The sequence below is a fragment of the Adiantum capillus-veneris genome, chromosome 19 (genome assembly GCF_014529385.1).
Source record: "Adiantum capillus-veneris isolate H3 chromosome 19, ASM1452938v2, whole genome shotgun sequence".
Taxonomy (NCBI): Eukaryota; Viridiplantae; Streptophyta; class Polypodiopsida; order Polypodiales; family Pteridaceae; genus Adiantum; species Adiantum capillus-veneris.
In genome coordinates, this window is record NC_140949.1 from 48,055,632 (window position 1) to 48,199,810 (window position 144,179).

The window sequence follows — 144,179 nt, forward strand, 5'->3', positions numbered from 1 at the left end:
TCAAATGGAAGCCATGGTTCTTCCAGGCGTCTGAGTACAAAGTTGCGTGCAGAATCTAGACCACGTTCCAGCAAGGCTTCTCCAGGCACATCTACATCCAGCAAGTGTCCCTCAGAGAGAGTCTGCAATGAGCCTTCCAAAAGCTCAACTCTTGCCTTGCTAACACGTGGGAGATTGAGTTCCAGCATGAAAGAAGACGGTAAGAAGCTTGCAAAAGCCCCTACCATGTTGCCTGCCTGTAGCGAAAATCCAAAAGTTTGTCCCTCTTCATCGGAGAAAGCTCGAAGCAGGGAGCCACTTCGAAACTTGAAGAATTGTCAGAGAGAAGCCACAACAGAAACTTCAAGGTTGTCTAGCACAACAATACCTTCATCTGTCCAAAACTCCAGAAAGGGGAATCTAGGGGATGATTTTCAAGGTGGAGTGAGCAGCACAAAGCCAGGTCAAAACAGACAGCCTGCAGTTCAACATGGGAGGCTTTCTACAGGTTCATATAACCTGCCAGTTGGTAACACTATGAAGTACACAAGCGATGCTGCGACTGCCATTTCAAGGGTTGCACTCAAACGTAGGAATGAGCAAAATGTAGCAAATGAGACCGAAGTGAGTGAGCCTGTACATGAAAAGGAACACAGTGCTACAAGCAACCTCTCCACCTCTCTGCATAAAAGATTGGCTCTTTTAGAAGGCAAAGTTAGCCAGATGGCATCAGAGATTAAGAAGACACGAGAAATGCTTGCTAATGATGGGTATACAAATTCTGCTGACCTCCTGATTGACATTCAAGGTAAAATAACCAGCATAGAAAGGTTTATGTCTTGCAAAGAAAGCAGTAAGAGTGCATCTAATATGGAAAAAGATGTCAACATGGAGGATAGACTTCAAGTCCAGCCCACCACCGATAACGTTGGAGAATATAGACCCACTTTGCAATCTTTCAATACAGACAAGTATTTACACTCTTCGCAAGTGCCTGTTGTATCAGAGCATGAATTTTATCTGAAGCACACTTTCCTCCGAGGTTCTGTTTCTGCACCCCCTAAAGTTTCTGGTTTAGTCTATGACCCACAATATGTAGAGTTTTACCCTCATCGAATCTTGGTGAGAAATTGTCTTTCTTTTCAAGAAAAAGAGGTGGAAAATAAGACATCAGATGAGGTGCTATTGGAAAGGGCTGTTGATAGTCAGTCAATGAACCCAAATGCTGGTCTTCATGACAACAGGACATCTTGTGTCATGATTGGAGAGAAGATGCCTTGCACAAGGAAGACCGATACTCTGGATGAAAAGGTGGCTCTGAATGGAGGCAATTGTGTGCACTCCAAATCAAGTGATGTATGTCCTAGAGCCGATTCGATACAACATGTTCAAGGTGAGTACCAACCTTTTTAATGGTACTCTTCTTCTCTTAGCATGTTTATCCCTTTCTAATCCAACCATAGTTGCCCACAGAAAATACAGCTTCTCAACATGGGCAATACAGTATCGAGCAAGGTGCTTGCACACAAGGGCCAACCATGTGTGCTGAAGATATTAAGGATGTGCTTGAATGCAATGAAAGTCCGCTCTCTGATAGCTTTCCTGAAAACACAGAAAACATTGCACCTGATGATGGAGTTTACTTCGATGATGATGAATTTGTCCCTAATCAACTTCACCCAATTGGAGACAAAGTAGCTACAGCAGGATGGTATGTGTCTGAAGGTGAAGCCATTTTACTCACACATGATGATGGATGTTGTTCATACTACGATGTAGCCAACATGGAGGTAAGTGCAATGAAAGTAGCTGCAAGTTGGCCCTTTCTGCAAGTCTATTTGTAATTTTTGTGAAATGAGACAAGCAGAGCTTGTTGCTTGCAGGAGAAAGCTGTCTACGCAGCACCTAACGAGGTGTCCTCGATCTTATGGAATGATTGTTGGCTCATCAGAGCAGCTGGATCAGATGGTCGAGCCAACAAATACATGGTGGCCACGACTGCAGGAAATGCTTTAGATTGTGGGTTCTGTTCTTGGGATTTCTACAGTAAGAGACTTGCTGCGTGTCATACCGAGAAACAGAGTACCCCTCCCATGGGTTCATCCCCAGGCAGCCCCATACAGAGATCCCTAAACTTCAGTTTGCAGCCCTCTGCTAGATCTACAATGGGTTTGCTTTCATCTGATAGCAGAATGTCGCGAAGTGAAAGGGCCTCATTAACTTTTTCTGCTACAAATACCAGGGTGCCTGACACTCTACTTCATCATCCTCCAACCACCTATCTGGCTCAGTGCTGCGGATCCCCACAGTGGTGGTATAGACCTTGTGGACCTTTGATGGCCTCAGCAGCCAGCTCTCTCAAAGCTTTAGTCTTGTATGATATCAGAGATGGAGATGCCATAATGAGTTGGGAATCAGATCAACCAGTATCGAGTCTAGACTATACAAGCCCTATACAGTGGAGAGACAAGGGAAAGCTAGCATTGGCTGAGCATCAAGCAATTAGCGTATGGGATGTGAACACAATGGATATGCAATGTCTGCAGTATGTCCAACTTCCAGGGAAGCATATCTCTGCCTTCTATGTGCACAATGCAGATGCCGAATGTAGTGGGGGGGTGAGACAAAGGTGCGAAATTAAATGTGATCCTTCTTTTGTTTAATGTGCATCCTTCTGATGGCCTTTTAACTTTTAATTTGCAGATTGAGTTCCTCTGACACAGAGGCTTATGATGGGATTTGCTGTACACAAGATGACATTAATATTCTCGATTTTCGTGTTCCGAATGGTGTTGGAATAAGCTTTCCGGTTCCAGGCCAAGACATGCAATCAGTATATGCTCGTGGGGACATGATTTTTGTTGCAGGCCTGAACAAGGAGTCACATGAGTGTGGTGTGCAGCAGTGGTCACTTCGGAAAGGGGCACCTGTTTGTGCATATGCATTTCCTGCTTCAAGCTCCCATTACACACATCTTGCATTGACACAGGTTTGGGGGTCTTCGAGAATGGTGATGGCAGTTAATGGTAATGGGCTGTACATATTTCAGGGGTGGAAGGGGGCTACAGAGGGCCTTTGTGATGTGGAGGAAGTCAAAGATGTGATTGGCACACAAGATCTTGTCAACCCTTCTTTTGATTACTCAAATTCAAGGGTTTTGCTTATCTCAAGAGACCGCCAGGCTAGTTGGTCTTACTGGCCACACCACTGGGGAATGCCTTGAAGAAGGAATTTGTAATCAACATTCTAACAGCCTCATGCAAAACTTTATATCCACATATGTACTTTCATGCATATGTAGACTTATTGAGAAGATTGTGCATTGCTACATAGGCTTTCAATAAGCCTCATAAAGCATACCTTGATGAATTTCTTTCCATCGAAGGCGAGAGCTATTCATTTTGATAGTGGGTTCCCTTGCTCATGGTGGCAACCATTTTTTTGGAAATTACTCAGAATGGTCTTGTGATCTCTTTTTAGGATCGGGATTATTTCCTTGTAAAGTTTCCCCTTCCGAGAATTTACTCACTTCTTTTTCTTTTGTTTTTGGGTATCTTGCTTGTATCTTCAAAAGTAAACACTGAACTGTGCTTAGTAGTACCATAATTGAAATCTTACTCTTATGGTCAGCTGTTCCCGTATGTAAAATTGTTTTAATACTTGTATGAAAAGTGATACCATATTTGTATGAAAAGTGGTACCATACTACTTGCATCGGCACTAGGTCGATAGGCTTGAGTTTACTTTTGCTTATTTTGGTTTACTTCATATGCAAGTGAAATGGTAATGGGATCAAACCCCATGCGGCTGTGGTTAAGGCATTTGTTTCTCACAGTGTAGGTCATGGGTTCGAAACTCAAATGTTAGTGCTAGGAGGCTCCACACCTTTGCCTATTTGAGATTGGGGCAATAACTTTCCCATTGTTGACCCCATCGTTTGAAGTTTGGCCAAGATTGGTAAGAATATTACGGTTAATGAGGTGGAGGTGGGTATTAATGATGATGGAATTTCGCGATAGCTCCATGATTATCAAAGCCACTTAGTGCGGAGGCCATAGTTGGCCAAAATTGGCACAAATAATTAAAGCATTAAAGCCAATGAGGTGGTGGGTATTAATGATTGAACTGCATAGTAGCTTCAAGATTGTAGTAAGATGTGAAAAGTTCCTTAGGTTGGGTTCAGACGGGATGGTGACAGAAAGTTTGAAAGGGGTGTTGGTGTGATGTGGCCGTCACGGATAGGAGTTAAAAGTGGAGGCGTCTTCCGGGCCTACCACAAACTTGGGCGAGGTCCCCCCCGTCCCTCCCTCCCTACCTCCCTCCCTCCCTCCTCCTTTAGAAGAACATCCTTTCCACCTAGCTTGTCAGAATGAGTTGCAGGTGTGCATATCGAACCATGCTCCATGGACGTAGAGCCAAAAAAATTGCCACTATGTTTGTGTTGATTTGTTGCACAAATTTTGATAATTTCATATATCTTTTTTGTTGTTGCATCATGTGAACCAAGGCGGTGGAGGCACAAAAGTGCAAGGAGGCTTGCCGCCGCCCTCGTATGAACCTAGCCTTATTTCTTTGGTGCCATAAGTGCTTACCATGTATAGTCGTTTGTGTCTTTCCAAAGAAGGCTAGGATTAGTTGTTTCAAATGAAAAGTTGTATTCAATCTACTCCAATCATACCTCCATATACCCATGTGCATCATTTGAATACAAAAATGTTTCTGTGCGAATACTATCATGTTGTTGTGTGGGGTTGGCTTTCTTTTGAGCATGGTGTTAATTTGTGTTCAAGTAATTCATTTAAAACAACACACAAAAGCTAAACATAAAGTCCTCCTAGGCAACTTGGTGGATCGTGACACTTGCTTTGTAGTACACTTTGTCTATGGTCTTTGAACAAACTCACTGTCAGTAATTCTTGCAAAGGTGTCATGACATACGTTAATAGATGTTAGGTGGATTGGATGAAGTCCCTAGATGGGTTTCTATTGACAATTGTTGTGGGCTCTTGATTGGTTTCTAGATATTGGAATTGCCAATTTCACTTCCTTTTTTTAGAATATTGTCTAAACTACTTGATATAATTTTTTAGGGAAAGATTACATCTATATGGATAGCCTATTGGAGTGTGTTGTTTATAGAAACATGTTCTAATATTCACTCACAAAGCCTTATAGCTCCTATTGCAATACAATGTTCATGGAAACATTGTTTAGTACTAGCTCTCAAGGCCTTAAAACTCTTATTGGAGCATAATGATCACAAAACCTTTGTTCTTTTGTAGGTTTTTGGGAGAACTAAGCAACTCTCTCTCTCTTGTTGTTTTTAGAGATAACCATTAGCTTGACATTAGGTTTCACTTACATATTCATCACATTGATGAGGTAGTGGGTCCATCCTAAATGGGCATACTACATTGGGTATGGTGGCTAAGAAAGGATAGGCGTGGGCGCTCATGCGTGTGCACACACACACACACACACACACACACACACACACACACACACGCATTGGTAAAACATGTTTTTTTACCTAACTTGATCCTTTTTCTCTCAAGGCTTAGATACTCTTTGATCTAGGCTATACTTGAACTAGCATTTCAAGTGACTAATGTAACCTTATCAGTTAGACTTCTCATACATTTTGTGTCTTTCCAAAGGAATTTACCCCCGCCTTGGGCCGTAGTTCTCTTTACTAGTTCTTGACCTCGGTTTAAAAACCTCTATTAAAAAGCTATATTAAAAGGAGTCATCCCATGCATATTATCTTGGGATTGCTTCTTGTTCTGATACTACTCTCTTTTGTGGATTCCTATGGCCTTTTGAATTGAAGAAGGCTTGTTAGACATCTACAAAATACTTTTGCCTTGATGTGTTGATGAGCCTTTTACTTGGGTTAAGCTTGATGGTTGTTCCCCCCCCCCCCCCCAAAAGAACCCCCATAAAAATGCTATCCTAATTGGGGTTTCTCCCCTTGCTTCACTTTGTGGTGTTTATCTAAACCTCCTAATGGAACTGCTTATGTGTGATGGGAACCCTACCTTGGACGTTGCTTTTTTTGGGCTACCTTCCCATCCTTGGAATATGGCATGGCATCAATTGCCTTGTTCTAAACTCAAGGCTGAGCTCACATTGTATCTCTTTCTTTGTCGCTTTGCATTGCGATGACTTCCTTGTGAGTTGATGTTCTCACATCCTTTTGCTTGTCCTCGACATTACTCTCTCCGTCTATTTTGTCGGCCAACTCTTCCCCCCTAGACGTAAGTATTAGAATGGCTTATTTTAGCTCCTTGCTTTGAATAAGGCTAACTCTACAGGGATGGACATTCTTCCTCTTGCCCTAGCTTACAAAATGACTCATCATGGCAATGGAAAGGATCTCCATGTTGTCTTCCTCCACCAATGGTTGGCCTTGGTTCTGATGGTTATCATGATGCTTCATGCATTCTCTATCTTACTTTATGAAGCTAGGAATGTACCTAGACATGCTAAAAGCCATGCATGGTGAGGAGATGGATGCTATCTCATACAACTTCCCTACCTCTATTTAAGGTGAGGGATCTCTATCTCTTAGTTAGTCTTTGGATTTTCAAATTTTCTGAGAATGTTGGGCTTTGCTCCCCTCTTATCCACACGGAACTTGTGGAAGAAGTTTCTTCTTCATAGGTTATACCTTAAGAATTGTTTGCTGGCTATATTTGAGTTCATTTTTTGCTCCTTACTTTGGCAAAATTCTGTATTGCTCCTTGCTATGGGCTTTTAAAAACAAAAGAGAGCGGAAAAGCAAATCTAGTTTTGTTATTTACACTTAACTTGGCTTATTAACTTGACTCTTTGATTGGCTTATGAAGCTTCTTTAGTATGGTTATAACAATGCTTCACTGGTTTTGTTTTTAGGCACTCATAAATCTAACAATGCTTGACTGGTTTTGTTATTGGACACTCATAAATCTAATTACACCTCCCGAATGGAATAGGGAGTCTATTCACTATGGAGTTTTTTGAAAAGATACTCTTCAAGGGGCATGATTTTTGGTTTATGAGGGAGGAGCTCTTGTTATGGCTTCTAGTTTCTAGTATATGAAATTTGTTGACTACCTTCCATTAGGGAAAGTTTGAGGTCGTTTTTTTGCCTTTTAATGTTTCAAGAGAGAGAGAGATTTAGGCCAATGAGAGGAGGGCTTCTATTACGGAACCTTCATTTAAGAAATTACATTTTAATTTCAAAAATAATTCTTAAAATAAAATATGAGGTAACTTTCCATTACATGGTCCTTTTACCTCAAGAAGGTCTCTTTCACCGACCAAAAAGTGTTTTTGAATATTTTCATGTCCTTCTTTTACCTCCTATTTCCACGTCTCTCCTCATCCCACCATCTTCTCCCTCTTATTCTTGCTTTTCTCACTTCACCTTCATCTTTTGTGTGTCATCTTCCTCAAGAAATGAAGCCCACCTCTCTCCTCATCCCACTACCTTCTTCTTCCTCCTATTCATGTTGTCCTCTCTTCACCGCCATCTTCTGTGTGTCATCTTCCTTAAGAAATGGAGTCCACCCACTCTAAATGCCCTAATACATCCATTGAAACCATTACCATATATGCCACACAAAACGAGCACAATCGATGGATCCCGATATCCATATCCAAGGGCAACTTGGTTATAATGTAGCAAAGTAGGAGAAGTAAAGACTCCTCAAGATTCCAATTGTTGTCATGTGGAAAGGAAGAGTGAAAGATTTCATGCTTTCTAGAACCAAGAAGATAGTGAATGACGTTTTAGTGCAACATGTTTACATGCACAAGGAGCTTTACCTTCATCGTGGGAGCTCCAATCTTTCTGTGCATAGAACTAGTTGTAAGTGATTCATATGTTGACTGTTATTTCCACTTTGCTTTGGTTTGTTTGTGGTACTCTACTATTATTCCTAAACCATAGAGGAATAATAGTAGAGTACTATTCTTCTTACACATCTTTATTCCTAAACCATAGAGGAATGGCAGCCAAAGGAGTGTGCCATTGACATTTTGAATATCTAGCATGGCTCCATTAAGGAAGATCGTTACAAAGGGAGAACTTATGGATTTTTGGAAGAGAAGGGGGTATTCTTATAATCATTTCTATGTTCCAGGACATTGATATGTGGATGAACAGTGAACACCTAGTAACCTTGAAGATAATATCCATGTACACATTGCACCAAATGAGGCAGGATCTACAAAATGCATTGCCTGTAACTTTTGCTTTTGAGATAGATAGAAAGGCAATTTCTATCAATTATTGCCTAAACATGCATTTTGTACAACATATTCTGATATCAATGACAATTGCTTATTTAGTGCAAATGTCTCATCATACTGGTTTCCATTTTGTAAGTCTTTTGTGCTTGGATGGAAAGGTCACGCTCTCAATATTGTATAGTCTTTGTATGTTTAAAAAACAAAGTGCCATCATATCATAGACTTTAATCCCCTTGATTCATAACACTATAAATTGCTCAAAACAGTTTCTTAAAGCCACCCATCTACACTTACAATGGGCAATATGGATTGAAATATGGGTAAGCATACGTGTTTCTCTTCCTCATCCTCACTTCATGTGAGAAAGAAGAAGCTCAAGAAGAAAAAGAGAAAAAGGGATGAGAAGAAGACCATAGAAAAGAAAATAGAAGAGAAGGTAGAGGCATACTTTGTGTTAGCTTTCATCATCTCAACTTTTAGGCCCTTCAGGTGTAGGTTTAAAAGGATTATGCTTTGGGACTTGAAATGATAATTGCAACAAACTAGATGAGACTAAACATGCAAAGATACATCCAAAGGCTACCACAATTGCAATAGAAATTGAAAGACCATATTGGGAGTTATGGAGGCAATGAAATTATACCAATGGAAGCCTTTGGTTAAATTTACTTGTATTCCCACAGTTTATAGTCAAAATGTTTGATTTTACAAGGAGTGTATAGCTATACAAAATTTTGATTTTCAAAAAGAAATATTGTACATTCTTTACAAAATGTTATGTGCTCTTTACAAAATTTTCCACCTCGTCTATTTTCAGTTGCTTAAAAAAGCATAAGAATTGTCATAATGAGTGCCTTCTATGCTCTCCTAATATCCCTAAAGCATATCACTCTTTGAGAAAATATTCTCTTCTTTGAAAGAAGCTCAAGTGGGATCTTGGTATCAATTCCTTTGGTAGGTGATAGTTTTTTAGCTACAGACTTTTCTTCTTGCTTTGAGATTTTTTCTTCGTTTGCTTTTGATTCATCATATAGCTCCTCCTTTTTAACGTCTTTTTCAGGAACCTTCTTAGTAGTTGCTTGGTCCTTGCTATTAATGCCTTTCACTCCCTACATCATTAACCATATATTTAAGTGAAAAAAAGCATATAGTTTAGAAGAATACTTGTCTTTCATATTCAACTGTAGAAGAAGGTGGACACCATCTGGGTAAATATTGTTTAGAAAAGGGTTGAATTGGTACATGAGAATAAAGTACTTGGAGAGAAAACCATCAGCTTGATTTTGCACAAGATCAACACCAATAAAGACACATACGTGTTGTAAAAAGCGAGTCCATCATGCATGAAATTAGAGTACCCTTCAAATTCCTCAAGCAAGGTACTAAAATTAAATGAGTAAATAGAAACTAACAATTTGTGTTGTGCTTGCTAGAGGGTGTCGTCCCTATGACATTTTAGTAAGCTAGGGTAAGCCTTCGCTTGCTCTATTTTTGCACAAGGGCAACACACTTTAGCAAGCACAAGAAAATGGTGATAATATAACTCAAATATGGTGATTTTGATCCCGCTAATGCGTCCGGAGGGCCTAAGAATCCTAGGAATGACTCCTTGCTCGCCTTTGTTGGACACTTGGAGAAAAAAAACATTAAAAAAAGCCCAACAATAGATGTGTCCTCCTTATGCAAATTTAGTGTATGTGGAGGGACCTCCGCATACACTAAATGAGTGGGAATTGGCAATTGTACCGTGATTGACACTAGCATGATGCATTGTGGAGCTATACAGACCATGCACGCTCTAGCCTGGATATGCATGCTTGCCTATCACTAGAGCTCTAGCCTGGATATGCATGCTCGCCTATCACTAGAGCTGATATAGTTGCATGTAGATCAACTAAGTGAACCAATGGGCGTAGGCTGAGAGAGTCTCTCACGTGTTTTTTTGTACATACTAGTAGTTTAGCTAGTAGGATCCAATCATCAACGCATCGCCTTTAAGTGGGAGTATGTTGGGGTAAAGGCATTACGCAGGCTCTAGTATGGATACACATGCTCGTCTTTCACTAGAGTCTATACGATTGCATGTAGATCAGATACACGAACCAGTGGACGTAGGTTGAGAGAGTCTCTCATCTGTTTTCTTGTACATACTAGTAGTTTAGCTAGTAGCACTCACTTATCGACACATTCCCCTTTAAATGGGAGGTTGTTGGGGTAAAGACATTGTGCTTTTGCCCGGGGTCGGATGTCCATTGTTTGGCTATCCATTGTATGTACATACTCTACCTTATTCTTGTATAACAAAAAGAATAACGGGCTACTCTTCTTATTGAGAGGCTTGCTCCACCCACATAGTGCTTCTTCCTCTTCCCTCACCTGCACTGCACCATGCGCACACACACTCTTTGACACATTCACTTATGGATATATGGTAGGTTGTATCCCATGGACTCCATCACCAAAAGCACCCCACTATTCTTCAAATCTTCTTCTCAATGATTTAGTTTGTAGGAGATGGCATAAAAGGTCTATCAGGGTATACATAAACCTTGGCAATAGAGAGGGACTGTTTGCTGCAATAGTTCAAAGATTCTCTTAACTATCAGCTTCAAGAAAGCAAGGAGAAGATAGAGAACCTGCAATCATTACTGAATACAATCAAGAAAACGAAGATAGGGCTTGGAAGTAGACAAAGACAAAGGGAGAATTATGAGTCTCAAGCGAGAAGTGGAGGTTGCAAAAAAACAATCAATTAGTGAGATAAAACTCGTTTATTTTTCAAGGTAGTATCTTTAAATTTCATATGTGCTATAGTCTTTGTTTATGTTCACCTCAAGTTCTTAATTCAGGCAGACTATTCACAAGGAAACACGAGAGGCGAATCACAATCATTTGGTGAAGTGATTCCACATGTTCTTATTGGGAACCTTTTTGGTGAGAGAAAATTAACAACTATACCTTGTAGTATGTGAAGTGCTATAAGCCCTAATCATTTTTTATAGCTTTCTTAAAATTGTCGAGATCTTTCTTGAAGTTGGAGAGGACCCTCTTTCTTGAATGACTTTTGTCATAGAAAGAGAAGACTACACCCAAGGCATTCCACACTTATACCTTCTAATATCTTGCTCTACCATCAACTCCATGGTCCTTCACATAATTATGTAGGGCCTTTTATTAGATGTACTAGATTTTGGATGCACCCCTAGCCCATTTTTGTAAAAGGTAAAATTAAAACTCTACAATTTTGTGCTTTGTAGTGTGCACTATGGATTGCAACAATGCAATTTGGATGTGATGACTAAGAAGATCACTATGTTGCAATATTGATAGATCCGATGAGGGAGAGATGGTTGGATAGGTCCCCAATGAGTTGGTCTCATGGTAAGGCTTTGGCCTCTCAACCTACGGGTTGTGGGTTCAACTCCCCTATTGGGTCACACTCTAGAGGGACACCTTGTGCTCACCTGATGTTCACGTTGCTAAGGCTCTTGCTCTTGGACACTCGAGTGCATCCTCCTCCTCGGGTAACCCACCCGAGGAGGAGGTTCCCAATTGGTTGCTACGAGTTCTCTCCGTTGTTCCCAGCACGTGGTGCATCAATTAGGTGGCCATGGTGATGCCTACAGTGGCTCTTGCCCGATGGTACGCGGCCTTTGCCCGACCATATAATATGGCTAATATTTGGAAGGGATAAGTACCTCCCCTTGTGGGCCCATTGGTGTGTCGGAGAAAAGAGGGAAAGAAAAGAGACGGATAGAATTTGATTGTGAAACTGGATTTTGTGTTGATGCATGCTCTAGAATGTGCTGTCTTGTGTTGATGGTCATTGGCATGTACGCATGAAGACAATATCTGCTCAAATATCAGAGTGAAGTCTACCATTGTACTGCATTCATTTTGGCCTCCAGGATCAACTTGGATGTCTACTATGGTGGCTATCTACAGAAATGCGACTTGAGAGTAAAAAAAGCACACGCCATTGATGCTCTGATATTAGTATGAATGTGCAAATGGCGTTATCAAATCAAAATTCCTGTGAGAGAACTTATACAAGATAAAGCTGTTAGAATGCCTTCTAGGGCAGCCCTCTGGTAGAGGCTGTTTAAATAATGAAACAAACTTCAAAGATGGTTCAATACCAACTGCATTGGATTGCTCATCATGAATGCAGAAGCAGAGCAGGTGTGTGCATCAGCCGTGCAATGAAGACTCCCACGGTTTCTAGTGCAACTAGCATATGGTCCTTGCCTTGTGTTTTAAAGTCCACATTGGATTCCTCAAGAGCTATAAAAGCAGTGAAAACATGGCGTTTGTTGGTACAACTAGCATATGGTCCTTGTCTTGCGTTTCTAAAAGTCGGCATTGGATTCCTCATCAAGATTGCAAAGTGACCTCCCTGGCAGGGGTGTGCATCCGCCGTAGCAATGAAGACCGGGGGGGTTTCCTGGTACAACTAGGATATGGTCCCTTTTGACGGTCAGCATTGAAGTTTTCATCAAGACTGCAAATGCAACCCCCTCGCGGGTGTTCGTATCACTGTTTTTCTACCCTGTAGTGAAGACTGTGGGTATAACTAGCATATGGTCCCTGCCTTGCATTGTAAAAGTTAGAATTAGATTCCTCATCAAGACTGCAAAAGTGATCCCCCTAGCATGTGTTTGCAATAGTGTTTTTTTGCAGTGAAGATTGTGGCGTTTTCTACTACAACTAGCATATGGTCCTTACCTTGCACGTTTTTCCATACCAGCGTTGGATTCCACATCAAAATTGCGAAAGTGACCCCCCTAGCACGTGTTTGCATTGGCGTTTTTCTGCCATGCAATGAAGATCGTGGCGTTTTCTGGTACAACTTGCATATTGTCCTGCCTGCATTTCCAAAAGTAAGCATTGGATTCCTCATCAGGGATGTTTGTATCAATGTTTTCTTTTGTGCTGTAAAGATTGTGGCATTTTTGGCTACAACCAGCAGATGGTCCCTGCCTTCCATTTTTGAAAGTCAGCATTGGATTTTGATGAGGACTGGAAAAGCGATTTCCCTAGCCTGCATTTGTCTCACTGTTTTTCTCCTGTGCAGTGAAGGGTGTGGCATCTTCTAGAACCTGCCCCGAACTAATAATTGTTTCCTACAATTAAAAGCCACATTCACCCTTATTTAAATCGCGCATTGGGTGCGCTCCCGAGTTCATAACTTAGCCTTCAACTTGGTGGCTCTCTCTCATAGAGGTATACTCAGATTTCGGCTCCTCAACATTGTGTTTTTGGCATTTACTGTCTAGTCTCTGTCTCTCTCATTGTAGATTGTTTCTCTCCATCCAGTGTATCTCATGATGTCTGAAAAAGAGCAAAAACTCCCCAAGGAAAAGTTCCTCTGATGGTACTTCCTCTGAGACACATGACACTCAATCCCCTCAAAGCATTTGACACAGTACCCAGAGCTAGATTGATGCGCAGATTACAGGAGATGGGAGTACCCACAGAGCTCATTTGGGCGGTCATGGCATTATACAGGTCAGTAGTGGGGCATGTACGCACCTCAGAGGGCCTATCTACAGCGGCTCACTCCACTATCGGGGTGAAGCAAGGTTGCCCGCTCTCTCCTACTCTATTTGGTATGTATGTGGATGAGGTTTTTGACTACATTGAGAGAGATGGTGAGCTGGCAGGGACATGGATTCCACTATTGTTGTATGTTGATGATATTGTGTTGATCTCCGACTCTTCGGAGGGGATGCAACGTCACTTGGATGCTTTGCATAGGTTCGCCCATGAAAGTGGTTTGTCTATCAACCTTGGTAAAACCAAGGTCATGGTATTTAATACCACCCCACAGTGGATCAGGAGATCAGTGCCTGCATTCACATACGGCCAGGAGACAGTGGAGTATACAGATGCTTACACTTACCTTGGAGGGGTTTTCAGTGGACCAGCATTTTCATTGAAGAGAGCAGCACAGACTAGACTGACCAGAGTCCACGTTGCATTGGGTAGATTGAAGAGGATGTGTTCACATGTTCAGTTTCACGAGCCTCGGACGAAGCTCTGGCTCTTTGACACTTTGGTGGCTTCTGCATTGCTCTATGGAGCTGAGATTTGGGGACCTTCATTGGACCATCACGGGAGGACAGGTCGCACTGATGGATGGGGGACATGGAGAAGCCACTAGTCTCTATGATCTCGCGGCTCATTAGAGCCAAGGCTTCAGTACCACGTGCCATTATTCGGGCAGAGCTAGCTGCCCCCCCACTAGTGGTGGAGGCGCTCACCAGATCTGTTTCCTTCATACACCGCATGTGGGAACTTTCCAGAGATAGATATGCCCGCCTTGCACTTGAGTCCTCTCGACAGTTAGCCAAGCAGGGAGATACAGCATGCTGGTATGGGGAGATGACATCATGGTTTCAGGCGCATGGGTTCAACATAGACAGATTGCCCCCCTTCCAGTACTCACTGGATGCACCCTCTCTGATTCTTACATAGTCCGAGATCACCAGGCTCATCCACCAGGACCTGTCTCAGCTAGGAGGACATGGATACAGCCAACACAGGGGTTGGGCACGAAGATGGCTTTCTACAGAGAGCACTTCTCCAGCTTACGGAGGACGGTTTTGTGACGAGGCCCAGATACATGGACACCCACTTGTCTCATGGGATACGATGTGCTATTGGCCAAATACGCACATCTTCACACCAGCTGCGGATCGAGACTGGGAGATACACTGGAGTACCGGCAGAGGCCAGGACATGCCTCCTGTGTGACATGGAGCCTGAGACAGAGTTGCACTACACATGCCACTGCCCTGTCTACTACAAGAAATGTGGCCACTTCCACTACTTGTTCAAAGAGGGCTTCAGACCACTCTCCAGAGTCATGCGGTACAAGGATCAGAGATGATTGGGTTTGTTTTTGCTCGAGCTGCGTAGACACAGAGAGAGCCTGATGAGGGGAGAGGCTAGCCAGTCGCATAGACGGATCACAGACTTCTTTAGAGCAGACACTGAGCACCTGGAGGAGCTACTACAGCCCGTCGCCTCACACCAGAGGCTCACTGATCGACCGAGCGACCGAGCTAGGGAGATCCAGACGCCCACAACTGCGGAGGACTACACAGCATCGACGGAGGCTGCATTAGAGGATTCGGATCACTTTGGCCCGACATGCACGACGCCCGGTCAAGCTATTGACAATGGAGGAGATTGATGAGACCCGCTAGCGACCGATGTTGGATCTTTTGTGATTTAGCTATCCCACCTAGCTGCTTAGCTCACACCTAGTAGTTTAGGATTCCATAGTAGTTTATTTTGTCATTTTTTGTTACTCTGACTTTGTATCAGATCCACCACATTGTAACTTTCTGGTCTCATAGGTCACTTTGGCCTTTTGAAGACGTTAATGTAACAATTCATTTCATTTCTCTCTCTCCTTCCCCCCCCCCCCCCCCCCCCTCCATTCTGTCAAGCTCACCTCTAATTAGCAATAGTGTGACACCAAGTGCAATCCCGCTGTGTTGGTACTAGTGACCCAGTGAGATTCCCTGCCGAGAGAGCCGCTTACCACAGTCTTGAACCTCACAAATGTCGAGTGACTCCCAATGTATATACCACCACAAGAAGAGTTCCTCCCTGTACAACACAAGATACTATGACTGCCTCCCAACCTATCTGTGTGTGTGAATTTTGAAACTGTGTGTGAGCGCGTGTGTGAGAGAGGGGAAAGAAAACGGTAAGGCAGCAAGCCAGCACGAATGAGAGATGCTGGTGAGTAGCAGAGCAGTGGCGGGTATGGGTGGGAAGGCAGGGATGGGGAAGAGCAATGGGCTGTGCAGGCTATGGTTTCTGGATGACAGGCTGTGGAGTGGACGCTGCAAATGAGCGATTGTGAGGCAAGCAGGTTTGTAGGGCTACGCAGATGGGTAGAGGAAACGACACACGTGTAGGGGTTTGCGTTCACGCAGGGTTTCTCGAGAGCCCAGCTCTCTCTCTCTCTCTCTCTCTCTCTCTCTCTCTCTCTCGTGCATGCGCGCGCGCGCACACACACACACACGCATGTACGCACGCACTGTGTACAGAAAATAATGCGAACTCAAACAGAAAAAGCAGATTTAACACTGTAAAATGCTCATCTGCTACATACATGGTTTGAGTCGCTTAAAGATAACGGAGATAAAATACATTATAGATGACAGCCGATAGCTCATGCAATTAGCGTACAGCTTTATAAAGATGCACAAACTTCTTGTGTGTCAAGAGGCTCACCCAGAGCCATCAAAGCTTACAAACAAGATATTTGTAATGGCAATGGAGCACCATCCTTCACCTGGATGATGTGTAACAGCCAACACTACAATGGCAGGAAGGGTTAGGATTTTGAACTAACCCAAAATTTCAGCAGTAGTGTCACTAGATGGATGACACTATACAAAGGGAATGTACATATGCAACAAATGAGGGTTACTCACGAGATACCTTCGATTGTCTTTACAGCATCTTCTATTATATTATATACTGATCAGTGCAGTTCCATGTCAAATCTTAGAAACATTAGAACAGAATTGCCCTCAGTTTTCACATGAGCGGAGGAAGCTAGGTGGAGCGTTTCATTCTGCATGCCAAGGACATGTTTTTCATATCTCTGCCATAAGGGGAAACTTTAGCAACTCTCTCTCTCTCTCTCTCTCTCTCTCTCTCTCTCTCTCTATCCAAAAGATGTGGGGCTTGGTACCCTTTTGTATTATGTAGTCATTTCATTTCATTTCTCTCTCTCTCTCTCTCTCTCTCTCTCTCCATCCAAAAGATGTGGGGCTTGGTACCCTTTTGTATTATGTAGTCAAATTTATAGACCCAAAGGCATTACATCAGCCTATAGACATACAATGATAACGGATCTGATAGTGGAAAACCCCCCAAGATATTCAATGGTTACAAATCATAGGGGAAAAACTACCAGTGGTGCAAAGTTATAAAGATGGGCAATACAACAAAAGCTAAGAGTAGCGGAGTGAGGGAAGAAAGTAGCAGAGAGATGAATTAGAAACACACCACCATGACATTAAGAAGAGGCTGAAAACTCCATCAAAGAATCTCCGATAGCCAACTCGAGATCTCCAAGGCCATATACAACGGTGCATCTCAGCAGAAGAGACATCACCATTGCAAGAAGACTCGGCACCGAAAATCCAGGAGAGAGATAGCCTCTAGCCATCCTTGGTAATGATCAACACGGCTATGACATTCTTCAACTTGCAAGCAGCAGCAGTATATGGTGCAAATCTGAAGGCGGGGCAGATTCCAAACCAAACCAAACTTAAATCACCCATCAAACAGGAGAAAAAACCAAAAAAGAACAAGCAGTAAAGGGAAACATACATGCACACAATCCTCAACCACAAGCACTCATATAGAACGCAATCACTCCAAGCACGTGTAGATCCACACGCACAAGCATCACATAGAAACAAAATAAGCTGCATACAAGAAAGCAAGCTAAACAAACAGAAACCATGAGAAACAAAGAAAAAATACCTGCATAAAAACAACAAACGGAACATAAGGACTGAAACTGTTGTAGGCGCTAGAAGTGACATAAGAGGGGAATAGACAAAAGAGGCATACCACATGACGGTACGAAGCCTATGGGACCAAACTCAACATTGCTGCTTGGAACAGTAATGGGTCATGGAGACTGGATGTAGGAGCGCTCCAATGCACTTATCCTATCCAACTGAACCTCTTGTAACTGCAAGAGCCTCTCTTTGAATGCATCACTAGGCGGCCCAAGCAACTTCTCTAACATCTTGACCGCAGGCAACTCTACCTCCACAGGCAATAGTGCTTCCTTTCCATACACCAAATGAAATAGAGTAAACCCTGTATCTGTCTTCACCGAAGTACGGTAAGCCCATAATGCACTGGGCAATTCCAAATCCCAATTCTTTCCTTGGTGCTCTTCACTTTCGAAAGAATTTGCACCAACTCACCATTGAATCTTTCATTTAAGCCATTACATTGCGGATAATAAGGAGTGGTATGCTGGTGCCTAATCTTCATCTTCGCGCATAAAAAGTCTAGCAGTTTAGCTCTAAATCCTGGCCCCTTATCCAAAAGTAGCTCCAATGGCACCCCAAACTTGCAACATATTTCATCATACACAAATTTTGCCACATCCTTTGCAGTGATCTGTTTTACTGCTATAGCCTCTGCCCATCTAGAGAGATAGTCCACTGCAGTCAAAATATAGCTTTTGCCCCTGCTTGTGATAGGTAACGGGCCGATTGCATCAATCCCCCACTTTTCAAACACATCAAACGCCATAATGGTTTTTCGTAGCTCTAGCTTCAACACTCTCTTCCCAAATGCTTGACACCTATTGCAAGACCTACACCAATGGTGAACATCCTTGTGCAAACTAGGCCAGAGGAGATCTTATGCAAAGTGATCTTTAGAGCAAAATGGCCGCCACATGCGCCTTCATAATTCTCTTCCAACACTCTGTAAAGCTCCTTCCGCCAAGGTACATGTCTCAGCACGAGATCAGCCCCTTTCACGTATAAGACATCACCAATCAATTTGTACATGTATGCTCTACGCAAAAAACCATACTTCTTAGACTTCTGAATCTCCTTTGGAATGATTCCTGTTAGCAAAAACTTCTCTTCTTGAGCCAAACTTTCCCTGCCATGATAAAGAGGTAAAGTGGTCCTCAACACAAATAGCTCTCCAATCATGCTTTGAGCTGCTTCGTGTGCCTCTCCATTTAGAGCACGTTCAATATGTCTGATGCTTCATGCTTCGAACTTTTTTAACAGGCCTTTAATTCTGAAACACATTTCCTTCAATGAGGTGTTCTTGCTCTTCTACACACCCAACACTTGCTTCACAACTAACAAGGCATCACCTTTTATGCTCAACCTTTGAACCCCATGCTTCAAACAAATGTGTAATCTAGCTTCCAAAGTAGCATATTCAGCCTCATTGTTACTATGAGCATCCAATTTGAACCCTCTCTTGCACACTAGCTTCCCCTCTGGATCGTAGAGTGCTATACCCCCTGAAGCTGCATCATGGCTCTTTCTGTATGAGCCATCAAAGAACAAAACATGTGCATTGCTGATCTGTGGCACTTCTTCAACTACCTTTCTCACCACCTCTTCCTTAACAAGGAGGGGATTCTCCTTATAAGTCAGCAAATCAGCTAGGGTAGCTCTTGTACTGTCTTCCACTAGAAAAGAGAACTCAAACTCTTGTAGCTCAATTACCCACTTCTTGACCACATTTGACATGTTAGTGCCATTAATTAACTGTGGCAAAAAGGCATAACTCGTCAAGAAAACAAAAGGTCGTGGTAGCAAGTAATGACGAAATCGTCGACAAGCAAATATTACACTGGCCATCACTAGCTCTACTTCCGAGAATTTTCTCTCTGCTACCAACTTCACTCGGCTTGCACAATACACCGGCCTCATATAATGGCTGCCCTTCTCCTTTTGCAATAGCATGGCTCCAATGGCATCATCCCCTACTGATGGATTTACATAAAAAACTTTCCCCCAATCAGGAGCCTGCATGGCTGACAACCCCCCTAACACCTCTTTGACCTCTTGAAACACTTCTTCACACTTGTCGTCCCATTGCAATGGATCATGCTTTGCCACTTGCTGTAATGGATAAAGGAGCTGTGAAGACAAGGGAATAAACAACGCCATGTACTTCACTTTGTGTATAAAGGTTGCCAATTGCTTTGTACTCGTAGGTGATGGAAGAAGAATTATAGACTTAACCTTATCAGGATCAGCCTCAATGCCATTTTCTGACACCATGTGGCCCAATAATCTCACCCTTGGCTTAATCTCACCCTTGGCTGTGCTAAATGACATTTCTTTGGATTTAGTTGTCCTTCACATTCATCATATCGAGCTAATACCATCTGCAACTTCTCATGGTGTTCAGCCCTACTGCTGTAGAAACAGAAGTCGTCCATAAAAGCTTTAACACAACTACCAATGAATGGTTCCAATACCCAATTTGCCCTCTCTTGATAGAAAGATGGTCCATTTGACAACCCAAATGGCAATACCGTGTAGCAATAGCAGCTCCATGGCGTAATAAAAGTTGTCTTTGTGCGGTCTTTCAAAGCAATCTTCAATTGAAAATAGCCTGAAAAACCATCACATACACTGTACCTCTCATAACCTGCCACCGAATCCAAGATCTGATCACTGAATGAAAGAGGATATGGGTTTTTCTTAGTGGCTGCATTTAAGGGTTTAAAATCTACACAAATCCTCCACTTCCCATCCTTCTTTGGACTGACTACTATTGGACTCACCCATTCTGTGGTCTCCACAGGGACTATGAACCCTGCCTTCAATAACTTGTCCACCTCTTTTCGCAAGGCTTCCATTTGCTCTTGACCCATTCTTCTTAGCCTATGCCGCATTGGCTTAGCACCTTCTTTCAGCTCTATATGCATCTCTTCGCCCTTAAACCCTCCGATCTCTTCATATGAAGTAATGAACAAATCAGGAAAACTAGCTAGCATGTGCAAATATATCTCCTTCTCCATTGCTCAGAGGTCTCCACTGATCATTTGTGTCATCAATTCCTGCTTCTTTGACAACTCAACCTTAGTTTGCATCAGCCCTTCAATCACTTCATAAGGCCTTTCACTTTCATCTTCAACCTCATCTGCAAATGCGACTACACCAGACTCCTGGATTCCTTTGTCTATCAAAAGAAATGCAACATCAACATCCTCATCACTGCTGGTAGTACTATCACTATCCTCGTCAGACACTGTGGAATAGTCTTCATCACTAGACTCATCTTCATCTTCATAAAGCTCCTCCAATCGTTTCCTTGTGTCCATATTATAAAGCTTCTTGGCACCTGTCTTTCCATAGAGGCTAATCGTACCACGTCGCCAATCTTGAACAGCTCCCACTGCACGTAACCATGGTCTGCCCAATATAATAGGATATGCTCCCAACCCCGCTGGCATCATGAAAATCAACCACTGCCTTTGCATCATATGCCTCCACTTCTAAACTCTTTACAACACCCAAACATTTTACTTTCTGATGGTTTGCCAATCTGATCCGGAAGCCTGACACCCATGTCACTGTGAGACCCATCTTCTCAACGCATGAGTGTGTTATGACACATATTTGGGCTCCGCCATCCACATAACCTTGTCCCAAATTTTTCCTTTTATGCCACACATCTACTATTGGACAAATGTCTGGTAGCTCATCCATCGCCAACACCTTCACTGAACCTCTCTCTGGCTCTTTCTCCATTGGGTTAACCATCCTCTTCCACTGTTGCTTTAGCTTAGGCACCAGCTCTATAAGCTGCCCAAAAGTAACATCGGCTTTCCTGCTTGTCAGATCCTCCTTCAAGTCATAGCTTAATTGCCCATCCCCTAGTGGAAAATCTGAAACATGAAACTTGCGACGAGCTCTTCTTTTCCTCTTGGCCTTGACATCCTCACTTTCATGACTCTTTCCCTTCTTATTACTAGGACCTGGGACACTTCTTCCTTCATTTTCCTCTGTGGTCCTCTTCCCAATAGGCATCACTAATGTATCCTCTAGCTTTGATGCCTTCTCCAAGGTGACTACACTTAGCACTTTTGTCTTTCCCTTTTCCTCTTGGGTTAACCCACTGGTTCCTTCTTCTCCTTTAATTTCAATGCCATAATCATTTGACCTAGTTAGTACCTGTCTTGGCAATGGATACATGTCTCCCCCCATCCTTGGTGGCTTATCACATTGCGGGCTGATGTGACCCAACTCTCCACAATTATAACATGTGGGCGTCTGCCTCTAGAACCTACCATTGCTTTGTCCAACACCATTTCTAGGTCTTTCTTCACCTCCTGGCTGATTTGCAAACCTCCCTCGACCTCGATTATTTCCCACTTGACCAAGCATGTTTAGGCTGAGATTCTTCATTAAATCTACCACTTGCCTCATGTCTTGCCTTAGCCCATCATCTTGCACGGGTGTAGTACCACTGCAGGCATAACCTGAGGAGTAACAGAAACCACTGGTTCATGATGAACCCCTGGTATGCGACCTTGTAAAGAGTCCATAGGCTGAAATTCAGACCTCATGGGCAAAGACTCCACCCCTAGCTGGCTCATTTTCCTCAGCTTCCACTCTTTGTTTCTTGCTACCTCTAGTGCATCTTCATATGTCCTAGGCTTCTTTAGCTCCACTCTCCAACGTATATTCTCCCAAAGACCAGCCAAGAACCTATCCTTCTTCATCATGGGCAAAGACTCCACCCCTAGCTGGCTCATTTTCCTCAGCTTCCACTCTTTGTTTCTTGCTATCTCTAGTGCATCTTCATATGTCCTAAGCTTCTTTAGCTCCACTCTCCAACGTATATTCTCCCAAAGACCAGCCAAGAACCTATCCTTCTTCATCATGTCAGGTGCGGGTACCTGTGGTGCTAAGGCCTTGCACATCCTCTCCCATGCCAATGAAAACTTACGTATGTAAGCATCTACTGGCTCACCTTCCTTTTGCACCAAACCTTGTACTTCTTGCCACACTTTGTCAGGATCTTCTATCTTCACAAATTCCACTTCCAACCCATGCCGTAGATTGTCCCAACTCAACCTTACGAGTGGATCAGCCCCACGCAACTCCTCTTCAAATGCTTTGGACCAAACTCGTGTATCACTCTTCAAACAGATTTGGAGAAGACGTAACATCTGCGCAGGGTCATGAATCTGGTTGCTAATACAGGCAACCTCCATCTTTTCCAAAAAGTCTTCCACATCTTCATCACTTCTTCCATGAAACTCCGGATAAGAGAAAGCCATGGCTACCCAAGTTACGATGCTTTGAGAACCCCTTCGAACACACGTGCAAGAACCCAAAACTTTTGTCTGACTCAATTCCCAGAAACTTCAATGGAGCTCAACTTTAGATAAGAACAAACACATGCACATCAAATGAGTTTTCATAGTTAATCATCGGAATTACAACAGGCAAAGGGCATTCTAGTATCTCTCTTAATCTTCTTGGCCAGAACATAAAGACTATGCGCTGCTGGAAAAAAATCTTCTTGGACACATGAACATTTATCTGGAGTCTCTGAGTTAAATGAAAAGGAGTGAATTGAGGGCCATTTTGATCATCCATTAAAGTCAACCATGAAGCTCCCAAGAAGGCACACCTGACTTATCCTTTGATTTTGCCAGAATTTCAACAGCATAACAATATAAATGGCTTAAAAGACCAAAAGACCAGCCATCATAACTTGGAAAAATTTTGACAGAGCTTCCCTGTCACAAAGTGATGACGTGGCGGACAACAGAAATCCTAAAATTCCTGCAAACCCTAATTTTTGCCAAAAACCCTAATTTCCGGAAATCGCGGAGGCGGATTATTATTATTATTATTTTTTTTTTTTTTGTGGAAAATGATGAGCGACGTGAATTTTGCTTTTGCTTTTTTTTATAAAAAAAAGAGAAAAGACTCTCTAAGAGAGAGAGAGAACTGATGCTTTTGATTTTAAAAGCTTTTGGGCATCCCTTGTAACCTTTAAATTAGTGGTGAGGGCCTCACTTCTCAGAGCATCTGGACGCAGAGTCTGAGAGTGAAACCCTAACCGCTCTCTTGTACTTTGATGATTGATTAATATAAAAAGAAATACCGAAAGGGGCGCCAGTCTTTGGGGCCAATATCTCTAGGCACGGAACTCCGCCGGGCCAGTGCAAATCTATTGTGATCTGTGAATTGTTTTGAAGTGGTTATTTGGTGCTGTCGCGGTTGATTCTTGACTTGGAGTGTCCAAGTTTGTTACATTCCCCATAAGTAGAGCAGTAAGAACCCAAAATATAGACTGTATATGTATGCATAAACTGCCAGCAATAGAACGCAAGCATCAAATAGGAATCACTAATACATAGCCTATGGTGAGGTCACGAAAAGGGTGCTCCAGCTACCTGTATCACCGAAAGGATCTCCACATTTGAAAATCCCCCAGCTCAATAAAACCTCACGCTATCGACCCTCACACGAAGGCTAATGCAAATTGCGTATAGTCAAGTCTCAGAAATGACTATCTTCCAGACCAAGTCTCAGAAATGGCTAGGACTACCAAATAAAACCAAGTATGGCTCCACAAATGCGTACAATGGCAGTTTCCACAAGTAACGTACAATCCAGCAGACAATGCGCTCAAACAGGCGCCAAGTGATGCATACCCACAACAACTGCAAGTGACATCACTGTACTCCAGCTACCTGTACCTGTGTGAATCACCTGTCCCTGTAACCTGTAATCTGCAACCTGTAATCCCGAATCTCGAAGCTTGAAGCTCGAAGCAGAAGGTACTCGAAGAAGATCCTCCGTGGGGGCGCCAAAAGAATGTGAGCGGGATGAAAACACACAGAACGCCTCTATAACAACCCGACACATACTCTTGGGATGATACACACACACACTATGGGGCACCACTCGGCTTACACAACCCACCTGGCCGAGACAGGGAACACACCGATGGAGCGAGAGGAGAGAGACTATCCGTTTACCCACTCCACACAGAGAGAGAGAGAGACACACACCCCCAAAAACTCAGCTTAAAAGAGAAAAATTTCTAATGTTTAGATACAATAGAGCTTGGGCCAACACCAATGAGGCAAATAGCTCACACAATATGGGTAAAAGATACCAGATACAATTACAAATTGGAGCAGAAGCTTCACTCATAGGAGAAACTTACACAGCCAAAACATCAAAAAAGGGTGAGGAATTTGACAAAATGGACAGCGCCATTGCGTCCGGAACGGCCCAAAACCCCAGTCTACAATGTCAAAGTGCTCAAATCCGACCTCGGATGAGCAGTTTACGGCCAAAACAGACTCCAAAAACCCCAAAAACACAGTTGCGGCTGTTCCTCCTCTTCTCTCCCCTTTTTTTTTGGTCTTCTCTCTGTTTTTTCAGTTCCCACACTTAGCTTTATCACTTGGGCACCCTTGGCCTTTTAGTTGACCTCAAACAGACCCCGAACAGGACAAAAACTGACCTCGCAGTGCATAGTTGTCACCTTTTTACATCATCCGCACACCTGGCACTCAATTTTTTTCAATAATGCATCCCGCCACCACGTGAAGTGGCCCCAAAAGATGGTCCTCATGATGATCTTTTTGCATAATTACCACAAGAAAACATCCACGTTGTGTCCGTACTTCTCCACATGCAAGTATTGACCCCTTTCGACGTCCTGACGCCACTAGATGCCATATGACGCATCTGCTTACCTCATGTCGTCGGCCCGCGGATAGCTTCCTCGAGAAGTTTTACGCGCTACCAACTCCTCATTATTATAGAAAAAACACACTGGTACTGGCAATAGTGAAAATCGAAGCACTATGTACACCCTGTCCTACCTGTACACATGTGGGCCCCACGTAACCACTTGGCTCTAGAAAATGGGCAAACCTTTATTCGATGCACCATGCATGGGTATGTACATATGCCAATCCCTTGCTCCAAAAAACTCGTGACAACGTCATCAGCCAGTGCAAAACACGGAAATCCGTACAGCCTGTCACGTCATCAATCAACGTAATTTTCGGAAAAACTTGCCACGTCATCAGTTCCACGCAATTTCCTTTACTTTGTGTGTGTGTGTGGGTCCTGCTTTATTTTAATCCTTTATGTCACTGGGGGGTGAAAGCATGAATAGGTGGAATGATATTTAAGCTATTAGATAGCATATCACAGAAACAATCTTGTGGAAAAAAGAATACAAACTAAATAAAATTTATAAGTGATTGCACTTATACATTTTATTCTTTAAGAGCTATCCATTGACATATATCATGATAGAAATTTTATGTGAGCTCATGTCTAATTGTAGGCCAAAGTTTTTGATAGTAGGTGTCCATGGACACAGCTATTTGAGCCACCATTCTATGCTTTCACCCTGGATGGGGTCCCCATAAGTTGGTAGGACTTCTTCTTCTGTTACTTGTTCTTCTTTGGGTTTAGGCCCCTTGGCTCACATCTGCAAGTTGGCTCCCTTCTTCAGGGCTTTGACACGTCAGCAGTTTGTGACAATGGGTTCTTATCTAGGCCTCCCTACATGGACACTCACTCGTCCCACGGCTTACAATGTGCTATTAGTTAGATTTGGACATCATCACACCTGTTGGAGATCGAGACTGACCGATTTTGAGGCTAGGTTGTGATAGCTATGTCAGAGAGAGCTAGAGACAAAGCCCACTATATGCCACCGTACAACATACTATGAGATACGTGGCTGTTTTCACTGCCTCTTTAGAGAGTATTTTGGGCCTCTATATAAAGTTATGAGATACTAGGATCAGAGATGTCTTGGACTCTATCTATTAGAGATTTAGCAACATCGAGCACGATAACTTAGAGAGAGAGAGGCTCACAAACCGGGAGACACACCCAGAGGCAGATCACAATGTTCTTCCATCCAAAGATTGAGTAGAGATGAGAGCAACCAGAGAAGAGGGATACCGGGCATATCACAAGTAGAGGTATACGGAGCGATCAAGCAACGAAGTTGGGGAGATCCAGGAGGCCTAGGATGACGGGATGCTCCCATTGCCAGAGGAGGTTGTAGCAAAGGATTAGATCTATTGGTGGGACATGGGAGACGCCCTGTGCAGCCTCTCACCATGGAGGACATCAACACGATCATGCGCCGGCCGATGTGAGCCATCTCCGGATTCTGATCCACACATATCCACGAAGCAACACAATTGCTTACATATGAATGTTACAAGACATAGCAAACAACACCGCTGAGCACCCCTCCTAGACAGATGACCTTAGGCATGAAGATACTCAACGACTACCTCACTCCCCCTCCAAATAACCTAAAAAGGTGAGGACTAATACAACCAAACACTCCCCAGACTGTAGCCTGCATCGTTGGGAGGCTCCAAATACAAGAGACAACATAAGAAACCAATCATTCGCAAATCGGCACCAAAACAAGTATAAATCAGATAAAATCCATTTCAACAAATGCCAAATAATATTTTCAAAAGAAGTTCATAAAGTGTCTAAATACAAATCAAACTTAAAGCATTTTCGGAGTGTCTCGATCAATCGAGCTCGAAAATATGATTGGCTTTATATCTTGGGACCTGCACCAAAGTTGGGGTTAGGTTCCTTCCATAAGGTTGTAGCTGACCACATCATGGGAAATTTTGTCCCAGCCTTGTCCTATTTTTTCCGTGAGCCCCATATCAGCTAGCTGCCCTACTGTCCCCCATTTCCTATTTCTGGCTGTGGGTTGGGCAGTGTCTAGAGGTGTCTATATAGGCAAGAAAAGGGGAGGCCTCTTTGTGTGTGTGCATGCACCCTGCTTTAGTGGGCAGCCCTAGATGAGGGCAGCCCCCTCCACCTTTGGGGTGCAGCCCATCCCTTCGTCTTTGGGCAGCCAATCATCCCTTTAGTTGGAGGCTACAGGGCAGCAACCTTTCTTCGCAACATCCTTTCCTCAGGACAGCCCACTCCTGGGCGATCTCATTTAGAGACGGGTCATCTCAAATGCAGGCCTAGGAGGGCAGAGGATTCCTAACCACTAGAGAGCAGCCACTCAGGGGAAGCCTTGAGTCGTGCATCCTAGGAGGAGATCGGATAGAAATGGTCCAAGTTCACCTTGGGTTGTTGCTGATGTGGAGGCCGAGTCAGGGGTCTCGCATGCAGGGCATATGGCAATAGCACTCGCAGTTCTGTGTACCAAGGGTCTATCCAGTCAAGGCATGTCACATCTATGCCGGACCACCCTTGAGCACTTGTATATGCATCAGCATGGAGAGCATTTCCCAGATCTCTCTCTCTCTCTCTCTCTCTCTCTCTCTCTCTCTCTCTCTCTGTGTATCAGATCCACCACATTGTAACTTTCTGGTCTCATAGGTCACTTTGGCCTTTTGAAGACGTTAATATAACATTTCATTTCATTTCTCTCTGGGACTGTCCTCTGGGTGGTGCATACACTGACGTGCTCGGGGGAAAGTAGCAAATAGCAATGTAAAGATATCTGTCTGTCTCTGCTCTCAGCCTCACCCACATGTACCTAGCTTGCTCATCTCTGCGGGCTATATGTATCAATGGCTGCAACTCCTCCCTGAATAACACTGCCACTCCTCCTGATCCCCGCCCTCTGCGCTCTGATCGTGTCTCCTGTCTATAGGCAGTCTCCCATCTATATCCACTGATGTGAGGCATAGACTGCCCATAGGCCTGATGTGTCTCAGAGTAGAAGACGATGTCTCTTCCCCTGAAACTATCCTCAAAGGCGCCCACATCAAGTCGCATAGATCCATTACAATTCCACGTGGCAACTTTGAGGGTGGTCCCACGGGTCTCGCACCGTCATGTGGAGCGCCGCTCTACAATCACAACCCCGCCATCTCTGTAGAAGACCGTCTTTCCCTTCTCCCTTGCCGCTTCAATCTCTGGCATTACCTCTCTCATATGCGCAAGCTGTGTGAGAGTGAGGTCATCTCCAAGGAATATGCCCGTTTTCTTTAGTGTAGGATGCTTCTTCAAGAAGTCCTTCTTTGCCTCCATGGATGGGAAACGGATGATTAGAGCTCTCCCTTTCGAAGTCTCCCCATTGCCTTGTGTCTTCTTCCCCACCCTCCATGCCTTTGTATGAGTAGCCTCACTACCCATCATGCGGAGAAGTTCTTCAACTTCCCCTTCCACATCATCTCGGTCTTTTAGACCGGTTACTCTTATATGCAAAGCTCTAGTTTGGATGATGACATATGGGAGTTCTCTAGAGATGGTGACATCATCATTCTAGGGATTTCAATGCCAGGACTGCCCATCATCACACAGTATTTTATGATACTTCAGAGGAGATGCTGAGAGAGCTGGATGCTACAGAGATAGGCCTATCCAGACTATCACAAGATGGAGAACACACTGAGTATGGACGACACTTGATAGACATGGGGACTGCACATGCATTGGCCATCTTGAATGGCCTAAGGAGATTTCCCACCTCAGGGGGTTTTACATGCTTTCCACACAGACATGGAGCTAGCACAGTGGACTATGTCATGGCACAGCTGAGCCTCATCTCTAGTATCCAGGATCTCACGATTGGACCCAGACCTGTTGGTGTGGCAGTGGATCATGCTCTTGTGTCAATGACCATCTTCTTTCAGTTTAGTGTAGCACACAGGCTACGGACAGTAGCCCCTACTCGCTACACCTTCACGCGGGAGACAGACTCTGTATACATAGATGGGATCTACAGATGCCTATGCACAGAGGAGCCAGGGCGACCTCTGGAGGAGCTTACTACTATATTGACACAGACACTACATGATGCAGCAGCAGAGGCATACCCACATACCCAGCCTGAGCAGAGACGCCGTTCGGGGAGCATGCCCCAGAACAGTTGGTATGATGAGGAATGCCGGGACACTAGAGCTAGACTTCAGAGGGAGGTGCTTTTGGGGGACATCACTCACAGACAGTCACAGATTGACTTCCGACGCCTAGTGCGGCGGAAGAAGAGGGCATTTTTGGCTCGGCTAGAGCAGGATCTATATGAGCTGTTCTTGAGTCAGGACTCACGTGAGGCATGGCGGCTCTTTTAGGAGCACTCTCCCCCCCCCGCCATCACTTCTACAGAGGATTGGGGCCAGTACACATCATCTCTGTACACAGTTCCTGAGCAGCCCACCCTTCCCGACCCCCCCGAATCCATGCCCACACACATGTGCTTTTTTCACCACGGAGATGGTGAGGAAGGCCATTGACAGGATGAGGAATGGGAGAGCTTACGATCATGATGGTTTAGTGGCCGAGCATTTCACACATGCCAGAGATCTACTAGCAGATCTTCTAGCAGTGATGTTTAACCGTGCCATGTGTGAGGGCTTGCCTGATACTTGGAGCCTATCTACTATTGTACCTATCTTCAAGTCGGGAGACCCTATGGAGCCTAGGAATTATCGCACTATCATGATTGGACACACATTGGCACGGTTGTACGCATCCATTCTTGAGCAGCAGCTGAGTAGATGGGCAGAGAGGGAGGGGATACGCGCAGTCGGGCAGGCAGGGTTCAGGAGGGGTTTTTCTACTCTTGACCATATCTTGACACTCAGAGCCATCATTGAGGAGGGTAGATCGCGTGGGAAACGGATCTATTGTAGCTTTGTGGATTTCCGCAAAGCTTTTGACACAGTGCCTAGAGCTAGATTGATGCGCAGATTACAGCAGATGGGAGTACCCCCAGAGCTCATTTGGGGGGTCATGGCATTATACAGGTCAGTAGTGGGGCAGGTACGCACCTCAGAGGGTCTACCCACCCCGATTCACTCCACTATTGGGGTGAAGCAGGGCTGCCCGCTCTCTCCTACTCTATTTGGTATGTATGTGGATGAGGTTTCTGACTACATTGAGAGAGATGGTGATAGAGGTGCACAGATGGCAGGGACATGGATTCCATTATTGTTATATGCTGATGATATTGTGTTGATCTCCGACTCTCCGGAGGGGATGCAACGTCACTTGGATGCTTTGAATAGGTTTGCTCAAGAAAGTGGTTTGTCCATCAACCTTGGTAAAACCAAGGTCATGGTATTTAATACCAACCCACAGTGGATCAGGAGGTCAGCACCAGCATTCACATACGGCCAGGCGACTGTGGAGTATACAGATGCGTACACTTACCTCGGAGTTGTTTTTAGTGGGCCAGCATTTTCATTGAGGAGGGCAGCAGAGACTAGACTGACCAGAGCCCATGCAGCATTGGGTAGATTGGAAAGGATGTGTTCACAGGTTCAGTTTCAGGAGCCTAGGACGAAGCTCTGGCTCTTTGACACTCTGGTGGCTTCTGCATTACTTTATGGAGCTCAGATCTGGGGACCTTCATTAGATCATCACGGGAGGACAGGCCGCAGTGATGGATGGGGGGACATGGAGAAGCCTCTGGTCTCTATGATCTCGCGGCTCATTAGAGCCAAGGCCTCAGTACCACGTGCTATTGTTCGAGCAGAGCTAGCTGCCCCCCCACTAGTGGTTGAGGCGCTCACCAGATCGGTCTCCTTCATACACCGCATGTGGGAACTTCCCAAAGACAGATATGCCCGCCTTGCACTTGAGTCCTCTCGACAGTTAGCCATGCAGGGAGATACAGCATGATGGTATGGGGAGACGACATCATGGTTTCAGGCGCATGGGGTCAGCATAGACAGATTGCCTTCCTTCCAGTACTCACTGGATGCACCCTCTCTAACTCTTACACAGTCCGAGATCACCAAGCTCATCGGCCAGGACTTGACTCAGCTAGACACCAGGAGGACATGGATACAGCCAGCACAGGAGCTGGGCACGAAGATGGCTTTCTACAGAGAGCATCTCCTCCAGCTTACGGTTGATGGCTTTGTGACGAGGCCGAGATACATGGACACCCACTTGTCTCATGGGAGTCAATGCGTGTCAATAGGTCGCCAGTGCAATCAACGCGACACGCAAGTGGTGATGGAGCGCCATGTGTAGCACTCGAGACTGGCAAAGCCGCCATGAAGAATGGGCGAGACTGGCAAACGGTAAAAGCAAGACTCGAAGTGAAGCTTGGACTCTCTCTCTCTCTCTCTCTCTCTCTCTCTCTCTCTCTCTCTCTCTTGCAGGCAGTATATAGATGCACGCTGAGCACAGTTAGGGTTTCGGGCAGTTAGGGTTTCGCAGAATTCTGGTTTCGCACAGCTAGGGTTCGCGCAGGCTGGAGCAGGTACGCACAGGCTGCAGAAAGTACGCGCTGGCTGCAGGCAACTTTAGGGTTCGCGCAGGCTGCAGGCAACTGGCAGAAGAGCGCGTGGCAGCAGGGCGTAAATGTGCAGCAGGGCAGCTGCAGTTGCACGCGCAGTTAGGGCAGCAACAGGTCGCGGCAGGGCAGCAGTAGCATGTCGCACGCAGGGCAGCAGCAAGTCGCGCGCAGGCAGGGCAGCAGGTAAAAGCAAGACTCGAAGTGAAGCTTGGACTCTCTCTCTCTCTCTCCCGAATGGCGAGCAGGCAGTCCAGGACAAGGGGCGAGGGGCAAGTGGCGAAGGGCGAGTGGTGAGCCCAGGCGAAGGGCGAGTGGCGAGTGGCGAGCCCAAGCGAGTGGCGAGCAGGCAATCCAGGACGAGGGGCGAGGGGCGAGCAGTCAGCCCAGGACGAGGACCGCTTGTGGTCGGATTGAGGACGAGGACGAGGGGCGAGCAGGCAGCCCAGGACGAGGGACAAGTGGCAAGCAGGCAGCCCAGGACGAGTGGCGAGCGATCAGCCCAGGCGAGTGGCGAGCAGGCAGCTGAGGACGAGGGGCACAGCTCAGGACGAGGGGCGAGGGGCGAGCAGTCAGCCCAAGACGAGCAGGCATTCTCTCTCTCTCCTGCAACGAGCGAGCAGACAGGAGCCTCTCACGCTGTAGACACAGCAGCACATCATCCCTTCCCCTCTGTACAACCACAGTAGCTTCACGTGCTGGTCTCTCTCTCTCTCTCTCTCTCTCTCTCTCTCTCTCTCTCTCTCTCTCGTCAGGATTCACGTGAGGCATGGCGGCTCTTTCAGGAGTACTCTCCCGCCCCGCTCTCTCTCTCTCTCTCTTTCACGTGAGGCATGGCGGCTCTTTCAGGAGTACTCTCCCCCCCCGCCATCACTTCTACAGAGGACTGGGGCCAGTATGCATCATCTTTGTACACAGTTCCTGAGCAGGCCCCCCTTCCTGACCCCCCCGATCCATGCCCACACACATGTGCTTTTTTCACCGCAGAGATGGTGAGGAAGGCCATTGACAGGATGAGGACTGGGAGAGCTTATGATCATGATGGTTTAGTGGCTGAGCATTTCACACATAACAGAGATCTACTAACAGAGCTTCTAGCAGTGATGTTTAACCGTGCCATGTGTGAGGGCTTGCATGATACTTGGAGCCTATCTACTATTGTACCTGTCTTCAAGTCGGGAGACCCTATGGAACCTAGGAATTATCGCACTATCATGATTGGACACACATTGGCACGGTTGTACGCATCCATTCTTGAGCAGCAGCTGAGTAGATGGGCAGAGAGGGAGAGGATACGCGCAGCCGGGCAGGCAGGGTTCAGGAGGGGTTTTTCTACTCTTGACCATATCTTGACACTCAGAGCCATCATTGAGGAGGGTAGATCGCGTGGGAAACAGATCTATTGTAGCTTTGTGGATTTCCGCAAAGCTTTTGACACAGTGCCTAGAGCTAGATTGATGCGCAGATTACAGCAGATGGGAGTACCCACAGAGCTCATATGGGGGGTCATGGCATTATACAGGTCAGTAGTGGGGTAGGTACGCACCTCAGAGGGTCTATCCACCCCGATTCACTCCACTATTGGGGTGAAGCAGGGCTGTCCGCTCTCTCCTACTCTATTTGGTATGTATGTGGATGAGGTTTCTGACTACATTGAGAGAGATGGTGATAGAGGTGCACAGATGGCAGGGACATGGATTCCATTATTGTTATATGCTGATGATATTGTGTTGATCTCCGACTCTCCGGAGGGGATGCAACGTCACTTGGATGCTTTGAATAGGTTTGCTCAAGAAAGTGGTTTGTCCGTCAACCTTGGTAAAACCAAGGTCATGGTATTTAATACCACCCCACAGTGGATCAGGAGGTCACCACCAGCATTCACATACGGCCAGGCGACTGTGGAGTATACAGATGCGTACACTTACCTCGGAGTGGTTTTTAGTGGGCCAACATTTTCATTGAGGAGGGCAGCAGAGACTAGACTGACCAGAGCCCATGCAGCATTGGGTAGATTGGAAAGGATGTGTTCACAGGTTCAGTTTCAGGAGCCTAGGACGAAGCTCTGGCTCTTTGACACTCTGGTGGCTTCTGCATTACTTTATGGAGCTGAGATCTGGGAACCTTCATTAGATCATCACGGGAGGACAGGCCGCAGTGATGGATGGGGGGACATGGAGAAGCCTCTGGTCTCTATGATATCGCGGCTCATTAGAGCCAAGGCCTCAGTACCACGTGCTATTGTTCGAGCACAGCTAGCTGCCCCCCCACTAGTGGTGGAAGCGCTCACCAGATCGGTCTCCTTCATACACCGCATGTGGGAACTTCCCAGAGACAGATATGCTCGCCTTGCACTTGAGTCCTCTCGACAGTTAGCCATGCAGGGAGATACAGCATGCTGGTATGGGGAGATGACATCATGGTTTCAGGCGCATGGGGTCAGCATAGACAGATTGCCTCCCTTCCAGTACTCACTGGATGCACCCTCTCTGACTCTTACACAGTCCGAGATCACCAGGCTCATCCACCAGGACTTGACTCAGCTAGACACCAGGAGGACATGGATACAGCCAGCACAGGAGCTGGGCACGAAGATGGCTTTCTACAGAGAGCATCTCCTCCAGCTTACGGTTGATGGCTTTGTGACGAGGCCGAGATACATGGACACCCACTTGTCTCATGGGATACGATGTGCTATCGGCCAGATACGTACATCTTCACACCAGCTGCGGATCGAGACTAGGCGATACAGCGGAGTACCAACAGAGGCCAGGACATGCCCCCTGTGTGACATCGAGCCTGAGACAAAGTTGCACTACACATGCCACTGCCCCGTCTACTACGAGATACGAGGCCGCTTCCATTGCTTGTTCAGAGAGGGCTTTGGACCATTCTCCAGAGTCATGCAGTACGAGGATCAGAGATGCTTGGGTTTGTTTTTGCTCGAGCTACGCAGACACAAAGAGAGCCTGATGAGAGGAGAGGCTAGCCAGTACTAGAGACAGATCACAGATTTCTTTAGAGCTGCCACTGGACACCCGAAGGAGTTACTACCACAGCAGAGCTCGTCGTCTCACACCAGAGGCACACTGATCGACCAAGCGACTAAGCTTGGAAGATCTAGACGCCCACGACTGCGGAGGACTACACAGCATCGACGGAGGCTGCATCAGAGGATTCGGATCACTTTGGCTCGGCATGCACGACGCCCGGTCAGACTACTGACCATGGAGGAGATTGATGAGATCCGCCAGCGAGACCGATGCTGGATCTCTTGTGATCTAGCTATCCCAGCTAGCTGCTGTTCACACCTAGTAGTTTAGGATTCCATAGTATTTTATTGTGACATTTGTCATTTCATTTTTGTCATTGTTGTCATCTTGTTACTCTGACTCTGACTTTGTATCAGATCCACCACATTGTAACTTTCTGGTCTCATAGGTCACTTTGGCCTTTTGAAGACGTTAATATAACATTTCATTTCTCTCTCTCTCTCTCTCTCTCTCTCTCTCTCTCTCTCTCTTTCTCTCTCTCTCATTGGTCAGATACTGACATCCTCACATCAGCTCGAGATTGAGACTGGTAGATTTAGAGGGATACCAGCAGACAACAGGATATGCCGCTTATGCAAGTTAGAGCCAGAGACAGAGCTACATTACATATGTCATTGCACAGTGTACTATGAGATACGGGGCCGTTTCCATTGCTCATTCAAAGAGGGTTTCGGTCCTTTCTCTAGGGTCATGAGTTATGAGGATCAGAGATGTCTTGGGCTATATCTACTTGAGTTACAAAGATATAGAGACACTTTACTGGGGAGAGATAGAGAGGGACAGTCCCACAGACACATTACAGATTTCTTTTCACTAGATATGGGACAGCCAGAGGAGCAGTCATCATTGCAGAGCTCGGCCCACACTCATTCAGCCACTACCGGCACTCTCATCGACCGAGCATTGGAGCTACGGAGATCAAGACGACCACAATCGAGGAGAGGGGCTACACAGCATCGACGGAGACTACAGTAGAGGATTCAAGCCATACTCTCTCGATATCCAGAGTGCAGATGAGGATGGATTCTAGTAGTGGTATATAGTTCTTTTGTACCCAAACATGGTATTAAATTCACCATTTTGTAACAGATTGGTCTCATAGGTCTTTTGGCCTTTTAACATTTCATTTCATTTTCATCTCTCTCTCTCTCTCTCTCTCTCTCTCTCTCTCTCTCTCTCTCTCTCTCTCTCTCTCATTCTTAGATGTCCTATCTCTTATCTACGACAATGACGTCTTTTCTGTACAATTGCCTTGTATATGTGTGCGACATTGTGTAACAGGACGGCACCACGTCCCAACTAAAAAGAACAGGCTTTTAGCACTTCAAAACAACTAAACAAAAAGAGAGACTCCACACGAGACGTGGCGTGACAGAGTTCCACTCCCAGACTATACTGGCCCCAAACCCTAGAGCCCTTTCGGTATTTCTTTATATTGCTTTCACAAGGTACAAGCTCTTGGAACTCCTCTTGAAAGAAGTGTAATCGTTCACAATTAGACCTGCAAAACTCAATCAAGTTAGTCCAAAAATCCAAGGGTCAATCAGTTTTCTTTATCTTCTGGCATAGCAACGTTCGCCATCACACCCAGGCCGCGATGATCTTTAAAAGGGTGTCTTGATGCACTAATATTACATACCCATGCAATCTCACCTAACATGGAGTAGATATGGTTAGCACATCACGATGGAACACAATGATTATAGATGCAAGTACAAAACATAGAGATATTAACTCGCTGATCAACACTCTCCCTGAGAATCAAGGTTCTACGCCATGAGAAATTTAAAGGCCACACTTCCCCATGAATACTCCCCGAGGTTCCCGGCCGTGAGATCGAGAGGCCTGATACAACCAAACACACCCTAGATTGCAACCTGCGTCCATTGGAGGTTCCATATACAACTAAACGATCCCCGGACCACAGCCTGTGCTGTTTAGAGGTTCCACAACACTCACATGAATACTCCTCCCAGGAAAAGCCTGAGCCATGATATATTCAAACATCTTTAATCACATTCTTCTCTTTAATACCCCTCCCAACCCATTGTCCGAGCCATGAGTGATCCAAAGGTTTTCCCAAATCATTGAAACCAACATCAAAACTGGAATCAAGCAATCTCAATCGGCACCAATACAAGTTCAAAACAGATAAATTCCATTTCAAAAAAATTCCAAACAATATTCTCAAACAAAGTTCAAAGTAATTAAATACAAAGCAAAACTAAAATCATTCTGAGTTTGTCTCCATCAATCGAACTTTAAGGATGACAAGATTATCCTTTCGCACCAAATTGATGGTACGGTTCCCGACTTGGATGGTAGCATCGTTCTGGTTGTGCCAAGGCATGCCCAAAAGAGCGTCGTAATGCCCTAACTTCATGATGTGAAAGTCTACCTTTTCATGGTACCCTTGAATGGTGACTGAAAGAGTACCAGTGAGTAATACAACTTTTTGAGTTTGCCCTATGGCTAGCTCCGCTTCAAGTTCTCCAACAAATTGATTATATTTAAAGTCCATCTTCTTGAGGAACTCTCGATGAATGAAATTCTCGATGGTTGCTTCGTCGAAGAAGATAAGTGCTTTGAAGCCATTAATCTTTACATGTGCTTTGCACAATTCTTTGGAACTAGGGGGAGAGAGAGAGATGCCATAAAATATCGGGAACACGTTCCACCGTAGTTTTAGCTTTCTTAGCAAGAGGTTGCTCTGGAGGCTTATCCCCTTTTTTAGGACATGCATAGGAGTTGTGTCCCATCTCGAAACATTCAAGCATCTGCCTTCTTGCAGTAGAATTTCTCGTTGGTGAGGTGTCAAACGAAGTCTTGCAAGTTGAGTCAAGAGAATTCATATGTTGTGGGATTCTGAGTATTAGTTGGAAGATCTTTTGTAACAAATTCTAATCTTCCTTTCATAAGCTTGTAACTGACCGTAGCATGGTCCATAAGCTCTTGCATAGTAGGAACTTGTTTAGACAAACAATATTCTTGGAGCAATGATGGCAATCCAATGGTATAGCCTTCGCACTTGTCCTCCAAGGTTATCAGCTTGAAGAAAGACACCGGCAGCGTGCAGGTAAACATCTAGGAACCTTTAGTTGTGGTCTCTGTGGCACATTTTCATGTTACCCCATTCTGCTAGAAGCTCTACTTCAAAGAGGGATGTTATGTGGCTCCGATCAAAAAATATTCAAGAAAGCTTGCCAAGTCCTTGGAGCATGCGGCTTGGTGGCTATAGAACTTCACCACTACATAGCATTATCTTTGAGAAAATTGGCAACTCGAGAAATCTTTGATTCTTTAGTGTAGTTCCTCAGGGCATAGATGTTTTCAAACTGTTGTAGGAACTATAAGGCTTTCTTTCTATCTTTCATGCATGAAAAGGTGGAAAATTTTACTATAGATTCCCCATCCTTGAAGTTCTTGGGCAGATGTAGTGCAAAGCCAGGATATGGATAGTAGGGGTAGGCATACACACTCCAATCGTTGTATCCAGGTGGCAGTGGTGGCAACGGCAATGAGGCCGTTGCACAAGGTAGACATCCAATGGTTGCACCATAATTCTGAAAACTCACTGATCGGAATAGAGGACTTAGTAGGTTGTCAGTTAAGAAGCCCTTGTGCTTTCTAGTGCTGGAGGAGGAAGAACAATCCGAGGCAACATGTAGTTTGGAAACTATTGAAAGCTATGCAAAATCGGGAGGCTATGCTAGGATGCCTCGAGATTATGTCGCGGAGTTCATCGAGGGGAACTGTACATACTCTGTTGAATTTAGAGATATGATTTCAAAAAAGCACATGTTTGGAGCTCTAATACCAGTGTTACTAGACGACACCACCTGCCAATTGAAAAGAACAGATTGGAATAGACTTTTAGCACTTCAAAGCAATTGAACAGAAAGAGAGAGAATCCACACGACACAAAATGGCGGAGTTCCACTCCCAAACGGCACATGTCCCAAACCCTGTTACCTCTTTCGGTATTTCTTTATATGGATTTCACAAGATACAAGCTTTGGGAACTCTACTCTGCTTCTCCCTGCGTTAGAATGCCAGAGAGAGAGCCCACACAGCATATTTAAAGGCCCCTCGCCTATCCAAAAGCACTGCATCCAAAAGCATCAGGTCCAAAAGCTCACGCCTAGAGACTTGTCCATACAGGAGCAGCCAGATCCGCAATTCACGGGCCAGTCCGTATAGGTCAACCATGTCATCAACTCTTACGCTCTTTGTCTTCTGCTGGCTGTTTTTAGATTTTAGGCCCCTCGGTCGATGCCTGTAAGCTGGGCACAGTTAGGATTTTTAAACCTGACCCTCTTTGGGTTTTAGACCCCTCCGCCATCTTCAATGAGTTGGTAGGGTCTTCTTCTTCTTCTTCTTTTCTTAGGGTTTAGGCCCCTTGGCCGAGATCTGCAAGTTCACTAGGGTTAGGATCAAGGAGTCGTAACCCCCTTTGTCTTCAGTGGTTGACAGGACAGCAGTTTGTGACACATTGCAGGAGTCGAGGTGTCCACCAGGTTGAAGGCGAGTCCGTGTCTTCATCGCATCTTCCACTGTGTATTTTGACAAGATATTAGAGCCTTCGTGTCTCGGTCACCTTGGCTGCTCGGCATATGCTGATCCAGTGGCATATTGGACTTGATTGGGAGAGAAGAAGCTTGCTGTTTTTTTCCTGTGTTTTCTCCAATTCAGGGCGGGTATATGAAGGCTATGGATCCTCATCTATGACTTCTGCGTCTTCTACCCTTGTTTACCCCAGTCTCTCGTCATTGAGGTAAATCTTGTGGAGGATTCATGATGTGGAGCATTGTTGGATTGCTTCCGTTTTCCTAGTTGGAGGATTGTTGTCATGGCTCTTGCAAGGGGAGCAAGCACGTAGCTTTCAGATCCAAAGGGGAATATATTTTTCGGCTTTCTTCTTCAGAGAGAAAAGTGTTTGGACAGCAGTGGGATCTTCTTCAACACCTGTGGAGTGGGCTCCTATGGTTGTGTTTCTTCAAAGAGATGGTTTGCACGATTGTTTTGTCTTCTGCAATTCCACTTTTATCTTGGAGTTGTCGAGGGAGTTCTCTCTCAAAGGACTTCATGCAGGCTGATATGGAGTTCCAACACATACCAATGTGGAGTTTTGACCTATCTTCCAAGACTGGTAGCGGGTTGATGACTCAATTGCACCTTTGTACCAGGTTGCGGATCTTGGAGTTTTGACCCGTCTTCCAAAGAGTGGTAGCAGGTTGATGACTAAGTTGCACCTTTGTACCAGGTTGCGGATCTTGGATGACAGAGGGGGATTACTTTCCTCTTGGAAGCAATGGATGTATTTTGATTTTTTTCTTTTCCATCCGAGGATGAAAGTTCTCAGTTCCAGCATTAGTTGCTCTTGTCCATCCAATATGCAGCAGACCCGGTCCATGTTTTGGCACACGTGTTGGAATTGGCTTTGGAAATTGGTAGGCGGAGGGGGATTTTTTATATCTCCGATACCACTTCTTGTATCATCATCCGACTTCAAAGGATGAGGCCTAGAGGTGGAGCATGTGGTGCCAAATGCTTAAGAGACTACGGCAATAGTTTGAGGAGGTATGTGCTGGAGTGTTAACTACAGCATCTCCATGTTCTCTCTTCACCGAGGGTAGTGTGACCCTACCCATATTGGCCACAACAGTGCCCTTTTGCAAACTTGTTAGCATCAACCGGTTTGCAATTGCTTATGGGTAGTATTCTTGATGTTCGACCTCAGATTTGCCGAGATCCTTTGGGTGACAAGTTTGCACGCAATGCCGGAAATTGGTGGGGACATCTAGTTCCTACTTCCGCAATCAACAACATATGAAGGCTCCTCCTGTACATCCCTTTGGAGAGCTCCAGCCTTGGGGCAGCCACGTGGGTTAAAATTGGCCTTGCCCTACCTTACCTGCATATCATATAAAGGTGATCCACATGGTCACCACTCATGTCATAAGTCAATACCCAATACCAGCACCCTCAGGCACGATGCAGAGCCTCTAGAGGTTTTCCTCAGCCCTTCAACCCTGGCGTTTTTATCACCAAGCACCCATCACCTGCAGATCATCCCTTAGTGTTTTCAGCCAGCCACAAAAACCGAATAGCATTTCCAGCCTGTAGTAGATCAACACCGCACCAGAATTCAGCCCTCATTCAGCACCAGCATTTTCAGTTTCAGCCCCAGCTCCATAGCGTTTTTGCATCATTAGATCAGCCTTGGAAAGTTCAGCCCATATCATCATCAACACCCTCGAAATTGGCATTAACAGATCACCCTCATCAAATTGCAGATCCAGATCCAGTTTCCTAGCGTTTTCCATTTTCAGCCCTTAGCCTCTCAAATCCAAGCATCCATAGTCAGAGCCCATCATCATCTCAATATCTAGATCCATTGTATCAACATTTGTGCAATCTAAAGCAAATACGTCGTTGGCAATTGAGGGGGGCCCTTGGAGAGGGGTTTGGGACCCCATCTGGTGTTAGTCTTCTTTCTCTATCACTCACAAAACCTTCACTCACAGTAGCATTCTCTCCTCTCTCTAGTCTATTACACATTTCTCTCATTAAGTAAAAGGAACCTTATATACGCTCATCCTCAGTTATTCCCTTAAATCACTTATCGTTGCACCTTACATCCAGAAGCTTTGGTTGAGCAGCCTCCTCTGTATGTCACCTAGTGGCCTCATTGCATCAACCCACACTTTCATATATATACCTAGATGAATCCAGGATATACCCATATTCACCCTTGAAGGAAAGTGCAAGGTATAGCCTCATGGTAGTCACCCACGAGACAATATAACCATCAGCTCCATCATGCATAGTATTGACTAAATACCACGACATCCCCACTAACGTCGTCAGTGCCCAATAGTGGGTGTAGAACTAGGTACAAACATATGTTCCCAAACACAACACACACCACACGCACACACACATGAGCATACATCAACACAAAGTTCAGCGTGCTGAGTTTCTGTCATGACTCCGGAGATCAAGGGCAGACTCAGCCATAATGAAGCCTAGCACTAAGATTAGCGTTAAATTGGAAAAATTAGCACACTTTCATAATTTTACTCCGCCACCAAGTAACACATCTTATTCATATTCCATACCTTGTTACAGTGTTCTTGGATCCAGGAAGATGACTGCAAATGATAGTACACTTTCTTTGCAGATATCGAACCAATCGAAGAACCAACGTAGAGCCAATCGCAAATTTGATTGTCTTCAACCAGCGGCAGGACGGGAGATATAGAATCGACCAACTTCTTAATGGTGTCCCACATGCGCCTGTAGTGTAACCCAAGTCCGAAGGTAAGAGCAGCCTGTCTGAAGGAGAGCACCCGTACTTCAGCGTCTATCACATCTGTTATCCTGTCAATACCTTTGTGGGAGAGAAAGTAAGCCTGTCTAGGAGAGCGTTGAACAAGAGTCTGAGCAAAAACTCTACTCCAATGCAAACTCTCCAATCGAAGTGAATTTCCATAGGGGTCATCTCTACCATTCCACAACAATTCCCTCGTGACCAACTTCCAATCTGCTGTAACAGACTTGGACACTCCAAGTCAAGAATCTACCGCGAGAACACCAAATAACCACTTCAAAACAGTTCACACTTCACAATTTATTTGACACTGGCCCGACGAAGTTCCGTGCCTAGAGATATTGGCCCCAAAGACTGGCGCCCCTTCTGGTATTTCTTTTTGTATTGATCTGAGTTCAAGTACAAGAGTGCGGGCAGGCGCTCACACTCAGCCTCTGCGTCCAGATGCTCTGAGTTGTGACAACTTGTGAGAGGCCCACCCGCATATTTAAAGAGTACAAGGGATGCCAAAAGCAGAGTCCCAAAAGCTGATAAAAATCAAAAGCTATTTCTCTCTCTTAGGCTTTAATAAAAATAAAGCCAAAAAGTTCTCTGTCTCTCTTTAATAAAATAAAGCAAAACTCTGTGTGTGTGTGTGCTGTTTACGTAGAAAAAGCAAAGAGGCTGGATTGCGTGGCCCAAAAGCTGCCCATGCTTTTTGCATAGAGCTGAAAATCTGCCACTGCCACGTCAGCAGTACAGGTCCATACAGGGACGGTCACCAGGTAAATGTGGGAGTACCATCGGGGTGTGTGTGGATGTGTACTGGCATGCCACGTCACCGGTTTGTGACATACCCCCCTCTTGAAAGCATTGTAACCGCCCTCGATTACGCCTGCAAAACAAACAGAAGCCATAAACTGCCTTAGCAGACACTGATTGTTAGTACCTACGCACTAGGAACACACATCTAGCACATGTACCAATCGACAGTCACCTCACATGACATCACAGGACATTCAACATTCATTCGGATCTTAGACCATGATTTATCGGCAATGCAGTTAGCAATCGCATCTAGATCCACTCAGGACCTCATAGATGCCCGATTGACTAACCCCTATTGCAACAATGTCTATTCGAGATCATTTAGACCAAAATGCTGCAGTCATTTCGTCTATCAGTTCTTGCACTTAAAAACAAGTCAAGAACAAATCAATTTCATATTCAGGAATTCCATTTCATAAAGTCATACAACAGAATACTGTCAGCTCTCAGTAACCCTAAAGCTCAAAGAGACATCAGTGACTCTAGTATTCTAAAAATCAAGGCATCTGTTGCAAAGGAGCGGAGTAACTCCCCTCTTGTGCATCCCACTGCACCAGATCTGCGACTAAATTCTGGGTTCCATTTGGAATAGACTATGCTAAACAAAAAGCTTCAAGGTAAAGGTTCACAATCTAAGGAGTATCTGCTAGGTCCTCCTCCTCCATCCACTTCGCATCCAATGCAAGATAGTTCTTGAATTTAACCAAGAACCGGCTTTGCCAAAATCTGTTTGGGAACAAGGATCTCCTCGTTTTCCTCCACTCCGGGTTGCTTGTCGGGCTCCTCATCATCAGGCACATCACCCCTTGAAAGGTTTCAAGAGACTCACATGAAATGCATTGTGAATCCTCCAAGTGTCAAGCAGTTTTAGTTGGAAGGAGACATCATTGATCTTTTCGGAGATCTGGAAAGGTCCGTAGTATCTCATACCAAGCTTTGGAAAAAGCCTCTCCTTTCCCTTCTTCTTTCTTAGGCGTGCCTTCTCAAAACGTAAGAGCACCCATCCTCCTTCAATTTCAAATCACGACGATGGTGATCTGTTGCCTTTTTTTGTCGTTCTTGAGATTTCTGCAAAGCCTCGCGGACCTTGGCAAAAGCCGTGTCTAAGTCGCGCGTATACTCATCAGCTTCAAAAATCTTATCTTTCGTGCTTAGGAAGGGTGGAACCTTTGCAACACCTTCAACAATCTCAAATGGCACTTTCCCCGTCAAAGAGTGTATCGTGTTATTGTAGGAAAATTCCACCAAAGGTAGATACTTTTCCCATTGAGTCTTCTAATCTGAGATATAAGACTTCAATAAATCTAAAACCACTGAATTGGCAATCTCAGATTGTAAAGATGACGAGAATTGCAACCGCGTGCCAATGTTTTCCCAAATTGCCTTCCAAGACAAACTCCTAAATCTGGGGTCCTTGTCGGAGACAATCGTCTCGGGCATGCCATGTAATCTGAAAATCTGAGCCACAAACAGTCTCGCTAAGTGATCCGGCTTGACTGTTTTCTTCACTGGAATGAACTGAGCCTGCTTGCTGAATCTGTCAATAACAGTCCAGATACCATCGTGACCACTCTGTGTATCAAAAATGAAATCCATTGCAATACTTTCCCAGGGGCGGGTGGGTATGGGCAAAGGCTGTAACAATCCCTATGCTTTATGCCTGTCAAACTTGACCTTCTGGCATACCAAGCAAGTGCACACAAACTCGTCCACATCCTTCTTGTGTCTCGGCCAAAAGAAGTATCTCTCTACCCCTTTCATGGTGGTAGCAATGCCGCGATGACCCGCAAAAGGCGGACAGTGGCATTCAGTCATAACCTTTTCCCTCAACGACTGTGTAACGCACAACATGGTTTTCCTCATCAAGTAGCCATCCCGAATGGAATATCCCGCTACTGTCTCCCCATCCCGTATCCGTGTGAAAGCGTCTGCAAAATCCGGATCTATGGCATACTGGTAGACCATATCCTCGAAGCTCCTATGATGTATCGTGGAAACAGCCAGATCCAACGGCTTCCGAGACAAAGCATCTGCCACCAAATTCTTCTGTCCCTGCACATAGACAATCTGGAAGTGAAACTGTGACAAGATGTTCGCCTACTGCATCTGCTTTTCCGATAGCTGCTACTGTGACAAGAAGTAGCGCAAACTTTGATGGTCTGTAAAGACAATAAAATCCGCTCCGAGTAGGTAGTGCCGCCACTGAGTAAGAGCATGGATAACCGCCAAAAGCTCTTTCTCATAAATTTGTGCTATCAATTCTGGCCTTGAGAACAATTGGCTCTCGTAAGCAATGACATGGCCTTCTTGCATTAAGACCGCACCCAGACTACGACCAAAAGCATCACAATATACTTCAAATGACTTCTTCAAGTCCAGCAAAGTCAAAACTAGTCCCGTAGTCAATTTCTCTTTCAAAGTCTGAAAGGCAGTTACCTCTATGGGTCCCCACGAGAAAGGGACTCCTTTCTGTGTCAAGATATGCGAAGGGGAAACAACCTCTGCAAACTTTCTAATGAACCGCTTGTAGTACGAACACAATCCCAAGAAGCTTCTAACTTCATGGACATTCTTCAAGTCGGGCCAATCACGGATAGTCTCTATCTTGGTCAGATCCATTTGCACTCCTGCTGCTGACACAATGTGTCCCAAAAAGTGTATCTCTGGTAGGAAAAATTCACTTTTCTTCGCATTAATCACTAACTTGTGATCTCGTAATGCCTGAAAGACCTGAAGCAGATGATCTCTATGTTCTGCCTCATTCTTGGAGAAAACAATGATATCATCAAAGAAAGTGCCAACAAATAGCCTGTACTCTCGAAAAATCCTGTCCATCATTCGGTTAAATGTCGCACGAGCATTGGTCAAGCCAAAAGGCATCACCAAAAACTCAAATAACCCAAAAGTCGTCCGAAAGGCTGTCTTGTAGACGTCTCTCGACGCGATTCGGATCTGATGATATCCACTCTTCAAATCAATCCTGCTAAAGCAGGAGGATCCCTGTAATTTGTCGAGTATATCATCGATCCTACGAATCGGAAATCTGTTCTTGATGGTGATTTTGTTGAGAGCTTTATAATTGATGCACATTCTCCAAGATCCGTCTTTCTTCAAAACCAACAACAGTGGAGAGAAATACGGTGAAGTACTAGGCTGAACAAGACCCTTTTCCAAGAGGTCTTTCACTTGGTTCATAATCTCTTCGTTCTGTGCTCGACTCACATGGTAAGGTGGCCGGTTCGGTGGCGTGCTTCCAGAAATCAGATCAATAGTATGATCTTCAGGACGAGCGGGTGGTAACTAGCCTGGCAGGCCCTCTGAGAAGCAATCAACATGAGAGGAGAAATTCTTGGCGTTCTTTATCAAGTTCAGACATATTTGTCCTATCCTCATCACTCAATTCTTTCATAAAAACGAGTAAACAAATAGATTGGATTTTATTAACTTTGAAATGGCCGAAGCCGATGCAATAGGGACAGACTTGTCCTTAAGTTTAATGTCAAGTACAATGGTTCTGTCCTTCCTCTATAGTCAATGTCGCTTTTCTCGCCCGATAGTCGCCCACGGCGTTGTTCTTGTGGTACCAGGGAATTCCGAAGAGAACATCACTACCTTCCAAAGGCATTATGTAAAAGTCCTAACGCCCCAAATACCCCTGACAATGCAACCGAAGTTTGCCAATGACAGGTGTAATGGCTACGTCCCGGCCGGGTGCCGCTAGAACTGCCTCCGCAAGTGGTCCCATCCGATCGGGAGTGATCTCGAGCCGTGCCGAGCTTCTTGGTCTTTACTTTGCCCCAAGCTCGGCAAAGTTCTGTACTCTCATCCAACGTGCTGGGATCGGTACCCACGCAATCTGGAACCAATCCTGTTTTCATCTTGCCTTTTCTTCCACGTTCCTCAGCTGCTCTCGAACTCTCAGGCCTTCCTTGTCGTTCTGTTCTTTTTGTGCCTTTTTCGGGCACTTCGCAGAGATATGTCCAGTTTCCCCGCACCCAAAGCACTTCCCTTCCTTGATAAAGCGAGCCCGCTCCTGAGGAGTAAGCTTGGGTCGTGCATCCTTCTTTCCTGGATTGCTCTTCCTCTTTCTACTTTCATTTGTCGAAGTCTGTTCAGCTCTTTGTGTCATGATCTCATCGGTGGGGTAGGTCAAACTGCCAGAGTGAATGGCAAAACCCCGTTTCGCATGACTCATCAACTCCTGAATAAAAGCTGACTTTTGTTCCAAGCAGTGATCTCGGATCTCTGTAGGTAGACCCAAGGTAAACCGCTCAATTTGTTCCTTGAATGAGATCTTCTTAAATGAAGAGGCAGGTAGAAAAGAGCTCCAGAATCTCTCGCAATAAGCGTCCACTGTATCCTTCTTGGTCATCCGAAGATGGTTCCAAGCAGTTCGTATATCACGTTCATACTCTCGAGTCGGCCAAGAAGAAATAAAAAGCCTCTTGAATTTCAGCCATTTAACTGGCGCAGTCTTGCTTAATAGAAGCGTGGACCACCAAGTTCGAGCATTCCCCTTAAAGTAAGAGGCAGCTCTCCAAATCTTAGAGTGCTCTGAGTAACGTCCTACTGCGAAAGCGATGTCAAACTGCTGTACAAAAGACAAAGCCTTCGAAGCATCTCTATATCCCGAAAACGTGTCAAATTTAATTGACTGTCCACCTTCCTTAAACTCTCGGATTTTCTTGCTTTTGTCTTCCAGAAAGTCATACTGGTTGGCTTTATAAAATTCTTCTTCTTTGCATAAAAGTTGCCGTCGTCAGAGTCTGAACTGTCTGTAGACAAGTCCTCTGTAGAACTATCACTCGCGGGGCGAGATTTAGACGTCTTTGGCTTTTTCTTGCCCTTTCTGAAGCGGTGCTTTTTGCTTCGCTTTTTGCCTTTTCGGTCTTCTTCGCTCGATTCAGATGAGCTAGAAGAACTATCAGAAGAAGCAGAAGCAGAAGAACTGGGTACTCCTTCAAATCAAACACGCTTCTTCTGCTTTCTTGCATTTTCAAAAGTAGACTGACGACCCAAATACCCGGGAAGCCAGCGCCTTTCTTCTGCTTTTTGCCGTGCTTTTTAGCTTTGTTATGCGCATTAAAAAGCTGAGCAATTCGTGCATCAACCGCCTCTTCTAATTCCTTCTCTGAATACTTCTTAGGAGTAGAAGGTTTCTTGAGAGCGGGTTTTGGGATGGTTTTGTGGTTTTCTGCCACTACGTGTGCACCTTCTCCAAAGAGGTCTTGCTCATAGATTTTGCCATTTTCAGGTCCTTGGCAAAATTAAGCATTATCTTTGTTACGTCACCGATCAATCGTTGACGCTCCATCTCTCGACACCCCGCTTGAGTAGGCCGAGGCGGGCCATACTCCTTGCCTGAATCTTCGTTGTGATCCCTTCCCGCATCTCCGGATGCCGAGGGAGTCGACTGATCTTTGCCTGAAGCCATAGGTGCCGTGGAAAAAAAAATTTGGGATCGTATTTCCCGTAGAAGAGAAATCGGCTGTGCTCTGATACCATTGTAACAGACTTGGACACTCCAAGTCAAGAATCAACCGCTATAGCACCAAATAACCACTTCAAAACAGTTCACAGTTCACAATTTATTCGACACTGGCCCGACGAAGTTCCGTGCCTAGAGATATTGGCCCCAAAGACTGGCACCCCTTTCGGTATTTCTTTTTGTATTGATCTGAGTTCCAAGTACAAGAGTGCGGGCAGGCGCTCACACTCAGAATTTGCGTCCAGATGCTCTGAGTTGTGAGAGGCCAACCCGCATATTTAAAGAGTACAAGGGATGCCAAAAGCAGAGCCCCAAAAGCTGATAAAAATCAAAAGCTATTTCTCTCTCTCTTAGGCTTTAATAAAAATAAAGCCAAAAAGTTCTCTGTCTCTCTCTTTAATAAAATAAAGCAGAACTCTGTGTGTGTGTGTGTGTGTGTGTGTGCGCGCGCGCGCGCGTGCTGTTTTACGTAGAAAAAGCAAAGAGGCTGGATTGCATGGCCCAAAAGCTGCCCATGCTTTTTGCGTAGAGCTGAAAATCTGCCGCTGCAACGTCAGCAGTACAAGGACAACCACCAGGCAAATGTGGGAGTACCATCGGGGTGTGTGTGGATGTGTACTGGCATGCCACGTCACCGGTTTGTGACATCTACCACTAGACTGGAAGCAAAGGGACATCCCGGAATTGAAGCTTCAACTTTACCAAAAACCACATCCCAATACAACGGCTGCCAATGGCCGAAAGCTGACGTGGAAACCGCATGAGAGCACAAAAACGCAAACATCTGCGTCCAAGGCTGTTTTTGCTCAACCGGCACCAACAACAAAGTAGCCTTCCTTGTTGTAATATGAGAACACAAATGAAGGATATTTAGACCACCACAACGTTTTGGAGTACAAAGCTTATCCATCGCAAGCAATCGCAAGCCTTTTTTGTGAGAGGAAGTGGACCAGAAGTGCTTCAGAATCCGAGACATAAAATCCCGAAGAGGACGGGGTGGCCAATGCAACAAAAGCAAGAAAATTGCATGTATGCCACCAAAATAGACTGCACTATTTTCTATTTTGAGTCTTACATGGAGTGGCTAGGTAGATAATTTCCAATAATGCAATTTACACCTCAATTTATTCTCAACCCATTGCAACAACTTTGTATTGTTAATCGACCAAGCCAACGGATAACCAAATGCCTTACAATTTGATCAAACTTCACTATCTCACCTGGCCATAACATAGTATATCAATCCATTTGATGCAAGGGCAACAATTTAGATTTGCGAAAATTCACTTGCAGACCTGCCGCCAACCCATAAATACGTAGTGCTTCCATAACACAACGAACGTCCTCAGGTTGATTTCTAGGCCAGAACATGGAGTCATCCCCATACGCTTGTGCCACAAAATGATCATGAGCTGGCAGTTGCAATCCATGTAGCCAACCTGATGCTGTTAAGGAGTCCAGATACAACAACAGAGGATGTGTAGCAATAGCATACAACATGGCACTCAAAGGGCATCCTTGCCTGACCGATCGACCAAGATCCCATAACCGAGTCAGCTTACTATCAAGAATTCCGACAGATTGATTGTTTTCATAAAGGAAATAGACTACCTGACGCATCCTGGGTCCAAAGCCGTCATGATCTGAGCAATGAAGTCCCAATGAACAGTGTCAAATGCTTTCTCTATATCAATCTGCATGATAAGCACATCTTGTCCAGTGTATTTTGCATACTCAATTCCAATAAAAGCGTTAGCAATATTATCAATAATTTTCCTGCGAGGAATAAATCCATACTGAGCCGGATGTATGCCGGAAAACAAATGATCAGCAACACGAATAGCTCTCATTTTTGACAACAATTTGTAAACGACTGGCATACGCGTTACTGGACGCCAATGTGAGAAGTATTCACACAATGCTTGCTTAGGCAACAATTTCACTAGTCCTTTCCACAATTGCGGCAAAGATTGCGTGGTCCATGTATGATTTATCATGAAAAGGAGAGGCTGCGTAAGGAATTCCCAAAAGCGAAGGAAAAATTCAACCGTAAGCTCGTCCCATCCAGGCAATTTCCAACGACCAATATGCAACAAACTGCCGTGCAACTCGTCCTCAGTAAAACTGGCCTCAAGGGTAGCCACATCATTCATTGTCAATATAGGATGTACATAAGACAATAATAACTGTCTAGCTTGCAAAACCTCAGTCAAGGGAGCCTTAGGCTTGGCAAAAACTCGTTGAAAATGATCCACCATTGAGTCTGCCAATTGACCTTTCTTGGTCGTCCATTGCCTAGCCTCGTCTTTAACCCTTTTGATAGAGGCATATGTCCTCGAATGATGCAAATGCTTAAAGAACTGTTTTGATGAACAACCTTTATCCATAAAAGCGTATTGCCTAGATCTAATTTTTCATTTTACAAGTTTTCTCTTATCATTATGCATCAACGAGGTTTTAGCTGAGCATAATTCCTCTTGTTCTGAATCAGTAAGCCTTCTAGTATCTGCAAGACTTCCCAATGCTTGATAGGTCTCCTTATCTTCCTGCACTTTATTTCTCAACTCGTACATGTACCACGAACCATAATCCTTTATGACTGCCTGGATGTGCATGACAAAACGATAACAGGCCACATCCACATCAATAAACATATGAGAGATAAGCGGAGGAATTACCGCTTCAATCAAAGTTTGAAATGCTCTATGTGAACGATATGCATTATTAATATACAACAACCGCTTACGAAGGAGCGGGAAATCTACATCTAATGCCTCAAAATAGGCCCATAGCCAAAGAGGAAAATGATCGAATAAGGTAAAAGAAAGATCAATCCTCATATCACATGTAAACATATCATATTGCGGACTGTCCAGTGCATACCAGCCATCCAATCGTGCTCTATATCTAGAGTGAGCATTATGAGTAAATGTATAACCCCGCTCTGAAGAGTGCGTACTGGCCCATAGATCCAAGACACGAGTATTGCTCACCATGGCATCCCAAGAAGAACATTCAGAGCTTAACATATGCGAGTGACTAGTTGTGTTGTCCATGTTTGCAGGTGCATTATTAAAATCCCCGCACCAAAAAGCATGTGAATGCCTGGGGTATTTGACCAATTGTTGCCAAAGATGGCTTCTTTGTGCCGAGGCATTATAAGCATAAATACCAACAAATTCCAGAATATTCCCTTGGACAAGACGTTGAACCACCATCCAACGGCCCGCCGGATCATTATGAGCTGAAACCAGCTGCCATTCATGATGCACCATCATCAAAACACCCGAGAAAGCACCCGTACCAACGTAAGCACTCTAGAATCCCGCATAATACGAAGATTGCCCTACAAATCATGCTGATTATGCTCTTGTAATACCACTATATCTGCTTTATTTGTATGTACATAATGCCGTGGTTGCACAATCCACGCACATTATATGTAAAGCATCTAAGAGGAGAGTGCATTTGTACAGTATTTACAAGCGAAGCATGAAGCACTATCCTCAAGTGGTATTGCCCATAGGCACATCCGCTTCCATACTAACAGTCAATAAAGCGGACTGCATATGCGTTCCTTGGTGGGGATTCTGATGCAAAGGCAACGACCCAGATGTTGAACCAAGTAGAGCATCTTTATATGAGTGTACCACTCTGTCCCACGCTTCAACTAGCGATTTGTGATCATGAGATATAGATGTGGAAGGTCTACCACTTCTCGCATCCAAAGCAGACACATAATTTCTTGAAACAGGCGAAACATGAGGCTTAACTGGCTTCTTTGAAGTTTGCCAACCATCTGTAGAATCTGATATTTTGGCTTTACCTTTGGTATCTGCCTTTGCAGCAGGATGCACATTAGGCATGCTTTTATTTTGATCTTTTCCCTGTTTGGCTTGCATGCTTCCATTAGCATCCCCCATCTTTGGTCTCACAAACGAAGAGGAGGGAGACGGAACATGGGTTCCAGACGTAGGAACAACATAGGGTGGGAGTTTCAACAAAGATTCTTGGCATTCAGACTGCATATGGCCAAATTTTCTACAACTGAAACATGCACTTGCAAATTTTTCCCATTTGAGTTTAAACAGCCTTTTGCCTACCATTGGATCACTAGAGTCAACCTTTATTCTTGACGGCGTCGGCTTATCCGTATCCCACAACACACAAAATCTATTGGAATTAGAATCCAAGTTTGGGGGGCATATCACTTTGCCCAACTGAACAGCTAGGAGAGGCAAGAAATGCTTCCAAGTTCGTGGAAATCCAACTATTTCCACCCAAAATGGGCACCTATGTCGTATCAAGCTCTGATAGTCTTTAGTAAGCGCCCATGGCAATACATGTGTCATTTGCATATTGAAAAACAAGGGCGACATTTCCAATAATTGCGAGCAAGCTTCCATGTCTGCCAATAACACCTCATAAAAACCATGGGCACTAGAATACACTCCTCGAACAGCTTGTCTTTTAAACAGGAAATCAACCCATTGACCTACGTCTTGTGCCGAGGGCATCTTGCCAAGGAAGAACAAAATGACCGCATTCAACGCATACTGTGCAACCGGATCCATAAGCTGCTGAACCGGAATAACCACTTCAGTAGCTGGCTGCTGACCTTCCCAAGCATTCGGAGCATCAACAAAATCCTCTGACAAACACTCTTTGATGATATTTGCAGCATCCATCGAGGAAAGATCCGCCTGCTTCCTACGCTCATATACAACTGCTTCTGCCATATCCAATCAAAACTGCACTTTCTAGAGCACACACTGGACTCGCACCCACTTCATATTTTGTTTTTTTTCAAGATTTCTAGGAAAGACTCTGCTGAACACACCCGAAAAAAAGAACCTCCTACTGAAAGTAAATACACACACACACCAACGGTCACTCACACTAGAATCTGACAGAAGGGCCACGTGCAGGTGAAAACTATCTTCAACCACCGGCACGCTGAGAAGGGCCTGCGCAGTGTTGGAGTTGCAAAGAGCAAAGTTGCGCGACAAACAAGTGGCAAAAGGATTCACTACACCCAAAACCAACCGTCACTGCCGATAAGGACACCACACACACAAACACACACTTTTTTTTTTGGTAAATCATGATTTAATTTACAAGTGGGAAACCTCAAAGTGAGGAAAATCCACAATAAACAAGTACAAAAAACGGAGCATTGTGATGCTCCGAAAGCTGAAAACAATCAAAGAAAATATTGTCAGCTTCAAGAGAGAGATCTCCCACATCGTAAGCATAATGTAGGGCTTGTCCAAGCGAAAACTTGAAGTAAGAGAAAGGATCAATAAATTGCTTTTCGGAAGGTAGAGCAAGACCGTGTAAACGACCCGAAGAAGTGAGGGCCTTAAGACGTAACAACAAGGGTGCGAAGCAATTGCATAAAGCGAAGCACTGAGAGGACACCCTTGTCTGAATGAACGCCCTAGAGTCCAGGCACTTGTGATAGAACCACCCAACAGGCCTGCAGAAGTGCTCTGAGCATACAGGAGGAAGACCACCTACGAGCTTTTTGGCCCAAATCCTGACCTTTGCATTGTTTCTGCAATATAATCCCATAACATAGTATCAAAGGCCTTTATAATGTCAACCTGCATAACCAACACATCTTGCTAAGTGTATTTCGCATATTCCATGCCTATGATGACATTTGCCAAATTGTCAGTGTTGTCGGCGAGGTATGAAACCATATTGGGATTGATGAAGTCCTTGACGCAGGTATTCCTTAATACGGTTGACTATCATTTTGGCCATCAATTTGTAAACCACCGGCATAAGGGTGATGGGCCGCCAGTGGGAAATTTGATTACAAAAGACATGCTTTGGCAATAGCTTTAGCAGCCTCTCCTTCCAGAAAAGGGGTACATCCTGCTTCTCCTAGGCCATATTCATCATCACTAATAAAGGTTCCTTAAGGTAGTCCCAAAAGGAGAGAGAGAATTCAACAGTAAGCCCGTCCCAACCAGGAGATTCCCATCTACCCAAGTCTTGCAGACTTGCTTGCAACTCTTTCGCACTGTTTAACACAACCTCCAAATATTGCGCTTGTTGCACAGAGATGACGGGAGCAACATGTGACAGAAAAAGATAACGTGCCTGTCTAGCTTCTTGGATAAGATGGGGCGGTGCTTCGAAGATCTTTCCATAGTGAGCAACTAAAGCCTCTGCCAGCTGCTGCAAGGAAGATGTCCATTCTCGAGAGGAAAGCCTAACTCTTTCTATGTCTTGAGATTGACGAGAATGATGCAACTGCTTGTGTAACTAACTTGGACACTCCAAGTCAAGATTCTATCGCAACATAGCAAAGATTCACTTCAAAACAGCTCACAGTTCACAATTGATTCAACACCGGCCCGGCGGAGTTCCGTGCCAAGAGATATTGGCCCCAAAGACTAGCGCCCCTTTCGGTATTTCTTTTTGTATTAAATCTGTGCTCAAAGTACAAGGGAGTGGGAGGGTCTCACTCTCAGACTCTGCGTCCAGATGCTCTGCAGAGTGGGAGCCCTGCCTACCCTTCAAGGTTTACAAGGGATGCTAAAAGCAGAGCCCCAAAAGCTGCCATCTTTAAAAAAAAAAAAAAAGTTTTTCTTCTTCCAAACATGGCTTAGTAAAATAAAGCAACTCAAAGGCTTCTCCAATTTCAGCATTGCGTAGAAAAAGCAATTACGTAGGTTTTATTTCTCCCTTGCTTTTCTTCTCACGCAAAGCAGCCACGTCACCATCCGTAAAAAGCGGATTTCCGTACAAATTGCCATACAACCTGCCAACCTAATTTGCGGTGCATTTGGCGGGCTTGCTTTGTTCCGGGTGTGTGTGTGTGGGCGGGCTGCCACATCACTGGTTTTGACATACCCCCCTCTCGAAAGCATTGTAATTGCCCTCAATTACGCCTGCAAAACAGACAAAGGCCATGAACTGTCTTAGCAGACACTGACTGTTAGTACCGACACACTAGAAACACACATCTAGCACATGTACCAATTGACAGTCACATCACAGGACATCACATGAAAAATCACATTTAAAAATTCATTTGGATCTCAGACCATGATTAATCGGCAACGTATTTAGCAATCGCATCTAGATCCACTCGGGACCTCATAGATGCCCCATTGACTAATCCTTATTGCAACCATGTCTATCGAGATCTTTCAGACCGAAATGCTGTAGTCATTTCGTCTATCAGTTCCTGTACTTAAATAAGTCAAGAACAAGTCAGTATCATGTTTGGGAATTCTAGTTCATAAAGTCATACAATAGAATACTCTCAGCTCACAGTATCCCTGAAACTCAAAAGAGACATCAGTGACTTTAGTATCAAAATCGGGGCAATCTATTGACAAAGGAGTGGAGAGACTCCCCTCTTGTGCACACCCACTACACCAAATTCCGCCCAGCTGAGTTCGGGGTTCAATTTTGGAATAGATTATGCTAAACCAACTGCTTCAAGGTAAAGGTTCACAATCTGAGGAGTATCTGCCGCTCCATCCACTTCGCATCCAATGCAGGATAGTTCTTGAATTTAACCAAGAATCACCTTATTATTTTACCATTTACCTTTCTTTCTTTGTGTGCCAAAATCTGTTTTGGAACGAGTATCTCCTCGTTTTCCTCCACTTCGGGTTGCTCATCAGGCTCGCCATCATCGGGCACATCGCCTTTAAAAGGCTTCAAGAGACTCACATGAAAAGCACTGTGAATCCTCCAAGTATCGGGCAACTTCTGTTGAAAAGAGACATCATTTATCTTTTCGGAAATCTGGAAAGGTCATAGTATCTCATGCTAAGCTTTGGAAAAAAAAAGCTGCTCCTTTCTATCACGAGGACGTGGCAATTGCTAACTTGAGTTGTTGGTTTCTTTCCAATGATTTTTGTTTTACTTTTGGGACCCTCTTTTTGAAGTTGCAAATGGCCGGACATTGTATGGCCAGTGTGAAACGACCGACGGTCGAGAGTTTCACCCGCAGTCGGGAAGGGCAGGTCACCACGAGTTGGTCGGGCCAATCGGCACTGGAATCCGAGCAGTAAAAGGTGTCTAGGCTCAATTCAAAGTCATTTAGGCCCCTCGCGACACTTATAAGTTGGTGGGTACTAGAAAATTAACTCAAAAGAGACATATGTCAGATTTGCATGAAGAGGGGACGCCCAATTTGAGAGGGGAGGCTGATTTTTGTTCATTAGGAGTGCTACAGTGTGTGTGAGTAGTGGGTGCAGGTGATCACAGCTTTAATGGAAAGCTTGCCTTCTTTCTTGCTCTATGTAGCGCGACGACTTACTCTCGCACATCTCTCTCTCCCCTTTGCACATATGGTAATGCCCCACTAGTTGGGCTTCTCAGATGACCATGTACAGTTCTGGGGTTTTTATACACGTATGGCAAGGCAAGAGCCTTCTGTACAGGAACCGGATTAGCTAATTGCTAATCCCCTTCTGGTACGCACAGTATCATCGCCGAGGAATGCGAAAACGGAGAGTTTTCTCGCGTGAAAACTCGTCCGATTTGAAAGGAAACTGTCCCATTGTGTGCGGGAGCACCTGAGACACGCCTACGAGACACGCGTAGGCGTGCTTGCCCCGCTTGAAACGGTCCAAAACAGAGAATTACAGCCTGCTGTGTTTTCTGCAGGTTTAGGGTTTCGCACCTAAACTGCAAAGGAATTGCCAGGGGAGCCTTAGAAAGGCCTTGGGATGCGTGTAGAGGGCAGTAGGCACCTAACAGTGGCAAAACAAAAAATTACAGCATGCTGAAATTGACCTGTAGTTCACTGGAAAGCTTCCATACCGCAAGGGAAAGTGTCCTGGACGTGTACTTTTGACCTACAGGGATATTTGCGCCGTTATGTTGGCGAAATTGGATCAAAAACCTGCAATTACAGCCATGGACAGGTTTGGACAGCTTGGTGAGGTTTGGAAAGCGCTCGGATCGTTTATTTGCCACGGGAGCCTCGGGAAAGCATTGGGTGCTTGTACAGGAAAATTTAGAGAGATTTCCCGCGAGGAATCTCGTCTAATTCAAGGGGCAAGTGACCCTACAGGTGCGAGAGCTCGAGGGCTACCCAGAAAAGTGATCGGCAAGCGGATCGGAGCGCACAATGAGCTACAATTTCTCGCCAGGTTTTGCAAAGAGCTCTAAAGTGCGTGGAAAGTCAATGTTTGCTTGGAATTTTGTCCATGGAGACTTCTACTGTGGTTATGTTGCCAAAATCGGGTTGGAGTAGAGGAATTTCAGCACGATAAAAGTGGGACAGCTTGTAGAATTTACAGGTTTTTCTCAAGTATAATAAGATTAAAAAAATACAAAAAGCGGCGCCAGTCTGTGGGGCCAACAGGGTGTCGTTGTCTGCTTGGTAGCGCTCTAGCTGCCAGGCCGTGGTTTGTCTTGAAGTCAGTGGCATTCGGTTAGAACCTTTTTCCTTAACGGCTGTGTAACGCACATGGTTTTCTTCATTAAAGTAGCCATCCCGAATGAAATATCCCGCTACTACCTCCCCATTCCGTATCTAAGTGAAAATATCTCCAAAATCTGTATCTGTGGCATACTGATCCACCATATCCTCGAAGCTCCTATGATGTATCGCGGAAATAGCCAGAACCAACAGCTTCCGAGACAAAGCATCTGCCACCAAGTTCTTCTGTCCCTGAACATGGACAATCTGGAAGTGAAACTGTGACAAGATGTTCGCCCACCGCATCTGCTTTTCCGATAACTGCCTCTATGACAAGAAGTAGCATAAACTCTGGTTATCTGTGAAGACCGTAAAATCTGCTCCGAGTAGATAATGTCGCCACTGAGTAAGAGCATGGATAACTGCCAAAAGCTCTCTCATATATCTGAGCTGTCAATTTCCGGCCTTGAGAACAATCGGCTCTCGTAGGCAATGACATGGCCTTCTTGCATTAAGACCGCACCCAGACTACGACCACAAGCATCACAATATACTTCGAATGACTTCTGCAAATCCGGCTAAGTCAAAGCTAGTCCTGTAGTTAATTTCTCTTTCAATGTCTGAAAGGTGACTAGTCACCTCTGTGGGTCCCCACGAGAAAGGGACTCCTTTCTGTGTCAAGATATGCAAAGGGGAAGCAACCTCTACAAACTTTCTAATGAACCGCCGGTAGTACGAACATAAGCCCAAGAAGCTTGTACTTCATGGACATTCTTCAAATCGGGCCAATCACAAGGCTCGGCTCACACGGTGTGGTGGCCGTTTTCGTGGTGTGCTTTCAGGTATCAAATCAATGGTATGATCCTCAGGATGAGCTGATGGCAACTCGCCTGGCAGGCCCTTTGAAAAGCAATCGGCATGAGTGTGGAGAAAATCTTGGCATTCTTTTTCGAGGAGAGTAGAGGAGTAGGTCTAACATAGAAGAATTGCCGAGGGCTAGCTCCTTTCGGACTTCTTATGGCTCAATAATGGTAAAGCCGTAGGCAAGTCTAAAAAGACTCCATTATTAAGTCCAAAGCTTCCGAGGTGTGCACCATACCCCACATAGTGGGCTCAACAAAACCGATAATAGATCCCAGTTCCACTTACCCTAATATAATTAACAACATCAACCATTTATAGGCTACTTAAGGACCTCTCTTCTTAAGCAAGAAAAGAGAAACCAAATGCTCTGATTGGTCAATGTAATGGAATTAGCCTTTTAACTTGAATTGGAGCGGAAAGTGAATAACATATTGAGCATTCCTTTGTGAGTCGATGTAGAATGAAAAAGAGAGTGCTTGGATGGAGAGAGAGAGAGAGAGAGAGAGAGAGAGAGAGAGAGAGAGAGAGAGAGAGAGAGAGAGAGAACACTAACACATTACTTCATTAACATGGCATGAACAATACTTGTAAAAGAGAGTGAGAGTTTAGAGAAATTGACACCAATAGAGGACCGGATTAGTTGGAGCTGGTCCCCTCTCCAATAGGCATTTGTATTATAGATTCTTCCAAGACGGAAGACTTGTTTACAATACAACTGATTGTGTTCCTTGAGACCTTCTCGATGAGGTGAAGATGGTAAGCTTCACTCACCAAGCATTAGCATGGTAACTACAATAAACATGATTAGCATGAACTTGAAGAATGCCCAGCCTCAATCCCAAAACCTCAATCCCAAAACCTCAAACACCATGAAAGGTGAGGAGAGCTGGCAGGGAGTGAGGAAGAAGAGAGAAGTAGAAGTAGCTCTATGAGAAAGCAATAACCCCTTGCCCATAATCACTCATAGCTCTTGTAGCATAGCTTAGCATAGTGATAATGGAGATTAGAGAGATTGATAAGCAAGCATAAGCATTCTCTCGTGTGGATTTGGATCCATAGCCAAGAGCTTGTTGTATTAGGCACTCAACTTCTCAAGCTTGGAGAAGGAGATGGAGTTCTTGCTTCACAAGAGTGTGTGAAGAGAAGAATGAGAGAGAGAGAGAGAGAGAGCTCGTGGGATGCTCAAATGAGAGAGAGAGAGAGAGAGAGAGAGAGAGGTAGCTTGGTCAACCCCCTTCCCTAGTCTTTCCTTGAAACTCATTGGGCCATGTAGCCCTCTAGCCAATGAGAGCGTGGCTGCCTTTGGGGCAAGTTGGGTAGTCTCTTGACAAGTGTCCTTCTTTCCCTCTTGTGAGGTTAAGCTAGCACCCCCCTTGCTTAAGCACAACCCTTGCCTGCTTGAGCAGTGTGCCTCTACACCTGACATGTGGCCCCTTTCCTCTCATGAGAGTATGGACTCTTGGTAAGGTGCATACATGCTACTCATATCCCTCCTTTGTAGGGCTCGCCCCCTTCTTTGTGGCAAGTTATTTGAACTTGGTAAGCAGGCAGGCCCCCTACTTAAGCACAGCCCTTGCTTAAGCAAGCTGCCCCCTTGCCTGCTTGGACCTTAATTGCCTAAAGTTTAAAAATTAAAGACTATGTCCTAAGGCTTTTAGCACTTACCTTTGGAGGCTTTAATGAAGCCAACCCTAAGGTCTTTTGCTCCATTGGTTAGCCTTGCTCTTTGATAGACCATTTCTCATTTGGGCCCCTTTACCATTGGCCCCGTGTTGAAATAAATCTATGAGCACATCTATATCTTAACCCTTGTTCCCGTTTATTCTCCCACATTAAGTGATCAATTTAATATCAGAAAATCATTTCGGTTGGTTAGATATTAGATTTTATGACATTTTATTGAGAGCTCGTCTTTCTTTCATACCAACAACATCGGAGGGCAGAAAGGTGAAGTGCTAGGTTGGATACGACCCTTTTCCAGAAGTTCTTTTACCTGGTTCATTATTTCTTCATTTTGGGCTCGGTTAACTCGATAAGGTGTTCAATTCGATGGTGTACTTCTGGGAATCAAATCAATCGTATGGTCCTCAGGGCGAGGTGGAAGTAACTCGCCTCGTAGGCCTTCTGAGAAACAATCAGCTTGTGTGTGCAGAAATTCTTGTTGTTCCTTTTCTAATTCAGACATATTTGATTGTTGTTAATCATTCAGTTCTTTCAAGAAAATTGAGTAAACAAAAAGACTAAATTTTATAAAGCTGGAAATGGCCGAAGCCGATACAAGTGAAACGGACTCGCCCTTCAATTTTACATCAAGTACAATTTCTCTGTCCTTCTCATTCTTCAAAGTCGCTTTCCTCGTTCTATAATCAACCACTGCATTGTTCTTGTGGAACCAAGGAATTCCTAGGAGGACATCACACCCTTCCAAAGGCATGATGTAAAAGTCCTCATGCCCTGAATATCCCCGACAATGCAAACGAAGTTTGCCAATGATAGGTGTAATGGCAACATCCCGTCCAGGCGCCGCTAGAACAGCTTATGCCTGTGGTCCCATTTGATCGGGCGTGATTCCAAGTCAAGCCGCCAATTCGGGTGAAATGAAGTTGGCCTTGGCACCTCCGTGAAAGAAGATGAGGGCTTCTTGATCTCGTCCTTTGCCCCATGCGCAGCAAAGTTCTGTGCTTTCACCCATCCGATCAGGATGGGTGAAAGGATCAATCCCCACACAATCTGGTACCAGTCTTGCTTTCATCTTTCCTTTTCTGCCGCATTCTTCAACTGTTTTGGAACTCTCTAGCCTATCTTCTGATTGTCCTTTGTGTGCCTTTTTGGGGCACCGTGTGGTAATATGCCCTTGTTCTCCACAGCCAAAACATTTGCCTTCTTTGAGATACTTGGATTTCTGGTCCTCTGTCAAATGGGGACGAGTATCTTTCTTCTTATGAAACTTCTTTTTCCTTCTGTTGTCATTGGTCGAATTTTGTCCGGTCCTTGATGTCACATGTTGATCTGTTGGATAAGTTAAGTTACCCAAATGCATAGCTAACCCTTGCTTAGCATGTCCCATCAGTTGCTGGATGGATTCGGACTTCTGTAGTAGATAGTAATCTTGAATCTCCTTAGGGAGTCCACAACAAAACCGCTCGATTTGCTGCTTAAAACTGATCTTTTTGAAGGAAGAGGCAGGTAGAAAAGCATCCCAAAACCTTTCACAATATAGATCCAAAGTGTCTCCCTTGGTCATCCGAAGATAATTTCAAGTTGTAATCACATCGCGCTCGTACTCCTGAGTGAGCCAAGAGAAAATGAAAAGTCGCTTCAAGTTAAGCCACTTGGTCTGTGCTTCTTTTTGTAAGAGAAGAGTGGACCACCATGTCCGTGCGTTTCCTTTCAGATAAGATGCCGCCCGTCTAATCTTTGAGTGCTTTGAGTAGCGCTCTCCAGGAAAAGCTATGTCAAATTGCTGAATGAAGGCAAGGGCTTTGCATCTTTAAACCTTGAAAAGGTATCAAATTTGATTGCTTGTCCAACTTCCTTGAATTCTTTGGTCTTCTTATTCTTGTCTTCGAGAAAGTCGTATTGACTTGCTCTATAATGCTTCCTCTTTGAATAAAGCATTTGGTCCTCAGAGTCCGAACTCTCAGAAGAGGACGAATCCTCGTCAAAACTGTCAGAAATTGTCGAGGTCTGTGGCAAGATCTACTTTTCTTGGCCTTCTTCTTGTTCTTTCCATATCTCTGATTCTTTTTTCGTTTCTTGCCCTTTCTGTCCTCATCACTCAAATCAGAAGAGGAAGAGATATCCGAATTTTCAGAAGAAGATGAGAACGAACTAGACAATCCCTCGAAGCGTACATACTTCTTTTGTTTTCTTGCATTCGCAAAAGAAGATTGATGACCCAAATAGCCAGGGTAGTCTGTTCCCTTGTTGCGTTTCTTCAATTGCTTCTTCGCCCCCAAAAGTTGGTTGACTCGTCTTTCGACAACGTCATCGAGTTCATCTTCAGTAAACATCCGTGGGACAGGAGGTTTCTTGAGGGCTGACTTTAATGGGAAGTCAATGGTTGTCTGCCATTGGAAATGAACTTCATCGATCGCGTGCCGGGTGAAAAATTTGGCATACTCGAGATCCTTTGAAAACTAGAGCATCTGCTTTGCGCAATCATCAACCTGTTGTTGACGTTGCATCTCCATTAGTTGGTACTCCGTAGGCCGAGGTGGCACGTACTCTTTATCTATTGTTCCATTTGAATTTTCCGTGCTGCCACCCGTTCCAAAATTGTCAGGTGGGTTCGTCTGATTCTTGCGGGAATCATCTCCTGAATCCATGTGTGTCGCAGAAAAGGGATCGGATTTCCCAGTAGAAGAGAAATCGGCTGAGCTCTGATACCATTGTAACAGACCTGGACACCCCAAGTCTAGAATCTAGCCTGACACGCGAGAGAATCACTTAAAAATACTTCACACTTTAATCATAGTTCAATTGAGTCGACACGGCTCGGTGTAGTTCCGTGCCCAGAGAGATTGGCCCCAAAGATTGGCGCCCCTTTCGGTATTTTATTTTATATTAATGCTTGAGCAAAGTTACAATGCCCACGGGTCCTCTCTTCTCTGAAGCTCGTCAGCAAATTTGAGCCAGAGAGTGGCCCTGGGTTCAATATAAAGGCCGTGAGGGCTCTCAAAAGCAGTTACATGAAAATCTTCAAACTCAAAAGCACTTGGCCCCAAAAGCTGCAAGAGCCCCACGCAGAAATCCGTATAGCTCTGCCGTAAAACGTAGAGGTCCGTACGGCCTGACACGTCATCAACGCAAAACGCGGAGCTTTCCAACAGCTGCCACGTCATCAGCCTTTACAAGATCTCTCTCTCTCTCTCTCTCTCTCTCTCTCTCTTTAGTCTTTAAGTGTCCCTAGGGCCCCATAATCGGGACCCTATAAGTTGGAACCTTATAACTTTAGATCTTGTCTGTTGGACATGCCACGTCATAAGTTTGTGACATCCAGCCTGGCCAAGGAATTCCTAATCGACACTTGGCCCCTTTTAAGCTTTTCCCTTTTGAAATCTTTTATAGCTGGCTCCCACGAGGCCATGACCCCATCCCTCGTGGGTGCGCATGCACTTGCCCCTAACAATAGGATATGTCACAATCCCTCAATTTGTAGAGTCTTTGTAGTACTAGATACATTTATGCAAATCTAGTCTTTGAGTGTCGCACCACATTACCTGCATTGTGACTCCTAAAAATAGCAAGTGCATGATTTTTCTTGCTTAAAAAAAGTGGTCATCTTGGCCACATAAAAAACAACAGGCTACACCCAAGGCAATTTGCCTATATCCTCCATGAGCAAGTCAAGGTTGTGGGCAGCAGATAGAGCCCAAATAATACGAGAGAGCTCGGTCTCCACCATCTCTCTCATGACCTTGCAGTTGGACGCATTGTCCGTGACAACTTGCAAAACCATGCGACCATAAACTTATAACTACTAAGAAGGTAAAGAGAACTATAAATTTCAAAAGAGCTATGGCATGTGGAACTACCTACACCACATTATCCACCCTAACCTCAAGGATGGCCTGCCCAATATGACCAAAGATAAACATAGCATAAATATATTGTAACCAACTTGGACACCTGAGCGAGAATCAATAGCAATACATGAACGGAAACTAGAACAAACTGAACACTGGAACTAAAAAGAAAGAGAGTCGTCGACACAAAGCGGCGAAGTTCCGATTCCAGATTCGATGGCCCCAAAGACTCGCGTCCCTTTTGGTACTTTTTTCTTAATTGATAATCACAGAGTACAACCGTAGGACAAAGGAACTCTGCAATCTGCAACCATGCAATGGTTTGCTGAGCTCTCCCTCTAGGGACTCTTTTATAGGTACAAGGGGCCATTAATTGGGCATCCCCCCAAAAGCATGAAGTTTCTAAAAACAGTCCCCAAAATCTGCAGCAAAATAGGCAAGGGCTGTTCATATGTCTACCATGTCAGCAGCCGTAAAATGCGGCATGTTTTGCGGAAGTACAGCCACGTCATCACTTCGTTAGAAGTTGCCACGTCACCAATTATGTGTCCGGCCTTTTTAAGTGTAGTGCCCTTAAATGTCCAAGCCACGTCATCGAAGTTGTGGCATACCTCTCTTAATAGAAGAGTGATCAAGTACATGCCCTTGATTAAGCCTGTAGAACAAACAAAGGATAGAAAATAGCTCACTAGACATTGACTCTATGCACACACTTACCACACTACCATCAAGAATAGGATTCCAATACCCAAGATAGACGATATACATGATAGATTGCAAGGTTCTACTTGCCTCAGTAGAATCGATCTTAAAAGTAGCTATCATCAGATCATGATGGCTCCCAGAGATGTATACAAGACCGTATTCAAGACATCCTTCAGATTGTTTGAGTATTTGGTGATGCCTTTAGGTACCACAAATAGCTCCTGCAATGTTCAACAGGATGATGGATTGGATCTTTAGACAGTATCGACGGTGTGTAAGAACATTTTTCCACGACATCATTGTTTTCTCCAAATGCAAAAGAAGAACATCGAGAGCATTTGTTGCCAGTTCTCAAGTCATTATGGGAACACAGATTGGTTATCAATGGGAAGGAAAGTGAGTTCTTTTTACAAGAGATACACTTTCTAAGACATGTTGTTTCGTCCAAAGGTGTTAGCATGGATCCGTATATAAACAGATCACTGTAGAACGTAGGAATATGGATGGCCAGGCCAAATTTGATAAGCTATGATGAAGTAGAACGGGTGACTCTACACAATGATCATTATACACATAAAATACTTACAGCTAACATGAAGAATGATGAACCACAACGACAATCAACAAGTACACATCATAAGAAGCTTGTGAAAACCTGCTACTTGTTAGGCAGATCAAGGACTACTTGGAAGGTAGCTTAGCAGCACTCTGGCGCCTAGATCTCGTCTCATGCTCCCTGCCAACACGCATTGCAACTACCTCCTTTTCCATATTGGCCACTTCTCTACGCATTTTCTTTGCTTCAACATCCATGGCCTTTGTTAGTGTATCTACTTTTCTAGATAACATCTGGAGAAATCGCCATTAAAAAAAAGTCGGTAACACTGTAAGCTCCAAAACAATGCCACTGTAAAAATGCTGCAAACACTGACAGCTCCAGAACAAAAACATTGGGTTGGAAGCAGGAAGCAAACCTCAATTGCATCATCTTTGTCTTTTAAACTTTGATCTTTTTCGTGACCAGCCCTTCGCAAAGCAATAACCTCCTTTTGCAACATATCATACAACAGACCAGATACCGTGTCATCAGTTTTCTCAGCTTGTTCATTATCAGGGTCAAGTTTCTTTTCAGGAGTGACATTGGACTCAACCCTGGAAACAGCGGTTGATGACCTTTTAAGCCCTTCAAAACCATTGAGAAAACTCTTTCCTTTGCTCGTGAGCCTTTCTGAAGGATTTTCTCCATCAAACGACTTGTTCAGCTTTGCATTTCTTAAAGGCGAACTTGAAAAACCCCTAACTTGCGGAACAGAAGTCAGATGTTTGCTGTTGAGGCCATTCAACCCATCCTCCGTTCCTACAACTGAACGACCTCTTGCCGGCCCACTCAAGACATTCCTTGGACCCTCTTCACGAGGAGAAATTCGGTATGAAGAACCATTGCTGGAGCTCTTGAGGCTGTCTTCCAACACCTTCAGGCGAAGCTGAAATTTCTCCTATAAAAGGGTGCAGGACCACCCATGTAAGTGTAAAAGGCCGAAACTATTTATGAGAAAACAGTCATAGTCAAAAGCATACAATACCTTCAGCTGTGCCTCTGTCTTTGCTGCGCGCTCTGCTATGCTCAGCTTGTCACGAAGCTGTTGCATTTCGCCCTTGAAAATGAAAAAGACAATGAGTCTAAGTTGAAAGAGTGACTGTAAGCACTAGCCCAACTCCAAATAAGAACTGTCCACTGATTTACTTGTAAAAAGCGCCTCTCATCAAGCCATTGTTTGACTGGCATAACTTTGTCATTGGCGTCCTTCCACTCATTGGCAACAACAACAGCCACTCTGTTAGCAGTCACCTTAGCACGTGCCAGCTCTCGTTCCAAAGTTCTCTTCTCTTCCTATGCAGGCAAAGTTAGCTCAAATCAATCCCAGGTAGCCTCTTTGAAAGAAAAAAATTGAGAGACAAGCGTCAAATCCATCAAGAGTGGGCCTAAATGACTTCCTCACTTTGATTCAAATCATGCTGCAAACATTAGTATATATAGAAAGGACAAATACAAAGACTATTTCTAACTCAGTGGCTGTGTCTAGTTTTGGAGAGCTAGGCCTAAAAATTTGGTGTGTCGCCCCAATATATTCAACACTCCTGATGTCAAATCCATCTTCCTCACTTTGATTCAAATCATGCTGCAAACATTAATATATATAGAAAGGACAAATACAAAGACTATTTCTAACTGAGTGGCTGTGTCTAATTTTGGAGAGCTAGGCCTACAAATTTGGTTGGTCGCCCCGATATATTCAATATTTCATCTAGGTATATTTTTTAGTCATATAGCGGACATGCAAACTTCACATTGTAAGTTTTCGTCTGAGTTAAGACTAGTTGATATTGTGCTAATTCTTCCTATCTTTTGTGGTGCATATGCCGTATCAACTACCTCAGTTTTGTGCTAATTTTTCCGATTTAATGCTTCTTTTAATGCTAGGCTTCATCATGGCCGAGTCTTCCCTTGATCTTTGGAGTCATGACAGAAACTCCGTACGCTGAACTTTGTGTTGATGTATGCTCATGTGCGTGTGCGTCTGACCTGCGCAGTCCTCGCGAGTCCCATCCTGCCCACAGGTGCGCGCGCGCGTCTGCGTCTGCTGTGTGCAGGCCTGCTCGCGATCTTGCGCGACCTGTCTGCCCTGCACGACTGCACCCTCTAAGCCCTCAGTGCAGTAGCGCGCAGCTGGAAATCAGTACGCAGTGAACACGTGCCCTGCCTGCTGAAACTCTTCAAGGCTCAGCTGTTTTAGGGTTTCGGGACCAGCAGAGAGAGGAAAGGTGTGCAATTCTTTTTCAGGCCTCTGTACAGTTTGCGTTTTGTTTAGGGGGGTGTGTGTAGTTGAGTGTGTGGCCTGCAGATTTACAAAAACTGTGGCCTGCTACAGTCAAACATAAAACTCCAAAAAAAGAGTGTGTGTGTGTGTGTGTGTGTGTGTGTGACCTTCGCATGGATTCGGTTGAACAGTGTATATACAAGCGCCGCAAAGCTATGGAATCCTCGGCTATGGATGCTTTAAGCCTTATCAAAGAATGTTTGCATGAGGACTTCCAGGATGCACGTCAAGCTTGGGAAGGATCCGCTCCCGTCATGGAAGTGCGCATCCCTATACAGGAGCTTATGGATCCTGTTGCTCAATATGCACTTAATGCGGTGATTCTTTTTTCCCCGGGAAGAATGCCTGCGGCATAGGATGTCGACCAATGGGTTGATTTCCTACTCAAACGGCAAGTTGTCCGAGGGGTTTACTTTGGCGCGCGAGGGTTCTATGAAGTCTGCTGGCCGACATGTATACTCGGGATGCTTTGCTTGAAATGTCTCCTCTTTTCTTCAATACGCAGATGACTCATGTACTGCCCTGGGCTCTCACCAAGGACTATCAGAGTCTCATTCATCACAAGTGTCCCGTCTGGGTTGAGGTGGTCGATTTTCCTCGCACTTGGCGTCACTTTCTTCCTTTGCTGGCTGCTCACTTGGGCAAAGTCATTTGCCCTCCTAAGCTGGACGCAACCACAAACCGTTTTTGTATTCTGTGGGACACAGATATCCCCACACCATCAGGTATTTCCATCGATTCAGGGGATGCAGTGGTTGGCAAGCGTCCATTTAAGCTTAAATGGGGCAAATTTATGAATTCCTACTTCTGCTGTGGCAAATTTGGTCATATGCAGTCCGAATGTCCGGAACCAAACCTGCAACTACCGCCTTCAGTTGTTCCTACTTTTCAACCTCACTCAACTTCGAAATCTTCTGCTGAGGTTCAAACCAAAGGTGCTTCAGCCTCCTCTCCGACAGTCGGGGCCAATAAAGGCAAAGGGAAACAATTACAATTATCTGCACTTTCTGTTCCTCCAAATGTTAAAGACAAGGCAAAGAACAGCTTTCAACCTCTCAAACTTGGATGGTGCCCAAGAAACCCGTTAAAGCTGCTGCAGCCCGTATTCCGGCATCCTCCCGTAATTATGTGCCCCCTTTGAAGAATGTTGCTCATAAAAAACTCCCTTGTAATAACAACACTTCTTTGGTTGAAGCTGGTGACAAGGTGGTCCGCTCTTACAAGGAAGTTGTTACAGGTGAAGCCTCTTCATCGCAAGGTGCCATTCTTTTCAATCATCCGGGTCCAGGTCTTGACCCACCTCCTCAAGTGCCTGCAACTTGGGAGGATGTGTCGATGGGCACTGACACTTGAGTTTTCTCCCATTTTCTTGTTTTCTCGCCCACTGTATATACCATATCAGAATGCATAGTTCTTTGAATTGCATCTCCTATAATGTGCGTGGTTTATGCAATCACGATAAGTGGCGGCTACCCTGGCACTATGTACATACATGTCAAGCGGACATTGTGGTTCTTCAGGAGCATAACCAACATCAATTTGCAGGACAACCTTCTTACTTTGTGGGCTACTGGATAGCTTATGCAGGATCAACTGGCTATTCTGGCGTGCTTATGCTTGTTCGACACGAACTCTTCCCGACCTTGGCTTTCAATGATCCGGCTGGGAGATGGATGGTCATCCAATGTATTGTTAATGGGAAAGTTTTTGAATTTGGAGGCTTATATGCATACACAGCTTCTGCAGATAGGGCACGGTTGTGGAGTGCTATCTCCTCTTATTGTTGGTGTTCCAATGCATTTCTCTGTGGGGATTTTAATAATGCACCAAACCTTACAGATAACACTACTGGGCATTCTCACATGCTTCATACAGTACGGCAATCATGGGATCAATTTATGTTGACCTGTGATGGGCTTGACTTGTGGCCCTTATCGCATGCGAGTGATCCAGGATTCACTTTTCAACATAATGCTCAATCTATGTATCGTGCTCGGCTGGATCGTTGGTATCTTTTTCACATGCAACAGTATGATGACTTTGTATGCGAGATGAGGATTGATTATGCTATGTGTCTTTCGGATCATTTTCCTATATGCTTGAAACTTCGATTTGGCTCCTTTGATACCAATGATCGCCTACCCAAGAAGAGGCTTCTGCATGTCAATAATGCTTATCTCAAGCATGAGCCTTTTCGCGCTATGATTATGGATATCATCCCGCTTTTGATCTCCCAGATGTATGTTGATATGGACATAGCCTGGTTCCGCTTTGTTATGCGTGTTCAATGTGTTATCCAGGATTATGGCAGGGATTATTTGTCACAATTAAGGGAACAGGTTAATCAGGCAAAGGATGCTTGTAGCAGATTGATGCACTTGGCGAATCATTCTTCTCTTACTGGCACTCAAGTGACTGAGTTGTTTTCTGCTCGCGCTATGTTACGACACAATGATGAGAGGAAATTGGCCAAATGGCAGACTCGAGCTCGACAGCAGGCTTTTGCAGATAAAGGATGTTCTTCTAGACAATTTTTCCAACATTTGCATCACTCCACGCAGTCTCAAGCTATACTGTCACGTTTGTGACTTACTACATTACAATACTTACTCATTGATGCAGATACGCGAAGTGCCATGCCAAGGAGGACCCCTACGCTTGGATGGTTGCGACTCTTCACTCAAAGGACATGCGTCTTCGCCAAAAGCCACACTCCTTCGACGACTGGTCACACCCCCGCTCTACGGATGCGACTCTTCACCCAATGGTTGCAGCTCTTCGCCGAAGGATGTGTCTTTACGTCTAAAGTCATGTCTCTTCACCAAGAGACGTGTCTTTTCATTTGTGTCTATTCGTCCCCTATATAAGGAGCCCTTGTATCACACATTCAATCAATCAAACACAGAGTCTTCTTAAGTCTTTCTTTGAGTTCAGTTCAGTTTCTTAAGTCTTAATCATGAGTTTAAGTACTTAATAGAGGATTAGTACCTAGAATCCTCACAGTGGTATCAGAGCAAATTTTTTCCCGAGACCCGAAGGTTGTGAGCCTCTCACCCTCGCCGCTACCCTCTCCCCCCCCCCTTCCCGGAGTTGTATGGAAGAAGGAGAACGATTGAAATCCCCAAGATTTTTCCCTCTTTTCCCCCCGCACATGTGTTAAATTACCACTTTCGAGCAACACTAGTGTAATGCAAGATGCTCTCTTAAAGTCTCGGAGGTTCAACATGGCATTGATGGCGGTGCCCTGTCCCATGTGACGCGTGGAGGTACTCAAACTAGCCCCCCCATGTCCCTTTTACCCTCTCGGAGCCTCTCCAAGTGATGCACCCCTTCGAAAGGACACAACTTTTAAAACATGCCCTTTCACATGGAAATGACCTTTTTCTTTTAAAAAAAGTGACCCTGGACTTTTTTTTTAAAACCTAACCATTGGGCACTCTCTCCTACCTCAAAAAACGCGAAACAGAAATTAAAAAAAAATTCAGCCCCCCTCTTTGACGCGCGAGCATATCAGCCCCTCCCCTCTTCGATTGCGCGCAAGAAACCAACCCCCCTTCCCTTCCTTGGGTGCGCCTCATCACCAGCCAAACCCCCCCCCCCCTCCTTGCGCGTGATGTGGGCTCGCGGTGTGCTCTCGAAGGCGGATTTGCATGGCTGTCCAGAAATTACAGCAGCAAAATACTTCAATTTTCAGCACCGAATGATCTTCTTCTTCGCCACTTTTACCTCCCAGGAGTGATGGTTATCAATCTCCCTTTTTAATGCTTGAGTACTACATTCTTTTTCAGCCCCCTCTGTGGTGAACAATTTTCATTCCCCTCAACAAGAAGGAACCCCTTTCATTGGCGTCCGAGCAAAGCCTTCCTTTTCATTAACGGTTCATGCTCGAGTATGGACTCTCACCTCTCATTGTGGAAGCATCGGGTAGCCGCCTTGGAACAAGACATCTCCTCACTTAAAGTGAAATTGGAGGCTCTCCGGCAACAATTGCAACAACCTTTTGGTATCAAACAATTTTCGACGGTTTCTCAACAATCTATGTCTCACCCTCAGCATGTTTCTTCAGAGACAACCCAACACAAACTCACTTTGCTTCAGCAACAACATGCTCAAAAGCAACATTCTTTGCAGCATGACTGTTATAACAAGCCTCAACCTCAAAATGATCATCGGCAAAAGCAGCAACATGAAGCTTTCAGAAGATCTCCCCTTGAAGAGCATTCAACCTCTTCGAAGTGGGCTCACATAGTGACACATATTTCCGACCCTAGTCAAGTACTCGGTCGTGAACACCACAACGCTAGACAAGTTTCCCCTTGCGAGCCATGCCATGCTCCTCTTACTGTGGAAGCCTTAATACCCGCTAATAAAGCTGAAGATTCAAGAGATTTTAGTTCATGTGTGGCATCCCAAACGCACACAACTTCTTTGGTTGTGGTCTAGGCAAAAACAAAAGCCTTGTCACCGCCCTTGCAGAATGAAGTCTTTGTTTCTGATGAGATAACTGATGCTGTGGTGAATGATAATTCTTCAAACTTGAAGATACCAATTCTTACCTTCAATGATACAAAGGATAAAACGGATACAAAATCTTGCAGCACGACTTCAGTCGCTGCAATTGAATATTTGGACACAACTTGTTTCACAGATAAACCTTTACAGATAGACGTACCTCCAAACACTACTATGTCTCAGTCTACAACATCCCTTCAGGAGGATTTTACTGTTCCAAACAAACCAATGGAATACCTTACAAATTTCCAACCAGTGGTCATCACTCAACAGAAAACGCAAGTCAGTTTACCAATTTCACTTGAAGCTGATACAGATTCAATCTTTTATTGGACAAAGCTTGAAGTTACAAATGACTTTGACAAAAGCACTAATCAAGTTGCAGACGTGATACTGATACTTTTGAAAAAGATGAGACAAGTTGCAGATATGATCAGTTTTCAGTTTGGCAAAATAGTCATGATCAATAACAGTGCCATGACGTGGGAATTAACAAAAAGAGCTTTGGATGCAGAAGCACAACAACAATACATTTCCTCCTCCCGGAGTTTCTACAACTACCTTGAGTTTTATTTTAAGAGGGAGGGAATGTCACGTTTGTGACTTAACTACATTACAATACTTACTCATTGATGCAGATACGCGAAGTGCCATGCCAAGGAGGACCCCTACGCTTGGATGGTTGCGACTCTTCGCTCAAAGGACATGCCTCTTCGCCAAAAGCCACACTCCTTCGACGACTGGTCACACTCCTTCGCTCTACGGGTGCGACTCTTCGCCCAATGGTTGCAGCTCTTCGCCGAAGGATGTGTCTTTACGTCTAAAGTCACGTCTCTTCACCAAGAGACGTGTCTTTTCATTTGTGTCTATTCGTCTCCTATATAAGGAGCCCTTGTATCACACATTCAATCAATCAAACACAGAGTCTTCTTAAGTCTTTCTTTGAGTTCAGTTCAGTTTCTTAAGTCTTAATCATGAGTTTAAGTACTTAATAGAGGATTAGTACCTAGAATCCTCACATATACGGAGAGTTAAATTACCATCAGGGGAGTAGGCATCCACTTTACAACAGCTAGCACTAGCCCTGCATTCTCATTATGGCAAGATTTTTGCTGTCCCTTCTTCTCTCTCAAGAGAAGCTTGCCAAGCGCGTCACATGTTATTCCCATCCTTTCGATGCGGCAGGCTCAAGAGTTGTTTTCACCGAGTCGGAATTGCATGCAAGCTTGCTTGATTTGGGTCGATGGAGATCTCCTGGTTGGGATGGTCTCTCTGTGGAATTTTTCTTGTCTTTCTGGGATTATTTGAAGTTGCCTCTGTTGTTCAATGATGAATAGAGCTTGGGAACAACAGGAATTGCCCTCCTCTTGGAAAGAAGGTTTGCTCAAGCTGATACCTAAGCATGCATTGTGTGAAGAATTCCCTCATTGGCGGCCTATGACACTCATGCCTGTGGTATATAAATTATTGGCAAAAATGCTAGCTAACTAACTCAAGTGCTTTCTTCATGAAGGCTTGCATCAATCCCAATACGGCTTCATTCCACCATGTCAAATTACTGATAACCTCGCTAATGTTATCATTGGTATGGAATATGCAAAATATACTCGACAGGATGTCTTGGTCATGCAAGTTGACATTGAAAAGGCATTTGATACTATTCTTTGGGATTATATTGCGGATACCATGCAACACTTGGGATTTGGGCCTAGGATATCCCGTGTCGTGCTTTTCTTGTATGCACATAGCACTTTTGCAGGCTTGCTCGATGGATCTCTTTCAGAATCTTGGCCTTTGGGACGGTCGGTGAGGCAGGGTTGCCCTTTGAGTGCTTTGCTTTATGCGATCGCTACTCGCCCCTTGTTTATGTATTTGGATTCCTTGACTTTTACTCGTAGGCTACATGGCCTGACTTTACCTTCGGGACGACAGTTTGCTGGTCAGGCCTATGCGGATGACTCTTTGTTTATGCCTCACAATCATTATGATGATGTATAGCAAATTATGCATACTCTTCACTTGTTTGGATTGGCAGCAGGTCTCAAAGTCAACTTTTGTAAATCCAAGCTATTGACTCTGAAGGAGTGTGATTGGCATAAGATATTGTGGCCTTGGGAGATTGTTCCTCCACATGTTCTGGTTCGCCATTTGGGTTATCCGTTGGGTTGGAATGTATCGGCTATGCAGAAACTGGATTGGGTGCTCCAACGCCTACATTCAAGTTGAATTATTGGAAGTTGTCCATGTGGCCACTTCATGTATGTCTCAGGATTGTTCAATGCATCCTTGTGGCTTATGTGCAATTTTACTTGCCTTTGTTATCGTGGCCTCGGTTGCGCTTGCAGTCCCTCATGTCCAATATTTTAGAGCATTTTTGGCAGACCTCGTCTACCAAGAAGGGTCTTCGACTTCTTTCTATGGATAAGCTGTGTTCTCCCAAGCGGCTCGGAGGGTTAAGTATTTTGGACTTGCGATGTCATCTCTTGGCTCGGAAAGCTATGTTGTTGCCAGTTTTGGTGGAGCGGCAGCAACCCTGGGCTCTCATGGTCACACATTTGTGTACGCACATTGTCCCCCCAGCTTTTGGTCATTGGCAACTGACTTATTGGGATGTTGTTTTTGGGAAGCTTGAAGGACACATTCCTGGATGTCCCTTTACTTCTTCTCTCATTGTTGATTGGAAGGTTGTCACTTCGCATTTGGCTTGGAATGGTCGACAATCCGATGTGCGTAACTCTCTTCGTTCGGAGAATCTGCATTGGAGCAGGGCCTTCGCTTCGACTTTGGTTCAACGGTCTCCTCGCCAAGCATATTTTCTTTCCAAAAAAGGAATCTGTCAGGTGCATCAGGTGCTTGATGACTCGGGTTCTGTTCTTTCGTTTGTTGATGCAGTGTCCCGCTTTCGGTTGGGTCCTCACTATTCTCCTCTCTGGCGGGAAATTCAAAGGATGCTTGCTGATCACTCACCCATTCCTCCTTTGGATGTGGACTCTCGCTTCTCTGATTGGAATCTGGCCACTACTTGATTGGACTGCATCTCGGCTAGCAGTGTATATGCCATCCTTCAGTCTGATATATGGATTGTGCATCATGGTAATCAGTTATGGTTGCTTTCCAAGTCCTCCTTGTGGTGGCAACGCACGTTGTCTCGCATCTGGCAGAGTCATCTACCTTTGAAGAAACGTGTTTTCTTGTGGCGCTGCTTGGTGGGAGCTCTACCTGTTGGCAGTGTGTTACATGCTCGGCATATTGCGCCTTCCCACTGCCCCAGATGCCTTGCAGCTGAGGAGACTGTGCCACACTTGCTATGGCGTTGCCGCCACTCCGGAGCCTTCATTCGGCAAGTGCCGACTGCTCTTCGGCTGCGTTTTACTTCTGGCTCTTTTCACAGACACTTTGGCTTTTCAGGGTGCTCCAGTCACAGCATTCTCAGTTTGCGGTGTTCTTCACCTGGATCAGATTTTGGACTCTGTGGGCCATCTGGCATCATAGAAACTCCTTCATGTTCCAAGGCACTTATGTTGACCCCTTTCCCTATTTCAAATTATCTCTTGGTCAAGCACTACATTTTGCTTATGATGCTGGAGACATCATTCTTGATGCCTACAGGATTTACTTTGACTGCTTCTAGCTTTCGGAGCCTCATAGTGCTCTGCTTATCCCTTCTTTTCGTGGGTTTTCCTCGCTTTGAGGTTTCCCACCAGTAAAGTAATCAAAGCAGATTTACAAAAAAAAAAGAAAAAAAATGTGTGTGCGTATGGTGTGTTGTCTTTGAGAGCATATGTTAGTACCTAGTTCTACATCCACTATTGGGCACTAACGACATTAGTGGGGATGTCGCGGTATTTAGTCAATACTATGCATGATGGAGCTGATAGTTATATTGTCTTGTAAGTGATACCATGGGTCTATCCCTTGCACTTTCCTTTAAGGGTGAATCTGGGCTTATCCTGGATTCATCTAGGAATATTTCTTGATGTATGTATATAAAAAATAAAGATCTTACCTAGTATCTCAATCTCACTAGTATTCCCAATGCAAAATAGCCTCTCACCATCAAAAGATTAACATGTTGCCGAGATTCTCGAACAGCATTTGCTGTGGCGCCCCCTGCAAGGACAGCTTCCTCAAGCTCTGCAATAGTTGTGCTCAACTTCTCAACCTCAGCAATCTTCTGCCGTTGCATCTTCTCCAAGATTTTGTTCTCCTCCTGCCCAATGCATGAACGTTTGATGAGAAAAAATTTGGCCTTTCAAAGCTAAAGAAACAATTACATAACACACCAACCAAAACAAAGAGACATAGATGTAGCAAATATGACTTTAATACGCAGGAAAAGCACCTGGCAAATGTCTAACTGTTTCATCAGCTCTTGATTTCGATTCTGAAGGTCATCTACCATGGATGCCTTGACTTCAGCGATTTGAATGGTCTTTTCTGCTTCTAATAGGGCGGCTTCTTTTGATTTTGTCAATCTGTCAAGAGCTCTATTATTCTCTTGCAGCTTTGCAACCTAAAAATATTCACAAGAACATTGAAAATGCATTTTAGCTGGGTTCACAGCTTAAAGAGTATAGACAAGGATAGCAGTAAAAGGGAATGGAAGATACTTCTTGCCGTGCAATCCTCAGTTCGGCTTCAAGAGGTGCGATGATAACCTCTATTGGAGGCATATCCTCGTCCTTTTGTGCTGCTTGGACTCTCCTTAGTGTTGCCTCTGCTGCAAATTGAGCTGCTAGTGCTGCTTTCTTCTCATCGTTAATCCTTTTCACTTCCAAATTCTGAAGCATCATACATGAATACATTAGGAAAAAGAATTTTGCAGAAGTTAATAAACATTTCATTTCATTTCATTAATTACTTCAAGTCACTCGATCAAGGTTTTAGTACAACATGTTAACAGCAAAACATTCAGATTTTTAAATTGAAATTCTTGAAAGCACAAAAAATTGAAAAGTTGAGATGCTTCATCCAAATCCACCTTGTTTTCTAGGAGGAGCTCTGTTTGCTTTAGCTTTGCCTCTACCTTTTTCAACTCATCATCTAGCTGAAAGCCAAAAATTTCCTTGAAAACAAATTTTGAAATTAAAAGGTGCAACTAGAAGATGAAAGATGCTTCACCAAGCAAACAAGAAGAATGTAAGACTTGTTCAACAACTGAGGTGATTGGACGGACACGACACCTCTTCAAGTGCTTTCTCTCTGGCACGCTCAGTAACCTTTAATGCTTTAATTTCTGCTTGGGCTTCCTGAAGTTCCCTATCTTTATCTGCAAGAACAACCAGGCAGTAATTATTACATTAGAGACTAGCCAACAATTTGATTTTATCTGTACTTGAAAATTTGTGTCTTATTGCATCCAAGATAGGTAATATCATAGACTGAGAAAATCCACACGGTATAAGCTTTAATGCAAAACATAACAGAAAATGCAATTTTAAACATTTGCAAAAATCGAATGTATGCGACCTTAAACATACTTGTTCAATCCATGGCATTGTGGCAATCACAAGAACCTTTTGAGGGACAGCCTTACCCAAATCACCATGGAGTTAACACGTAGAAGTAGAGAGGTAACAAAAAGGGAACTTTTGTCTTTTGTAGGGTGTGTTGGTATCTTGGATCAACAAAACTATGGCATAACACCCATGATACCCCCTTTGACAAGAGCTATACCTCAATCTCAACCAGAGTAGATGGCCCGATACTTTTTGTTAAGATTGCAATGTTCGATCACCTTTGAAATTTATGGAGATTGTGATTGTGACATCCATGGAAGGATGCAGAAGGACAAAGGCTGCCTAAGAGAGCACAGACAACATGTCCAAGTTGAGAATCTTGTGAGATGAAGGGAGGCAAACTCCATGTTTGGTGCAGGTAAATAGGGGCTAACGCATCCTTTAGATTTTATGTTTTATTTTTTATGAAAAAGATCCTTCTATTGGTTGTTGAAACTGCTCAATGGGCTACCTCTCCCCTAGTGTTACGTCCCCAAACATCTGAATGGGCACCTGAGTTATGTCCGACCAAGCGTGAAGTTTGAACGTGGCCACTTTCTAAGTGAGTCCTATACATAGGTCTCAAGTTTCACTTGTGAGATATCTTGTGTGATCACCACACTTGGACTCTAGGCCCTCAGCAACTCTACCCACAGACCCTTATTGGTGTGAGCTTGGTGGTATGGGACACCAATACTTGTGGTAGAGGTTTGAGGTTGGCCCATTGGCTACAAGCCCCCAAGACCATTTTGGCTCTCTGGTGGGAGGTAAGCCCGCTGTCCGCTGTCTACACTTGCCTATGAGTGAGTATGGCTTGTGTCATGTCGTACGCAGGATAAATCCAATGAGAGGGTAACGATGGTATCAGAGCCTCTTCCTCATATGCATTTGATAGGGCAACATGCAAAAACCCATCAAAGCTCATGAGGCAGCGATGGCCTAGCCTGATAGGCTCTCTAAACTCTTGCATAGGGTGGTAGGGAACGCTACTAGCATGACAAGAGAGCAAGAGGGGCACATGCTAGCTGATGGTGGAAATCTATAGACTATGGTTAGTTTCTTTTCGTTCTTTGCATGGATTCTCCTGTGTGGAGGTTGATGCTAACGTTTTTCACATGGACACTTGATATGTTTTCTTTTTATCTTGTCGTCTATGATACCAGTCGTGCTAGGAGGGTGTCCTTGGGAGCTGCCACTCCGAGGATAGGGCAGCACTCTCCAAGTGTGCAGTGAGAAGGATTTCACTGTTGGAGTGTGTTTTGCAAGCTGAGTCTAGAGAAGAGAAGATAATTTTTTAACATTATTATTTGATGGCCGGATGGAGTTGTCGTCCATGGAGATATCCTTCTTCTTGTTGTTACCCACTGGTGAACAGCGAATTGGACTTTACAAGCCTGGTAATCTTACACACAGCACCCAGTGGTTGATGCACTCTGCAGCATACCCAATTATCTCTTGCTGAGTTTCCTTTTTGCACACAGTGCACAGCAGCAAGGGCTGCATCGTGTGCCAAGGGGTGGCGGCTCGTGCCGTGTTGGGAAATGCTGAGGGAGCACAGGTTGCACTCATAGGTCAGCCTAGTTGCACTAAGGCAAGGTGGTCCTTTCTGGTTGCTTTTGGCTGCTCCAACGCATGCAGCATGGGGGCTGCCCACCTAGAGGCTGGGCAGAACCTTGCCGCAGCTGAGGTCGGTATTGCTCACACATGTATGCAGGGCGGCATTGGTTGCAAAGTAGCCAGTGATGTGGCATCGTTGCGGACAGCATGCTTGGTCGTGTGTAGTTGCGTGCTCACATGGGCAGCTTCATTCACGGGCAAAGTACTCGTACTGTGAGGGATTAAGATACTCACTAGTCATCCAAACCCTAGCCCCAAAAATTTTAGTACTATGAATTCTCTAACTATGGTGCATCAACCGATGGAGGAGACGCCACTATCTCCTCCCAACTCCACACATGCGCACTCATTATCCTAGGAACTCTCCTTCTCCATCTCCTGCCATTGACACATCTCTTGTCCCCATGCTTCAACGCCAATTGCAAGAGATGGAACGACAACTCATGAACTCGTGCAGCACACCGATCCCGTTTCTGCCAGTGGCCATGAGCACTTTGCCTCCTCAATTCCATCTTGACTCTTTGAAAGGGGAGAGGAAGGAGTGTGAAGAAACCACCATTGATTCATGGCTACCAAAATGGACGGCTTACTTTGATTTGTACCACTGTACTGATGCTCAATCCATTGGTCAGATAAAAATCATCCCACAAGGCAAGGCTTACACATGGTTGGCCCGGTTACAACCTCAGTCAACTTGGGTATTCACAAAGATTGGTTTTTCCCTTGTTACTTTTCCATTCACCTCACAACCGGGCTCTTATCGTCCCGCTTGAGTAGTAAACTAAAGAGTGTATGTTAGGAAAACATTGGCCGCCCATGTTATAAGTAAAAACACACAGCTTTGCTCTAAAGGCTGTAAAAGACAGCTTTTGTTATGAACCTTGGAGTTGCTGCCCTCATATTTTTAGTCGGTCTTTCCCGCTTGCTTTGTAGAAGTTGACAAGTTCACATGCTACAAGAAATTGTTCAAGTTGGAGATGGATAAGGACTCTGGACACTTACACACAAGAATTCAAGAACCTCCTTTTTGATTGCCCCTGGCGTACCAGAACGAGGTCTTGTGTAATCCCATTGCGTCACTTGAGGACATCTAGAAGTTTGTGAAGAACTACAATAACACTTTGGCTGTAAGAAGGAGTGGCCTGCGTTGGGGGAGACCTCTAAGCGCGGCACCCCCATGTCAAAGTTGCTGCATCAATAGCCTCAAATCAATCAACTGCACTTCTAAACGAAATTCAAGGAAAATGGCAAAGTCAAGACTTTTTCTACCGAGGATCAAAAGAAGAATCAATAGGGATGTTGTTTTTTATGAGTTGAAGAGCTGGTACGCTGATGTAAAAGATAATGCGGGTGTAGAAAATGCAAGTAAACAATCATAGATTTTGAGAGGATTGCAAAGGTCACCTAGTTGAAGTAATGCTAAGAACCCATGGAGTGGCAGCTTATGTGAAAGAGGAAGTCCTGCAAAATCATCAAATGCATCAAGGAAGGGTAAAAGAAAGGTTGATGATGCCCTAGGGATGCCAAATTTGAGTGCAAGCCATGATGACGGTGATTCAAGTGGTCAGAGCACAGTCTTGATGACGTGTTTGGTATACTTTCTATGAAGACTCCGAATGAAACAAAGGATGCATGCACCTGGCAAAGATTCTTGACCACGTAGAGCCAGGAAAGAAAGGAATCGTGTGCAAAGATTGACTTATGATAGTCATGTAATTCACCATCGTGTATTTATTACGAAGATTGTGCTAGATGTAGAGCCTACTTGTTTTGAGGAGGTTGTTGGAGATCCCAAATGGATTCAAGCTACGAATGAGGAAATGGATGTCCTTGATGCTAATTAGACATAGAAGTTAGTGCCATTGCCAAAAAGCAAGGAATGTGATTTGATATAAATAGACCTACAAGGTGAAACACAATGCAGATGGCACAAAGAGCACATACAAAGTAAGATTGGTAGCAAAGAGCTACGCATATACTTATGGCATTGATTATGAGGAGACGTTCAGTCCTTTACGAAGACGAGTTAAGTATTGATACATTTTTACATACGTGACATGCATATGATTCAACCAATGAAGATACCCCAACAGCTGGTGATAAGTTAAGATCGCTTTGTAATAAGTTATCTTGCACCCCCTCTAGATAAACGTTACCATCCACATAAAGGAATTGCGCATACATAAGTCTGTTTGTATGACTTATTCTCTGGAATTGACAAATGTAATGGAAGATATCAAGGAAGAATCTACACCTATGCCTTATACAGAGTTGTAGGAAGCAACAATTGAAAGCTTTTTGACAGATAATGATATATGCAAGATTCTACCATTCAAGAGGATGTTGTTGACTTGCATGTTTAGATGTTGATGGTGTGAATGGAGTTATATAGGGCACAATGGTTTCCCATGGTGACTTTCAAATACCGAATTAAGATGTCTATGGTGTGGAATTGGATTGCCAAAAGATGCTTGATGGTTCCAAATCTAGAGTGCATGGAGATGGTGAATAGCGGCCACGACTTCGGTAAATACCATCAACAAACCAAGTACTTTATCTTTTCAAATTCATAGATTTGTCATATTAATGCACATAGATGCCAAGGTTGTCAAGTCGAAAAGACCATATTTGGTTCGCATGATGTTTTGCGTGTGTCATTTGCGCATTGCACTTGAGCCACGTGGACAAGCTACTGGTACAGATATTCATCCAGTATCCTCAGCATCAGCACCAACAACATTAGCATCAGCCCCTAGCGTTTCATATCAGCATTCAGCCCTAGCGTTTTTACAATTCTTCAACATTAAGCACTCAATATGAAGCATCTAGCCAATGTATCAGCATTTATGCAAGTAATCACAGCAAGTACTCGCTCTAGCAATACAGCAAGGGGGCCCTTGAGGGTGATTGGAACCCAACATGCAGTGTCATCTCTCTCTCTCTCTCTCTCTCTCTCTCTCTCTCTCTCTCTCTCTCTCTGAGCAGAGACGCCGTTCAGGGAGCATGCCCCAGAACAGTTGGTATGATGAGGAATGCCGGGACACTAGAGCTAGACTTCAGAGGGAGGTGCTTTTGGGGAACATCACGCATAGGCAGTCACAGATTGACTTCCGACGCCTAGTGCGGCGGAAGAAGAGGGCATTTTTGGCTCGCCTAGAGCAGGATCTATACCAGCTATTCTTGAGTCAGGACTCACGTGAGGCGTGGAGGCTCTTTCATGAGCACTCCCCCACCCCCTCACTTCTACAGAGGCCTCGGGCCAGTATGCATCATCTTTGTACACAGTTCCTGAGAAGCCCCCCCTTCCCGACCCCCCCGATCCATGCCCGCACACATGTGGTTTTTTCACCGCTGAGATGGTGAGGAAGGCCATTGACAGGATGAAGACTGGGAAAGCATATGATCATGATGGCTTAGTGGCTGAGCATTTCATGCATGCCAGAGATTTACTAGCAAAGCTTCTAGCAGTTATGTTTAACCGTGCCATGTGTGAGGGCTTGCCTGATACCTGGAGCCTATCTACCATTGTACCTATCTTCAAGTCGGGAGACCCTATGGAGCCTAGGAACTATCGCACTATCATGATTGGACACACATTGGCACGGTTGTATGCATCTATTCTTGAGCAGCAGCTCAAGAATAGATGGGCAGAGAGAGAGGGGATGCGCACAGCCGGGCAGGCAGGTTTCAAGAGGGGTTTTTCTACTCTTGACCATATCTTGACACTCAGAGCCATCATTGAGGAGGGCAGATCGCGTGGGAGACGGATCTATTGTAGCTTTGTGGATTTCCGTAAAGCATTTGACACAGTGCCCAGAGCGAGATTGATGCGCAGATTACAGCAGATGAGAGTACCCACAGAGCTCATTTGGGGGGTCATGGCATTATACAGGTCAGTAGTGGGGCAGGTACGCACTCCACGGTCTATCCACACCGGTTTACTCCACTATTGGGGTGAAGCAGGGCTGCCCGCTCTCTCCTACTCTATTTGGTATGTATGTAGATGAGGTTTCTGACTACATTGAGAGAGATGGTGATAGAGGTGCACAGCTAGCGGGGACATGGATTCCACTAGTGTTATATGTTGATGATATTGTTTTGATTTCTGACTCTCCGGAGGGGATGCAACGTCACCTGGATGCTTTGCATAGGTTTGCCCAAGAAAGTGGTTTGTCCGTCAACCTTGGTAAAACCAAGGTCATGGTTTTTAATACATTATACCACCCCACAGTGGATCAGGAGGTCAGCGCCCGCCTTCACATACGGACAGAAGAAGGTGGAGTATACAGATGCTTACACTTACCTTGGAGTGGTTTTCAGTGGACCAGCATTTTCATTGAGGAGGGCAGCAGAGACTAGATTGACCAGAGCCCATGCAACATTGGGTAAATTGGAAAAGATGTGTTCACAGGTTCAGTTTCAGGAGCCTCGGACGAACCTCTGGCTCTTTGACACTTTGGTGGCCTCTATATTGCTCTATGGAGCTGTGGGGACCTTCACTGGACCATCACGGGAGGATAGGCCGCAGTGATGGATGGGGGGACATGGAGAAGCCTCTGGTCTCTATGATCTCGCGGCTCATTAAGGCCAAGACTTCAATACCACATGCTATTATACGAGCAGAGCTAGCTGCCTCCCCACTGGTGGTTGAGGCGCTCACCAGATCTGTCTCCTTCATACACAGCATGTGGGAACTTCCCAGAGACAGATATGCACGCCTTGCACTTGAGTCCTCTCGACAGTTAGCCGTGCAGGGAGATACAACATGCTGGTATGGGAGATGACGTCATGGTTTCAGGCGCATGGGTTCAGCATAGACAGATTGCCTCCTTTCCAGTACTCACTGGATGCGCCCTCTGTGACTCTTACACAATCCGAGATCACCAGGCTCATTTGCCAGGACTTGACTCAGCTAGACACCAAGAGGACATGGATACAGCCAGTACAGGAGCTAGGCACGAAGATGGCTTTCTACAGAGAGCATCTCCTCCAGCTTACGAAGGATGGTTTTGTGATGAGGCCCAGATACATGGACACTCACCTGTCTCATGGGATACAATGTGCTATTGGCCAGATACGCACATCTTCACACCAGCTGCGGATCGAAACTGGGAGATACAGCGGAATATCAGCAGAGGCCAGGACATGCCTCCTGTGTGACATCGAGCTTGAGACAGAGTTGCACTACACATGCCACTGCCCCGTCTACTATGAGATACGAGGCCGCTTCCATTGCTTGTTCAGAGAGGGCTTTGGACCATTCTCTAGAGTCATGCGGTATGAGGATCAGAGATGCCTGGGTTTGTTTTTGCTCGAGCTACGCAGACACAGAGAGAGCTTGATGAGAGGAAAGACTAGCCAGTCTCAGAGACAGATCACAGACTTCTTTAGAGCTGCCACTGGACACCCGGAGGAGTTACTACCACAACAGAGCTCATCACTTTACACCAGAGGCATACTGATCGACCGAGCGACTGAGCTGGGGAGATCCAGACGCCCACGACTGCGGAGGACTACACAACATCGACAGAGGCTGCAGTAGAGGATCTGGGTCACTTTGGCTCAACATGCACGACGCCCGGTCAGACTACTGACCATGGGGGAGATTGATGAGATCCGCCAACGACCGATGCTGGAACTCCTGTGATCTAGTTATCCCAGCTAGCTGTTTTAGCGGCTTAGTCCACACTCAGCAGTCTAGGATTCCATAGTATTTTATTTTGTTTTTTTGTCATTTTGTCATCTTGTTACTCTCACTTTGTATCAGATCCACCACATTGTAACTTTCTGGTCTCATAGGTCACTTTGGCCTTCTGAAGATGTTAATATAACATTTCATTTCATTTTCATCTCTCTCTCTCTCTCTCTCTCTCTCTCTCTCTCTCTCTCTCTCTCTCTCTATATATATATATATATATATATATATATATATATATATATATATATATATATATGAGATACGTGGGCGTTTCCATTGCCTATTTAAAGAAGGCTTTGGACCTCTAGATAGAGTCATGCAATACCAAGATCAAAGGTGCTTAGGCCTGTACCTACTGGAACTACATCGGCACAGGGATAATCTAATGAGAAGACAAAGAGCACTACAGCCTCAGAGGCAGATCACAGATTTCTTTGGATCGAGAGAAGCAGGAATGGAAGGAGAAGTAAGAGGCCAGCAGCAAGCACAAAGGAGTACCCACATTCATACCAAAGGCACCCTCATTGACAGGGCGATTGAGCTTAGGAAATCGAGACGACCACGACCGAGATGCAGAAGCACACTTCATCGGAGGAGATTACAACAAAGGATTAGAAGTATTCTAGCCAGACACCAAGAATGCTCCTAAGAAGTTTATCTAATATTTTGTATTTAGTTTTTCGCATTTATTTTCACACTTTCACACTTTTCAGACATTGTAACAGATTCACCACTTTTGTATCAGTTTGGTCTCATAGGTCACTCTGGCCTTTTGAAGACGTTAATATAACATTTCATTTCATTTCATTTCTCTCTCTCTCTCTCTCTCTCTCTCTCTCTCTCTCTCTCTCTCTCACATTGTGTTCAATTCAGTTTCTCTCAAGTGACGTGTCAAGGGAGATGGCACCACGTGCCAACGAAAAAGAACAGAGTGAACAACTTTAAGCACTTCAAATAACAACTATACTGAAAGAGATAGATGACACGGGACGGGGAGTGGCGGAATTCCACCCCAAAAGAGCATTGGTCCCAAACTTTGGCGCCCCTTTCGGTATTTCTTTATATTACTTGAACTCTGTACAACGCCGATACTCCATCCTCTGCAACTCACGCGGAGCATGCCAGAGAATGAGCCCTTGGCTCATATTTGAAGGCCCTTGACCATGAAAAGCATCAAACTCAAAAGCATCTGGCCTCAAAAGCTGCCACCCAAAGCTGCTCAGTGTAAATCACGGAATCTGTACACCTGCCGTGTCATCATGTCGACGCGAATTGCAAAAATCCGTACAGCTGCCACATCATCAACTCTTCGTGTGTGTGGGCTTGCTTTATATTAATGCCTTTATGTCACTTGGGCCCTATCATACGAGGTCCCATAAGTTGGTGGGAACTCTTCTTTAAAAATAGGCCACTCGGCAAGACTTTGAAAGTCGGTAAAACTTCTTCTGATGCTTCGACTTCTTCTGCTTCTTCTTCTTAGGGTTTAGGCTCCTCGACCAGGATCTGCAGGTTGGCTCCGTTCTTCAATGGCTTGACACGTCAACAATTTGTGACATCCCCCCTTCTTGAAAGAAAGTAATCGTCCACAATTACAGCATATCTGCAAAACAACTCAAGGTAGCTCCAAAAAAAAATCCGAGGGTCATTCCCAAGGGACAATCAGTTCTCATTCCAAATCGGAGCTCTTGATTTCTTGGGTCATTGGCTTCCCATAAGAATCTCATCTAATAAGGAGTCTCATTTCATATTGGAACTCTTGATTTCCTGGGTCATTGGCTTCCCAGAAGAATCTCATCCAGTAAGGAGTCTCATTCAGATTGGAGCTCTTGATTTACTGGGCCGATAGATATAGAGGCCTTTTACAACCAAACGCCCCCCAGACCGTAGCCTGCTTTGTTTGGAGGTTCAAGCTGTCACAAACTGCTGACGTGTTAAAGCCCTGAAGAAAGGAGCGAACTTGCAGATGTCGACCGAGGGGCCTAAACCCTAAGAAGATCAAGTAACAGAAGAAGAAGTCCTACCAACTTATGGGGACCCCGTCCAATGGGGCCCCAAGTGACATAAATGAATAAAATAAAGCAGGACCCCACACACAGAGAAAGACTTGCGCCAATACTAATGACGTGGTATCTGTACGATCGAATTCCGGAAATTGCACTGAACATGATGACGTGGCAGGCTGTATGGATTTCCGCGTTTTGTGATGACTGTTGTACGGAATTCCGTGATCTACGCTGGCAACTTTTTGGCATTGCTTTTGGACCAGAAGCTTTTGAGTTTGAAGGCTTTTCATGTAAAACCGCTTTTCATGCCAAGGGCCTTTAAATATGAGGTTAGGGCTCATTCTCTAGCCTGCTTCCCGGAGAAGGTGCAGAGTCTCGAGTACCGGCTTGTACTATGTTGATGCAATGGGGCGCCAAGGTTTGGGGCAAATACTCTCTGGGGTGGAATTATGCCACTCCGTGTCACGTGTCATATCCTCTCTTTCAGTTCAGTTGTTACTGAAGTGCTAAAAGTTTGTTCAGTCTATTCTTTTCTATTGGCACGTGGTGCCCGTCTTGTGACACAAGCAACCAAACGCTCCCCAGACATCTCGTCTGTGTCGTTTAGAGGTTTTCCAGCATACAACAAAACACTCCCGAGACATCGCGTCTACTTCGTTCCAAGGTTCAGACAATACCAAAACATCATTTCTCACTACTCCACCCGGGAGTAAATCACCAAGCATTGAAACCAGTATTCAAACCAAGGTCAAACAGCTCAAATTGGCACCAAGCCAGGTTCAAAACAGATACCATCCATTTTAAACAAATTCCAAATAGGATCACCAAACACGTTTAAATTTAAAAAGCAATCTCGACATCAGTCGAGCTCGAAAAGTCAATTGATTTTCCATCCTCAAACTTGCACCAAAAATTATGTTTAGGTTCCTTACATAAAGGTCATAGCCGATTGTAGCGTGGTCCATCAGCTCTTGGATAGACAGTGTCCCTGTGCCCGTGATGGTAGTCCCAAGACATAGCAATCTCACTCCACCTCGAAGGTTATCAGCTGGAGAAGAGACACCTATTGCGAGGTGTCCAAAAATTTCAAGTCATATTCTGCTAGGGTTTATGTAGCAAGCATTTCAGGATACCCCACTGTGCCAGAAGCTACACTGCGAAGAAAGATATCTGAAGGTATATAACTACAAGCAAAAAATTCTTGAAAGCTTGCCAAGTCCTTAGAGTATGCGGCTTGGTAGCTATAGACATCCACCACTGTATGGCGCTGCCTCTGAGAAAAACGGTAGCTCGAAAAAAAAAAGTTTTGATTCTTCCCTACATGTGATGGTGTCACAAACGAGAGCGCATAACAATATAAAATATACTCGGATAAATAGAATTTATCACTTAATACTGAAGCCAAAGGATATAGAGAGAAATAAATAGAGAGAGAGAGAGAGAGTGAGAAGATCGACACAGTACTGGGGACCAGAAGATGGGCTGGTCCCCCCCCTTAAAGAGAATCCTTTATTAGGGAGAATCTTTTTACAAGCACAAGAACCGGAGAAAACCCCTCCGTTCTAAATCTCTGACTCGATGGTCGTTCCTTCCCATAAGGGAAATCCGAGAGACGAGCTCTCAATCCTTTTTCCGTCTGTACTCGGACTCGAGACTCCGCAGACCATTTCCGAATTCCGTTCCCGGAATTCCCAAGCGTAGGCTGAAGCCTTCTCGCTTCTCCTTCGCGATGAAGTACCTGCAAACACACACGCAAACACGCGACAACAATTTGTATGGCGAATCCACAATAGATACATGTCGCTCTTGCGCGAGAAAAGCGACTTCCGTGCTTCTTAGTCTCGCGATCTCTCGCGTCTTCTGGTGGCAGAGTTTTCTCTTGCTTGCGTTGGTAACCCCCTTTCAATGAGGGCATGTGGTGCTTTCATAGCTTCTTTGCCACGGCACAAATAGCTGCTCGCGTAGAGATCGCGGCCGGGTTTTTTTTTTTTTTCATTTTTTTTCATTGTTCTACCCGAAATAGAGAGAGAATTCGCGAGCTGGTTTTGTTGCTTTATTTTCTAAGTGGCTGCCCACTTATTAAGTGGACGGCCGACATATTTTAAAATTGGTTTGAACCTGGCCCAAAACTCAATAAAACCTTATAAGTTTAAAACAATGCTTTTCACAACACTTCCCAGGCGTCCCTGGATGCAACCACATGCACGAAGTGCACTGCAAACATAGATTCCTCGCGGGAAAGCGTCTGCTCTTCCCGGAAAACTCGTTAAAATTTTCTTCTTTTTAAGAAAAGCTTCTTCGAACCCATCTTTATTATTGTGCTTGCATCTTTACGCGTATTCCTCTTTCCAGTTCGGATTTCCTCTCGACTATGGATATCCCCTTTCCGATGCACCCGTCACCCACCTTGTGACGCATCAGGAATACCCATCACCTAGTCCTTTCCTACCGAACTTACGGTACAATCCCCTTCATGATGCTCTATGTCACTCATCCTATGCCGCATCAGAGATATCCGTTCCCGGATGGTCGGATACTTCTTTCCGATGCTCCCTGTCACCCATCCGATGTGACGCATCAGAAGTACCCGTTCCTGGTGGCCTTACAGATATTCCCGTTCACAGTGCTCCCGTCATTACTTTGAATGACGCACTAGGAATACTCTATACTCGGATGTCTCCAATGAGAAAAACCCTCTCACTTTTAAATTCCAATAATTCATTTAGAATTAATTTTCCTTGGTGTTCCAAGCGAGAAAACCCTCTCACTTATAAATCCAATAATTCATTTAGAATTATTTTTCTATCAGATAAAGCCAATTTAGCAGCATCCCTCTCACTTATAAACAGTTGTCCTCAACTGTAGAGATCGAACTGAACTGCCGGGGAGAAACCGGAAAATTTCAAATCTTTCTCAATGGTGAGTTGAGCTAGTCCTTTCTCAAAAGAGAACTTAGAAATTAAATTACACAAAAATTCAATAATTCAATACTTACCTTTCGAGTTCATGTCCTTCCTCTAGTACCTCGAGGATATCCTTCACCAATCATCAAACTTACGAGCCATGTAAGAACTCGTCATTCGCGTCTGTCCAACAGATTGGCAGTTTCCTCATCCGAGAATCTGTTAACTCAATTCCACCTTCTCAATTCCGACAAGAATAATCCTCCTAGAAATCAATCTAGGTCTATGTCCTTGCGCATAATCCTACGCTGTTAGTCCAGAGGGTATTAAACCTCTTGTGTCCTCCCACATAGGGAATGCCCAAGTCATAGAGCATTAAGCTCGATGTCTTTCTTTCACAAACACAGTTTGCGATAACATTAAAGAAAGTTCTTGTTCCGGACTATCGCTCAACGTAGGCGGACGGTTCTAATCCGAAGATTCCTTGTGCACGGCGGCACTTCCTTCCAATCTTATCCTCCTGCACGTTATTACCACCAACAGTGTTTTCCCGACGCCCATTAGAGTCTCTTTCTTACAGAATCATAAAAAATGATTCACCTTGCGAGCATCAATGACACCTTGCAAAATCTCAGGCAAATAGGATTCTAGCCATAGCATTTTCTGAACGTACGTTCAAACCCGGTTCACAATAGAGCGAACCCTCTTTGATTCTCAGGGATGTTCTCCCATATTGAATTCTTACCATTTTGAAACGGTTGGCGAACTATATTCTTACGAACATACTAGTTCGAATTTATTCCAACAGCGTGTAAATGCTACTTGACCTGCTCATGGAGAAACATATACCGCAACCAAAAGTTGCTACTCTAATGGTAAAAGCACATAGCGTACTCAATGATCAACGACCATCAAAAAACCTCTTCTCCGTAGAGAAACTCAAATTCCTTCTACCAAACACATCTCAAATAGAGATTCTCGTGTCGGACTATCCTTGCGTGCAAAAAGGCGCTCAAGAGAGTATAACAAACTCTCATCCAATTCCTTGCAATAGGTCTGGATCTTCGTGTGTTATCCATGTACCCAAAGGTGTACATAATTCTTAAGCTGAGAGTTTTGGTGAACCTAGGAAATTACCTTCCCTTCGTAAGATCCTTAGAGCGAAGACACTCAACCTGACGATCCCTTGGCTTGATCTTAGAGCAAAACCCGCTCATCAAATAAACTAGGATTTTAATCCTTGGATTCCTCGAGCACAGGTCGTAGTCGTCGCTTCTTCCTTCCCTCGTAAAGAGAGTGTTCATTCACTTGTGCGAAAAGCACTACCATATCTTCCCTTCCCGGGTAGGGGGTGTTGGTTCATAAGCTTAGTGAAAGCTTTTCTTGGTTGAAAGCTCGGAATGGTTCCTTCCTTTCTGCCGTCCTACCCGCAATAGCAGGTAATTTGTTTTTGAACTACCGGATACGAGATCAATAGTTGACCTTCCGGATGGTTGAGCAAACCAATTCATCTCAGAAAACAATGTTTCAAATTGATCCTACTCTCATAAATACTCGAGAGTGATTGTCCTGGTTAGACACATGCATATCTCGTGCATAAAAGCAATACGCATTTTATGAGTTCCTCAAAGCTTTAACTTTGATCAAAGACCTGCCCTCTCACTTAAAGTTTGAGGGTCAAAAACTCAGGAGTTAGATTGAATTCCCTTACTCCAAACTTTCTCCGGATAGCAATGTATCCTTCGAGGAGAGGTAACAAAAATTCGTTGTTTCTGTGTTCAATGGTTCTCGTCCCACTGCGGGGATTGTATTCTATGTACACTAAGGTGTACACTTTCAGCTTTTATTGCTGACTCCACCATCTGCTGCAAAGTATCTTGCAAATGGGTTTACAAAATTCGGGCAAAAGTCCTTCGTTAAATTTGTTCATCTTTCCTTCCTCAGAGAGGATCAAGAATGGAGCTACCTTGGCAAGAGTGAACCACTACTTGCTTTGACTCGCTCGTGTACCTATTGGGCAAACCAATCCCAATCTTCTTGGATGCCTTCCTCAAAGCTTAGAGGAAAAAAATTTGTCGGAAAATTCAGCCTAAATTTGCTGTTGTAAGTTCCTTGCAAAGCTTTGGTATACCACCAAGTACTTGCTATCCCCTTGAGGTGTTTGGTCACATGCCTCATCTTCGACGCTTTTTCAGAAATTGCCGTTTGCAAAGGCAACTTCAAACTTGTCGAATAAAAGCGGTAGCTTTCCGGGCATCTTCCCTTACGTCAAAAGTATCAAACTTGACTGGAAGTGTTCCTAGGTCTAGAGACCTTCTTCATATCCTTCCAGGAATGACAGGATTTCATGGCTATAGTTCTGGATTGACGTTCATGGATATTTGTTGGATTATGAAGGATCTCGAGCATTCCGCTCCTTGGATTCTCTAGTTTCTTGAGCATCATGCTCTTGTCGCCTTCTCAGAGAATCCCAAGTCTTGTGTCGACTTCTTGCAGAGAGAAAAAAAATTCCAACTCTGTGAGCTTTTCCTACAGGACTTAGGTTTCCGCCTGTTTACTTCTCTCTTGGCTTGTCATGGCTTCTTCCCGTATCTTCCCAGAGTCGTCCTCCTTTACAGAGAAAGAGAGGAGACCATGCTCTGATACCACTGTCACAAACGGGAGCGCATAACAATATAAAATATACTCGGATAAATAGAATTTATCACTTAATACTGAAGCCAAAGGATATAGAGAGAAATAAATAGAGAGAGAGAGAGAGAGTGAGAAGATCGACACAGTACTGGGGACCAGAAGATGGGCTGGTCCCCCCCCTTAAAGAGAATCCTTTATTAGGGAGAATCTTTTTACAAGCACAAGAACCGGAGAAAACCCCTCCGTTCTAAATCTCTGACTCGATGGTCGTTCCTTCCCGTAAGGGAAATCCGAGAGACGAGCTCTCAATCCTTTTTCCGTCTATACTCGGACTCGAGACTCCGCAGACAATTTCCGAATTCCGTTCCCGGAATTCCCAAGCGTAGGCCGAAGCCTTCTCGCTTCTCCTTCGCGATGAAGTACCTGCAAACACACGCAAACACGCGACAACAATTTGTAAGGCGAATCCACAATAGATACCTGTCGCTCTTGTGCGGGAAAAGCGACTTCCGTGCTTCTTAGTCTCACGATCTCTCGCGTCTTCTGGCGGTAGAGTCTTCTCTTGCTGGCGTTGGTAACCCCCTTTCAGTGAGGGCATGTGGTGGTTTTATAGCTTCTTCGCCACGGCACGAATAGCTGCTCGCGTAGAGATGGCGACCGGTTTTTTTATATTTTTTTTCATTTTTTTTTTCGTTGTTCTACCCGAAATAGAGAGAAAGAATTCCATGGCTGGTTTTGTTGCTTTATTTTCTAAGTGGCTGCCCACTTATTAAGTGGACGGCCGACATATTTTAAAATTGGTTTGAACCTGCCCAAAAACTCAATAAAACCTTATAAGTTTAAAACAATGCTTTTCACAACACTTCCCAGGCGTCCCTGGATGCAACCACATGCACGAAGTGCATGCAAACATAGATTCCTCGCGGGAAAGCATCTGCTCTTCCCGGAAAACTCGTTAAAATTTTCTGCTTTTTAAGAAAAGCTTCTCCGAACCCATCTTTATTCTTGTGCTTGCGTCTTTACGCGTATTTCTCTTTCCAGTTCGGATTTCCTCTCGACTATGAATATCCCCTTTCCGATGCACCCGTCACCCACCTTGTGACGCATCAAGAATACCCATCACCTAGTCCTTTCCTACCGAACTTACGGTACAATCCCCTTCACGATGCTCTATGTCACCCATCCTATGACGCATCAAAGATATCCGTTCCCGGATGGTCGGATACTTCTTTCCGATGCTCCCTGTCGCCCATCGGATGTGACACATCAGAAGTACCCGTTCCTGGTGGCCTTACAGATATTCCTGTTCACAGTGCTCCCGTCATTACTTTGAATGACGCACTAGGAATACTCTGTACTCGGATGTCTCCAGTGAGAAAAACCCTCACTTAAAATTCCAATAATTCATTTAGAATTATTTTTCCTTGGTGTTCCAAGCGAGAACCCTCTCACTTATAAATCCAATAATTCATTTAGAATTATTTTTATGTCAGATAAAGCCAATTTAGCAGCAGATGGCTTATACCCTATAAGACATAGCGATGAAGACAGGAGGGTGGGAGTGGCTAATAAGTCGAGGGTCGAGCTAGGAAGAATCTTTGATAAATTTCTCTGTGAAACTTGGAAGCGACATCTTGCTCTGTCTGCTCTTTGGTAGAACTGGTATGCTTTCAGAAAAGCACACGCCTGAAGCTTTGATACCACTATCACGAGAGATGGGCACCACGTGCGACGAAAAAGAACAAACTGAACAACTTTAAGCACTTCAAATAACAACTGAAATAAAAGAGAGAGATGACACGAGACTAGTGGCAAAATTCCACCCCAAGAGAGCACTGGCCCCAAACCTTGACGCCCCTTTCCGTATTTCTCTATATTACTTGTTGAACTTTGTACAACACCAGTAGTCCATCCTTTGCACCTCACGGGAGCATGCCAAAGAATGAGCTCTTGGCTCAGATTTAAAGGCCCTTGGTGAAAAGCAGTTACATGAAAAGCATCAAACTCAAAAGCATCTAGCCTCAAAAACTGCCGCCCAAAGCTGCTCAATGTAAATCGTGGAAATCCGTACACCTGCCACGTCATCATGTCAGCACGAATTGCAGAAATCCATACACCTACCATGTTATCATGTCAACGAATTGCGGAAATCCGTACAGCTGCCATGTCATCAGCTCTCCGTGTGTGTGTGGGGGGGCGGGCTTGCTTTATTTTCATGCCTTTATGTCACTTGGGTCCCATCGGATAGGTTCCCATAAGTTGGTTGGTGGGAAATCTTCTTTAAAATAGGCCACTCGACAAGACCTTGTAAGTCGGTAAAACTTCTACTTTGGCTTCTTTTGCTTCTTCTTAGGGTTTAGGCCCCTCGGCCGAGATCTGCAGGTTGCCTCCGTTCTTCAGTGACTTGACATGTCAGCAATTGTGACATGAAGTAAAGTAATTGTTACAAGCTTGGACACTCCAAGCGAGAAATCAATAGCCACATACGACAAAATTTGCAAATAACCAAACTTGAATAGAGAGAGAGAGAGAGGACTCGACACGGAATGGTCGAGTTTCGTCCTCAGATGCAATGGCCCCAAGACTGGCGCCCCTTTTGGTATTTCTTTATTATTGCTTCGCAAAGGTACAACTCCCCGAGGGTCCAGCTCTCTCCGAGACTTTGCGTATATATTCCTCTGAAGAGTCCAAAATTGAAGAGAATCTACGAGGTTCTCTTTCCCCATCCACTTTGCATCGAGAGTCAAAAAGTGCCCTTATCCAAATTATCAAGGTTTGTCCCATGGTAGTCACCCTCAAGCCAATGTAACCATCAGCTCCATCATGCATAGTATTGACTAGATACCATGACATCCCCACTAATGTCGCCAGTGTCCAGTAGTAGGTGTAGAACTAGGTACTAACATATGCTCCCAAACACAACACACACCACGCGCGCACACACATGAGTATACATCAAAAAAAACTCTCTTGAATTTCACCCACTTCTTGGTTGCTTCTCTGTGCAACAACAGAGTAGATCAAAACATCTATGCATTTCCTTTCAAGTAAGATGCCGCCCTTCGTACCTTGGAGCAATCTGAGAAATGACCTCGTGAGAAGGGGATGTCAAATTGTTGTATGAATTTAAGGGCTCAATGGGTGTCTTGATAGCCCAAAAATGTGTTAAACTTGACTGCTTGACCCCAATTCTTGAACGAGGTTTCCTCCTTTGAACTACTAGATGGCTCCCTTTGCCTTCTAGACTTTTTCAAAAATCGGCTTTTCTTGCTTTTTCTCCACTTTTCCAGCTTTTTCTCATCCTCACTAGAACTAGAGGACGACGAACTCTTGGAACTCTCTAAAGACGAAGAAAAATTTGGGTCATCCTCGAAACAAACACGCTTCTTGGATATACTCACCACCTCGAAAGTCGATTCCCGGCCCAAATAACTGGGAAAATCCGTTGATTTCTTCCTCTTCCAAGAGTGCTTTAAGTTTTTCATCAATTGATTCATCTTCTTTTCAAGAGCAATGTCGAACTCTTTCATCGAGTACAATTTCTGTTTTTCTGCACTTGGCTTTGCTATCTGTTTCATTACCGACTTGATAGGCAGATGGACAACCTCTTGCCGTCTGGATTGAACCTCGTCAAGCGGGTAATTCTTCAAGTGATTCATATATTTCCAGTATTTGGAGTACTTGAGCAATGTTCTCATACACATGTCAACCTACACTTGATGTTTGTACTCCGCTTTGTCGAGATTTCCCGTCGGAAATTTGCCAAAATCTTCATTGGTTTCTTCCATTTCCATGCTAGGACTCAGCTTTTCTTCATCCCCCCGAACCAATAGTTGGAGGAGTGTCATCCTTGTCGGATTCTCCGCGAGAACCCGTGTGTGCTTCAGAGAGGATCGGATCCTCCGTAGAAGAAGAATAGAGAGAGAGAGAGAGAGAGAGAGAGAGAGAGAGAGAGAGAGAGAGAGAGAGAGAACATGCTTTGAAGACTTCCAAAAATGCCATTAGCAGTGGAACATGTGTCTCACATGCAATCATATAAAGTTCCTAACTAGCCAGCCCATATAAAGTTCCTAACTAGTCTTGTTAGCTTAGAAACAATATTCAAATGAAATACCCCTTTGTATCTTCTCCCTTTCCTACCTCCCTCTCCCTCTCTCCTTGATTGAGCTTTCCCCGGGAGTTGGGACCATGTACTATATGACACATTCTTAGCCAAAGTTGGTAAGGTGAATAAATGTCATTCAGTTAATTCTTGTAAGCATAGAAAAGTTTTAACAAGCAAGACTAGCACCAACCTATAGTGATCTTTGTGCTGCTTTCTTGGACAAAAGGCAAACATCATTTGAAGCAGCACAAGAAAACCAACGAGATTGTGTCATAGTAGCATTCAATGGAAAGAAGACTCTAAGGCATTTGAAAACTATGGTAAAAACATACATGCACACACATCAATCTGTTACGTGCACAATTGTGTCAATTTAATTGATCAATTCTTTTAAAAGCTAAAGTCAAAAGGTAAGCACACTTTGTAAATTGTTCAGATAGAGAGCCTTGCCTCGAACTTCATTTTCAAGACGAGTCAACTCCACTTTTAAAGGATTAGAGCCATGAAGCAGGTTGAAAGCATCCTCTGTGTCCAAATTTTGCTTTGCTCCACTTCTGCGCTTAGCTTTTCCTTCAGATTTAACCACAGTTATGGGCGGATATACTACACCATCAAGATGAAGGGCCAGCATATCACTGTTGTTGTGTGGAAAGTTTTCATCCTTTTGAATTTGAAGAGTATCCTCAGACATTGCGCTGGAAAACTGCAAAAACCTGCTCACATCATTACACTTACTTACATGTAAAGCCAATTGCTTGAGAGAATGTCATCCGTTCTCCTGCATCTGTGGCTACGATGAAGAGCAAAAAGGAACATGCTGGGCCAGCACACAGACAATAACTCTGTGTGATAGGTAGATATGCTGACTTACAAGACAGGAACTCTGTAATTCTCAGGTTGAAACCAGAATGGCATCTAATGCACTGACGTCGAAGGCCCGTAAGGCCCCCGAGACATAATTTCCTGTCTGTAATCTCCTGCCTGAACAATAGGCTATCCCAAATGACAATGGCTGCAAGGGAGACTAAAAATAAGCATAATGCAGGTGCAGAAAAGACGGTGGTCACACGTACTTTCGCTTACAAACGACCCTTCATTACCCTTCTCTCTAATTTCCATTCGGAACAGAACAAAGAAAGAAGTGGCGATGGGAAAACCGAAGTTTGCATCTTGTTTTATGTGTCGCATTCATAGCCGGAGAGCTCTCCGCGAGGTACAATATAATATGCAGGAACACTGTGCGCTTCTAAATTGCACAAGAAGACAAGGATCTGCGAACTCCAAGCTGAAGTCTCGGATATGGCGGGCACTTTACTGGAAAGACCAAGCTCCGGCTATGGCGGCCCGGGGGCACTGGGCATTGGGCATTGTCATCAATTGGGTAATAAAAGATGGGAAAATTACCAAAATACCCCTCTAATTTGTGGAAATTCTCAAAATACCCCTCAAATTTCAAAAATTCCCAAAATACCTTTGTATCTATTTTACTTGGATTGTTCACAATTACCTAATCTTTATTCTTTTTTGACAATGGAGAATCGTTTTTTAGTGCTTAGCATGTAATTTGTCACAAATTACCTCCCAAAAAAAAAGACAATTATGTCTAAAAATAATGAAGCAATTCATCTCCAAAGCCTACATAACCAGCTCAAATTCTAGTTTTAGTATCTTATAATGATAGACAATCATTCTTTTTATGAAAAGCTACAAATTTTTTTATCTTTGGATAAATTTACTCTCACAACCAGGGGTATTTGGGAAATTTGGGAAATTTGAAGGGCATTTTGGGAATTTATGACAAAGTATGATGGGTATTTGGAATTTTTGAAATTTGAGGGGTATTTTTTGGGAATTTCCACAAATTAGAGGTAATTTTCCCATAAAACCTGTTAGAAATATGGAATCGTCTGATTTTCATTATAAGGCTATTAGGTGTAGGTCCTAGGAGGACTTGCAAGCACGTTGACAGTTGTCCACAAGAGGCGCCAAATTGTGCCAAAAGTAGTCCAACCACTAACGATGGACCCAAAACAAGTAAGGAGATGATGTGGAACTTGTTCATTGGATAGTGCCTCGGCTCAAAACTCGTCTTTGGTATAGGTTTTGGTGCTACTATGTGCCCACGATTCAAATAAAATCGTGTGAGGGCAAATCTTTAAAAGATGCTAGGGACGGAGCCTGTAAATATAAAAGTCTAATGTTGGCGGTCAGTGCATGGCAGCAACCATTATTTTGAGTGCCTGCATGTTTTCCGAGCATGAAAGAGAATCGTGGAGATTTTGAATTCTCGCTGCATGGAGGAGTTGGAGTTGGACTGCAGCCGATAGTCCACATCTCTCTCTCTCTCTCTCTCTCTCTCTCTCTCTCTCTCTCTCTCTCTCTCTCTCTCTCTCTCTCTCTCTCTCTCTCTCTCTCTCTCTCTCTCTCTCTCTCTCTCTCTCTCTGTGTGCGAGAGAATGTCTTCCAATACATGAGGATCTCCCCCCCTTCTCGCACCCCTCTTGTGGCATCTCATGCTCAGACCTCTCCTTTCTCCTGGTCCTATTGGCATCCAGTCTTCTCACGCCAGTCTTTTCAAAGATGCTAAGGCTTAGCTGGCATTGAAAACATGCCTCCATCTCCATGTTGCTTGTGAGCCAAAGGATGGTTGAGCGCTCATGAGGCCCTAGGCCTCCTTCTCCGTGTTGCTAGGGCATAGCTGCCAAGGCATGTTTCAAGGCTACCAGGGCATAGCTGGTGTTGAAAACATGCCTAAATCTCCAAGTTGCTTGTGAGCCTATGGATGGTTGAGAGCTCATGAGGCCCTAGGCTTCCTTCTCGGCGTTGTCATCCTTGTCTCAAACTACTGCTTCAGTTTTGTACAAGGATTTTCATTTTCACTACCCTTACTCTCACACCTTTGTGTATGCTCATCTAATACACCTCAAGAATCAAGTGGTTGCCACCAAGATAGACCCTAGCCATAAATTGTTGCTAAAGAGCATGTTGAGGCTTACTTTTTGCCATACGCCCATGGCTCTCCGAAGGGGTAAAGACAAAATATCAAGGTGAACGACTGCCAATGTAATTTAAGAATGCCCTTCAAATCTTGACATGTATGATGTGTCCAAGCTTTAAACCTAGTTACGAGCTAACTTGGACAAGGTGTATTAAATAACATAAAAGGAGCTCATTCATTGTTTATTTGGTGAGCCAAAGGCTCTTTTGGCAATATCTCAACGCGGAAGCCACCACGTGGCATTAGATTTAAATTTTAAAAAAAATAAAAATAAAGCATCGTTGCCATGAAAAGCTCTAAAATAAACTCCGCCGTGAAAAGCTACCAAGTGAATAAAATCAAAAAGCACTCTGTGCAATCTTCTGTTCCTAGATCATCAAGCTGGAGGGTACTTCGGATGCTTGCCGATGTGATGAGCACTCTCCATCATAGATCAGATATTTCGTGCGATCAACCCATGGCAGAAGTCTGTTCTAGTGCTACCAAAACAAAAGATATCAGATTTCAATCGATGATCAGCTGGCCTGAGTCGAATCACGAAACTCATTGCCTTCAAAGGCCTGTTCAGCACATTGGCGATGTAGACGGTAGAGGGCGAAGAAATGGAACAAGTAAACATGAAAGTGGACATGGGGCAGAAAAGCTTAGGATCGATCACACTGAAGCTTATGATGGTTATGTTCAAGTAATTAAGCCAGCGGCTTCAGTGCAACTAGCTCCTTGCGCTTTTAGCAAAGTGTGTGAGGGGATTAGTGGCAGACAACTCAATGTCGAGGGAAAGGCATTGGTCAATATTGCCACTAGTGCAAGTCATGGCATGTTGAGCCGTTGGCTTCAGTCGCACTCCTCGTCCAGCTCTGTTGATAGCCTATCTGAAAATTTGATGAGGCAAGCATTTTGGAACGATCTGCAGACAAACAGAAACATCTCTCATGACCCATTCAACACACAATATGATGTCCGCGATAGTTGGTTAATGTGTAGCTCCAAGGAGATGCAGCAGCATTGCAGTGGTAGAGCATGCCGTCAAAGACGAGGGTGACCAAGAGGTGTTGTGCCACCACCAAAGACCAAGCAACATGAGCATGAGGCACGTGAGTAGCTGTAGAAGTTGTGTTACCATATACATGTTTTTCCCTCTTTAGGAGTTTTTTTCCCCCGTGCATTGTATATACGCCCATCACTCTAGGGCTATCTATCTTTTCCATTGCACACTAAGTAACACACACTCTATTGTGTGCCTTGAGCTTCCTTCGTCTTCTCCAAGCTGTGTGCATTTCTATGCAACCCTAATTCCAACAATTGGTATTAGAGCAGGTTGCGTCCTCCCGGGCTTAGTCGCCAGCTGCTCCAACACACGCCTGCTCACTTTCTCCGATTTCAGTGAGGTTTGGTGAGCATTCGTAGGTCGACAAATACTTGGGGAAATATCGTAGAGCTTGGTCTGTTCAGATTTTTGATTTGGGCTCATTTCGACCGCCGTTTCCACTACAAGCAGTACTGCACAGGCTATTTCGTCATTTTGTGCAGAATTTCTGTCAGTGCCATTTTCTACATAACATGTGCCTTATATTCTTCTATGGTTTGTGCTATATAGCACAGGTTGTTCCCGCTCCGTTTCTCCTACTTTCGGGCAGTTTTCACATCAGGTGCAGCATTTACCATGGCTGACAACAACAACACAGATGTGTTCAAGATGTTTGCTGCTGAGGACAGGTTGGATGGGGACAACTACCCTATGTGGGCTTATATGATGCAACATGTTCTTGTGTCAAAGGGTGTCTAGAACATTGTGCAGGGCATTGATGTACATCCTGGTTTTGAGGATGTAGGCGATGTTGAGGATGTTGCAGGTCTTACTGCAAGGATTGCTGCTGTTAGAGTTGTTTTGCCTACGGCAGAACAAGCTCGTTGGGATGTTAAGGATGCGCAGGCTCATGCATTGATTGTGTTATCTGTGAAGCGCACCATTGTTCCTCACATCCGTTCAGCAAAATCTGCAAAACAGGCTTGGGATATTTTGGATGGTCTTTATGCAAGTCGCAATGAGGCTAAAATTGCTTTGCTGCACAAAGAGCTGGAGTCGAAGATTATGCATGAGGAAGATGATATGGACACTTTCCTTGCTAGTGTCAAGGATATCAATGAGCAGCTTATTTCTGCAGGTGAAGTCATTTCAGACAGTTCCCTTGTGCAGACTGTTCTTGATGCCTTACCAGATTCCTACCAGACTTTTGCTAGTACTTGGAGACTGATGACCCAAGGAAATCCTGAAGTTGCCAAGTTTGATGCATTATGCACATTGCTGTTGCAAGAGTCGCTTTCTAGAAAAAACAAGACTAGGCAGCGTGCAGTTGAACAGGCTTTTATTGCTTCTCAAAGAAAGGGTGGTAACAGCAATGCAGCCACTTCTTATGGTTCTGCTGCGAGTGGCAAAAATTCTGTTCCTAATGCTTTTGCTGGCAACAATTCGTCTGGAAATTCTGGTGATAAGGGCAAAAAGAAGATGCGTTGCCATTATTGTAAAGCCAATGATCACTTGATCAAGTCGTGTCCTAAGTTGAAGGCCAAAGAGGCTAAGAAGAAAGAGGGTGGTTCCACTACAAATGCAGCCATTGTTGAGTCTTCTGTGAAAGGAAACTGTGTTGCTGATGTTGATGCAGAATGGGCTTTTAGCGCAGAGTGCACTTACAATCCTGCTCTCCATGATGCATGCTTGTCAGTTGCTGTAGATTCACATGTGTGGTATTTCGACAGTGGTGCTACAAAGCACATTACCTCACATCGTGAATTGTTTACCTCTCTCGAGTCTGTCCCTCATGGGAATTCAGTCACTTGTGCCAACAACGCCTCTTATCCAGTTCAGGGAGTTGGAAAGATTGTGCTCACTGCTGCTAATGGCAGTTCCTTCACACTTGTTGATGCACTTTATGTTCTTGGGATCAAGAAGAATCTCTTGTTTGTATCCGCACTTGCTAGACTTGGACTTGTAGTCAAATTTGTGGATGACAGATGTACAGTTCATGATCTCAGTTTTGGTGATGAAATTGTTGCATCTGGGCTTTTGTGCCGTGGGCTGTATAAGCTCACTTTGTATGACAAGTGTGGACAAAATTTTGCAAATGCTGTTGCAGATTCAAGGGCTATTTTAGATGCAAAACTTTGGCATGCACGTTTTGATCATCTGAATTTTTCCAGTTTGCTGCGTTTGCAGAAATCTGATATGGTTGCTTCTTTGCCGCCTCTTGAAGCACCTATCAAACATGTTTATGAAGGCTGTATTTTGGGTAAGATGCAACGTTCTAAATTTCCAAAGAATGGTTCAGTTCGGGCCACATGCAGGTATAGTGATGTTTGTGGACCCATGCAAACTCCGTCCTTGGGCAATTACCTATACTTTGTGACTTTCATTGATGATTACTCCAGGCATGCATGGGTATTTCCGCTTAAAGCGAAGTCCGAAGTTTTTATGTGCTTCAAACAATTTCTGGCTATGGCTGAAAATGTCTCGAAATGTACTATGGGCACCCTCCGTTCCAATCGAGGGGGGGAGTATATGTCTCATGAATTTAATGCATTTCTGGCTAGTCGTGGGATAAAACACCAATGTACAGTGCCTTATACACCTCAGCAAAATGGTGTTGCTGAGAGGAAAAACAGGTCACTGACGGAAATGGCACGATGTATGGTCAAAAGTCAAGCTTTGCTGCATTCTTTTTGGCTTGAGGCCATCATGTGTGCCACTTATGTACTTAACAGGTGTCCTAAGAAAGCTTTGCAGTCTATTACTCCATATGAAGCATGGCATGATAGAAAGCCTTCTATTGAGCACATGCGTGTTTTTGGCTATTTGGCATATGCTTTGGTGCCACAAGTGCAGCGCAGAAAATTGGATGATAAGGCTGTCAAATGTATTTTTGTTGGTTATAGTGCTGAAAGCAAAGGTTACAGGTTGTATCATCCACAAACAAAACGTATTCTGGTTTCTCGGGATGTAGTGTTTGTGGAAGATTCTGTTCAGCCCTTGCTGTCATGTACTAGAGACAGTAATGTAAGCTCATAGGACATTTATGACACTTTGTTGCCTCTTTTCAGTGGTGGAAATACGAATGTAAGTTCCAATGAGGCAAATGTACAGCCTATGGGGGTTTCTGAAAATGTTTTAGATCAGCCTATTACTGATGCAGATGTACATGATGTACTTGATGAGGAAAGGGCTAAAAATGAGCAGGCTAGAGGTATGCCAAAATGGCTGGTGCACACTTTGCATGACAGTAAATTGGATGCACCTTTGTCTAGTCGTACTCGTTCAGGCTCTCGCCATGCATCCTATGCATCAGATTGTTATGCTTTGGCTGTGTCTAGCTTACATGATGTTGAGGAGCCTTTGTCTTTTGATGAAGCACAAAATTCAAAAAATTGGATGGCTGCCATGCAATCAGAATATGATGCACTTATAGAAAATGACACATGGACTTTATGTGATTTGCCTCCTGGCAAAAAGGCCATTGGTACGAAGTGGGTTTACAAGTTGAAACGCAAGCCGGATGGTGAGATCGATCGCCATAAGGCTCGACTTGTTGCAAAGGTTATGCACAGCCAAAAGGCATTGATTATGAAGAGACTTTTGCTCCCACTTGTCGTATGACTACTCTGCGTTTTCTATGTGCATTGGCAGCTCATTTTGGTTGGGATGGACATCAATTAGACATTGTTACTGCTTTCTTGAATGGTGACATATTTGAGGACGTTTATGTAACACAACCTCGCGGTTTTGTCATAAAATGACAAGAGGACAAAGTGTGCAGATGTAAGAAGGCTTTGTATGGGTTGAAGCAATCTCCTCGTGCTTGGTATGAGAAAGCTGACACTCATTTGGTTAAATGAGGCTTTCGTAACAGTCCAACAGAAAGCACATTGTATGTAAAGCGTGAGGGTGATGTACTTCTCATTGTGGTTCTTTATGTTGATGATTTGCTGATCACTGGACCAAATGAGAGACATATTGTTGAATTTAAGGCTGATTTGAATGCTACTTTCAAGATGAAAGATTTGGGGCTGTTGCATCATTACTTGGGTATACATTTTAAGCAGTGTGATGGTGGTATTGCCTTGTGTCAGAAAAGTTACATAGAGACATTGGTATGTAAGTTTGGACTTGAGGATTGCAAACCTATTGCCACTCGCATGGAAACAGGTTTGAAGTTGAGTCTACATGATGTTGGCAATCCTGCTGATGTCACTCTTCATCAAACTGCTGTTGGCTGCCTCATTTATGTATGCAACACGAGGCCACATATTCAGTTTGCAGTCTCACAGGTCAGCAGATTTATGCATAGACCAGGGTCTAAGCATTGGCAGGCTGTCAAGAGGATTTTCCGCTACCTTAGTGGCACTTTACATCTTGGCTTATTTTATCCCAAGGGGGGATCATTGCCGCCAGACTTACATGCTTTTTCGGACTCAGATTGGTTGGGCTGGTTGTTTTGACACGCAAGTGTCCACAAGTGGTTTTTGTTTCATGCTTGGCAGTTCATGTATATCATGGTTGAGCAAGAAGCAACCTATTGTGGCCACTTCGAGTTGTGAGGCTGAGTACAGGGCAGTCTTCATAGCTACGGTTGAGTGTGTATGGCTCAGACGCCTTATGGCTGATTTGGGTGTTGGACAGGACACTGCCAACACTATCTACACTGACAGTCAGAGCGCATTGGCAATTGCGAGGAACCCAGTTTTTCATGCTCGCACAAAGCACATTGAGGTGCATTACCATTATGTCAGGGAGAGGTTCTCAATAGGAGAGATCAGCTTGGCTTATGTGCCAACACAGGACAACCTTGCAGATCTTTTCACAAAAGCATTGTCTCGTGAGAGCTTGAAGCTTTCCGCAAAGCTTTGGGCTTACTCCCCTTTGTGGACTGATCATGTCCTCAGGGCATGGCACTTCCCTTTACTCATGTGCCAGCTCTCGTTCACCGCATCACTCCAGGGGGGATTTGTTACCATATACATGTGGTAGTGATGTGTGTGAACACACTAGGTCCGCCGGGGCATTTTTTCCCTCTTTAGGAGGTTTTTCCCCCTGTGCATTGTATATACGCCCATCACTCTAGGCTATCTATCTTTTCCATTGCACACTAAGTAACACACACTCTATTGTGTGCCTTGAGCTTCCTTCGTCTTCTCCAAGCTGTGTGCATTTCTCTACAGCCCTAATTCCAACAATTTGACAAGGGCAGTTGGTTGAGTTGTAGAAGGGGAGCATTCTCTTTTGGATGTAGCAGAGTAGTGATTGGAGGATACCCGATGAGTAGTCCACGAGTTGTTAATAAGGGAGAAGCGTTAAGAAAAATAAATGGAAAGCACTGGCATGCAAAATTAGTGTGCAACTGCACATATCTGGGGAGGAAAAGAGGTTGACGATCTGCACAACCATATTGGGGATAGCGAGCAATGAAGGGGGTTTGAAAGAGTGCCATCTACAAAGGATCCACGATGTGGAGGTAATCATAGGAGGGTAGCGTAAACAATATCCGACACACGAACAGTATGGCAAAGGCGTAGATAAGGAAGGAGATCGATGACTGAGGTGGCTAGTCATCCAAGAGAGAGGGGTCCATCAAGAGCAAAAATCCCATTTTGACAATGAGGGGACTGTTGTGCAGAGCATAAGATTAGGGTTGAGTGGCAACCAAAACATGGTTGTCGAGTTGAATTGAAGAAGGGTGTCAATAGCAGATCAGAGTAGCACGTTAAAGGGTGCATGGGGTTGACGAGAGGCAGTAGAGAGAAGGCAACGTTGTTTTCTTATAAAGATTATTACTTGGTGAGCCAAAGGTTCTTTTTGCCTCTATCTAGTCGCAAAAGCCACCACGTGGTATATCAGAGCTTCAAATATAAATTAAATTTAATAAAAAAAAGTTCGTGAAAAGTGACGCTGGTTGGCAAGCAAACAAAAGCAATGTTGCAAGTTCGAAGAGATGCAAGTTCGGAGGTTCACAAAAGTAGCAATTCACAGGTTTGCAAATGCGCATCAGCGGAGATGAATTTAGGTAAGTCTCTGGCCACTCTTTGAGAGGGGAATGGAAACCGTTCTTGTAGATCAGCAGAGAGCGGGGGCACATGTGATGAAAGGGCACGAGGCCTACCCAGAAAAGGCCATCGCCATGCTAACTCGCCTCTCGTTATATAGTTCAGAATCCGGCTATGGCAAATCTGTGTGTGGGGAGGAGAGCATATCGCGAGCCCTCGTTTGTTGCCTTGTCTCTCATGCGTGCCTCGCTCTCTCGACGTTTCTGGAGATGTGTGTGTGTGTGTGTGTCTATCTTCATGTTTAGTATCAGCTATTCATGGTTGACTATTCAACTATTCATGGTTGATGGGCCAACACAGATGAGGGAGTTCATGAGAGCATTCAGTCCATGACGTAGATTCTGATACTCTAAGAGACGTTCTCCACAAGGCGGCCTCTTAGAGTCCGTTTACTTCTGAGCCTCAACGCCTTGGATAAATTTTCCACACAAACTCATTGTAAGCCTCCTGTCACACACATTCAATCCTCGCCATCCGCTCTTACACACACCCTTTTGTGCTAATTAGACTTGCTTGGTGGGCATTGCTTTAGAACATCTATAGAATATAGCAGGACATATGCAGATTGACATCAAGCACTGAAGTAAACAAGTACAAAGTTCACCGGCAATAATGATGAGTTAACTAAATATGGTGTCTTCTTCTATGGAGACACCAAACTCAATGCGCCCGTTATCATGCGACCTTGCATAGGGAAAGCAGCACGTGAATGTATTGTTTGGCCAATGAAAGTTCGCAACATGCAGTTCTCTTTCCAAGGTCAAATTCAAGCATCGACTGGTCCCATGAACAGATTGGAAAGGCTCCTAGACTTCTTGAGGACAAACCCTACGTATGATAGCATGCTACTGCATGGCCGAGGAGTTGCATAATTGAGGAGAAGCCGTGCTTGGTCTACAAGGAGAGGACGCACTGCAAATAGGAAACTGGCTACAACATAAGGCAAGAGAAAGAGTTGACGGCTGAGCAGAGAGTGATAGTGCAATTTTAACAAGGGAAAATCTATCAAAAATCACCTATAACTCTTTATGTAGCGAACCTTTGACATAGAATATAAAAGTAGATATGCTTCTCTTTAGGTTTAATCAATATGCCACATCTCCTGTATTTGTCTTATGCATGCTTTGTGTCTAGCAGGGAGGAAATATATTCACAACAGTGGATGTTTCAATTGCACAAGCGCCACTCCAGCTCGACAACACTACAAGGTTTGTTATCTGTATCCAGCACCCCATGACTATATGTTTGCTTGGCGCAACACTTAAACGCTACGGGGTAGGGCACGGCTTCCGTTGCTTATAGGTTTTGGAGAGACCACAGTGCCAGCTCTCCACCATACTTTTGTATGGGCACTCTGCGTGACGTGCACTGTATACTTTGTACTTTCAGTCTGTGATGTTTCATTGCAAGGTTTGTTATCTATATCCAGCACCCCATGACTATATGTTTTCTTGGCGCAACACTTAAACGCTACGGGGTAGGGCACGGCTTCCATTGCTTATAGGTTTTGGAGAGACCACAGTGCCATCTCTCCACCATACTTTTGTATGGCCACTCTGCGAGACGTGCACTGTATACTTTGTACTTTCAGTCTCTAATGTTTCATTGCAAGACGATATTTTTAACTATTCACATTGCTTTTTGTAGCTTTACTCAAACATTGTCCTCTGGCTTGCACGATTGGATGAAATTTGTACGCGATTACCAGGTCGGTAGTGTAGTTCAATTTTTATAGTCTGTTTATGCTTTATGTATTTTTGAGTAAAGCTTCCTTAAGTTTAATTTAGCCATATGTTTTCCTCACCAATGTTGCATGCTCAATTTCGATCATCGTATCTATGTATCAAATAGACATGCCTTTCTTTTCTCACAGTTTGGCAATTCAACCTATATATTGAAGTAAAGGAAAATTGACTACGCTTGATTGAGAACAAGATGGGTGTCTCAAAGATGGTTCCACGGTTTAGAGACTAAATGGTCGATATAACTACGTTGAATGGTACAATCTGCAAACAACTACCAAACTAGGTCAAGTTGCAACCCTTTGGCTCGATTCAATTACCCTCTTTAGTAGCCCTTTGTCATATGTGGAGCACTGTGGGACACAACTTGCTTCTTCCCAATGCTCATCAAGTCCCAAGATGAGCTATTATTGGTGCCTATGAATTGGTTCTACTCATTTTCTAGTGTCACCACAATAAAACCCAAGTCGATAGCAATCACAACCAGCTCGGCTCTAAAATCTATCAGATTATGTACGGCAAAGGCCCACCAAGAAAGACTAGTTGTTTGTTTGTGTGTGTGTGTGTGTGTGCTATTATTGGTGCCTTTCTAGTGTCACCACAACAAAACCCAAGCCGATAGCAATCACAACCAACTAACCAAGTAACCAGCTGCGCTCCAAAATCTATCAGATTATGTATGGCAAAGACCCACCAAGCAAGTAGTTGTTTGTTTGTGTGTGTGTGTGTGTGTGTGTGTGTGTGTGTGTGTGTGTGTGTGTGGTGTGTGTGGTGTGTGAATTTAAGATCATGTCATAACATAGTCATGTATTGAGAATTTTATGTTTTTCCACTATGATGTAATGACAAAAAAATAGAATCAACAACAATTTTACTTTTTCTAAGGGCCACTTTTGAAGATTCAAAACAAACTCAAACCATTAAATTATCAGAATTAATGCAAATACATAAACTCAAAAATTTGTTACATACAAAAAGGTGGAAGAATACGCGAAATCTTCCATTGGATTAATGTGGGGACCTTTACTTCCCAACCAAACATAAGTACAATTATGTCACCATGATTTTATAAAAGCTAAAAGTACTCTAAAAGGTGGGAAAGGGCATGGAAAATATTGAAATCAAAGGGTCCAATTGAAATTTGGAAAGTAAATCGTGTCGAGGAGTAGTAGTATTATGAAATGGTGCAAACTCTCTGCTTTATGTTTGGTCAGTGACAAGAAATGCAAGAGGTATCGCTTGGATGACAATTGGGGGGCATGAGAGCCACTACTTGATGGCCTTGAGGCTAGGGTAGAGGCAAAGGTTATGGACAAGGTGAGTTGCAACTTGTAGAAGGTGTCACCCTTGATATTGTTGTCGCCCTATTGTTGAACGTAGGTGAATGCGCTGCTTGGAACTTTGAAAACAAAATTGAGTTGCAAAAAAGTGATGCACTTTGAGATGGTAGACTACGCAAAAACATTGGCACTATCTGAGACTGTGAGAGCATCTCTCAACAAAAGTGGCTTTTTTTAATAGCCAATAGGAAATATAAAATCAGTAAATACTAAGATGTACAAGATGGGTGAAAGGTATCCAAGCAACCTACATTGCTTGTCGTCATTGTCCCATTCCGCGCAAAAAAACCTCCTCGTCCTTGCTTTGTATATTAAAAGGGGATTTCTTTGGCTTTTCTGGCTAAGTAAGGTATGGGGAATTCTTTACAGATCCTGATAGGTTTATGAGGTGTCTTAATAGGATCGCAAAGAGCGAGAGGTTTAGGAGTTTTCTTGAACGAAGAATTAATTGCAGCTCCGAGCTTGTAGTGGACAACTTGTGTCTTAAATGACACTCATCCAGGTGGTGCGCCTGATGAACAAAGTTTCTTGTTTCATTATAGAACTAGGACACTATTTTGTTGAGATTTAGTTGTTTGGGATTCCTTCGGAGCTGCTATGACAATCTTAGTGACAAAAGCTTCTACTTCATGTGCTTTGGCAATTAGAGCTTGACTCTCTACTTCCTTTCCGTCTTCAAGCTTGCATAGACGTTGTTTGAGTCTTTCGTTCTCCTCAATGAGCTCCTGGTATTTGAGTCTCAAGGGTTGTGATCTTGGCTTCTTGGCGGGCGGCGAGGTACTTCCTTGGTGTCAATGCCACCGCAAGAAAGCTCTTGCGTGGACTGGGAGGGCCAAAGGAGGACATCGATGCCAAAAATGAGGCTGGTAACACCTTCTCAGTAACACCTTCTCAAAGGGTGTGATACATGTGTAACTTGAAACTCTATCCAACTATTTGTTAGAGTGGTGAGATCAACGGTTTAAGGTGAAAAAAAGTATAAGGTTTAAAAACCCAATGTGATAGTTATTAGCTCTGTAAAGCGAGAGGTGGCCAGGAGTGTGCAGACAACACGCTATGAGCGTGAGGCGCCTTGAGAGAGAGAGAGAGAGAGAGAGAGAGAGAGAGAGAGAGAGAGTTATTTGCAATATCAAACTCCCAAGATACCAACTACCCAATTATGCTAGAGGAGAACCCCACTGGGTCCAAAAGGTGAGGAGGATCAGAGAATCTCATTGGGAGATTCCCACACAAGATGTTTGTGAAGAAAATCTTCTATATAGAGAGAACAATTGAAAGTAAACATCAAGTCAAGCTATGCTATGCATACTTTTTGTTAATCAAGGTCAAGGAACCATCCAAATTCATAGGAAGTTTAATAAGAGGATACTTAGCAAAGTGAGGTAGAATTTCAAAGCTCAAGGCCTAGTGTATAGGTGATGATTTTTCAAGCATTGAAGTGTACACTTCAATGGTAGGATAGTTATGTCTAAATAAGACCAATCCTTTTGATTTCTAAGCAGTTAAAGACTTCCACTATATCAAGCCAATAGAGTGACAAAGTGAGTGAGTGAGTGTCTGTGTGTGTGTGGCACTCCCTCAATGCTAAGGAAAGGTCCACAATGGAGGATACATCACCAAGTGGATCTATCACCCATGAGTGTGTTAAAAAGTGTTGTAACATCATACCTTATTCCCGAGAAATGGTTAGTCAGGAGAAAGTTTCAAATACACCTTATAATCTTAGGTCTTGTGAACCCATTTAATTCAAACAAATAAATTAGCCTTTTGTAAATCTTTTACGGTGGTTGATAATTGTGAAGCTTTATATAAAATTGTAAGTACTTGCGATATATAGATTGTAATCAAGGACATAATTGCATAGGTGTCTATCTATTTTCCAATAAGTTATACTATTGGAGTCACCTATGGACGGTTTATTCAATTTTTCATGCTCGTGTTTGAGTAAGTAGTTTAATGTTCAAAATAAGTGGCTTTTATGCTGATAATATCAAGGGGTTATATTGTAAAGGGGTCCTATGGGGACAAGGGTGTGATGGCCTGCCTAGTGGCAAAGGCCTTCGCGTTTGGGTAAGTTTTATGCTTGTCTCTTGCTCTATAGGTAGGCAACTTGTCGACCTACCCCAATCTGTACCATTTTTGCTTTACGCTTGCTATGCCCTTCATAATGCCCATTTTGTGCATTGCCCACCAATTTGGTTCAACTATGGTGGCCAGCATGTTGTCTTGCTCTAGTCTATACCTATTCCGCTTCTATGTGTGATATGCCCCTTGTAATGCCCATTTTTGCGCAATGCCCTCTGAATTGGCTCAACTATTTTAGTTGTTAAACTATGTTGCTTGATCTTTGATTTGTGCTTTGTTTGTGTTTAAACCTTCAAAGATTTATTGAAGCTTGACGTGTTGTAGAAGTTTTAGTGAAGGGTTTCTTGATTATAGTGCACGCATGCTGTCACCCTTGCCCTCTTTTGCAAGATTTTGTTATGCAACTAGTATACGCTTCCTTTGGCTATATTACATGTTGATTTGCCATAGCTTTGCTAGTGTTCATTGAATTGCATTGATATGATGTGTTGCATGCTATTTCTTTCTACTTGTGTCTACTTCAAATGCCCCAAAGTCTTATTAAAACTTACACACATGATGTAGATGTTTTTGGAATCCCCTTGATTTACAAGGGCCTGCATTGGAATGTGATGTCCATGGTTTATTGATGATGGATCGTTCCCCTTTTCTTGCTTGCTTTTGTTTATTTTCTTTGAATCCTACACATATGTAGTGTAAGATTTTTGTGATGGCCCGAATGTTCAATGTTCTGCATTCGGTTGTCTGCATTGTGTAGTAGTGTGTGATGTTTACATCATTACTTGTTTGTTTGTGCAGATACTATTAAATCATGAGAGCACGGATTTAAGATGGAGCTAGGCATTTATTGGATTTAAGAACACTGCTTAGTAATAGTCCTTATTTAGATTCTGGTGTTTATTGTTGACCGGAGGCTCCTTGCTACTCTCCATTCTGCGACAACATGTTCCTGTGAAAACCCTTGTCATTGTTATGGTTGTGAGAAGAACCTCCCCAAAGTGCATCATATTTTTTTATTGCAAGTAAATTTGTTTGTAAATGAAGCATTGCACCAATTTAAGTTTATAAAGAATTTTAAGGACTTGATTATTTTCAAAGATATAAGGATATTGAGCATGTATTTTTTGCGAGTTAATACCCTCCCTTGGTGAGTTTAGATTTAGCATTAGTGAAGCTTTCTTTTATTTGTAGGAAAATAGCGATGCTAGGATGAAGGAGAGGTAGATATAATTGATGGGTGGTTGTAATTTGAATATAGCTTAACACTTCCTTTCTACATAGAAGTTTGAAAGTTGTAATAATTTTAACTTGGGAAGAAAAGATTTTATCCTTGAATATATTAGTTATATGTGAGAGTATGTTCCCTTTCTCTACATAGAGGTGCTATGAGTTGAATTCTAATCATAGTCAACTGTGTGTGAGTAGGTTCACTCTTGCATATGGAGTGATGGTATAAAGAGACATGGATTGGGCCATTTAAGTCAAATGGCCTTTTTTCTCACACCAAATCTGACTCATTCTGTTTGAAATTAAGATGGCATGGATGTTAATGCTACTAGTTATTAATGGTCAACTCTATGTTTTATGCTTGTCTCCTGCTTTGTAGGTAGGCAACTTGTCACCCTACCCCGATCTATACCATTTTTGCTTTTGCACTTGCTATGCCCTTTGTAATGCCCATTTTGTGCAATGCCCACCAATTTGGTTCAACTATTATGGTGAACATATTGCCTTGCTTTGATCTACACCCATTCTTCAGTATCTGATATGCCCCTTGTAATGCCCATTTTTGCAGAATGCATGTTGAATTGGCTCAACTATTTTATTTGTTAAATGATGTTGCTTAATCTTTGTTTTGTGTTTCGTTTGCGTTTAAACCTTCAAAGGTTTATTGAAAGTTGCACATGTTCTAGAAGTTTCCGAAAGGATTTCTTGCTTGTAGTGTAGGCATGTTGTCATCCTTGCCCTTATTTGCAAGATTTTGTTATGCGACCAGTATACGCTTCCTATGGCTACATTACATGTTGATTTTTGTAGCTTTAGTAGTGTTCATTGAACTGCATTGACATGATGTGTTGCATGATGTTTCTTTCTGATTGTGTCCAATTCAAATGCCCCAAAGTCTTGAAACTTGCACACATGTTGTAGATGTTTTTGGAACCCCTCAATCAACAAGGGCCTGCATTGGAATGTGATGTCCATGGTTACTTTATAATGTATCATCCCCTTGTTTTTGCTTGTCTTTGTTTATTTTTCTCGAATCCATATTGAATCTTGCACCTTATGTAGTGTGAATTTTTTAATGACCCGGATATTCAATGTTCTACATTTAGCTGTATGTGGTAGTATGTGGTGTTTACATCATTACTTGTTTGTTTGTGCATATATTATTGAAGCATGAGAGTATGGATTTAAGATGGAGCTAGGCATTTGTGGGATTTTAGGTCACTGCTTTGTACTAGTCCTTGTTTAGATTTTGGTGTTTACTGTTGACTAGAGGCTCCTTGCTGCTCTCCATTATGCGATAACATGTTGTTGTGAAAACTCTTGTCGTTGTTATGGTCATGAGAAAAACATCCCCAAAGTGCATCAGATTTCAATATCTTCAAAATTTGTTTGCCGTAAGTAAATTTGTTTGTAAATGAAGCAATTATGCAATTTAAATTTGTGAGGAATTTTAAGAATTTGATTATTTTCAAAGATCTAAGGATATTTAGCATGTATTTTTGCGAGTTATTACCCTCCATTGGTGAGTTTAGATTTGGCACGATTGAAGATTTCTTTTGTTTGTAGGAAAATAGCAATGTTAGGATGAAGGCCAGGCAGATATAATTGATGGGTGATTGTAATTTGAATATAGCTTAACACTTCCTTTCTACGTAAAAGTTTGAAAATTGTAATAATTTTAAGTTGGGAAGAAAAAGATTTTAATTTTGAATATATCAAATTTGTGCATTCTCTTTTCTTCATAGAGGTGATATGAGTTGGGTTTTAATCATATTCTATTGTGTGTCAGTAGGTTCACTCTTTGATATGGAGGTGATGGTATAAACAGACATGGATTTGGCCATTTAAGTGAAATGGACTTATTCCTCGCACCAAATCTAACTCATTCTCTCTTAATTTAAGATGGTATGGATGTTTATGCTACTAGTTATTAATGGTCAACTCTATGTTTTATGCTTTTCTCTTGCTCTATAGGAAGGCAGCTTATCGCCCCACCTCGATCTGTACCATTTTTGCTTCTACACTTGCTATGCCCTTCGTAATGCCCATTTTGTGCAATGCCAATTGATTTGGTTCAGCTATCGTGGTCAACATGTTGCCTTGCTTTGATCTACACCTATTTTGCTTCTGTGTTTGATATGCCCCTTGTGATGCCCTTTTTTTTCCAATGCCTATTGAATTGTTTGAATTGGCTCAACTATTTTAGTTGGTAAACAATGTTGCTTAATCTTTGCTTTGTGCTTCGTTTGCGTTTAAACCTTCAAAGGTTTATTAAAAGTTGCACATGTTGTAGAAGTTTTAGGGAAGGGTTTCTTGCTTGTAGTGCATGCATGCTATCACCCCTACCCTCTTTGGCAAGGATTCTTTTATGTGACTAGTATACACGTCCTATGGTTATATCACTTGTCAATTTTCCGTAGCTCCGGAAATGTTCATTGAATTGCATTGACTTGATATGTTGCATGATGTCGATTTCTGCTTGTGTCTTCTTCAAATGCCCCAAAGTTTTATTGAAACTTGCACACATGATGTAGACATTTTTGGAATCCCCTTGATCTACAAGGGCCTGCATTAGAATGTGATGTCCATGGTTTCTTGATGATGGATTGTCCCATTTTTTTAATTGTCTTTGTTTATTTTCCTCAAAGCCATATTGAATCCTACACTTATGCAGTGTAAGATTTTTGTTATGGCCAGATGTTCAATGTTTTGCATTTGGTTGTCTGCAATAGTGTTTGATGTTTATATATCATTGGTTGTTTGTTTGTGCATATATTATTAGCTCATGAGAGCATGGATTTTAGATGGAGCTAGGCATTTATTGGATTTTAAAGTCACTGATTTGTACTATTCCTTGTTTAAATTTTGGTGTTTATTATTGACGTGAGGCTCCTTGTTGCTCTCCATTCTACGACAGCATGTTGTTGTGAAAACCCGTATCGTTGTTATGGTTGTGAGAAGAACCTCCCCAAAGTGCATCAAATTTTAATATCTTCAAAATTTGTTTACCATAAATAAATTTGTTTGTAAATGAAGCATTTGTGCAAATTTAAGTTTGTGAGGAATTTTAAGTATTTGATTATTTTCAAAGATCTAAGGATATTTAGCATGTATTTTTTGCGAGTTAATACCCTCCATTGGTGAATTTAGATTTAGTAGCGTGATTGAAGCTTGGTTTTATTTGTAGGAAAATAGTGATGCTAGGATGAAGGCGATGCATATATAATTGATAAGTGATTATAATTTGAATATAGCTTAACACTTCATTTTTATGTAGAAGTTTGAAAGTTGTAATAATTTTAACTTGGGAAGGAAAATATTTTATCCTTGAATATATTAGTTTTGTGTGACAGTATGTTCCCTTTTCTACATAGAGGTGATGCGAGTTGGATTTTAATCATATTTAACTCTATGTGAGGAGGTTCACTCTTTCATATGGAGATAATGGTATAAACAAACATGGATTTGGTCATTTAAGTGAAATGGCCTTATTTCTCACACCAAATCTAACTCATTCTCTCTTATTTTGAGATGGCATGGATGTTTATGCTACTAGTTATTGACGGCCATTTCATAAATTGATTGTTTTTCTTCTTTCTGCCTTGAATCTCAAGACTCAATATTTTCTGAAGAACATAATCATGTGATGAAAAGGATCATAATACCAAGAACACCCACCATTCCAGAGTTATTGCCAGGATTTCTATCTACCTTATGATGTTATACTTTGATTTTAAGTGATAAAAATTCATCCACTTACTAAGTACATAAGGGTGACAACCTCATTTCTTTTTCATCTTAGTTCCTCTTTGCTTAGTGTATTTTTCTTAGAATCTTAGTTTAACCCTCAACATGAAGTCATAGCTCTTCATCTAGCTGCAAAGGTACTTGTAAAATCAAGAATGAAAATACTCCTTTCTGTTGTCGTGTAATAGAAGCCAATGACAATATTCATGACTAAAGGGACCTTCTAAAAATTATCATTAACATGGGGTACTGTGATAATGGTAAGCTCTTTAATAATCTTTCATCTTAGTTCCTCTTTGCTTAGTGTATTTTTCTTAGAATCTTTGTTTAACCCTCAACACAAAGTCATAGCTCTTCATCTAGCCGCAAAGGTACTTGTAAAAACAAGAATGAAAATACTCCTTTCTCTTGTCGTGTAATAGAAGCCAATGACAATATGCATAACTAAAGGGACCTTGTAAAAATTATCATTAACATGGGGTACCGATTGCGGGATATGCCAAAATTGCGTGAGGACTTGCATGCGGCATTGTAGTTTGAGATAATTGCAGGGCTTTTGGGCACCTTAATAAGGGGTTGGTGAAGTAATTCAAACTCTGATCATTGGATTGGGTCAGTGTAAGCTATCTAATGTCGTGCCTGGCACCTTCTTGGATGACATGTATGCCAAATGTGGTGCACTTCATAAAGCACAAAAAGTGCATGAGGAGCTAATTGTCTGGGACGTTGTCTCTTGGAATTTATTGATTGTGGGATATGCCCACCAACTTGGGCAGGGCCAAGAAGCGTATGCGAAGTGAGGCGTCTCTCGAGATGCAATCAAATATGCTTGTGTCTTGAAGGCAAGGGTCAGGGTTGTGGACACCTTAATTAGGGGTTGGCGAAATAACTCAAATGATGATCATTGGATTGGGTTCATGAAAGCTATTGAACATTGTACCCAACGATCAACCGAAGCATGCTTGCTGCATGCTCGCAACTCAAAGACAATCCCTTTGCCCCCCGGCTTGATCTTGCAACTCGAGGGAAGACTCTCTGTCTGCTTTCTGTCCTTCTCTTTATTGTAGACCCTGTCAACGTCTTTGCTGTTGCTCCTTCAATCCATTTTCAGCTGGCCACTATTGCCTTTTTATTCTCTCATTTGAGCCAATACTAACTAAAAGTGGTGCACTTCATAAAGCACAAAAAGTGTGTGAGGAGTTTCCTATTTGGTATGTTGTCTCTTGGAATGCACTGATTGCAGGATATGCCCAACTTGCATGAGGACCTGCATGAAACATTGTAGTTTGAGATCATTGCAGGACTTTTGGGTACTTTAATTAGGAGTTGGCAAAGTAATTCAAACTCTAATCATTGGATTGGGTCTGTGAAAGCTATCTAATGTTGTGGCATGGCACTGTCTTGATCAACATGTATGCCAAATGTGGTGCGCTTCATATAGCACAAAAAGTGCTTGAATGGCTTCTTGTCCGAGATGTTGTCTCTTGGAATGCATTGATTGTGGGATATGCCCAACTTGGGCAGCCCCATGAAGCTCAGGGCTATTTTGGGCCGATGCAAAGCAAGGGTGTCTCTCCAGATGCAATCACATACACTTGCGTCTTGAAGGCAAGTGGCAGGGTTGCAGACACCTTAATTAGGGGTTGGAAAAATAACTCAAACTCTGATCATTGGATTGGATCCGTATAAGCTATTGAACGTCGTGTTTGGGACTGCCTTGACCTACATGTATGCCAAATGTGGTGCCCTTCATAAAGCACAAAAATTGCTTGAGCGCTTCCTATTTAGGATGCCGTCTTTTGAAATGCATTGATTGTAGGATACACTCAACTTGGGTAGGGCCAAAAAGCTCTGCACTATATTTGGTGGATGCAAAGCAAGGGTGTCTCTCCAAATGCAATCACATACGATTGCATCTTGAAGGCAAGGGTCAGGGTCAAGAATCTCTGGGCTATTTTCAATAGATGCAAAGAGAGGGAATCTCCAAATGCAATCATGTACACTCACACCTTGAAGGCATGTGGCATTACACAAGATGCTGATATAGGCAAAAGTATTCACGATGAGATTGGTTAGTAGGGGTTGTTGAAAGAAAAGGTCGTGCCTGGCACTACCTTGGTCGACATGTATGCCAAATGTGGTGCACTTCATAACGCACAGGGAGTGCTTGAGGAGATTCCTATCTAGGATGTCGTCTCTTTGAATGTACCGATTGTGGGATATGCCCAACTTAGGTAGGGCTATGAAACCTTGAGTTGTTTTTGACAGATGCATAGCTAGGGTTCCTCTCTTGATGCAATCACATACGCTTGCATTTTGAAGGCAAGGGTAAGGGTCAGGAAGCTCTAGGCTATCTCAAAAAATGCAGAGAGAGAACATCTCTCCAAATGCAATCACATACACTTGCACTTTGAAGATGCTGACACGGGCAAAAGAATTAAGAATGATATTGTTAGTAAGGGGTTGCTGAAAGAAAACTTCGTGCTTGGCACTGCATTGGTCGACATGTGTGCAAAATATGGTGCACTTCACAAAGCACAAAAAGTGCTCGAAGAGCTTCTTGTCTGGGATCTCATCTCTTGGAATGCAGATATGACCAACTTGGGTAGGGACAATAAGCTCTAGGTTGTTTTTGGCGGATGAAAAATGAGGGTGTCTCTCTAGATGCAATCGCATATGCGTATGCACACAGAGTCGATTCATCCTCTCTCTAAGCACCAATGGTTTTGTGAACGTAGTGCAACGCCAAAAAAGAAAAAATATCTGCTACACAAGCAAACATGGAGGGGAAGAGAATAAGTCTTTTTTTTGTGAGCTCACTTAAAGACTGCTAAGAAAAAGGATTTGTACCAAGGTAGTAGGATACATGCTGATATTCGTGATAGTGGGTTACATGAAAAGAACACATACTTAGGCAACACATTAGTGAGCATGCATGTCAAGTGCGGTGCGGTCCAAGCTTCATATATGCAATGTTGCCTCATGGAATGCATTGATTTTAGGATACATCCAACATGGTCAATGTCAAGAAGGTATGGGACAGATGCAGAGAGAGGACATCTCTCCAACTACAAGCACGTACAATTGCACTTTGAAGGCATGTGGCATTACAAAAGATGTTGACATGGGCAAAATTATTCATGATGATATTGTTAGTTAAAAGAACACATCATACTTGGCACTGCCTTGGTTGACATGTATTCCAAATGTGGTGTACTTCATAAAGCACAAAAAGTTATTGAGGAGCTTCCTGTGAGGGATGTCGTCCCTTGGAATGCATTGATTGCGGGTATGCCCAACTTGGGTATTTGGCCAAGAAGCTTTAGGCGGATGTGAAGCAAGAATGTCTCTCCGATGCAATCACACGCGCTCGCAGCTTGAAGGCAAAGTCCAAATGCAATCATGTACACTTAAACCTCTAATATGGGCAAAATAATTCATGATGAGATTGTTATTCAAGGGCTTTTGAAAGAAAAAGTTGTGCTTGGCACTTCCTTGGTTGGTATGTATGCCAAATGCAGTGCACTTCATAACGCAAAAAAAAGTGCTTGAGGATCTTCCTTTGTGGGATGTCATCTCTTGGAATGCACTGATTGGAAGATATGCCCAAGTTGGGAAGGGCCAAGAAGCTCTGGGCTATTTTTGGTGGATGCAAAGCAAGGGTGTCTCTCCAGATGCAAACACATACATTTGCATCTTGAAGGCAAGGGTCAGGGTCACGAAGCTCTGGGCAAGAGAGAAAGGAATCAAGCACATCTCCCTCTCTCCCTCTCTCTCTCTCTCTCTCTCTCTCTCTCTCTCTCTCTCTCTCAATATAGGACTTATGTAGATAGTGTTTGCATGCCTAAGCACGTCGAAGACGGTGTCGCCGTTGAAGGCCTTACCGTTGTACCATTGGTAAGAGCGAGCAAGACCTGTCGTAGGCGGGTCGCGTAAGCTAGTCTACATACAAAACGATGATGAGATATACACCACCCTCACATTTGACATACAATGTGCTTTTAGTTTGACTATTACAAAATACTTGTTTAATCAATTGAGTGTCAACTTTATCATACCAAGTATGAGGAGACTGCTTTAACCCATACAAGGATTTCTTATATTTGCACACTTTCTTTTCTTGTCCTTTCTTGAAAAAACCACGAGGCTGCATCACATACACTTCCTCAAATATGTCACCATTCAAGAAAGTAGTAACGATGTCTGATTGGTGTACAATTCATCTAAAATAGGCTACCAATGCAAATAGAAAATGAATAGTAGTCATACAACAAGGGGGAGCAAAAGTCTCTTAATGGTGAGTGCATCATGGACCTGATGGAAGTGTTTTTGTCATTTCCTCTATCTATTAGTGACATTCTCTTTTGCATATAATTGGTAGATATTTATCCATTGAACAATGAAAGATTGTCAATTAGTGTAATACATCATGGGTGTTTCCCATGCTTTCCATGCCTCAGTTGGTTAGATTCTCTACTACACAAGCGTTAGAAGAGTGATAGTGAAACGGGAAGTCTACTTTTACCACAAACTTTATAATTGCCCCTTGTTTTGTAGATAGATTTTGCAAAGTCTATTTTGTCCCTTTTCCCTCCAATAATAGACCCGAGAGACCAATCACGACAAGTAAGATTCACTAACTCCATGCATTACATGCGTTTGTTGACTTCTTTCATGATAAGTACGTAAGGAAGACAACTATGATGTTTACTTGCAAGTTTGAAAAGCTCCTAGATTTCAGATTATGCATGGGATGTTAATAATCTCGATGGGATTTTGTATCTAATGGAAAAAAATCTATTTTGTGTCAATACATAATAAACTCTTAGAGCTTAGTTACTTTGTTTTTATACAGGAGGTGGAATTGAATGATGGTCAAATAGTAGCTATTGATCAAGATTCGCCGAATGGTGCCCTTTTCAAGGTGAGGTATCGGTATCAAACTACATGGATTTTGTGTAGTCCACAAACAACACTAGGGAATCAACTCATAATTGTTTCCCTGTGACTTGTATTGTTTGGTCATCTTCCCTCTCTAGCCACAATCTCTCATAGTGTTCACCTCTTGCACTGTAATTTTCACTATTAACTAGATCCTTCTATTATATAGATTGTGAGAGAAGTGACACATTCAAAAACATCCAAGGACAATGTGTTTTAATTTATTTATTAAATTGGCAAGCATCATTGTGATGTTGAAATCCACCCAAAGGTGGAATAGGGTTGTCCTTACATGCACCATATCCAAGCCAAGTGGGGAACAAAATATAATAAACATGAGAGAGAATGAGTAAATATTGTGGTTTAGTGAGGCAGTTGTTTGTGAACTCCTACCTGACCAAAGGTAACTTGGGAGAGGGTGTGTACTTGAATTTAAGGTCCCATCATTTTAGAGTCCTACATCGAGAAGTTGATATACTCCCATTGTGGTATAAGGACCAAAAAATTGACTTACCAACAATTTTATTTTCCTTGAGGGACACTTTTGAAGATTCAAAATAAACTCAAACTATTAAATACATAAGTTAAAAAATGTTGCTACATCCAAAAAGGCTAGAGAATAAGAAAAACCTTATAGTAGGGACCACTAACTCCCAACCAACCATCGATACAATTAGTAAGTACGAAGTTGTACAAGATGGGTGACATGCATCCAAGCAACCACATCTCCTTGCCATCACTATCCCATCCCAAAAACCCCTCATCCTCCCTCTTAGTATATTTAAGTCGGTTTCTTTGGATTTTCTAGCCAAGTTTTGGTGTGTTATGTATAGATCCTAATAGGTTTATGAGCTTTTGAAGTATGATCACAAACATCTAGAAGTTTAATGGTTTTATAGAATCGAGTATTAATTGCAATTGCAAATTCTTCATGGATAACTTGTATCTTTATCGGATCTTAAATGACATTCATCAGGACCGTGCGCTTTGTGACTATATTTGCTTGTTTCATTGCAAAATTAGGGCATTATTCAAGTAAGATTTAGTTGTTCTAGAGACTATAAGGTAATAGTGTCGTTACAAGTTTATCCTAACATAGGAGATCTTTCGCTACTTGAGTGGCACTTTACATCTTGGGTAGTGATGTGTGAACATTAGGACAGTCACGACACTTTTTCCCTCACTAGGAGGTTTTTCCCCCCATGTATTGTATATACGCCCAGCATTCTAGGGATATCTTATCTTTCTATTTGCGTATTAAGAAATATATTTTTTGTTCTGTGCCTTGAGCTTTTTCATCTTCTCCAAGTTGTGTGTGCATCCTTACAATCCTAATTCTAGCAGTAACAAGGTATGCTTGAAAGTTGATAAGGCAAAAATCTTTTGTAGTAGCATATGCAAAGTGTGGTGACCTTTAAATAGCACAAGAATTGCTTACTACCATAACATTAACCATACTATGTCATGGATTGCAGTAATAGCAAGCTACACTCATAAGGGACATGGCTAGAATTTTGTAAACTATTTTGGATAATTGCAATAAAAATGCATCTCCCCATGAGTAATGGCCTATGCATGTATCTTGAAAGCATGTTCTAAAGTTGGAGACATTGAGAAGGGCAAGCAGATCCGCAATGAGATCTCAAGGCATAGGCACTGCAATACATGGTACTCTTTTTGACATGTCTACCAAGTGTGAGGCTCTACCTAAGCAACTAAGAAGAAGGGGAAGCAAATTCACAACGAGTTCTTAAAGTAGGGGTTGTTTGATCATAGTATAGCATTGGGTGGTGCTCTTATAGATATTTATGAAAGTATGGAGCTCTTCTTTAGACAATAACTGCTTAAAGAAGCTCCCCTTCTTGCAACAATACCAATAGTATAGCATTGGGTGGTGTTCTTATAGACATTTATGCCAAGTATGGAACTCTTCTTTAGATAATATGTGCTTAAAGAAGCTCCCCTTCTTGCAACAATAGCAATAGAGCCTTGATTACTATATGTGAAATTTGTGGTTACCTTCAGAGTGTGTATTTTGATAGCATTAGGAACAAATATGTCATCTCACTGAATGAAGAACGCTCAAATTGCATGGTTGTTCTCTTTGGACGTCCAAGGCCATTTGACAAAGTTGTAGCATCATGCTTTGTGGACCTTTGGTCGCTATGTAAGCCAAATAATTGTTGTTCTTCCTTAGGTGCACATCTATTGAAATGCACAATTGTAGGTTATGCTCAAGAGGGGCAAGCATTCTATTTTGATTCTCAAATTGTGAGCTTTGCATACTTTAGAGGAGTTATTATATGGGTAATGGATAGTTTTTAGTGAGATTGCATGGAGTGTATCTTACAAATTGTCAATGATCTTGGTCAAAGAAGGTGATTCCCCATAGGGCTTTTTAAATTGAATATTGTGTTTGCTCCTTAATTATGCTTGCCTAGTATGTGAGATGTGTAAAAATTAATTTTTTTTAAAAAATATCACGTGATTATTGTTGTTAAGCTTGGTTTATGTCATGAAGTACTTGAGGCTCTACTAATCCATTCATACAAGGAAGGGTGTCCCCAAAGATCATGCTTCCTTGTATCCAAGGCATGTTAGATAGCTAAACGCTCTTTTTCGTAAATGCCAAAGGTCTCCTCTTCAAAGCAAAAATTAAGACTCTCAAATGCAATAGCATGCCCTTCTTAAGGAGTTGCTCCAAGGCAATCGTCACTAGCATCACAATGGACTACAAAGTATTCTCTAGTAAATGATAGCATGCTTTTTACAATGTGTTTTTATGATTTTTGGATGCTTTTTTATGAGAGCTTTAATTAGAATGTATTTTAAAATCCATTTTTTGTATAGAAGCAAAAAGCGTACTCTAAAAAGAAAAAAGGTTTTCTAAAAATCAAGTATGGTTTTTTATATTTTCTTGAAGAGGTCTTTGCTTTATTCTTCGTTCGTGCTTTTTTGTTTCATTGAAAAATAAGTTGTTACCCCTTTTTAAAGAGATTGATACACATATTGTTTACATAATAAGAGAGGAGGATTTTGAACATGACATACCACCTAGGATGGTTTCTTAGTTGCAAGTCACTCGCCACAAGGTTAGGTGGGACAAAATAAAATCAAATCCAAAAGAGACTTGATCTATGGATGTTTATTTCCACTTGTGGAGCCATAAGGGATGTGAAAGATTTTAGCTTTACATTGTGCAAAGGCTTTTGGAAATCTTAATTTGCAAATTCAAACCAATTCTTCTACCTGCAACCTAGAAATGAGTCCCAATTTTTGGTATGCAAACAAAGTGATGTTGTGCATAGCCATTCTGATAATTAAATTTATGCAATATGAATGTCACTTTGTAAGGAATTCTTTGACAATAACATGCCTAGAATGCAAGATTAAAGAACTACAAGTCATGCTCACAAACAAGTTATGGTCAATATTGTGGTAGTGGATTTTGACATTTGAGCTATTAGCTCCCCCAATCTCGAAAAAATAAAAATCCTTTCAAAACATCTTTTTCTTTTCTTTTTGCAAAACTCACAATACGTGAGTGAATTGTATTAAAATCATCCAAAAAATACATCCTAGACCATGCTCAACCGAGTCAAGGCTGCCACCATAACTAGCATAACACAAAAAGAACCAAGACAACATCAGAAGGTGCCACAGTGATCACAAGGACTACCACTGAGACTACACAATACATCGGCTAGACATGGGGCCACCCTCTAAGACGACCCAAATCAAACATACCAGACGAGGAATAAAGCCGCATATAGACGGATCCAGCTTGCTCCATCACCACTAGGTATCCTCAAACTAAGCCCTCATCTCAGGAGCATGAGGGTGATGCCGAGATGATCCAAGCAAGCATCCAACCACCACCGAACCTCCACAAACTTGGATTTAATGGGAGCCACCATGCAACCAAGAGTTGCCACCATCCGACTCCATTAGGCTAGGCAGTACCATAACCACCCTTTAGTTTCGCACCGTATGCAACATCCACTAGCTGAAACCACCAAAGTGCGACCACACACAGAACGTTCACCATGACCAGATCCTCCTTGCAGATCAGAAACACATCCCCAAGGCCGCCCCCCATGTAGTAGGGTGAGTTCAAAAAAAAGAAAAGACACATGAAGGTGGAAAGTAAACAGACTTCTTGTGTCCATATAAAGAGAGGTGCTCGAGGACACATTGGTATATTTGTGTTTCTCTTCTCCTTTATGTTCCCTTCAATGTTTTCTTCTCTTTAAATTGTCTTTGTATTGTGTAGGTAGTGTGATATTAAATCTAAGCATGGATTTTGCCCTTTTGAACGATAATTCATTCGTCATTTATCAAACAATGCTGGCTTGAAGGATTCTAAAATATTTTCATGATTCAGTTGATGCAAGCTCAATGGTAGACTAGAAGAGCCTTATTTGATGATTATACACCTAAAAAAATTTGCACAACATGCAAATGTGCATCCCAAAAACATAGACCAAGCCTACCGCTATATAACACAATGAACACGGTAGGAGTCACAATGGCCTACCTAGAAGTTGATAAGCGAAAGAAAAGTGATTCCAGACATAACTAGAAACACATGCCGTGAGATTGCAAGTATAATTCTTAAGCATTGTCAAAATGCTTGCTATTTTTCCCACATAACCAAAAATCGCAATCTAAGTGAATTTGTCTAGACCACTACTGGTTTTTAAAACCCCCTTTTTTTAGCCTAGCCTTTCAGGGCAGACTAATTGTCAAAATGCTTGCTATTTTTCCCACATAACCAAAAATCGCAATCTAAGTGAATTTGTCTAGACCACTACTGGTTTTTAAAACCCCCTTTTTTTAGCCTAGCCTTTCAGGGCAGCCTAGCCTTTCAGGGCAGACTAATTATACATTTAATGAATACCAAAAAATATGAGGTATATGCACACAATTATAACTCCCATTACCCAAATGTCAACTTTAAAAATTAGTGATTGTCTGGGTTTTTTCCCTTTCCATACATTATAGATTAGGGAATGAGAGCAATGGTCTAGACATCTTAGCATACTTACATTATGACACATCCATTAAAGTCCACAATCACGGGGCAACGCCTCTCAGCCATACATCTGCATGCCATTAAATCTTGAAATCTGTAGCTACAACCGCTCGATGGTTGACAACTCAACATGCAGAATGAAGTTATTCGGCAACCAATCACGACTCAACAAGTAGGTAATCCAAAATTTAGTGGTTTCCCAATAGATGGATGCTATCTTAGCATATGGAATGCCAGGGGACACCATCATAATTGCACACCAATGATTGCTTGATAGATCAGCATCCAGAATGGCTAGAACTCAGATCACGAGCCAACTCTGCATGGCACCTACCTGTTTCGTCTGCACAACTGTACTTGCTCTGCATTGTCCCCTCCCATCATGTGGCATGCCACTATTGGCCCCACTTCCCTGGACCTTTGATGTTCGGGAATGGTCATTTAGTAACCATGCCCGAAATGAGTGCTCTGCTCTGCCGATCGCCCTGATCACGGGGAATGGTGACACCATCTCTTCAATTAGCAACACGCCATGAACCACATGCCAAGTACTCTAGTCAGTAATTCAACCCAAGCAAGCCAACTTGTACAATTGGTAGGAGTCACAATGGCCTACCTAGAACTTGATGAGAGAAAGGAAAGTGATTCCATACATAGCTAGAGACATATGCCACGAGATCGCAAGTTTAATTCTTAAGCATTGTCAAAAAGCTTGCTAAAAATAGGACAATAATACTAAGGCCTTTTTCCCCAGATAACCAAAAATCACAATCTACATGAATTTGTCAACACCACTACTTGTTTTTAAAACCCCTTTTTCTTAGCCTAGCCTTTCAGGGCAGACTAATTATACATTCAGTAGATACCAACAAATTTGAGGTATATGCACATAATTATAACTCCCATTGTCCAAATGTCGACTTTAAAAATTAGTGATAGTCTGGGTTTTTGCCCTTTCCATACATTATAGATTAGGGAATGAGAGCAATGGTCTAGACATCTCAACATGCTTACATTATGACACATCCATCAAAGTCCACGATCGCGGGGCAACACCTCTCAGCCGTACATTTGCATGCCATTAAATCTCAAAATTTGTAGTTGCAACGCTCGATAGTCGCAATGGCCTACCTAGAACTTGATGAGAGAAAAGAAAGTGATTCTAGACATAACTAGAAACATTTGTTGTGAGATCGCAAGTCTAATTCTTAAGCATTGCCAAAAGGCTTCCTAAAAATAGGACAATAATACTAAGGCATTTTTTCCCACATAACCAGAAACTGCAATCTAAGTGAATTTGTCCAAACCACTATTGGTTTTTAAAACCCCTTTTTCTTAGCTCCTTTCATGGCATACTAATTATACATTCAGTAAATACCAAAAATATGAGGTGTATGCACATAATTATAACTCCCATTGCCCAAATGTTGACTTTCTAAATTAGTGATTGTCTGGGTTTTTGCCCTTTCCATACATAATAGATTTGGGAATGAGAGCACTGGTCTAGACATCTCAGCATGCTTACATTATGACACACCCATCAAATGGGCCACGGTCGCGGGGCAATGCCTCTCAATTGTACATTTGCATGCCGTTAAATATTGGAATATGTAGCTGCAACCCCTCGATGGTTGACAACTCAGCATGCAGAATGAATTTAGGCGGCAACCAATGACGATTCAACATGTAGGTACTCCAGAATTTGGTGGCTTCTCAGTAGATGGATGTCATCTTGGCATACAAATGCTAAAGGACACCATCAGAATTGCACACCAATGATTGCTTGATAGATCAGCATCCAAAATGGTTGGAACTCAGATCACGATCCAACTCTACATGGAACTTGCATGTGTCATTCTGCGTAGTTGTACTACTTGCTCTGCATTGTCCCCTCCTATCATGTGGCATGCCACTATTGGCCCCACTCCCCTGGACCTTTGATGGCCGGATATGGTCACTTAGTGACCATTCCCGTAATCAATGCTCCCGGTCTCCATCGGTTGCCCTTGTTACGGGGAATGGTGACTAAGCGACCATTCCCTACACCATCTCTCCAATTAGCAACACTCGCTTGTACAATTGGCAGGAGCCACAATGGCCTTCTTAGAACTTGATAACATAAATGAAAGTGATTCTAAACATGACTAGAAACATATGCTGTGAGATTGCAAGTCTAATTCTTAAGCATTGTCGAAAAGCTTGCTAAATATAGGACAATAATACTAAGGCCTCTTTTCCCACATAACCAAAAACCGCAAATTACTTGAATTTGTCTAGACCACTACTGGTTTTTAAAACCCCTTTTTCTTAGCCTAGCCTTTCAAGGCAGATTAATTATACATTCAGTAAATACCAAAAAATCCGAGGTATATGCACATAATTATAACTCCCATTGCCCAAACGTTGACTTTAAAAATTAGTGATTGTCTGGGTTTTTGCCCTTTCCATACATTGTAGATTAGGGAATGAGAGCACTCATCTAGACATCTCAGCATGCTTATAGTATGACACATCCATCAAAGTCCACAATCACGTGGGAAACATCTCTCAACCGTACATTTGCATGCAATTAAATCTTGGAATCTCTTGTTGTAGCCGCTCGATGGTTTATAGTTCAACATGAAGAATGCCAGGGGACACTATCAAAACTGCACACGAATTATTTCTTGACAAATTAGCATCTAGAATGGCTAGAACTCAGATCATGAGCCAACTTTGGATGGCACTTGCCTGTGTTGTTTGCGCTGATGTACTTGCTCTGCATTGTCCCCTCTTGACATGTGGCATGCCACTATTGGCCCCACTCCCATGGACCTTCGATGGGCAAGAAGGGTCGCTTAATGACCATTACCGTAATGAATACTCTCGGTCTCTGTCGGTTGCCCTGATTATGGACAATGGTGACTAAGCGACATTCCCTACACCATCTCTTTAATTAGCAACATACCATGAACCACAAGCCAACTACTGTAGTCAGCAACTCAACCCAAGCAATACGGCTTGTACAATTGGCAGGACTCAAAATGACATACCTAGAACTCGATAGTAGAAAGGAAATTGAATCCAAACATAACTAGAAAGATATGCCGTGAGATCGAAAGTCTATTTCTTAAGCATTGTCAAAAAGTTCGCTAAAAATAGGACAACAATACTACGGCCCACATAACCAAAAATTGCAATCTAAGTGAATTTGTCTAGACCACCACTCGTTTTTAAAACCCCTTTTTCTTAGCCAAGCCTTTTTGGGCAGACTCATTATACATTCAATAAGTACCAAAAAATTTGAGGTATATGCAAAGAATTATAACTCCCAATTCCCAAATGTTGACTTTAAAAATTAGTGATTGTCTTGGTTTCTGCCCCTTCCATTCATTATAGATTAGGGAATGAGAGCATTGGTCTAAAATCTCAGCATGCTTATAGTATGACGCATACATCAAAGTCATCGATTGTAGGGCAACGCCTCTCAATCGTACATCTGCATGCCATTAAATCTCAAAATCTCTAGCTGCAGCCGCTCGATGGTCAACAATTCAGTATGTAGAATGTAGTTAGTCGACAACCAATCATGACTCAACATGTAGGAAATCCAGAATCCAACGACTGTCCAATAAATGGATGGCATCTCAGCATACAAAATGCCAAGGGACACCATGGAACTGCACAACAATGATTGCTTTACAGATCAGCATGCAAAATGGCTGAAACTCAGATCATGAGCCAACTTTGCATGGCGCCTACTTCTCTCATCTGTACAGCTACTTGCTCGGCATTGTCCCCTTCTGTCATGTGGCATGCCACTATTGGCCCCACTCCCCTGGACCTTTGATGGCCGAGAATGGTCTCTTAGTGACCATTCCCGTAATCAATGCTCCCGACATCTGCCAGTCACCTTGATTAACCGACCATTCCCCCATCTCTTCAATTAGCAACACACCATGAACCATAGGCCAACTACTATAGTCAACAACTCAACCCAAGCAAGCCAACTTGTACAATTGGCAGGAGCCACAATGGCCCACCTAGAACTTAGTGAGAGAAAGGAAAGTGATTCTAGGCATAACTAGAAACATAGAACGCAAGATCAAAAGTCTAACTCTTAAGCATTGTCAAAAGCTTGCTAAAAAGACGACAATAATAAGGCCTTTTTTCCCACATAACCAAAAACCCCAATCTAAGTGAATTTGTCTAGATATGTTACTGGTTTTTAAAACCCCTTTTTCCTAGCCTTTCAGGGCAAACTAATTATATAATCAGTAAATAGCAAAAAATTGAGGTATATGCACATAATTATAACTCCCATTGCCCAAATGTTGACTTTAAACATTAGTGATTGTCTTGGTTTTTACCCTTTACATACTTTATAAATGAGGGAATTTGAGCACTCGGCTAGACATATCAGCATGTTTATATTATGACGCATCCATCAAAGTCCACAATTGCAAGGCAACGCCTCTCAGTCGTACCTCTACATGCCCTTAAATCTTGGAATCTCTAGTTGTAGCCGCTCGATGGTTGACAGTTCAACATGCAGAATGCAGTTAGTCGGCAACCAATCACGACTCAACATGTAGGTAATCCGAAATCGATAGATGGATGCCATCTGAGCATACGAAATGCCAAAGGATACCATCAGATTTGCACACCAATGATTGTTTTTTATTCATGCGTTTATTCCAATACCTACGCTGACTTCGAGGATATTTTGGTTTGAAAAATCATAGTAGATCACTTGTCGATCCTTTCGTTTGATGTTCTGATATGAGCTACTAGAAAGCTCGTCGTCTGCATTGTCCTCTAACAGCTTATCTGTGGAGTTCTAGAATGCTTCTTCATCCGTTTGGTCAAGGTCCCTTACTGAGATCTCATCCACTATGCGTCGACAATCTGCAACTTCTTCCCTATCAGGGACTTTCAATTTTGATTTTGGATTTAGGCTGACACCCATCATGTGAAATTTGACAGATCAAAAGCCAAAATGGCTGAAACTCGCATCACCAGCCAACTATGCATTGCACCTGCCTCTATTGTCTACGCAGCTGTACTTGCTCTGCATTGTCCCCTCCTGTCATGTGGCATGTCATTAATGGCCCCACTCCCCTGGACCTTAGATGGCCAAGAGTGGGGCATGTGGCTCCACTCCATTGGATGTTTTAGTGACCATTCCTGTAAGGTCCCTCCCGGACTTTCAAAGCAAGAATCTCATTTCCTTGCATGGGAAAAGCCTCTTATATTAGACAAATTAATAAGAGGGTAATTTGAAATATTTCTAAGAAAAGAAAAAGAGTTTTTCTTTTTAAGCATTCAAGATAATACAAGGAAAAGAAAAAAAAAGAATTGGTCATAGAAGAATGAGTAAAAGGTTTGAAAGGTGGGTGGGTTGAAATGCAAGGTACAGGTTTGAAAATTAGGAGGAGGTTGAAATGCAAGGATGAGGAAGAAGAATAGGTGGGTAGTTGAAGAATCATTCCTTGGATGGCTTAATCAAAAGGGATTGAAGGCCTTTCCTATATAAAGAGTTCCTTTATGTGTTACTTACTTAGACACACTTAGACAATTGTTCATTTTATCCTCACTCTCCACTTAGCCTTATGCAAACTCATGAAGCTCCATAGTCACCTTATGTTGGAAAAATTCTCTAATCATTGCCATCTATTTAACCTCGCTTCTCCCAAACCTTTGCCTTGCCAACTTTCAGCCACTCGAATCTTCAATTACTCTTCAATTGACATGAAGGAGAAGATCAACCTCTCCCAAGAAACCACCACCATCAATCTAACAAAGGAAGTGAAGAGAAGAGAAGGAGAAGTTCAACCTCTTTCAAGCGTCCACCATCAATTCGACCAAGAAAGTAAGAAGGATTAAAATGCTAAGCTTTTTGTCTCTTTTCCAAGTTCCTTTTACGAGGTAAGTTTAATCTCCATCTTCATATATTAAAAAGAGTTACACTCACACATAAAGCGTTTCATTCACACACACTCATTAAGAAGAGTTGCACTCACACATGAAGTTGGGAAAACGTTGCATTCACGCATAAATTGACCCATAGGCATCTTACACATTCAACCACTATTTATGCCCTCTATCTTTGAAAAACTAAGATGAGATTGTACTTACTCCATGCTTAAGAATTGAAATATTGCATAAAATATCATGTTACCACATAACACTGCAGCATTAGTCAATTCCTGTTTGAGTCTCAATTTTCTTATCTTTTTCACGCGGTTTCTAGGGGGAGCAGGGAATGGCTCCTACGGAGATGTCCCGTAGGTGACCGGAATCGAACTCCACCGCCTCCATGGAGATGGCCTCGCATTGGATGTGAAAAGGGATGACGAAGTAAAATAGGCAAACACGGGGTTAAACTATATAACGAAGATCAAACAAAACCATAAATACTTCTTGAGATACGTTGTTTTCTTAGGGGACACTGTTTGTATAAATTGAAGAAATTAGAAACAAGTAAATTGCTAATTCAAGGAAGGTTATCAAAGTCTTATACTAGGATTAAAAAGAACCTAAGATGTTGGAGAATAGTCCATGCAATACATAGGGACAATTAGTATTATTCTACTATCTTTGATTGGTTGAAATAAGGCCAGATCAGGAATACATGGGGGCTCCAACATGAAGAATGATTCTTTCTGGCTAGAATCCGTAGTTGTTGAGCTTATGTGTTTGATTGTCGAGCTAGATGTGCATTCATATCCTAAATTGGAATGATTGGTTGTGATGTGCCCGGCCGAGTGGTGTACCCATAGAGTCATTGAAAAACTGCCTAGTCCTGGTAGGCTAGATGCTAATGGGAAAGATGATGAATGCGCGATCGAAGGGATCTTGGATTTGGAAAGAAGATGTGCATAATTAAGGAACTTGTTTGAATTATGTTTTAAGTAAAAGAAAATCTGAAAAGGCTAGGAACCATATGGGCTATCCTGGTCGTATAAACCATCCGGGACCGTAGCACCACCTCTCATTGAAGCTTAAAAGGAAGTTAAAGTAAGAGTTAAAGCCTTTCCCATACCTAAATCAACTGGAAATTTGTGAAGGAGCTACCGTGGAGCGGTAGACACCTTAGTCATCTGGGACTTGATTGAGGAAGGATGACAAGGGTATAAGTGTGCTGCTTATATAGCTAAGATAGATAGAATGTTGGAAAAGGCAAGAACATGCTTGATAAGTATACATTCCAAGGATATGTAATGGTTTCATGACAAAGTGAATTGTCTGACTTGTCTTTCAATTTACTCCCCTATCTTCAATCTTTTGTTTTCCTCCTAGTAGGATAATATGACCTTGGAATATACACTTACGGAAAGGTTCGGTGGGTGGGTGGATCTGGAGGGTTAGATGGCCGGAAGTTGATCTCAAGATATTTATGTTTAGTCTAACAAGTAAGGGATTTCAAACTATGAAGTGGCGTTTAAACGGGACAAGGGATTACGAGTAGTATGTAATCACCCTCCTCTTAGGGGAACGTGATAATTGCCGTGCCTGACTTGATCGAGAAAAAAGTACTATCAACCTTGAACCACGGAGGATCTATAGAGTGCTTCGGTTAGTTGACTCCATTGATAGCACCACTTAGTCTAAAGACTTCATTTTATTGAGAAGAGAAGAGAAGCGTATTTACTACGTGGAAGGATATCTGAACCAAAAGAATCACATTTTAATGACTCCATTGATAGCACCACTTAGTCTAAAGACTTCATTTTATTGAGAAGAGAAGAGAAGCATATTTACTACGTGGAAGGATATCTGAACCAAAAGAATCACAATAAAATGTTGAGAAGGTTTTTTTTTTGGAGAACCCCCCTTAGGTTGGCATTGGAGTCCAGAGGAAGAATCCTCTCTCAATGTCGGTCCCAAGTGGGAGGAATGTCCTGTAGGGGTCTAGGGGAAGGTAGACTTGGACATGGCCCTCACAATTTCCGTAATCAGTGCTCTCGACCTCTGTCGATCACCTTGATTATGAGGAATGGTTACTAAGCGGCCATTCCCTACACCATCTCTTCAATTAGCAACACACCATGAACCACAGGCCAACTATTGTAGTTAGCAATTCAACCCAAGCAAGCCAGCTTGTACAACTGGCAGGAGCCAAATGGCCTATCTAGAACTTGATGAGAGAAAGGAAAGTGATTCCACACATAACTAGAAACATATGCCGCGAGATCGCAAATCTAATTCTTAAGCATTGTCAAAAAGCTTGCTAAAAAGAGGACAAAAATACTAAGGCCTTTTTTTCCACATATCCAAAAACCTCAATCTAAGTGAATTTGTCCAAACCAATACTCGTTTTTAAAACCCCTTTTTCTTAGCCTAGCCTTTCAAGGCATACTAATTATACATTCAGTAAATACCAAAAAATATGAGGTATATGCACAGAATTATAGCTCCCATTGCCCAAATGTTGACTTTAAAAATTAGTGATTGTCTTGGTTTTCCTTTCCATACACTATATATTCGGGAATGAGAGCATTGGTCTAGACATCTCAACATGCTTACATTATGACGCATCCAACAAATTCCACGATCGTAAGGGGACGCCTCTCAATCGTACACCTACATGCTATTAAATCTCGAATTCTGTAGCTACAACCACTCGATGGTTGATAGCTCAGCATGCAGAATGAAGATAGTCAGCAACAACCAATCACGACTCAATATGTAGGTACTCTAGAATTTAGTGGCTTCTCAGTAGATGGATGTCATCTCAGCATACGGAATGCCAGTGGACACCATCAAAACTGCACACCAATGATTGCTTGACAGATTAGCATCCAGAATGACTAGAACTCAGATCACGAGCAAACTCTACATGGCGCCTGCATGTGTCATCTGCACAGTTGTACTTGATGTGCATTGTCCCCTCCTATCATGTGGCATGCCACTATTGGCCCTACTCCCCTGAACCTTTGATGGTCGGATATGGTCGATTAGTGACCATTCTCGTAATTAGTGCTCCCAGCCTCTGTTGGTCGCCCTGATTACGAGGAATGGTAACTAAGCGACCATTCCTTACACCATCTCTTCAACTAGCAATACACCATGAACCACAGGCCAGCTACTGTAGTTAGCAATTCAACCCAAGCAAGCCAGCTTGTACGATTGGCAGGAGCCACAATGACCTACCTAGAACTTGATGAGAGAAAGGAAAGTGATTTTAGACATAACTAGAAAAATATGCCACGAGATCGCAAGTCTAATTCTTAGGCATTGCAAAAAGCTTGCTAAAAGAAAGAACCCAGGTATGTCCCTCTAATCTTTTTTGCATTTCTTTTTACAGGAATCTCAATAGATGCTCATGCAGGCTCAAGGGAAAAGGAGGAGGGAGGGAGCACGTGTTGGGGGGGGGGGGGGGGGGAGGAGAGAGAGAGAGAGAGAGAGAGAGAGAGAGAGAGAGAGAGAGAGAAAAGAGGGGGGAGGAGGGATGCCATGTATTCGCATGGGACATGATAGAAAAGACTTTTTATTCCATGTCTCTGCCTCTCCCTCTCTTAATGCTGCATCTCCACAAGCGGCAAGATTTTTGGCAGGTCACATTGTTCTCTCTCTTCTCTTGCTGTAGATCACACTCCTCTCTCTCTCTCTCTCTCTCTCTCTCTCTCTCTCTCTCTCTCTCTCTCTCTCTCTCTCTCTCTCTCTCATTCAGATGTGCTCAATACGGTATTGTATTGGCTTCTCCACTTGCTCGAGTGCGGATTGCAGATGAGAGAGCGCGCAAGATGGGCACGCGATGGTGTGGCCTCTGTGTGTGTGTGTTTTTGCTTGGCTGATGGAGGAGTAGCAGTGGGCGTGCAATAGAAGCGATAGTGGAGGTTATCGATGGAGGGCATGGATGTTCAGAGCAGGAATGAGATGGGTTTGTTGTAGGACAGCGTAGGTTGGCATCGGAGGGCACCAGGTCTTTGCTGGCGTTGTGCAAGCTAGGAAAAAGAGCCACGATGCAGGCAATTGAATGGACAATGCAGACAAAAATCCTTGGGAGAAGGTTGGGGGAGGAGCAAGCGTAGGATCTCAAAAGATGCCTACATGGGCCTTCTTTGGAAGAGCCAGTCTTGGAGATCGTAGGCGGAGTGAGAAAGGTGAATGGTCTCTATGGAAGGGAGTGGGCGATGGTGAGGGTGGGGGTCACGCATGTACAGGGGCTAGAATCTCCTTTCCTTAGAGATTTGCCAAATTCTTGGCATCTGGAGTATGCATGTTGCTAAAAACGTTTTTTGAATTTCTTTTGATAGGAATGAGCGAACATGCTTCTCTAATAGTTTGGATCAGAAAAGTGAAAGCCAAAGGAAAATGGAAGCAAAGGGTATGGGTCGACAGGCGAGATGCGTAGACGCACTGACAGACGGAAGGGTATGGGTCGACACTTGGTAGGCAATCGACAGAGAGAGAGAGAGAGAGAGAGAGAGAGAGAGAGAGAGAGAGAGAGAGAGAGAGAGAGAGAGAGAGAGAGAGAGAGAGAGAGAGAGAGAGAGAGAGAGAGAGAGAGAGAGATGCCTGCATTCTTTGGTAGCCTGGTTGCATGATAGGAGTTGCAGATTAGGGCGCCTTGGGGCATGGTCTGCAAAGTGGGGCACTATCTGATGGAGTGGCGAGGTGGAGTGCAACATGAGGCAAGGCATTATCTGATGTGAGAGACACTCCTCTCTCTTGCGAGGACCAAGGATGAAGGCAGTATATTGTCCACAAAAAGTGGCCAAGGTGCAAGGGAGGGTTGGGTGAGATGGCATGGGACTTTTGCCTTTGGACGATCCGTTGCAAAAAGAATCTTTGCTCTTAATTAATTAATGAGTTGAACGTAGACCCACTATGACCTGTATGACAAGATACTAAGAGGGATCCCCCATAAACCCTCTAAATCAAACTTTAAGAAAAGGGCCCTTTTAAATGTAAAGGGCCCTATAAAAATCTCTTTGTGTGCCCATAAACCCTTCAACAACAAGTTTCCTGCCGTTTGCACCAAAGAATTGGGAGTACTCTTTCTCCTTTTGACTTGTTGACCTCCTATACCAAGTTATAAAAGCGTTTCTCAAGTGTAGGGGGTGGTTGAAGGACCCCCTACATTTTCAGTGAGACATTTTAGGTGAAGGGCCCTTCACTTTTGTGGAGGCCTATGAAGCACAGATTAGTTTTTTCAAGGGCCCATTAATAGCACCTTTAGAGGGTCTATGGGGGAGCCCTCTAAGGCCTTTTCTCCCACATAACCAAAAAGGGCAATCTAAGTGAATTTGTCTAGACCACTACTGGATTCAAAAAACCCTTTTTCTTAGCCTAGACTTTCACGGCAAACTAATTATACATTCAATAAATACCAAAAAATCTCACGTATATGAGAGAATTATAACTCCCATTGCCCAAATGTCGACTTTACAAATTAGTGATTGTCTTGATTTTTTCCCTTTCCATACATTATAGATTAGGGAATTTGAGCACTCATCTAGACATCTCAGCATGCTTACATTATGATGCATCCATCAAAGTCCACGATTGCTGGGCAATGCCTCTCATCCGTACATCTCAAGTCATTAAATCTTAGAATCTGTAGCTACAACCGCTCCATGGTTGACAGCTCAGCATGCAGAATGAAGTAAGTCGGCAACCAATAATGACTCAACATGTACGTAATCCAGAATTCAATGGCTGCTCAGTAGATGGATGCCATCTTAGCATACAGAATGCTAGGGGACACCATCAAAACTGTACAACAATGATTGTTTAAGAGATCAACATCCATAATGGCTGGAACTCAAATTACGAGCCAACTCTGCATGGCACTTGCCTGTACTTGCTCTCCATTTTCCACCCCTATCATGTGGCATGCCACTATCGGCCCCACTCCCCTGGACCTTTAAAGGTCGAGAATGGTCGCTTAGTGACCATTGCCGTAATATGTGCTCCCAACCTCTGTCAGTCGCCCTGATTACGAGGAGTGGTGACTAAGCGACCGTTCCCTACACCATCTCTTCAATTAGCAGCACCCTATGAACCACAGGCCAGCTAATGTAGTCAGCAATTCAACCCAAGAAAGCCAGCTTGTACACTTGGCAAGAGCCACAATGGCCTACCTAGAACTTGATGAGAGAAAGGAAAGTGATTCTAGACATAACTAGAAACATATGCCGCGAGATCGCAAGTCTAATTCTTAAGCATTGTCAAACAGCTAGCTAAAAAGAGGACAATGATACTAAGGCCTTTTTTCCCACAGAACCAAAAACATCAATCTAAGTGAATTTGTCTAGACCACCACTGATTTTTAAAACACTTTTTTCTTAGCCTACCCTTTCAGGCCAGACTAATTATACATTCAATAAATACCAAAAAAGTTGAGGTATATGCACGGATTTATAACTCCCATTGCCCAAATGTTGACTTTAAAAATTAGTGATTGTCTAGGTTTTTTCCCTTTCCATACATTATAGATTAGGGAATTTGAGCGCTCGTCTAGACATCTGAACATGCCTACATTGTGAGGCATCCATCAAAGTCCACGGTCGTTGGGCCATGCCTCTCAGCCATACATCTACATGCCATTAAATCTCGGAATCTGTAGTTGCAACCACTCCATGGTTGACAACTCAGCATGCTGAATGAATTTAGTCGGCAACCATTCACGACTCAACATGTACGTAATCCGGAATTCAGCGACTGCTCAGTAGAGGGATGCCATCTCAGCATACGAAATGCGAGGGGACACCATCAGAATTGTGCACCAATGATTGCTTAAGAGATAATGGACGGAACTGAGATCATGAGCCAACTCTGCATGGCACCTATCTATGTTGTCTGCATAGTTGTACTTGCTCTGCATTGTCCCCTCCTGTCATGTGGCATGCCATTAATGGCCCCACTCCCCTGGACCTTTGATGGTCGGGAGTGGGGCATGTGGCTCCACTCCACTGAATGTATTAGTGACCATTCCCGTAATCAGTTCTCCCGACCTCTCTCAGTCGCCCTGATTACGGGGAATGGTGATGTTGACCGTTGGGTCAACAACACAACATCACTCAAGTTTCGTACCAAAGTCTTATCTTTTGCGAGTTATGAAATGCTGCGGATTATGACTATAAACGTCATTTGTAATGAGTAGTTATTCTAGTTTCAGAAGTCGTGGTGCAATGGCACTTCCAGATTGTAAATACGAAGCCATTTGACCCTTTCAACCCCATTTTTGGTTAAACCTAAGGTAGCCTTAGTATATAAGGTACCTAGGTTATTTTGTAAGGAGGACTTTTTAATCATAATCAAAACTTAGCGCTGCCGTCTACTGTGTGTGAGAGAGAAAGAGAGTGAGCGTGAGCTTCATCCTCTCGCTACGCCCGGCTCGCTCAACGCATTGGAGATCCGACTGCACCATTGCTGTAGGCTCGAGGAGAGCTACGCGACGACGCCAAGCATTCCACGCGAGACGAAGCGCACACGCCGACGCATCTACGAGCTATTTGTGGCCGTAAGTGTATCAAACAATGTCTGTTTTCTGCGTGCTAGTAGTCTATAAAATCGTGGCGACATAAGCTACGCATAGGTACTCATAAATTTCAGTTTCGAGCACTTTCAAAATTCGGCTCTGTCATCCTACGCGTTTTCCGTAGATGGGTTTAGAGTGAGGGTTTTGAGTGTAGAAGCTTAGGGACAGGTGTATCCTAGTGAGGGAATGGTGTTCCTTCAGTTTCGTATGATTCTGGCATGATTAGGTGAGTTACCTTCCGTGTGTGTGTGTATGTGGCTAGGTGGTGTAGTTGAGAGCAGTGAGGTTCTTGATTGTGGTTTAGTTGGCCTTCCAGAGTGTTGTATGTGTAGAATGGTCTCAGCTTGACAAGCTAAAGAGATTTCCTCCATGTGCCTATCGTGTCATCTGTGTCCTCGATTGACATTATGTTGATCTAGGTAGTGTTTGCATGCACTTCATGGGTGTGTGAGTCGCTCCCCGTCCAACATTGGCGCCGCTGCCGGGGACACAAGGACCTAAGTAGGTTTCCTACTAACACTCATGTGATGGTTGCTTGATTTAGTTTCGGCTAAAGAAAGTGTTTTTCTTAAGTGGATCCGGAAGAGGATATTCCGTGATCAAGTGGATAGCCAGGAAGCGTGTGTCTTGCCGAGGGTCTGCGACTAGATAGGTTTAGTTAGGATGGGTGGATTAGAGTAGTTGTTGGTGGTCGAGTGATTTGTGAGGTGATAAAAGCGTTTACTAGTCCGTGTGTGGTAGTGAAGCATTTTTCTACTCATAGATGCAAAACCCCATATGATTTGTAGGGGTAGCTTTAGGTAAGTGATCCGATTCTGATCTAGAGCTATTCAACACTGAATTATTTGCTAAAGTGCTTGATTGCATTTGAAATCATGAAAAAGTGTGCTTTTGAGGGTAAACATGCATTAAACAAGCTTTTGTGGATATTTTTGTATGATTGACTGATGCTGTGCATATTAAAGAGCATTTGCAAGGGTTCTGTGAAGAAAACTTGCAATTCTATAAACATAGACATCCTACGCGTAGGATGTCTCAAGGGGGTTCTGGAGACCAAATTTTGAAATTCTGAGTTGACCAGTGTGTTCAGAGGGTAGGTTTCACCCTAGTAACATATTGACTTGAGTGTTTTTCCCTATTTTTGTTGACCAAAAGCCAAAAGGCAGAGTCAGAAAACGCAAAATTTCAGAAAAGGCTTAAATTGAGTGATTTTTGCATGTTTTTGCAATTGTGAAGCATACTTGCACTTGTTGAGAGCATAAGGAAGCAGCAGGGACACTTCAGTCTCAAAAAATCAGTAGTAGACATCCTATGCGTAGGATGTCTACAGGGTGATCTGGTGGAAATTTTGAAAATCTGAGGTTACCAGTGTGTTTAGAAGGTAGGTTTTACCCTATTTTCACCTGGAAAGTGGAAATTTGACCAAATTTTGACAGATCAAAGCCAAAAGACGAGAATTGCTAGACATCCTACCCAAATTGTGTCCAAAGCCTAATTTTGAGACCAAACCATAGGGTGACTTCATGTGCATGTTATACATGATGTTTTGAGTGCATGTGATAAATTTCATCTCATTTGGGTCAGTAAAAGGGAAGATTGAGCGGACTTTTGCAGTTTTGACTGAAAAAGGCAAGGATAGCTACTTTTGGGGTCCTTTGACATCCAAACCAAATTCTAAGCATACCAGTGGGTTACTGACATCAAGGGGAAGCTGTGGGACAAGTCTGGGGTCAAACAGGCCAAAAAGACATCCTACGCGTAGGATGTCTTTTGTGTGATTTTGGACTCTAAATGAAATTCTGAGCATACCACAGTGATCAGCACCTTAAGGAGAGTCTGTGGTTCAAATTTGGGGGTTTTCTGAGCAGTTAGACATACTACGCGTAGGATGTCTAAGACATGATTTAGAGGCCAAATTCAAACTATGGACATAGCAGGGTGTTGTATAGCCTTAGGCAAGCCTCCTAGTCAAATTTGGTCCAATTTGGAGTTGATTTGACTTAGGAATTCATCAGAACAGACATCAGGCTTTTGGAACAGATTCTTGATCATTTGACCAACCTATAGGTGTCAGAATCAAAAAGTAAAAATAGCTGTGAGTTTAGCACATCAAGGGGAATCTACAGTGCAAGTTTGAGCTGAAATAGAGCAAAAAGACATCGTACGCGTAGGATGTCTCTAGCTTGATTTAGGAATCCAAACCAATTTATGAGCACACCACTGTGATCAGCACATCAAGGAGAAGCTGTGGTGAAAATTTCAAGTCATTCTGAGCAAAAAGACATCCTACGTCCAATTGAAATTTTGAGCATACCATTGTGTTGTTGGACTTAAGGGGAGTCTCTGGACCAAATTTTGTTAAATTCTGAGCATATAGATATCCTACGCGTAGGATGTCTCTAGGCTAGTTTTAGGGTCCAACTGTAATTTTGACCATATAGAAGTGTTCAGAGTCTCACAGAGATCCCAAATCTTCTTTTAAAATTGAATTTGGACTCATTTTGACCATTCTAAACTGTAATTCACTATTTTGGCCATAACTTTCACAAACGGTATCGGATCGGAAAAGTTTTTATATCAAAACGTAGCCTGAGAGCGGCTCTACAGATCCTAGAGCAAAACATGAACTAAATGTATGCCTACGGTAACCATTTAGTTCTATTTTGAAAAAAACATCGTTTAAGGCCTCAAAATTCATCCGCAAGTACGGGGTGTCTAAAAGCGACAATTTGCGAGAATTGTGACGAAACGGTTGCGGTTTTGGACATAGTTTCGACTTTTCCCTAACCAAAGAACTTGAACACAGTGGACTAAGTCTACTTGAACCAAGCAAAATCTCTTAAGCCCAGAAATCATGTATACCCTAGATTCAAACGCAGCTTACACAAGCTTGGAGATCCCGACGATAGAGGAATATCCTCCCACAATGGATCTTGCAAACTTGCAATTGATAAAGACCCATCTTGTTGAGAGAGTTTGGATGATTGGTCATGAGAGTGAAGGACTATATAGATACATTGACGACAATGAGGTCAATCTTTATAGGTGCTCAGATCCATACCTAGAAGAGATAACAGATTACAAGCTCTTATATGTCTACACATATGGAATCGACTGTCAATGGAGATCTATAGTTGTCGACAAGTATGGACGAGAATACAGAGTTGTAGAAAGCACAAATCCACAGACTGTACTAGAAAGAGGTGGACATTTGGTCAATGAAGGACCACAAATGCCTCCACCAAACACGAGAATTCCTATAGGAATTCCAAGAAGAGAGCCACCAGGCTTCCCTTCAAGAGCGATAACGAGAGAAGGATTGGGAGAGTCTCTGGTTAGACTTGTAGACAATCGACGAGTTAGACCATCCCAAGTCCAGAAATGGGTAAACAGAAAATCCTCCGGAGATGAATATCCGAGAGATTACGTAACGGCTTTTAGAAGAGTGATTAGAGCAGAGGAAGTTTCAGATT

General features: G+C 43.4%; 3 protein-coding genes across 14 annotated transcripts in view; 1 reads left to right on the forward strand and 2 right to left on the reverse strand.

Moving 5' to 3' along the window:
• Positions 1–3,557, forward strand: part of LOC147433965 (KIN14B-interacting protein At4g14310-like) — a 4,407-nt gene extending 850 nt beyond the window's left edge. Inside the window, exons 2-5 of the mRNA XM_086490582.1 lie at positions 1–1,372; positions 1,453–1,769; positions 1,863–2,608; positions 2,683–3,557. The exon at positions 1–1,372 is cut by the window's left edge and continues 287 nt beyond it. Coding sequence (XP_086346708.1) covers positions 1–1,372; positions 1,453–1,769; positions 1,863–2,608; positions 2,683–3,202 — 2,955 coding nt within the window. The 3' untranslated portion in view covers positions 3,203–3,557. The remainder of the gene's footprint in view (positions 1,373–1,452; positions 1,770–1,862; positions 2,609–2,682) is intronic.
• A 5,454-nt stretch (positions 3,558–9,011) lies between these two features.
• Positions 9,012–98,392, reverse strand: LOC147433966 (microtubule-associated protein 70-1-like). 12 transcript variants are annotated; one of them, XR_015185329.1, is made up of 14 exons: positions 98,129–98,390; positions 97,900–98,040; positions 97,479–97,741; positions 77,754–77,839; positions 77,552–77,617; positions 77,181–77,351; positions 76,913–77,083; positions 76,625–76,780; positions 66,924–67,070; positions 66,763–66,834; positions 66,154–66,675; positions 65,835–66,028; positions 65,267–65,400; positions 16,709–16,843 (listed from the first exon to the last, which is right to left on the reverse strand). XR_015185329.1 is itself a non-coding variant. In XM_086490592.1 (13 exons), the coding sequence occupies exons 2-12, from the start codon at positions 97,941–97,943 to the stop codon at positions 65,861–65,863; spliced, it is 1,866 nt and encodes a 621-aa protein (XP_086346718.1). In that variant the 5' UTR covers positions 97,944–98,040; positions 98,129–98,390; the 3' UTR covers positions 9,012–9,323; positions 65,835–65,860. The 12 variants fall into 12 exon arrangements, 11 of the variants coding, with proteins under 11 accessions (XP_086346718.1, XP_086346712.1, XP_086346717.1 ...); XM_086490592.1 differs by lacking the exons at positions 16,709–16,843; positions 65,267–65,400 and adding an exon at positions 9,012–9,323; XM_086490586.1 differs by lacking the exon at positions 65,267–65,400 and having other exon boundaries at positions 16,404–16,843; positions 65,865–66,028; positions 98,129–98,391.
• LOC147433967 (uncharacterized) lies at positions 52,183–52,683 on the reverse strand. Its single transcript, XM_086489947.1, has one exon. It carries the CDS (start codon positions 52,603–52,605, stop codon positions 52,189–52,191), a length of 417 nt encoding a protein of 138 aa, XP_086346073.1. The 5' UTR covers positions 52,606–52,683; the 3' UTR covers positions 52,183–52,188.
• Positions 98,393–144,179: the final 45,787 nt, after the last annotated feature.

Excerpts from the sequence above, each read along its gene's own strand:
- LOC147433967 (XM_086489947.1), bottom strand. The coding sequence starts at position 52,605 with ATGGGGGATGCTAATGGAAGCATGCAAGCCAAACAGGGAAAAGATCAA.
- LOC147433966 (XM_086490583.1), bottom strand. The coding sequence starts at position 97,943 with ATGCCATTCTGGTTTCAACCTGAGAATTACAGAGTTCCTGTCTT. Across the intron at positions 77,352-77,551 it reads AGCTCCTCCTAGAAAACAAG|AATTTGGAAGTGAAAAGGAT; the intron begins GTGGATTTGGAT and ends ATGATGCTTCAG. Across the intron at positions 67,071-76,624 it reads AACATGTTAATCTTTTGATG|GAAGAGAAGAGAACTTTGGA; the intron begins GTGAGAGGCTAT and ends TTGCCTGCATAG.